Below are 144,179 nucleotides of genomic sequence, written 5' to 3'. Positions count from 1 at the left end.
GTTCTAGATCCTCTTTGTAAAAATGGATGTTACCAAATATTAATCAGATTTCACCCCTTATGTGGCTTATGAAAAATGATGAAAAATTGCTGGGCTTACTCTTTCCATCAAGTATATATATTTTCTTGAGGGAAAAATTAAAGAGCAAACATTCTTAAATAAATCCAGTCAATTACTGATAGATATCAGATATTACCTAATAATCAGACTTTATTTAATGGCAAAAAGAATTAAATATTTAGAGCAGAATTAAATTGCAATGGGATTTAATTTGTAGAGGTCATTTTCCTGTCTCCTTATGGCATCTGACAGAAGATCTAGTCTCTGTAGCATGTAGAACTATCTAAAAAGGGTTGCTCTTTGACATTTTTTGGGCAGAATTTTAAGCAAATTTGGTGATAAGTGAAATGCAGATGTTTCTTTTGATTTATTCTTGGGAAAAAACAGTAGTCTTTTTCATTTTTTCATTTTGAAATGTCCATTTCCACTTTAGAAGTCAACTTATGTAAAAACTAAAGGAAGAAAAGTGGAAATAAAGTAAATTAATCAAACCAAAAATTTCATTGAAATGTTACACCTTGAATGAAGCTAAATATTTTAGGTAGATTAAAATAAATTTCTCCTCCTGGTCCCCATTTAGACGTGTCCTTTTTGGAGCTGAAAGGTGTTTTTTCCTTACGTCAACCCCACCAACCAGAAACTGCTGTTATTGTGATTTTGACAGTTTTGGTGAAGAAAGAAAACTGTAATATAGTTGCATTCATTCTTTGAATTATGGTTTGTAGGCAGTTACTTTTCTCCTTCCAAAAGTTACAATCTCTGAAATATTCAGAACAGGCATAACTTGTTATTCGTTACCTTGGAGGGGTTTCATATTTTTATTTTTTGTTTCTTTTTTAAAAATATTTTCTTTTCAATTGCTACAACAGATCCGTGGGTGGATATGGGTTGTCATTACTGTGGGTTGTCATTAGTAAAGTTTGTTTTGTTTTATTTCTTCTGCTGGAACTGTTGCCTTCCTTCTCATTTGGCTGATTACAAGCCATGGACGAAGGCCATCTGGCTTAGTTGCAACCCAGTTAAGTTTGGCAAGGCAGAATCCTTTGAGCAAATGGCAAAATCTGTAGCTTCTTCCTCCATTGTGAGTCTGCCTGCAAGTTGGTCAAACTGTCTTACAGTAATTTAACCTTTTCAGTGTTATATTTTTTTCGTACTCAAGATACAGCTTTTCATTTTTTTAAGTCTTATGGTGTTTTTTGACTCTTGATTAATAAGTGGCTCACAGAGACATGCCTTTGGTTAGTTCTCTGACAGCTCTTTATAGGCAGTCAACCACTAGAAAAAGACAACTTATTTTATTTATATATTTATTCTAAAGAATAAATCATTTGGTAAATAGCACCCTTTAGGGAATTAACTTGAGGTCTTGGGAAGCAAGCTGTGCTCTTCATATTCATAAGGTTGGTGTTTCATAAGACTCAGCCCAGTTTTGATTCATGTTTGTATTGCTATTTTGTTCTTAATTTTTTTGCTGCTTCTTGATTGTTTTCAGTTTTAGTAAGTTTAAATGTTATTCTTGTAATACTTCATTGCAAGAGGACTTTTTAATTTTTTAATTTTCTTGTTTTCTATGAAACTCTTGTATGCCCTAGTGAAACTTCACAGAAACATTCACATGCCCAGAAGGTCAAATACACTTCCCACTGATATATTTTCAGTCTTTATTTCCAAATCAATACTTAGGTTCTTTTACACAATAACGATCACAATGTCAAGTAACAACATGTTTTACCAAGTACTTAGCAAGTCTTCACAGATGATCCATCTTTCAGCAATGCAGTCAAACAGTTTAAAAAAGAGGGCTTCAGGGAAAAAAATAGGTCATATAGTAAAGACAAAGAAACAATTACATCTTCAGTTGCCAGCATATGTTTATACTGGGTGGGCTGTTGGCACTGAACTCTTACTAAGTGCATTTTTCCTGTAAGTTCCCTGTAGCATGTTATATTTTAGTTGATACTATACTCAAGCTGTCTCTAAGGCAACTAGTCTTGATGCAACTTTCCTGCAGAAACAAGTGCCATCAGAGAAATGTGTTATTAAATTTCTCTATTAAACAACTCTAAGAACTGAATTTCCTATCAGAAGTGAGAAAGTCATGATAGTAATTATAGCAATTATTAGAAAAATCATTGAATAATGACTGGAAAAATAAAGCAGTTTTTTCATTGTTACAGTGAAAGGTGCCGCAATGTAGTAATTATATTTCAGTGCAGTGCAGTCTATCGTCTTTCTGTTTGAGAAGGTTACATTTCTGACTCATATCTGTGAGGAACTGAAGAAAAATTTAAGAGGAAAAGTTAATTTTTTAATTCAAATATTTTTAATAGCATACAAGGAGAGTTGGTCTCTCTTTAAACTTTAGTTGTTCTGCTTGAAAAGTTTAGTCGAGATTCAACGACTAGACACATCTACTAGAAAAAGGCTCACAGAGAGGATTTTTTAAATTACATTTCATGGTTAATTTATCTTTAATGAATACAATTGAAGAAAAATTGGGGCCTTAGCTGTTCTTAAAATATGCCACTGTAATACACTGCTGCTGAATATTGCCAAGTTTCTGAACTGTCAAGTGGTCTTTGTGCTCATGGCTCCATGGAAAAAAAAGTTGATTTCATGCCATATGATGACATATAAATAGGAAGATCTGTTTCCTTGGAGGATATAATTTGCTTTTAACTTGAGAGAATCTTTTATCATCACAGTATCACAAAGAATTCTAAATGTTATCTCACACTTTACGCCTGTTTCTTTGTTTTAGTCTTCTGTCTTTTTTGATGAATATGTTCTTCAGGGCTTATTGTCTGCTTGCATCTCATTTATGCATGATAAAAATTGTTGTTAGACTTAAGTTTGATTGTACAATTGCTTTCAGTCTTTACTTCAATTTCCTTTGAATGATTAATTGCTTTTCTTTATTTGGTGCCTTGCCACAAGCCAGATATTTCTGTAGCCCATATTAAAAAAAAGTGCTAGTATATGATTAGGATATGGTCTTGTTCCACCCTTTTATATCATCACATAGTGTACAGATATGTTACTTTAAATAAATATTTGCACGTGGGTATAACTGTATTTTTTTCCTATCTCCCCATTCTTCCTACATCTCAACTACTACTTCACGTATCCAGTGAAAGACATTTTCTTATTATTTATGAATTGTTGCCCATCAACTTCCGAACATCTGGCCTTCTTACCCTACTTAGTACTCAATTCAGGCAATTCCTTTCCTCTAAAACCTTAATTAAAATTTGGACAGCAATGTAGATGAAAGAAAAATTATATCTTAAAATATTTAATATAATTTCCATCTCCTAAGATATTTTTCCTAAACATCACTATATCTGAAATTATATTGCTGTTCAGAACTCTTGTGTTTGCCAGATTTAAAACTTAAGGATGATTTTCATCCCATTTCCTAAAATACATTGGCTTTCTCTTGTTGGAGTGTAGTTTTTTCTTGTTTCTCTCTTTTTTATTTTTTTCCCCCTTAGGAGAATATTCCTCCATGTTTGAACACATTAGTTTTAAAAATGTTTGGAGACTCAAAGATTGAGTACTGATGGACTGCTGAAGTCAATTAATGTCTTAACTTTTATACATGTATTTCTAAACAAACCTAGGTAATTTAGTTATCTTTTAATGAGAGCAAGATATTGCTATTTACTTGGTCCTATGATCCTTTAAATGAATCATGGTAGCACAAAAGTAACATATCAATAATATTGTCATCACGACATGGTGTATACAGTTTCCAGAGACCATAAGTAAAAAAACTTCTTAGAATCCTTTCTTAAAATTTGAATTACAAGTACTATTATAATTCTCATTCTGTGTTCCTGGTAAGTTATGAAGTTCAGGATTGTTTTAGCTTGCTAATATAAATTTTGGACATGTATAAAAAGTTTTGCAATAAAGCATGTAACAGCTTGGTGGAATACTGTTGTTCCACAAATTTATGATCAGTAATGAAAAATAAATAATGCAGGTAAAGCTGATTGCAATGAATGCAGTTACAGCTAGGTTTGCAATTTTCCCCTTATATATTTGAACTGCCATTGGTCTTTATTTATTTAAGATTTAAAAAATTACATACGTTTATTCTTGAGAAAGTTGCAGAACTTTAGCTTCGTAGCTTCCTAATGAAGTAAATTCCATTGGACAGAGGAGAGTGCATCTCTGATTCCTTCACAAGCCATTTCTGGGAGCAATTTACTTAGAGGCATTGAAAATAAATGCACAAGAGACACAGTGAACAAAAACAAGACCTCAGAGCTTCCCATGGGAAATGTCTTTCTTGTTAGGTCACACAATCAGGCTGTCTCTTGTGCATTAAATATTTGAATCTTTTCAGCACAGAGATGCATTTACCAAAGAGGGGAAGGAGACTCGTCCCATTATAGACCACTCATAGCTTATCAGTTAGGAGGATATGTTATTTCCTGGAAAGGTGCTCTAATCAGAAGGTGATTGCACAAAGATAGGTAGTTCCCACCATTTGCAACTGGTTTTGCCCCTCTTCGAGGCAAACCTCTAATCTAGAAACCTGACTACCTTTGTCTTCAGCTTTGGGTTTGAACAATTTACAGTAACAGCAAAGCTCTACATAATGACTGTTTCTCTTTACAATCTCTTTTTGAGCAGCAGTCAGTTATGTTCAGCAGTAAGCTCACTGTATGAGATAGGAGTACAATGTCTTATGCAGGCATATGCATACTTCCCTTTTGCAATGGCATAGCTTAGTCTAGGTGACTTCAAATTTGCATTTACATATTAGATTTTAATGGGTCTTTTCAATGCCTAAATTTTTAAATATATTTAATAGTACATAAATAAATACGCTGTAGAATGCTTGAATGGGCTGAGGTTTTCCTGTCCTTCTGATCATTCTCTCTTATGAAAAGCATACAAAAACCCCACACCAGTACATCCATTTCAAATTTGAAAGTAGTTGGGTGGTATAACTGAACTCTGACCTCACAAATATATGAAAATTCAGAGGCTTGCTCAATCATTGTATCCGTTCTTCCTTTTTATTTCCAGCACTGTTTTTCTTTCTTGATAAGTATGTAAACAAATAACCTACCTTCCCTATTCAGACCTTCCACTGTCCTCCCCTGTATATGCATAGCAATCAGAGAAAAAGATTATGAAAGGCAACTTATTATTATCAAGTATCATTATTAAATTGTGTCCAGGGTTATCCCCCTGTTCTTCAGGGGAAAAAAGGCCAATTCATTGCTCAGTATAGGGTTTACTCTGTAGTCTCTCATAATGGTCAGGATAAATAGAAATAAGAGGGTGTCCTTGCACTTCTTGAGAAGTCTGAAAACCTGGAGAGCCCAAGTTTGGGAGTTTGTGAGGTTAGTCAGTCCTTCTGCTGTGTAATCTTAGTTTCTGCAGACTGGCTTCTCCTTCCATGTCAGAAGAATTATGTTAATTTCCTTAAAAGAGGGTTAAAGGAGAAGAAGGTCTTGTAGATCCTTTCATTAGGAAATGAAATAAGTAGTTTCTCGGCATCTGGAGTGGGAATCTTTTGATGGAGTCAAAATCAATGAATTGAGTGAAACACAGACTGTGATTTTATAAAACAAATTGCAAGAATTATGAAAATCAAAATGATAGTGACTTGGTTTCAATTCCAAAGGCAAATATAAATAAAAAATAAAAAGGCATCCCTTAGGAGCATTTCCAGAGCACACTAGGTGGTGCTGTAATTCCAACAGCAATTGCTACTTGTGCTTTACTTGTGCTTTCCTGTCAAGGTATAACTTCTTGCAGTTAAGCTTTTCATAGATTTCCTAACAATTTTGAAATTTTAAATTTTTGAACTGTATTTTTAAGATGCCATAACTGATCTTTTTTTGGTAAGGACAACACAGAAAACTTTCATTATTTGTGTTTTGACTTTTCGTATGGTGAAATAAAGTCCAAAAGATTTTGATTCTTATAGTACTTAGGACCCAGCTTTTAGACATGGGTTTTCATTCTGTGGAATATTTTTGGGAAAATTACGGATGTCATGCTCAAAAACTTCTACCAAAGGATGTTATAATCTGTGCCTCCATCTGTACCACCACTTTACCAACATCAGTAACAGTGAAACACGCTCCATGTAGTCTGGAACAGGGAAATCAGAAATGCAGGAGAACATATTGGCTTTACATTCCCACTACCACCCATGTTACCGTTATGTACCCTTATAGACCCATATATAAGGTGTTGCCATTACTAGAAAAATGCCACTGGTCTTTAAGCTAGCAGCACGAACTTCAGGTTTATCAGGCTCTGCCTGGACCTTGTCTTAGTTTTCCCGGAAGTTTGTTTTAGCTTGTTTAGCTGTAACAGCAATTACCTAATGAGAAGATGACCATGAATGAATTGTTCTATCTTTTGCTTAGCTTAGTGCAATTTTTCTGCTATGATTCTTATTGTTACATAAATTTTTCAAAAATAGGCAATAATATAATGAAGTTATTCTATGTAGAATGAACTATGTGTGACCCAGGAATAAAATGTAGGGTAGAGGAAACAGGGAATGACAGTAAAGCCTTTCAAATTACACTAGAGGCTCTGGTGCTATAAACCACTCCATGTGGTCAGTCTCTGGTCACCACAGAAATGCAGCCTTCAGACTGGTCAAAACCAGTGGTAGGGATTGCAAGGAGAACAGAGGAGAAGTATTCAATATGATAAATATGCTATGTATAGCAAATTTGGTTGTATTATGGAATTGTAAACCAGTGACACGAGCAATGTGTACGGTATGCTGGAAAGCATATCAAAAAATGTTATTCAGACCTTAGAGGGGAGGAAGAAGACCAACATCATACACCTTCTTGAGAAGATAAGAAAGCAGTCATCAACTTATATTGTAAGCCTTTGTCTTCTCCCAAAGGAAGGGTGTGATAACACCAAAAATAAGGTGCAGATACTAGAGAATGTGTGTACTCAGTTTTAACTAGTACTTTGGAAGCTTTTTCTATAATAATATTTTTTTATTTGATTTTTCTCCTTTTTTTTTTTCTTTTCCCTGTAATAAGTAAACTTGGCCTATTCCTTGATTAGACTGTTATAATTTGAGATTTTAAAAAATGAGTTTTTAACCTGTAAGGTGTATTTTAGCCCATGGAAACTCTTGTAGCTCAACAAACTGATCGTCAGTCTAGATTCTGATCTGGAAGCAACATCTCCAGCATTTTGGCAGTACTGTGTTTTATTTCCCCCTCTTGGAGATCATTGCATGAGCCATGGAAAGAAGATAAAGAAAATATTGTAAGTGGCAGGATGAGAAAATGAGATTTCATACATGCTACATATGTTTACAGATGATGTAATGCTTCCATAGCACTTTCTCACTCTTCTGTAATCTAAGTGTGTGTATTTAGTAGGGTACCATTGGCACACCTAATGTGGCTAATTTCATTGTTAATAAGAATGAAAATTGAGTACAACTTTTTCAAAACAAAAAAAAGTCATTATAGGGCTGAATGAAGTTATCTTGGAAATATTGCCTGTACTTCTTTTTATATGTATGGCTTAAAAAAATAATATGCATTCATAGTGGTCTTATTAACATATCAGTAAGAGCTGATAATACTTTCCAGTCTTAATGTGAATTGGGAACAATGTGAGGAGATGTGGGAGGACTCCAGTTCAACATTTAGCTTAACATTTTTAGAGAGTTTGAACCTATACCCTAGGAACAAATCAAAATACATACATTTTTTAGTTCTATACAAATCATATATTACTTTACTGTATCAGAGTTCATTTAGACTATTTAAATAGACTCCTTCTCTTGTCAAGTGTCCTGTATTAAACTATAGTTGCATGTTGGCATCCACTGAAAACGAAAGATTTCATCAGATGTTTGCTATCATGTCAGAAGGACTTTGCTTTGGGTAGGCAAATATTGCATAAATTAACTCAGCTTAATTAAACCTAAAAACATTGATGATTTAAGAGTATACTTTCTAAGGTATTTTGCATGCTGTCGGCACTAATTATTTTTTAATTCTCTAAATTGATTTAAACACAAAACCCACTAATCTCTATATTAGAAAAATCTTTGCTCCTATTTTTGCTTTTCAGTTTTCTATCTGAAATCTTCTTTTATCAGTTTTATCTATTACCCTTATTTATTAAGTTACATTTCAATTCAGTTTTCTAATGATACTTTTACCTTGTAAATTCCGTAATTTCTGAAAAAAAAATAATTTTAAGTTTGAAGTGCAAAATTAAACACTGTTCACTCAAAATAGGTATGTACTTTCAAAATTGAACCAAAAATGGAGACAGGTATTCCATTTTATTCATTTTTTTTTTCATTCTAATCAGAAAGTAATTATGCATCATCATTTTTTCTGTTATTTCAAACTCCATATTAAAAAAAAGATAATAAAATTTCCAGTCAACCATTCTCTCTTTTTTCTGAAAATTTTGAATCAATTGGCCTACTTCAAATGATTTTGAAAGTGTAAGAGAATTCTCAAGGCTTTTAAGTTAATAAGGGTTCACGAAAATAACCTGAATCTTGTTTGTGGCTGATGCTTCCTGATCAAAATGCTTTGGTATGAGGTTAGCCAGAAAAGTCCTGTGAGACTTATGAATTGATTTATCTGCGGGAAAAGCCTCAACTCACTAGCTACCTGAACATTTAATCAGGAGACTTCTAGACATAAGAATCCAAGTGTCTGGAGTTCCACTATTTTTTTTTGAGTTTCAGCAGTATGTCAAGGCCTATTATTTTTTCCTTCTACAGTGAGGAGGGTGAGGAAGATATATAAAATTTAGTATTAATAAATCAATAGAAAGCAAACATTTTCCCAGCGTGCTCTCTCTTACCTGCAAAGCTGCTTCTGCTTGAAACTAAAATCTTTACATCAGCATCTCTGAAACAAAATGTTTACTTTTAATGTGCCACAAAAACCTAATGTCTTTCTTTTCGAATCAGTATAAAATCTGCTTCCTTAAGCTATTTTTTTGCTTCATGGAAGTTGAGATCATGTAGCTCACGCTTTTACTGTCTGTTTGCCAGGTTGCCCCTCTAGGCTTTGTACTCTGTGGCTCACCATGATCACGGTGAAGATGCTTCATTAAAGCAACTTCACCGTGACAATTGCAAAGGGACAATTGCAGTGGTACCAAGAGCTGTAGCCTGTTAGGTGAACTTCTTGAGCACTGTTAGTTACAAGACTGTATAAAATCCTTGTGCATGTTTTAAAATTTTATCTCTTTTTGTGAAGTAGAATATACAAAATATATATATATAAAGAATTTATATAAAATTCCATATTAAAAAAAAACAAAAACGAACCAAAACTCCAAAACCCCCCAAACACAAAACCAAAAAACCCCAAAATTTCAAATTTCCTCTTTTTCTACAGCAGGAAGAGAGACCTCTTGTCTTCTCGCTCTGTGGCTTATGAAAAGATTCCTTTACAGTTCTGAGTAGTATCCAGTTATATAAAAGTTTTTCTTTTTTCAAGCTAATTTCAGTATATGAAGAAAACTAGATAACTTGTAATAATTTGAATTAGATGGATTGTTACATCACATAATGTAGCAAGGCAGGGTAAGGAAATGCCATTTCCCCCATAGGAAATTAAAACAATGAATACCTATTTTGAGATGAGAAAGATGCTATCAGTTTATATAGACAAAAGATCACCATATCTCATAATTTCATGATTACACAATAAATACCATTGAAGATAAAACAGTATCTTGTAGATAATACTTTCTACTGGTACACTGCTAACAGATTAATGAAGCAATGTTCAGAAAAACTCTATAAGCATTTTGGAAAAGTTCATATTGCATCCTTCCTTGTTCCATAACTGTTTTCTGTAAAATGTGATTTTTGCCAAAAGCTTTTTAGGTTTAGTTTCAAATCCCCTATGTACTTTTCTCTCCGTTGATGCAAGGTGAAAGTTCTTTCTGTTTGCTTAAAAAGTAAAACACATCCATCTTATGTTCCTTTTGTATCCAAAGACAGGACAAGAGTTAGGCCACTATAGGGGTTTTCTCTTAGGTTTTGTCTTCAAAACAAAGGCTGAATACAGACTGTCATAAGTAGATATCACCTGAGTTTAAAGGCTAATTCCGTAGGGTCCTTCAGATTTCATTTCCTTCAGTGCATCTCCCTGAGCTCTCTCTCATGACACTAATATTCTGCTGGAAAAAAATTAGATGTTAGTTAATACGGTAAGGTTTGGGAAAACCTAAGTTTTATAGGAGTTTGACCAGATTTATGGAATTCTTTGTGCCAAAGATGATGATATTCAGTCATTGCCAACCTTCAGTAAATCTACCAAATGTGCTTTTGATTATTTTCTTAGCATACGTGAAGGAAAACCTACTAAGGGTGCAAGTAAGCAAACCCAGAGAAATTAGGTGCAGCCTGTTTTTCAACTCCTCTGCCTGCCTCTGCCTCTTTCCCCATGATTATAAAAGGCAAAACCAAAGATGACTCTTGTGATTCTGAGACAGAAAATGTTTTGCAAATGTTCATGTAAGTAGAAGTTTATATTAGTTATGTTCTTCTAACGCTGGCTTTAAAAGCAAATAAAAATATTAGGATGTTATTATTTATAACTCATAACATAAACTAAACAAAAACTTAACATAATCTAGATAAATTATGGGAGTTGGAAATTATGAACCGTATGAACTTTAACAAAGACAAGTGCTAGGTTCTGTACCTGGGATGGGACAACCCTGGATGTTCCAAAAGATTAGGGAATGAGATGCTGGAAAACAATGCCACAGAAAGGGACCTGGGGGTCCTGTTCAATGGCAAGTTGAATATGAGTCAGCAGTGCCCTGGCAGCCAGGAGGGCCAACTGTGTCCTGGGGAGCATCAGGCAAAGCATCGCCAGCTGGTCAAGGGAGGGGATTGTCCCACTCTGCTCTGACCTGGGGCAGCCTCAGCTTGAATATTGCATCCTGTTTTAGGCACCAAAATATAAGAAAGATATTGAACTCTTAGAGTGTCCAAAGGAAGGCAACGAAGATGGTGAAAGGCCTTGAGGGGAAGCTGTATGAGGAGCAGCTGAGGTCACTTAGTCTGTTCAGCCTGGAGAAGAGGAGAATGAGGGGAGACCTCATTGCAGTTACAAATTCCTCATGAGGGGAAGAGGAAGGGCAGGCACTGATCTCTTCTCTGGGGTCACTAGTCACATGATGTGAGGGAACAGCATAAGGCTGTGTCAGGTGAAGTTTAGCTTGGATATTACAAAAAGGTTCTTCATCCAGAGAGTGGCTGGGCACTGGAACTGGCTGCCCAGGGAAGTGGTCACAGCATGAAGCCTTCAACGCTTCAAGAAGCACTTGGACATGGGGCTGCCCTGTGAAGCATCAGGAGTTAGACTCCAATGATCTTTGTGGGTCCCTTCCAACTCAGGACGTTCTATGATTCTTTAACAAATCAGTTGTTAGCTTGACTAGTAACAATCCAGATATGCAAACAATATTATTTCTATCTTAGAATAATTTTTAATTACATAATCTGTTGGGTTTTTTTTGCCAAGGTGCCTAGTGGTATTACCTCTTTTCAATTTAGAATTATTATAAGCTAACGGTAAGATTAAAGAAAAAGCAGCAAATCTGAGAACAAATCTGTAGCTTTATACAAATCTGTCTAATTTAGGGTTGGGAATCTGTGTTCAGGAACCATGCCATAACAAAATTCCTAACATATTTTGCTTGCTAACCACAGATATCAAGGTGCCCTAAATACATTACCCAGCCTTATCCTGTACCTTACAGGTATCTGAAAGTTTAATTTCCTCCTTTTAGGTCCATACTTTAATGAAGTTACTGATAAACTTGCATTAATAATGAACTTTTATTTTTTTTATTTAAATATTTTCCAATTTCTTTAGCAGTTCTCAGGTTTTGGAAAACTAGAACCACCTTGAATTCTTTAAAAAAGAGAAGAATTTGGGTGATTATTTAAACTCAGTATTGGGCTAGGCTATGTACACTATAAAAAATAGTCATCATTACTGCAAAATAACACTAGATAGCCAGGCAATGTAATTGTTATTGCTCTTACATCTGTAAAACTAAAAATGAACACAGAAATGCCCTTAGTGTAAAAGTCCTAAATGTAACTTTTCATTTATATCAGTGAGACGGAGAACAGGCTCTAGACAATTTATTTCTACAGAAAACATACAATGTACAGAAAATATGCAAATATACTCATTCAGTTAACAATTTCATTTGTATATTGCCTTTCAACCTAAAAGAGTTGGGGAGTTTTAAAACTTTCCCAGAGCAATTTGTAAGAGCAGCTTAGATCTGAAATGAGGTCAATTTGCCAGATTTTATTGTTGTGACACTTTGAGAGTTTTACAGTAATTTAGTTTATTTTTAAGGTGCCATCAGAGAGACAGGATTAAAAGACTTAAGTTCTTAGACTGAATTTTATTTCTGTGGAAGTGATGGTTATGCATTCATTTTATAAAGAAAAATAAAAAGGTTCATGAAAACTAAGAGAATTTATTTGAATAAAATGTAATATTGCTTTGAATAAATACAAGTCTTAAGTCTTTCAAGTTATGAAGGTCAGGAAATAACTCACGTGATCAGTTTAATTTCTTCTCAAAATGTTTTAATGGAGTGTAAATGTAGAGTAGGAAGATGCAAACAAGGAAGGAATAGGTATTTGTATTTATGTCTGTGGCACTGAATTGAAATTTGTAAATGCAAGGTGAATTAAACTTTTCTACTTATTCATGAGGATTGAGGATGGACCTTGCATAAATTGGCCTGTCATATTTTAGGAGAAGATCTATTGTTTTGCTCTCTGATTTATTCTGTCCTGTTAAGTTCCCTAATAGCATCACCAAAGCAGAAGAGGCTATGGTTCATTTTCTGAAGAGTTTTCTAGTTTGTCCAGTTGAGCTGCAATGATAATAGCTGTGACTATTTGCTGATTTGAAAAGTAACCCTGTTAAATATCAACCAAAGGTTTCCACAGCAGACTGCTTTCTTCTGCTGGTGTGTGACTTAGCTGTTTACAGAAAACTCACTGGATGTTTCTGGCTGTTTACAAAGTGGCTTTGAAGGTTTACTTATCAGTGGTCTGCTTTTAACAAAGTTGTGTGCACTGTTTCTGACTGGGTTTTGACAGATTTTGGTTTTTGGTTTTATTTTTTTTTTGACTTCCATGAAAAGAGGGAACAATTTAAGTTTATTTAGGCCTGTGTTTCACTTGTGAGTTGGTTTTAGACCTTAGTTTGGAAGGAAGCATGTGCCCTTCTACAGGAATTCTCTTCTGGGCATTTAAAAAGGTTTTAACTTTGTTGTCACCTACCTCAATTTTGGATCCTAAAGAAGACTTGAATGGGGCTGTTCCAGTTTTATTTACTACATTTTACTGCTTGCTTTTAGTGAGATCTAGTATTGTCAGAAGGTACTCAGTAAATAGCAAGATGACAGCAGCACACACTTCTTGACCACTTTCACTCCATCATCCATAAGAATCATTCAATGTAGTTTATGTATTTTTCTTAAACTGTTCTGAAATATAATCATACATGTCTAATGATACATCTTGTTCCTTAAAAACAGTTCTTCACTTGACTAATTTTTTTTTCCTCTTGAATTTCTTTGTCAGTTCACAATGCTGTGGCTTGATACCAAACCCAAATTCTCCTGATACATTCCTGCAGGAAAATTGTCACGCACAGTGATAAACCTAGGATAGTGCAGTCCTCTTCATTCACAGATTTGACCATAAACAAAAGGTCTGTACTTTGTCCTGCTGGATCAAATAGAAGAGACCTGGATTGCGAGGAAAAGGACTCCTTTTGCCAAAACAAGTATGTCAAATGACTGTATTGCATAGTAGGAAATACATAAATCTTATGTACTATATAATATCATTTTTTATCGTCGTTTTCACTGAACTGAGAGTCTTTATATTAATTAAAATATTATAATAATTAAGATACACCTGCATTACTTGTATGCTATTCTGTCTCTTATTTGATTTTCTGCTGAGGAAACTATGCTCCTTGAGGTGGAGAAAACAGGCTGGAATACACAACAATTTTATTTAAAAAACCAAAACCCAAGCAGTCTTATTAGATTAGAACTGTGAAATAAAGGCATGTAAAATTTTTTATGATGTGAGAAAAATGGTTTAGATGATTCCAGTATGTTAATGTTCCTTTTTCTTGTTTGATATATATATATTATCTATTATCTTAGATAATAGATAATATTTTGTAAGTGCAGATTGATAGTTTAAATAGTGGGATAGAACTGGAGACATTTTGCTCCTATATGTAGAAAAAAGCCTCAAGATATTGAAAAAGGAAGATGATAATTTATCACAAGGAGACAAAGAAAAATATTGCTAGATATTCTTGGGTTCTGTGAATGTTATACTGTCAACAGTTCACTGAGTCTTTTACAAATATTGGATTGTAAAAATAAAATCAGAAATTAAAAACTTGTATTGAAGAGCAAAGGAGAGAATGATAGACTTCAAGTTAACCATAAAATCAGTGCTTGGCAGTAGCAACAAAATAGAAAGACATTTATAGATGCTTTGAAGGGCACCACTGGCATGATTATATTGCAGATAATAAAATATAACAGGTTCTAAGCATTGAGGTGATATTAGATGGCATGCAAATAAGAATGAGAAACCAATGAATTCTATGTTTTAAAAAAAAATCCCTTAGATGGCCAATGTACCACATAGGAGGAAAATACATAATCTGTTTTATAAAAATAAGGCAAATAGTTATAAAGCAAAGAGAGATATCCTTATATTGTGGATCAACCTTCAAGTCTAGAATGTGATGGTTTACACCACTTCAGAGGTACAGTTTCAGAGTGATGTTCTGGATGATGTAAGCAGAGCCGTTCTATAATTGGATATTAAACTAGTATTTTCTGGGACTAAACAAGTCGAAGAAGCAACATTCTTAAGTTTCCAGCTGAAAACAGCTAGATACAAGTCAATTCCCAGTGACAGAAAACAGTCAGTACAAACCAGCAGGTACATATTCCTATGAGCAGAAAGAGAGAGGAGAGGCAAAGATGAGAAAAACCCTGTAAGAACTCACAGATGAAATCATATAGGAGCTTTGGTTGACTTCAAATTCTCCTGACTGGTGTCCATTGTGTGTGTTTCATGCATTTCTTCATTTCATAACAATTATGATAGTTTCAGGGTGAGAGATTTTGTATGAATTTTTTTTACTTATATGAAGATTATATGTATGCGTATATATGTATATAGTTAATGGTGTATTTAATTCCTCACTAAATCTCACATACTGATCAAAGAGAAAGCATCTTTGATTCATTATCACCAATTTTGCAGTCCTCAGGAACCCAAACAATCTAAAAACAGTTAGTAATTTGTTTAAGTGACTGTTTCTTTTAAATAACTTGATGTCCTTCATAAAATTTGTCATGCAAATATGATCCTCCAATACATGCATTGCAACTGAAATATATTTACCTAATTAGAAACTATGGATAAATAATCCAATTTCCAAAGATGTAAGTCTAGCTCAATATAAATATTGAAGGAAGAGATAAAGTATTTGTTGTGAAAAATACATTTGCATGGAGTTGGGAAAAATTACCCGAACCCACTAAAATGCTGCAGTAGGTTGCTGAGCCTTGGAGAAGGGTGTTCTTTAGTGCTGGCCATGTAGCACTCCATAGAAACAAAGTTTCCAACTCATACAAGAGTTGAAATCCCTGTTTGGAAAGTTATGTATTTGATCAGTTTGGAACCTAAATGTCATTGAAAATGGAAAGTAACACTGAAATTTGTGCACAGTTAAAAATTATACTGTCAGCCTAGTCCCTGAAAAACAATGGACAGTTGACAAGCTTTCAAAAGACAATAGAAGGAAATGCCTTTGAGGGAACTGTTAAAGAAAAGCCTTTTAAAATAGCCATTAAGTCTTTTTTGACTCTGCCTTCAGTTCTGCCACATGATGACAGTATCTCAGGACGTGAGTGTTATGGTGTTGTTGAAGAGTATTGTGTGTGAATGTTGAGTAAGGCTATGGTGTAACTTTAGATTGCAAGGGAGCATGAAGAATTACTTCTTCATGAAGTCACAGAGGGGAAGAAGGCAATTCTAGTCCATTTTCCTATGGCTCCCATTAAGAGTGAAATAATATGAAATATTTGTCTTGAGACTTTGTTTCAAAGGAAGTCAGCTATGGGGTAAGAAATATGCCTAGACAGAGCAACCCATGTAGTAGGTATCCACTCCTGTTTACCTCATTGTGCTGTTGGCATGAGCCTATGTCATCTGCAGATAACTTCTTCACATTGTTGTTTAGTGACACTACCTTGAATTAACAGGTAACTGAAAACAGAATTTAGTTCATAGGCAAAATGACAATTCATGTAAGTTTTGAAAAGTATCTTCAACTAAATAAAAAAAAATAAATCAGCTTTTTTTCAGAACTGAACAGCATTTCTCATCAGTCTGTGTGTAATCAGTATTGCCACACATAACTTTTTGGCCATAATTTTTGTAACTCCTTCCTCCTCTCTACAGGGAAGCTTTAAATAATAATTGCACTTACTGTCTTTACTCAGTAGAATATGTACAAGCAAAGATTTGGGAGATTTATCGTGTTTAATTTCTCCCCTCCGACTAGCTTTTTGAGATTCTTTCTTTCTCAAAGAACATTTTGCTACAAACCAAAGAAGGGAACTTGATGTATTTCTTAGAGTTTAGGAAGCATATAAAGTTCACTTACTGCAAATAAATGTGTGTGCTTGGTTGACCCTGCCTGGACGCCAGGTGCCCACCAAAGCCGCTTTATTGCTCCCTTTCTGAGTTGGGCAGCGGAGAGAAAATATAACAGAAAGCTCATGGGTCGAGATAAGAGCAGGGAGAGATCACTTAGCAGTTACAGTCATGGAGAAAACAGACTTGGCTTGGGGAAATCAGTTTAATTTATTACCAATCAAATCAGTGTAGGATGAGAAATAAAACATGTACGACTAGTTATAAGTCGGATTACAATTTCTGTGAAATCAGCCTGATGGATGAATTCACATGTGAATATCAGTATTTTGAATATGTCCATGGGGTGAAAAGGAGAGGGGTAACTAATATTTCTGACAGCATATGCAATATCTTTAGATTCTGGCCTTTGAAAATCGCTTCTAGACTTGCTTTTAGATAATAATTCAAAAGAATCCTCTACCTGAAAGAAATGAATGTCAAGCAGTATATAACTTAGCTTATGATAGTAGCTCACATGCTTAATTTCATTAACCACATTTTAGACAATACTTAGACAAGCCCTTACTTGCTGCTTTATCTGAAAGGATGGTAGATCCTCTGGAAGGATGAACTTCTTCAGTTCCCCCTTTGAAATGTATATCACAAGTCTTCTTGGCTAAATGAACTGTTCCTTTTCTTGCAGTGACAGCATCCTTTGAGGTAATTCTTCCTGCTCTTCCCATTTTATTCACTTTCAAAACAAAAGGTCTACTGTTGGGATTTTTATATTCTTTTGGGGGCTTATCCAACATCTATCACGTAGTACGTATGAGGTATAAGGAAGAGCCAAGATGATGCGTACTTTGGAGAAGCAGCAGCATAAAACATTGCTCCTATATCCATTTAAAAAATACATTCATTTTCATATTCAATTTAATTATAAATTAAATGTTAAGGGTAAGAGATTGCCTCAGAAGAGATTTCTTTAAACACTTACATTAGTGATCTGATTCTGTAACTGGCTTCAGAAGCTGTTTAATTAAACAAATGCTTATTAGCTTATCCTTAGTTTAAAAAGTCAAAATATGTATTTTAAAGGTCAGCACTTAGGTAGTTTCCTTCTTAATGTTGAGGGGAGGGAAAAAGAGGAACAAAGATCATTGCTTGGGTACTTTGCCTTGCTTTGAATGGAAAGAAAAACCCAAACAAACCATAAAGTCTTAACAATCATTTTGCTTTCATCACATCTTAAAAGGCTTATGTAAAGCCTTCCTCCTTTGCAAAGACAAGCAGGATCTGTCCCTTTATGATGATTGTCTTAGAGCAATTAAAATGAGGGAAAATGAGTTTAGCAGCTGTCAAAATTAGTGCAACTCCAGGGACTAATAAAAAGAAAAACTGTAATGTTGACACATCAAATAACATCCTCGGGATGTGGGACAACACCTAATGTGCGTTTTGTCTGACCTACTATATCCGCGTGTGGCAGCCCTTGTGTACAGGCATTAACTTGAAGAGGGACGTTATGCTTAGGTTTCAAAATTGTATATATGACTTAAAGGACAATAAACATTATACTGTAAGTCTGGGGGATCAAAACAGATTTTGATCTGTCTGATTTGTCTGAATTTGTGGAGAGCTGCAATGCAGTACTTACGCATGCCTAAATTCCCCTTACAATATGTGTATGTATATGTTATTTCTTCAGTGTTTGGATGTGGATATGTCTAATAATGCTTATATTTATAAAATATGTATTTAGTTTATGATAAAATCCAATACATATATACATATATATTCAATATATAGCAAGAAATTATAAGAATTAAGTATGTGTTCTTCAAAAATATTTCCAGATGCTAAAACAGACAAAAATATCAGTAGAAAATGTAAGCATGAAAGCAAAATGATGTTTTAAGAGAATTTTGTTTCCAATATACAGTGATTTAATTACCTTGAACTAAATAGGTCAAGGACTTGGATGAAAAAAAGAATCGTAATTCTAAATGTAAAACACCCCAAAAACCTCATCCTTGAAAGAAAAGTCTCCAGCCTTACCTGGATGAATAGTGACCTGAGAAAGAACCGCTTTGCTCCTGCCCTAAACACAGCATGAAAGAGAGCTTTATCTTCTTGTAGGTCAAAGAAAGTAGGAAGAGGTTAGAATTGTCAGAAGTTAAGCTGAAGTGAAATTAAAACAAATAAACAAAAAGATCCTTTAGATATATAAATGAGAAAAAAATCTGTTTGCATTAGGTAACCTGTATTGGCCCCAAATAAGAGTAGTATTTTGATTCACTTTTAAACAGTGATACTAAAAAAATCTGCAAATGCCAGATGGCTAATGACTATGGACATGTGGCAAAGGAAAACACTTCCTTAACGATGGTAAAAAAGCTCAGTATGTAACATAATCAAAATGAATTATGAGTGGAAATTGGATAGGTGCTCTCAAGAGTTTTGACATTTCAATCTGGTAGCAACTACTGAGAAAATGAGATGAGAAGTAAAGGAAAATAAAGTAGAATAAAGTACAATTTGCATTTTTCAATTATATATTTCCTAAAGCAACGTAACCTTTGATAAGACACCTGATCACATTACCAGAATTAGAAGTTATTTTTTAATGTTCCTAACTCAGTTCAAGCATAAAGCACACACCTTCTGTGCCGGCTGCAGTCATTGTCATTTGCATTTTGCAATAAACACTGTAAACTTGCTGTGGAGTAGTGGAGTGTTTTACAGCCTGTTTTGTGCTTTTTTTTTTGTGTTTGCAGTTCTGGGTTAATGGTTGGACTTGATGATCTTAGAAGTCTTTTCCAGCCTAAGTAATTCTCTATACAGATATATAAACAGCTAGCTTTGCCTTTACTACCGTAACCTGATGTCTCCTAAATGTCATTTTTGGACTAATAATGGATGCAAAATAATAGTAAATGACTTCTTGCTTGCAGGAACTAATCAATGAGGCTTGGAGGGGGATTAAAGTCTGTGTTATGAATGCATTGTAAACACTCATTATTAATGGAAGCTATTGCACTGACTACATTGAGAAACTCTTGTTCTCCAGAGAGCTTGGAGAAAATCTGCTTTCCAAAGGCAGAATTTAACTTCTGTTTCAAGTAGCACTGTGGAAAAGAGCCAACAGCTCTGAACTACTACTGCTTTTTCACAAGCAACTGGAGACAAATTTTATTAGAGCATTTTTCCCCCAAGAGATATTAGCTACTCTTGACCAACTGTATTCAGAGAAAGGAGAGGCTAGAAGACTTGCCAACAAAAGCTTTTGTAACATTTTAACTAAGGGCTGCATTTTTTTTAAATTTTATTTTTGACAAGTAATATTTGCCTGTCAATGTGTAAGTACCACGAAAGGGAGAGAAAGAGATCACCTCCTGTATGTGATTAGCAGCTCATTTGTTCCCTTACATCACCCAAAATTATAATTTCTGCCATAGTGAAGAAATATACTTTGTCCTCTTAAAATAACTTTGATAGTTTGTATCTGTTTTGGTGAGATTGACCCTCCCACTTGGTGATGATTCATATATGTCCTAACCCTTAGAACTCCTGTGTGTCCTACTGTACACCCCACTGCAGCATTTTAGTACTAGGAAATTTAGCACTAGCCTAATTGAAATCTCTTTGTGCTCTTCTGCTTAAGCCATCTTTTTTCCAAATTCTGCAGAAGTCATTTCAGAAGGCTGCTTTGTGGGTGGCAGTGGATACAGGAGGAGTATGCCTGGTATGCCATTATAAGTGTGACCCTCCAAAGCTCTCTACCTTCAGTACAGAGCTAAACTGACTCTTGTAACTCATTTAGGGCTGCTTGTGGCATGCTCTTTTATAGAGGAAACTGAGCATAGATTAGAAGTAGTTCAGCACAGCTCTGGCTAGACAAATAATGAACACCGATGCATGGAGCAGGTGAAGCAGAAGAGCTTCAAGGTTGATCTGAAAAATTTTGAAAATCTGTAAAGCAGGTTTACAGTGTCCTGAATTCTATCTGTTTCTATCCGGTTTTTATACATACTCAGTAGTTGCATACTTAGTGAAAAGAATATTATCTTTTCTCTCCAAAGTGAAACACTCCAGAATTATCCCTAATTTATATAGCAACATATGCTATCTAATCTAAAGCTTGGTACACTCAGAGCCAATGCTAGTAGAGTGCTGCAGTTTGCCTGTTGAGGGATTTGTGCTGTAAGCATGATGAACCTCTTGAGAATATTTTACCATATTCTTTCTTTGTGGCATTTACTTGTCTACTGATCTATCTGGACAACACAATTTGCAGATTTTTAATGGTGTTTAATTATTGAGGTATCTTTATCTATATATTTTTCAACATCTGAGGACTTACATTCAAGGTTGTGCTCTATTTAGCAGAAGTTAGGGTTTAAATGTAACTTTGACTTGGAGGTAAAACCTGCTGGTTGGGTGGTTTTGGTCTCTATCATGCTCACACTTGGATTAGATTATTTTTGTACTCTTCTTGTAAATAAGAATTAGCTTTTTTTTTTTTCTGCTGAATATCTGCTTGCCACTGAAATAATTTCAAAAGGCAGTTACAGGTTATTTTTGCTCTATGAATGTTTTAGTTTGGGTTATATCTTCAGAAACAAGCAAACAAACAAAAATGAAAGAGAAAATTGTTTATATTAGGTATTTTCATTCCAAATGCAATTTTCAATTCAAAAGGGAAAATTGTGTGAAACTTTTGCAAAAGAAAATAATTAATGATATTTGAACATTTTCTGTGTAAATACACTCCTTACAGGTTTAAGGAAATGGATTTCATTAATGTTTGGTGTATCACATGCATAATCCCATAGAGTTCAAAGTCTTGTTTTACACTTCAGCACTGGGAATCAGGATCTCCCAACACAATGTGGTCAGAAAAAATGAATTAGCACTGACGCAGAGCTCATGACCTCTTTGGCGCCAAGGGGCTACATTTAGCCAATTTCCTGCAAGGATGTAGTTCAAGGAAAGTTTCTCACTGATGCCTAATGTAATTTATATGAACACATTTACCTTTTCCTTTTAACTTTTATGGGAGTGACTTTAAAAAAAAAATTAATTTTTAATAGTTACTTGAATACCATTCCCTTGTTGAAAATAAGATTTAATTCCATTGCCTTTGTATATGCCCTGTATGACTGCTAAGTCCAGTGTTTTGTTATTTCAATAGACTTCAAACATGTCATAAATAAATTTCCACTGGGTTGGCACTTCCTTTTTGCTTCCTGATGTAGGGATTGATTGTTCTTTGCAAGTCTCTCGGGATTTTATGAGCTTTCTTAGAATGACTGACTTGACCACAAATTCAACCATCATAATTTTCAGAAACCGTTCACACAGAAAAGCCAATAGAGGCAATTTTTAGAACAACAGCGAGTGCTACATACTGCAGGAGATCAAATGCCTCCTCAGGTGTAACAGGAGACACAGACAATGATAGAATTTATTCAAAATGTTTTCATTTGTGAGATTGGAGTCAGTTGCAGGGAAGGTTGTTAATATGAAAGTTTTATAACATAATAGTCTTAGAGTAAGTTTTTCTCACAAGAGGTGTCTTTGTATATGCATAAAAAGAAGAATGTGGTTACTTAGACTACTCAACTATTTGAAAACTTAGCAAGTACTATGGAGAAAAAACAATATTAAAACTATGCAGTGAACCCACTTAGGATAAGAACATAGTAAAATTTTAGTAATATCTAAATTCGCTAAATAATGTAATTCAAAAATTAAACATCTCAGACAGAAACAAGAAAAGAAATTCAAGTAATAAAAATGATTAACTGAGGAAGTAGAAGTTCAGTATTCAATCCAAGTGCTTAGAGAGAGAGAGAGAGAGATCCATTTGCATCTTAGATGTCCAAGTGAATACTGCTCTTCTGTAGACCTTGCATTTATACCTGACAGCCTGCAAGTGTCGAGGTATGCTTGGTGCCTGAAACAAGACAATAGCTATGTTTAGTCTCAGAAATCACCTTCTAATATTTTACTAACTATTCAGTACTACTAGTGTATTCTGGTCAGTAATAAAATATTGTCTCTTAGTTAATAAAATAGGATGAATAAAATCGGCTCTTCTGGATAGTTCGACAGAATTGCTAAACATCTGAGATTTAGTACAACCTTGTTTTCTTAAGCACTTTTGGCCACAGCTGGGTATAATTTCTTTTCTGTGCCAAACTGTTTGAAATGTTTGTGAAGGTGTCTGTGTTCAAGGAATCAAATAATCATATTTGTACAGACTGCCATTTACTTAAAAGAAATGAAATTACTTCTTGTCAATCTATCTATGACCTATATAATCATGCCTATATAATATAATTCAGCCACTTCGATGAGAATTTTATGCCCAGTGGCATAACTTTTAGTCTTCAGTTTTAACTAATGTGCATCTAGTATCTAAAATGAAATTGGAACGGTAAAAAACCACATTCAGCAGAGCATTTTATCTCATCCACCCGCATGAATTTAGAAAATTGCTATAGAGACCAGAACTAAGAGTTTGATCTCCACTGCTCAATAACTAATTCAAAGTGGGAGAAGTTGTATGTAGAACACTATCAAGATTGATATTTTCATTATCACAGCTTATGAAAGAGAAGGTGAGTAAAATTAGAGGAACTGCTAAATATCAGTTCCTGCAACATCTGCAATATCTGAAGTTCTGAATGACTGGGCTCAATTTTGAGTTTGAGCTGCTTTATTAGGAGAGAAATTATGTGATGCCATATTCAGGCCTTCATGACAGCTTACTACTATGGAAGGCAGAAGAAATAAACAAGAGGCTGTATGCCACGACACTGGCTGTGGAGCAAACAGCAGTCAGTCTCAGTTTTGGAAGTGGGTGATTATCTTATACAGGGAATCAACCAGTGACTACAGAGGCACTGGTGGGAGAGAAATCACTCTACAGCGATTGTGCAAGAAATTAAGTGGTGAAGCTAAAAGGTGAGAGAACTCGAGAGACTTGATGTACCATTTTACATAAAATTAACTTCAGGTAATATTACATAAAATATACTTTCTTACAAAAAGCTAAATGTATAGTTTTCTTAACTACTGTATAATTGTAGGTAAAACATACATTTTCTCTAAATCATTCCTAATATGTTCTGAGCAGATGGTGCATCATGGGTCACACTTGAAAGGGTTTGCAAATTTCTGCAGTATCAGAGCAAGACTGGTAATCTCAAAGAGCTAGCAGAGGGCTCATTTCTTTGCTCACAGTAAAATCTTGTCATCTTCATTGTAAGAAAATTATGATATTTGGAAATAGACACCTTCTATTCTCAGCAATCTTATTTTTGTTTCTACCTGTAATTGTATTTTATCTAGCAAAATAGAAAGGAGTTCAAAACAAGAGTTTTCCCCCAGATTTCACTTCAAATTCAAATATATGATTTATTTTTTACTCTAATTACCTCTCTCTCTATATATATATTTATATATTTATATATATGTATTTATACGTGTATTTATATCTGAAGAGACATATTACACAAGCTTTCTTGGTTATCTGTATATCTGTATTAAATATATCTGTAGGAATTTAGCAGCTGTTGTAAATATTTAGAAAAAACTGTTATATTCTACACTTTAAAGGGAAAATTAATTTTTTTTTAAAACAATAAATAAGAATATAAACTATAGCACACTTCTTGGTTACCTCTCACAATTATGTAATTTTTTAGTCACAGGTCAAGAGAGGAATTAAGCATCTTTTTGCTTGACTTGGATGCTAGTACCTAAATTCTGCCCATGAACCACTTCCCATTTAAAGCATGTTAGAATCTAAGACCTACTTCTCTGTACAAATGGACTGAAATAATTGATTTCAACAGAAAGCCATGGGAAGGAAAAAGAAATAGCCTTACCTAGCTACAGTTCCGGCACTCTTGGGGGAATGGGAACAGATGGTTCTACTACTGATCCAGGATTGTTATGCATTGTTTTTCTCACTGTCTCTTGTCTTTCAAAGACAACAATTCCTCCTTTCTGGACCATGATACAGATTTTGTTGGATGTGGGTACTGTCTTGTAGTCATTTGAGATTGTGTAGGAAACTACTCAGGCATTTGAGTTAGGCATTAAAGGTAAACTATCTGTAGAGCTTTGTAAAAATGGAAGAACTTTGCTTCTTAGCAGGATGTGTATAGATGTGGGGTTATGAGATTCCACGTAGAAGGATGCATGAACCTAATAGCCAGAAAGGACACCGTTCTTCTGCTCTTGTGAAGATACTGGCGTTCCTCCCAGAAACAGCAGCTGCTGGAAAAGGACAGAAATAGATCAAAAAGTTGGCCACATGCTGTATTGTTGATATTGTAGGGGATCAGACTACATATAAACTGTATATTATGTATGATACTGTAAGACTGCCTATCTCACTAGTGCTTGATACCAGACCTTAGTACCTGGTTGGGCAGAACTTCAAGCATTTTTAATTATCATCCAAGTTTGCAGTGCAGTGCAACAGAGACTGTGTCTTGTTTGCACCTTGTTGTGGGAATCAGTCTACTGTTTGTGAACTGTTTAGAAAACAGCCTAATGCTGGTCTGAAAAGACTTATGCAAGAGAAACCCATTTCTATTGTTTTTATTTTTCAATGCATCTGTCATTGAATATATTTTTTTGTCTGCTGAAAAAGTATGAAATATATAAATAGCACTGGAACAATGATTTTATGGAGTTATATGAAAACCTTGCAGTGTTCTCTGTTGAATTTGTAGTTGAGCATCTCTAGAGGATATGTTTAACATTGTTTTTTCTATATTTTGGGATGAGAGGGAAAATAGGTGTCTGTTAGAAATGCATTGGTGTAATCTGGAAGTAAAACAGAATGCATCAGAATTCTAACTAAAGAAAGAAATTAGCTAGTGTGGTACAATTTTTTAAGTGCAGTAAGGGTATTTTGCTTTTCTCATACACAGTCCATCTCAGTAGATGAAAGCATCCAGCTGAGCAACTTTCTCTGCTTATGAAGATGTTTTCTACTCAGTTGATGACAGTTCAGGTAAATGATTGTTTTCTTTGGTGTAAAGACAAAATATAATGTATGAAATCCAAGTAATAAGCACAAATTAGCATTCTCAAAATGGAAAGAACATACTTTCAAAGCTTTACAGATAGAATGGATCAGCTCTCATCAATTCCAGAACTCTTTTGTTTTTAAAAGGAAATTAAATTTAATTTTTTTTTGTTTCTGCTAAGATAAATTTTGATATGTGAGTTTTAAGTATCAGTGCACATTTGGGTCTTCAAGGTAGGCAAGCAGAACATTATCTGATTGCTGCAATCATGCCTTTTTATTGCAAGAAAATATGAAATTAAAAGTTTTCTCATTTAGCAGACAGCTTAATTAGAAACAATCCAAATAAGGCGTAAAATTGATTCATGGTCGATGTGTACATCTCTCATACCTTACATAAATTCAGGTTAAGTGTTTTCGAAGCCCACTAAGAGAATTACTAGCTTTAGTGACTCCAAACCTTTCCCCTTCCCTTAGAATCCTGTATTTTCTTTAGTATTCAAAATGTGTCATGAGAAGTGTGATAGATTTTTAACCTTTTTCTCACATTTGGAGAAACAAGTTAAACATTCATCACCTCAAAACATCCCACCAGAATGTAGGGTGTCAGTGACACGGTATTGCTGATAAGCACTATGAATATGAGTGTTTCATTCTTTCACACCAAGCTCTACAATAATATGTGCTCTTGGTTTGCATAAGCATGTATAAATCCTTATGAAAGTAATTTCAAGAAAGCATCTTTTGTAACATTAGTGATAGACAGATGTTCATCATGTAAATTGGCCAAAATGCCCATATAACGGCAGCTGTACCACTGAGTTCTGCAATGGCTTGTGGCAGTTTTACTGCCAGTGACCAGCAGGACTCAACAGGGAGGTGATCACAATCAGTCAAAGAAGAATATGTGTTATACTACTGATATTAAATTGGAACTTGCCCTGACTTTAGTCCAACAGTAAGACTTTCTTAGTCAAAGAGAGCAAAGCATGTCATATCCCACCTAAGAGAGGCACAACAGAAGTGAGAAATGGGAGACAGTCACATTAACTAGATGAAATGAATCTATTCTCATACTTGTCAAATCACCGGAACTACCAACTTAAAGCAGGTGATACCATCCAGGACAATTCAGTCCCTTCTCTAACATCTGCTGGCTTACTACAAGAACATGATAATCAAAAAAATAGTACCAGAATCTCGGTATTCCGTTTTAAAATCAACAACAACAGTTTAGCATATTAGGTTCTCAATTTCTGACCTGAAAGTATAATAATTTAAACAGAAGGGAGGGAACATTTTCCATGGCTTTTGGGCATAAAGCTGCCAGAACATTCTGAATACCTACTGAATTTTACTTCACAGGTAAAATAGAGAAGTCATCAGTTCACATATCTTGATGGAGTTGAGGCATATGCTGCTTTATAGGCATTTGCAGAAGTGCATCTTCAGATTAGGGAAAATTACTTTGGAAATTGTCTCCTATGAATTGGGAGCAAATGAATGAGGATTTTTATGGTCTAAGTCTAGGATTTAGGTACCCCTCACAATGACTATAAAGTCAATTGTGGATCTAATCCCTTGTATATTTTTCCTTTATATGTCCTTTCATTTTACTCTTTACAGATTCTTCAGTGATAAGGAAGTTTTAAGTAGTGAATGGTGAGTATGCTTAAGGCTTAATTACAGTTTGATATGGCATTTCACTGGGAAGGATCCTGTAACCCCATTTCATCTGTCTTCACAGTGCTGTAAAGCATGGAGGAGGGTATGTCTCTGCTAAGGAAGAGCACAAAACTCAAGGGTTTTGTGGTATGTTTGAAAAGTCTCCTTACTGGCCCTTGAGCCATGGATTTTTTTCTCTCATAGTATGAATGACATGTGAAAATAAACTCAATTGCAAGCCTGAATTTAGTTCCAAAATGCTGCGCTGGACATTGTTGTGAGTGCACTTTTAGACAGTAGGGATAGTATTCAGCTATATGTGAGAAAGGCTGACAGGGAAACACAGATAATCTTATGGGGAGACTGAGATATGGTCCAGAAATGTAAGAGAAGTGATTTAAGTTGAGAAAGGGGGCAAAGGGGAAGAGTTCAATGACCACATATGGCTGATTATAAATGTAGAAAAAGGATAAAAATTTGCTGAAACTCAGCTGAAAGGTCAGTGTCTGTCAGGAATGGATACAGTACCCTTACTCAGGAGAAATATCTGAATACAAAAAATGTAATTTTCATGACAGGGTCTTGCTCAGAAAAAGAGGGAATAAATGGTAATACACAATTAATAGAGATTTCTGTAGTTTTTCTCCAGAAGAAGAAATGCTTACACAAAAGAGTAAAGCATTGTGTTTTAAGATTTTTTTCTTCTAGAATGTGCTATGCTTCGTATTTCAATAATTCTCAAGATGAAGTAAGGTCCCTGATTCATAGCTTCAGACTACAGATAAAATAAAAATTTTTTAATGATAAATTAGTGACATTTTAGAAACTTTTATTGTAAAATTGGTGAATTCTTAATGCTTTCTACTGTTCATATTTCATTACAACATTTGCACATGAAAATATAGATGAGTCCAGATATGTATTTTATAAAAATGTTTTATCTATCCAGAGCTTTTAAGAACTCTAATGTAATCTAGAGTCTTAAAGATGTATTAAACTGGTCTAATTTTATTAGTTCTTATTAGCTAGTAATATTAATTAATTTTAAATAATTAAATACCTGGTCCACTTGTTCTTATTATCTTATCACTCAATCAGAAGGTTGTCCTGTGTTCTTTCTCAGAAGTTTTATCTGCAGTGCAAAATGAAAAGAGAAAAAGAACAAAAGGAAGCTAATTAATAAATTATCAACTATTACTTTCATTATTACTATATTGTATTTTCTAAATTGAAAATTTCTGAAAATTCTGCATTGACCACTTTTAAACTTTTCTACTTAACATCAACCTTTTGTACCTCCAAACAATGCAAAATTAAATATTTTATAAATTACATAATCTTTAAAGAATAAATTCTTAAATGAAATATAAAATAAATATATTTAAAAGAACATAGTCTACTCCTCAGGATAATCTCTTGATGAGCTTACATAAATGATTCCATTCCTGTCTTTTGGCATAGATGTGATATCTGGTTATACTTTAAAAAAAATCACACAGAGAGAGAGAGATGTTAAAATTCAAGGGCATCTGGAGTTGTCACTGAGATCTAAAGACTGAAAATGAGAATACTGAAAGCAACCCTAACACTAAGCCTTTCAAGTTGATACAGTACATATGCAAGATTTCAGGCTGGTCTTTCAAATAGAAGTAAGAGAACTGATTTACTATGAACTTGTTCAACATGAATTAAACAAACATGTCAGCAGACTAACAATACTCACACTGTAAATAGTATGTCCTTCTGGTAATACAGGTAGAGAGGGTTTACTCTGCATAATTTATGGTCTCCATACAGTACAATATTGAAAGAGTACAGAAACTGTTGCAAATTCCTGATGAAATGCAAGCATAAGTCTGTTTACCATTAAATGTGATTTACTGCAGTTACATGTGTTCTTCCTCTCCCACCCACCTTGTAAGTTTTGTACAAGGTACAGGGCTTTTAGATAAATAATAATAAAAGCTTTTTACTCAGAATTAGTGCAGAATAACTTGTATATAGAATTATCGACTATCTTGTTAGACCTTCTTTTAAGCTGTATAGCCTATTTTTAGATATTTTAAGAACAGTAAATTCAGATATAAAGTGAAGATGAAAATTTCAAGATCATAATCAAATAACACATCAAAACTGAAAATGGTGTAGACCTATCAGCTACTTTATATAATATATGCAAGGAAGACCTGTTATACAGATTATTTTGTGACACTATGGAGATAAACAGAATCACATTTTATCACGCAGAATGGGAGTCTGTATCCAATACTAATGTTAATAATCATGATGTATAAAAGACATTTTTAAAACATTATTATCACAGAAAGCAGAATTGGAAAGCCTGATAATTATAAAATGTTATCAACTGCTTCCATGTATTATTGGACGCTTCTGCATAACTTTAAGAATGGTTAACTAGTCGCTTTGCTCAGACATAAATTTGATTTGTGGTAACTTTTACAAGTCAGGAATTTACTTTTTCCAAATCTTAGTTTTATTTAGTGATTAGTATAACTTATGTCCAGAAGTTCTCAATGTTTCCTCATTCCAGATTTGGTTTGTTCTTCCCCCCACTGCCTCTCTTCTGTTTGAGCTGGGATAGAAATTTTAAAGCTTATTTTGGGAGCTTTACCTACTGTATTTCTTCTCGAGTCTTCATAGAAGTTTGCTCTTTAATTGATTTCTTAAGGTATTTTATGCTTCCTTCAAGCAGCTGACCTACAGACATGGATGCCTGGATTTTTACCAATACTGAATTGAAGTTTGATCGTTAGCCTCTTGCTATTATGTTGACATTGTTGATTTAGACACTGATGATTTGCATGACTACAAATCCAACCAATGGGAATTGTGGGTTGTTATATTAGCTTAAGTTGTATATCAGTGTTAATTGTCATCCAAAGTTCTACCTGAAGCAATATAGTAACAAGGACATTCCTCAGTATTTGCATGCCTAAACTTCACTCTGTTAGCTTATTTGGATAACAAATAGCCATCCTCTGAGGAAGAACAATGAGCATACTAGGCATACAGTGGAAAGTGCTGTTTCTCATCCTGTTAGACTACCTCAACCCATGATGAAAACTGAGTAATTCAAAGCAACTCTCACTCCTTTAAGGAACTATGATATCCAAATATCAAGAACCTAGAAAAACAACTTCTCCTAACCAACCTTCTAGGATATAATACTACTTCATTAATAACTCTTTTAAGAACAGCTGCTTAGAACCAACACTGATGTATACAATTATCTTTTCTGATCTGCCTACTCCTTTCACAAAAATCTTGCTTTGCAGCTTTGCTTGTTCCACTTCTGCACCCAACAAATTTTCCATATTTTAACAGTTTCTGATATATTTTAATTTTGAATAGATTGCTCTTCCCATGCAAGTTAAAAATCTTACTTCTTACTTCTTTTTAGAATTGCAGATATTCGATTTCACATTTTCTTAAAAAAAGGGAATTTTTTAATGTAGAGACTATGTCAATACACACCAGACTGGTATAAGTTCTTTTATCTCCCTATTGGAATATAAATTGCTTTTTTTTCCTTCAAAATATTTTTGCTTACACATACATTGATCAAGATATCTGACCAGCTATATGAGAGAGTAAAGCGCATCAAAGCATTTTGAATGATTTAGCTGTAAAATTTACACTATAGTTTGTTATAGTAAACAAAACGCAGTGTTGTTATTTCCGCTGTCATATAACAACCTTGAATAGACATTACTTTATCTTATTCCTTAGGAATATTAACAAGAGAAGGTGAATATATTGGAATGCAAGTAGTTGCTGCTGTGCTTTAAACACAGTCCTTATCCTTAAGCAATGTACAGGATCTCCAATGTTTTCATTAGTTATTAATTGTACTTGCTTTGCTAGTTTCATTCTAGAGGCAGAAATATCACTGGCTCATGAAAATTCCAGTATAACTGTTTGTATTTCAAATTACATACACAAAAGGTATGAGGCAACGTCTGTAGTCCTCCTTTCCTAAAAGTGCTTTCTCCTAATCACCTTTTCCTCTGTTAAAAACCCTGAAAATAAAGCCGAATCCGAGTTCCTTTTCAGCCAGATGATTAAACATTCTCACTATTATATAATACAATTTCCATTTTATTTTAAACATACTTTGCATGATATAAAAATATTGATCACAGTGAGCTTTAACAATTGTTACTGCTATAAACAGAAATGCTGCACGATGGTTTTAGTGGAAATAAATTATATAGTCATTATCTCTTAAAAAAATCACAAGAAGGAGAACCTAGGCTGTTTGGTCATTGGCAGAAAATAAGTTCTTATTGAGTTCTTTACAAAACATGAACCCCAGTTATCTTCTACATTTGCTTTCCACATCTTGAGAAAAGCATGAGTCTGTCTCTGAAAGCCCCACAGGGTCTCTGGTGAACATTTAATTCCAAATATTAGCAAAGTTTCTGTTCTTCTTTTGTTCTAATGGAAAAATGTACACCAACATAGCAAGTAGTGATCTCTTCACTAATTCATAAGTGGTCTTTTCCAATATGTGGGTACACAGCGGCACACTTCTTCACTAAAGTAAAATCCAGCATCACAGCGTTTCGTTCGGACTGTACACGGTGGTCTGTAACAGCTAAAGAAACGAAAAAAGTGGACATTAATATAATATGATCATTTATATTTGCCTGGAGTAGAAATCTGTGTGCCTTTACATTGCCATTTCTCAATGTGATATTTAATTCCTACAAATACATATAGTTTAACCTCTTTTTATGTTCTTGCCACTAATTTAGTTGGACTACTCTTCACAAAAGACACTGAAAGAATAATGAATGCTACTGAAGAGAAATTATTCTATTGTCACAGATACACATGAGTATTTTTTACCACACTGCCTGGTTGAAGTCACACTAATCTTGAGTACTGTTTCCTTAAATTTAATTTTCAAAATAGGATATTTTTCTGTGCTCAAATTGGCTTGTTATGACCTACTGCATGCTGCAAGTTCAAGGTGATGATCCAGAATCACGTCATAATCAAATCTATCATCTACTATCCCAGGACTGTTTCTCACCTTATTCATTATTGCAATAAGCCTGAGAGATTTGTCTACATATATTAAACTGTGACTCTGATCTTGAAAATGAGACCATACTTCCTTTCAAGCTGCAAATTCCCATAGCCAGTCTCTGAGTGGGAATGTATCTACACTTCATATTGTATCTGTGTGCATTCTGAAGAAAAATCAGAGCCTATTTATCATGTTTCTGATAAATATTACTGGAAATGAACAGAATTCATCCCTACTTGATTAAAATAAGTTTGACAGAAATAGAACATTGAACCACAAATAACATGTACCTAAGGAGTAGCAGAATTTTTCTTCCATCAATTCCTTGACTGAAAAATAGAACTTTATACAAAGATAGTATCTGTGGTTGTCCCTGAACCCTTCCTTTTCCTATTTTACTTTTCTATTAAAACAAGAACTTGACCTAAAATAACCCTACAATAACAATGCTGAATACTTTCTGGTGTATAATGGAGACAAAGTACAAGTCTGGGGGTTTTTTCCTACATTGGCAACGAGTCAAAAGACAAAAGTATATGTTTTGAATTTCATCACAGTTATACTTAAAACTTGTACTTAAATAAGTTGCTGATAAGTTAGAATTCTGGATGCTTGCTTTGGATACCAAGTTACTACTTCACAATAATTTGTTTATGATATAAGGTCTGCATTACAATTACATTAATTCACTCCAGCTAGTTCAACCAATGAAACTGGCTATGAGGAAAACAATAAGGAATGAGGAAGACTGTAAACATGACATTTATTAACTAGTCACATCTTGTTCAGTGTTTTCAATGTCATTTATCATAGATTAGTTCACCAGTGTGGTCTTTGTAATTAAGGGAGAAACATTATTTTGTGCCACTTAATATAGATACTTGAAATCAGTGTAGCAGCTCATGGGAATCTCTCGAAGCTCTATTCATCTTTTCCCCAAAAAGTCTGGAAATGGTGGTAAAAAGCAACAAAATGGTTTGCAAAAGGATCTAACTGTGAGCAAACAGGCAGCCAGCAGCAGGTTTGTTCTGGGAAAAAGGTATGCACAGATATGCAATGGATAAAACACTGAACTCACCTTTTTGCCTATCTCTGTCATGCAAGTTTAGACCATTTCACATACTGAATGACAGTAAAATGAAATAAGAAGAAAAAGAAGCAAAACCGAACTCTTCCACACACCTATGATTGTACACAATGTAAAGCAGTCACACAGTCATTAAGTATGAGGAGTTCAGTTTGTTTAGAATTCATGCTTCCTTGTGAACTTCAACTTACAGAGGAGAGTGCTATATAGCATCTCTCCCATGTGATTTTATGTCTAGCAGCAGTTAAGGTCGGGTTACTGCAGTCTTATCCTTATTTGGGACTTCTCAACTGAACAAGAAAGTCCCTATCCTCCTCTAAAATGCTTTGCAGCTGAAGTGCCTAATTATCTGGCCCTACCAAAACTGACCAAAAATAAATTTTTGAGGTGACAGCACAGGGTGAATAGTGGTAGAGTAATTGTAACTACATAAATGTGGTTTCCTTAGGAAACTGCTGAACAATAGATCTGGTCTTTCAAAAGATTTGGGCTGAATGCTGTTTACAGGGCGTTTTCATGTGACAGATGTCTGCTTTGATGAGGATAATCTGAGCATGCTGGAACTAAGACAGATGTTCAGTCACTATACACAGTTCTGGGCAAGTCAGCAGCAACTTTCTCTTTGTGGTCAGTAATTGCGATTTTTTGCTGCAGAATGCCCAAATTGTCATTGGGGCAGTCTTAACAACAACACAGATGAAACAAGTAGAAATGCTACTTCCAGAGCATCATCAGTATCATCAGCATTAAAGTCAGTATGCTTTTTTTCCCCCCCTTTTTATCTTTCATCCTGTTTTTTGTATTTGTAGATGACTTTTTATTCCTTTTCTCTGTAACAGGGCATAACCCTAGGCAGAGGGATTTTAGATACAGTGCATAAAAGTATTGGTGCTTCAAAACCAGAAGCTACAAGGATCACTTCTCTCCACAGGGAGCTGTCTAGGCCACAGCTACAGGATTCTGCTCATGTCTAGGGCTCAGGCATCTTGCACAAAGTTATAGAGTGGTACCTCTATTTATGTGGTCTCAGGACAGCAAGGGATCTTTCAAACAGGATGTTATAGAATTTTTATTCCTTTTTGATTTAGGTTGTGTTGGACAGAGCCAAAACGTGAGAAACCTATGCTAAGTCCTTTCTTAAGCAGGAGAGATTACATCTTCTATTTTCCTTGACAGTGCTAACCTCTACAGGACTATTGGTTGTAGACGTATAGAGTAATACCATATACAAATATTTCCTTCTGCACACAAACTGCTTAGAAAAGAGAAACAGCTAAAAGCATCCTATATCACACTGTCCTCAGAAGTGAGAAAGCGATTCAAACTGTATTATATTCAATCACAACATAACAGAGAAAAGTTGAACTCAATTTCCTCTTTCAAATACTAAGTCTTTAAAAGAAATACATATTTCTTATGGCATTTCTTAGCTTTTTAAGTGCCTGACTTCTCCAGTTATGAATGTTCTTTTAAAGTGCACGTGGTTTATATTTGTTGCTGGAAGTGCACACTAGAGTAGTGCCAAGGCTTTGCAATATGTAAAGCTTATGTAATCAGATTGGCTTCTTTTCCTCTGCAAACATAAAATTGAAATTATATGAGTTGAATGATAGAGAAGAAATAATTTCTGATGTTTAACAACTCTAATATTTCAGTCAAAAGGCCAAACGTAGAAAAACAGGTAATGCCCATTACTATTAATATTTTCCCCTATTTTAGTGACTTCAACACGTGTCATTCCTAATAATAGACATTTTTTTCATTAAGATGAACTAATGTATATGTGGCAATATATTTACTCCAACTAATTACATGTTATATTAAAAATTACAGATTTTTTGATAAGCAACATATTGCTATACATTTAAATGTCCCAATTTGCTATTTTCCATTTCCAGTGCCTTAAAAGTTATTTGTCATTGATATGATAGAAATAATTCACCCTTTTTAAAAAATAAGTGATCTTTCTGCTCCAAACTGCATTGTTTCTGCTTTAAGAAATTTACAAGAGAACTGACTTTACATGATAACTTTCGTCACGTAATATACAAAGAAGAAATAACACTTTTGTTTCTCAGAACCTAAAGTCATCCTCATTTTTATATAGACTGCTAATGTTATGGGTGTAACAGTCATGGAAGGAAAAAGTCCTATGATATATAAAGAAATTGCAGTTTTCTTCCTGACTAAATCTCATTTTAAATGATGGATGCAGGCAGTCTCTTTTATAGTTACATATGTCCACTTTTCACAGAAATCACCCAGAGCTGGGTGATTCCAAAATTTATGAAGCGAAAATGAATGATGGTATCTCCAGAACTAAGGCCTGAAATCTAACTAGGAATATTTGAGTTATATGAATATTTGAGTTACTTAAATTGCAATATTCGGTTCTTGGGAAAAATAGAGTGGGATTTAGAAGACAAGGAGCTTGAAAAATTAAGCTTAGACTTAATTTTTCTGAAAAGAAAAAAAAAAATCACATGCTGTAGTAGTAGCAAGAGTACAAGAAACTATGCTTTAGAATACTTATTATGCCTAATAGTTACCTATTAAGAGTTTATAAAAGTCACAGAAGATAAAACTGAACTGAAGACAGGCTTACTGTTTACTTAAGACTACAAAGCAATTCAACAGCCAGCTAATGTCACAACGCAGAATTTTATGCCTTAAACACAATGAAAGAACTAAAGACTGTTTTTACCTGCATGTCTGGTGGTGGAACCTTTTTCCTTTTAAGAAGCATTTATTGGGAGATTCTATACATTCACAGATGCATTTTGCAGGGTTTAGAGGTTGATGTTTAGGACAGGTCTTTTTACATAGACACTGGCACTTTTCTTCATCAAATTCCTTATTGGGCCCACAGGAAGCGGAGATAAGTTTGTTTTTGCACATACACTGACATGATGATCTGTCTAATTCTTTGTGAGGTCCACAGCTTGAGGGCCTCATGCCTCCTTTGCAGACACATTGACAGGTTTCTTCATCCAGCTCTTTGTTTGGTCCACAAATATGGAATCCTTCAGATGTATCTAGAAATATAGCAGAGAAGTTGCACTATTACCAGAATTTTGTGTCTACCCACTCCACCCAGTTTTATATGAAGAAATGACAGCAAATCCATACCTTTTAAGATGTTTCAAGAACAAGTACATGTCAAAAGACAGGCAATACAGAGTAATATTATCAATACAGAAAAAGACACAACTAATTACTTCTTGTTTTTAATTTCTCCTTTAGTTGAATCAAAATGTAGAGCTACATTCAGTCTTATAAGAAAAAGTGCTTACCAGAATCTCCAAGGTGAGAAGAGAAACCAAAATCATGCTGCGACAAACATCTGCAAATTTGATTATTCCAAATATGATTTTTTGGACAAGTTTTGTTTGCCACATGACACCTGTGAAATTAAATATGCTGTTCATTTACTACCGTAAGAATTCAAAAGGAAAAAGAATAGTTTCTAGGTGTTGACTGCCTTACTTCCTCTCCACTAAAAATATCTTTCTAAGAGTGTCACCTCATTAATAGTCTTATTTTTTACTCCTATCAAATCTGTTACTATTTAAGGTCCTCCCCAATACAGGGATCTCCAACCATTTGTTGAAGAAACCAGCTCACATTTCAAGTTTCAGCTATAACTTCTAGAAGCTGATATTTGTACTTTGCTAATGTAGTTTGGAAACAGATCTAATCCTGGAATATAAGCCTCATCTAGAAAATAAAAAAATATTAAAAATATGCCAAATACTGTATAGTGATCACAACATTTTTTTATGTTGCTTTTTGAGGTTCAAAAATGTTTTTACACATAAGATGTCAAAAGACAGTAGATAATAGTTTCTGAATGAATGCTGTAGACAAAGCTTTGATTTAAAAAATACAATCAGTTTATCAGATTCTTTTCCCCTTTATGTGAAAGTTATGTGTCATTAACTGACACTTTCTCATTAATCACTCAAATTCTGGACAGGTTTCTTGAACCTAAAGATATGGACGTCAGCGGTGATGGCTCTTCACTTTGGAAATAAAAGACAATACAGAAGTTAACTCTTTTTCTCTGCTCTTTATCTGCTACAGCCAAGGTAATTATACCCAAATTTGCAGCCAAGGTAATTATACCCAAAAAAAGCAAAAAATTCAAGCAGCAGCTCTTGCCTTTTTAAAGACTGAGTGAACTGAGCTAGTGGGTGAGCCACAGATAGAATGTTTATGTGTATTATCCCATCTTCCTTGCTTGCAATTTCTTTATCATCAGAGCTGACATTACAACTTTGATACACCTCATGTATCCAAGCTGTGTCATTTATTCATTGTTTCTGTAGTATTTCTAAAATCTTCCTAATCTGTTAAAGCAACACATATATTACACATTTGATGCACTTTTCTTTCCCCTGAGCACCATTACTCACACATTCAAAAATGCAGGTGCTGGGACATTCTGTGACCATCATTCAAGTACACCACTCCCCTCCAACACATTAAACCACTCTGATTGTAAAGGCTGCTGTAATTTAACATCACCCTGCATCGCCTCATGTTTTATGAAACTGGTGTTTTCTGATTTCATTCCACTAGTGTTCTCACTCTTGCTCCCTCACTTGGCACGTTTCCTTTAGCCTGCCTCCTGATTCTGCTCGAGAAATAGTAAAGATAATTTACAGACATATTACTCTATTCTGTTAAAAAAAATAAAATTAAAGAAAAAAAAAACCCACACTCACACCTGGAGCAGCCTGGCTCTAGCTGGGAGTGTTTAAAACTAATTAGAGAAGGAAACCAAGGTGACAGTATGAAGAAAACACCAAGTGCATGTAAATTCATGAGCAACGTTGATACAAAGCCCAAATTACCAGAACTTGAACAGAATTAAATGAATTTCAGTATCAGGGTTGGAGACACCCAGCAAAAGGAATGGAGCTGCTTGTTTACAAGTTCTACTCTGGTTTCTAGTACAGACAATTGGCTGAAAATTTAAAATGACATTTTAGAAAAGTTCAGGAAGGCTAGAAAAAAAAAATCAGATGCAAAACCACTTTGCAGAAAATGTCATCACCTCTTTTTGTATTGTTGTCCACTCAACTGAAAAAAAAAAAGTCTTGAGACAAAGAGGTAATTGTAGAGACTTGATCTGAATTATGTATCTTGAAGTCCTCTCTGTTCCGCTCTACCTCTAATCACTAAACTTCTAAAATAGGGTGACAATTTTGTAACTCAGGTACATGTCTTGATGACATTCCATATAAATGGAGTAGAGTACTACTTAAAATACCATTAATCCAGGATGTATTCTGAAACACTGACTAATACCAACTGACATGCCTCCATTCCACAAGTACATAGAAACAGCTATTAGTTTTTAGAAGGGGGGAAAGAAAGGAAAAAAGTGGGAGAACAGGCAAAGACCTAGACCTTAATTCTCAGGATAAAGTCATGCAGAAAACATATTTTATATAAAAAATATAAACTATTTGTATTATACTTTACATGTGGTCTCTCTCTTCTTTCTATGATATGCCTGTGCATCTTGGTATAATCCAGCCTTGAATTCTTATTAAATCCCAAGGGTTACTACCCTAAAACCAGAGACTTTACTCTTAGGCTTTTCTTTGCAGTAATACATAAGAAAGTAATTTATATTTTTCTGTTAAAATGAGCATGTACATAAATACATGCACACATGCAGATCTCCCACTGTGACAAGAGAGTAAATTTCCAAGTTTTGGCTTAATAATAGCTTCACTAGCATTCAAACCTATAAATCAAAATGTTAAGGAAAAAAATAATAAGTTGAAAAGAAATACTTCACTACAAATTAAAAAACACTAATGGGATTCTGAAACCCATCCAGGAACCCACCAGGAACATGCAAATGTCTTTCCTTTCTAGAATCTAGAAGCACTCAACTTAGTATTTTATGGTTTTTTTTCTGGTTTATTGTACAAAGCCATAGATTCTAAACATAGAGAGAGTACTGAACAGTAGAGAAAGCCTGTATATATTCTGACCTAGTATTAGTTTGTCTTGGATTGCACCTCTTTCCATCAAACAACTCCCACAAACAACATTATTACTGATTTTTAAATTATCTCACTCTAGTTTATCTCCTGGATAAAAAGGTAATGCTAATTTAGAAAGCTCCTCTTAATGTAAAATATGGTAGCTCCCTTGCACGATGCATTCTGCTACTACTACTGTGTAGTTCACTTATCATAACTATAAAAACTTCCAGCACTGTTTATAATCTAATTATATAGGCTTGCTCATAATGTGAAAGGGAAGACAAGTCTCATACTTACTGAGTTTGTGTTGCTGGCAAGGAACGTCTTATGATAGAATGAACTTGTCTGTAAACATCCAGCTTGGACATGCATCGGCAGGACGTGTGATTGGCAAAACTCACGGTTACGGGTTTGGGGCCGTGAGAAAGAGGTACTGTGATCTCAAACAACTGCAAAAGGGAGAGCAAAGCAAAAAACTTTTTATATAGATCTGTCCAACTAAAACTAATGTAAGCACATACCAAAAAACTTATACGGAAATTAAGTTCATTTTTCTGCTCTCTTCCACCATTCAGTGGCGCATTCAATTATACTGCTAAATAATTATTACGTGCAAAATTAATACAATAGTTATGGCATGACAATAAACATTTTTAGGATTAAACTCTCTTACGTGCCTGATTGTTTACTATAACATTTAACATAAAAGTGTAAAACGTAAAAAGAACTCATTTTTCTAGGAGATGATTTCAAAAATGGTAGTCTTTTAAAAAAAAATCCAAAGTGAAACATTTGGAAAGTGCTTCAAAAAGCTGAAAACCAAAAATAATATAAAAAAGTGGGTAAGTTACAACCTAATACATCAATTATACAATTATAAGAGCTTGTGTAAAAAAGGAATATATTGGACTTAGATAAAACCATTTTTGGTTCAATAACTATAGAACTGCAGCATACTGTATTTTTTTAATTTTTTAGTATTTATATCATTGCAAATTATATGCCTACCATAATGGAATATATCTTGAACTATTAATTTGTTTTCAAGGTATTAAGAAATAACCACTATTGATAAAATAATCATGTATGAGAATTCATAAAATCCTAATTTTAGTGGGAAATATATTTCAATTGGTAAAAAGACAACTTCAGTAACACCTTCTGGTAAACTGTACATATGATAACAGACGAAGACTGAGACTCATTACAGTTTTCAATTCAGGATATCTACTTTCTCAAATTGAGTAGGTTTCAGTGTAAGACTCAACTATCAATAGTCTCCTGAAAAGTATGAACTTGCTTTTCTTAAGCTGAAATAAAAACCCACTATAGGAAGAACTGATAAATCTTAGAATATAAAATAAGCATGAGTCTTTATATGGACCAAACTGCAGATAAAAAAAAAAAAAAAGAGGATGTTCTGTTCTTCCTCTGTTCTTGCAGTAGATCAGTTTGCCATGCTGCAAGGCACAGCAGACTTCAGACCACTGGAGATGGCAACATAGGACTATTGCTACACTTCCAACCTACCTAGAAGAGGTAGGTCCCTGTCCAGCTGTTCTGTTCAGCTTCAGTAATCACTGGGAGAAATTTCGGAAAAACGGCTGAAACCTATCAATTGTGAGTGGACATGATGGCGAACACGAATTGTCTTAATTTACATTTATCCTTCCATTTCACCTGTGAAAGGTATCAGTTTACAGACGAATATTGCTAACAACTATTCCCATCAACACCTCAGTGGTGCAATGAGAAAAAGGTCTAGTTAAACTACTAAAGGCAGACTAGCTTCCCTGACCTGATTGAACAAGCTTCAGTTTGTTCAACTAAATTCTCTTAATAGTTTTTTATATATACATTTATTTATATATACATTATATATACTATCCCATTTCTAGTCCTGACTTTCATAAAGTGCTTAAGACAATACATAAACTAGCATTTTGAAAAAGAATGGAAAACACATTTATTTTTATTAATGAAAAGGCTGGAAGTGAAATACTGGGGTTGGAATCATTGGTTTGTTCTTCTGACACTTTTGTCTGCACGTGCTATTGGGATACTGTAATCTGATGCATACTGGAGAAAAGAGATATTTTCCTCTTCTGATAATGAAAATCTATCAAGAAGATATTTCAAAAGAAATAAACTCTTGAAAAGTAGTCTATTACAGAAAATGTATTTAATACTAAAAATAATTCAGTTAAAATAATCTCTGGCATTTGAAAATAAGATGCTTTCTACAGAAAATCTATATTCTGCTTTCAGTTGAGATAGCAGCATCTCTAAATTCAATGAAGCTGTTTAAGTGTAAGTGAATAACTCTCAGTATGCATAAGCTGTGTTTGAATCTTCAATTTAGGTAAAACCTCACTATGTGCAATGCTTTCTGGTTTCGTTAACATCTAAATTATTTTTTGCTTATCTTCCTCATCCAATAGAATAATAAGCTCAAAATCTGCTGTCGCTATAGGGCATGTTGGCAACATGTAACAGCCAAATGTCAATACCTAGAAATGATATTTCTGTGAAAAATTCAGGATAACATCTATGCATGAGGCTGGTTCTCCACTCTTCTTTTCTGGTAACATTGTTGGCTAGGGCTACTATTGCTGGTGCTCACATTGCCCAAATGGGTAACTCTTCTTGGAGATCAAATGGCTTATATTTCTGGCTGATCCCTCATTCAAAACCATCTGGTTTTACTGCATTCTTAGGGGTCTAAATCTTCTCTTCCTTTTCAACTTCAAATCATAGTAAAAATCCAACTAATTCACACTACAGGCAAAAGGGAAAAGACATTTCTCGCAGATATCAATGCCTGAAGATAGACATTCAGGAAAGACTTACAAAGAATGAGTTTCAGTTTCCAGAAGAACATGACATCTGATAATATTAGGGATTAGGGCAGTTTTTCAAAGTGGAGAGGTTTTATTGCCTGCAGTCTTCAGAGAAATGTTAGTAATTATGGTACATTAAACAGCAAATTAAAGTACCTTAAATGAGTATTGCTTAAGACAAATACTCAGAAGAAAAAAAAATAGACTCAATTTGCCCATGCTGTTCTGTACCTTTTTGCTACCAACACTTCATTATCAGGAAACCAGGGGAAAGCAGAACAGAAGCAATATGTGATCACATAACTAAAGAGTATTATATCTAACAAAAAAAAAAAAGAAACCACACAAAATCACAAAGCTCTGTCCTAACTGCTCCACAGAAGCTAATAATCATAAATATGACTCAGTAACAGTTAATCTCAGTGTATAACACATACTATTGGAAGCTCTGCGTAACTGAAGAACAGGTAAAAACCATATATAGTTAGTGAATTTCATAAGAATTCAACTCCTGCCATTCAGCCATCTGACCACAGAAAGTCAGATGAAAGATCTTCCAGTCTTTCTCAATGTTTTTAATATTTCTCTTCAAAGTACTGTGTTCGGCCCTTGTCTCCTTAGGTCTTCATACAATTTGATAATTCTTCATGACAACCTTCCCTCATTTAAGCCTAAATGAAGCTTCCCTTTCAGCCAGCACACAAAGCTTGATTTCCCTTCTCTCTTCTTGGGATCCTTAGCATGACTTTTAGCATTCTGGCACCCATACATCTTGTCCCCACTAATTCTGGATCAAGAAGGTTCCCTCATTCCTTCCCAACAAGATATAGGTGGGTGTATCAATAACAGGCTCTCCCAGTAAGATGGCATTTCGGTGCCTAGATCTGACACTGCATGAGATTTTTGTTCAGCTTCAAGTTATCATGCATTTTACTTATCAAAAAAATACCACAAAAAATCACTTTCCCCCGGATTTTCATTTTTTTACCTGTCAGTTTTTTTAAATCCCTGAAGATCAGTGCACATGCTCTGTAATGTAGTTCTCAGGTGAGAAGTACAGTAAGAGGACACCAGGCAAAGGTATCTCTGAATTACTCCACCCAGCCAGACTTGGCCATTGACATTCTGCAACCAGCAATTACTGTGACGCCAAATCCATCAGTTCCCCTTCTTTCCCACCTTGTCATTTCTTCAGAGATCCTTGCAAGAGCTTCTAGGCCAGAGCTCTGTGGTCCCATGGACCACCCTGTAGTAGGCTCTTATCAGTTCCTACACTGGCAGTGCTCTTCTTTTAACCATTTATACAGATGGAGTGAAGAACAGACACAAGGGTAGGACAAGAGTCTGGTGCACAACCTAGAACTTAGTATGACTTTTAAGTTTAAAAAAAAAAAAAAAGAAAAAAAAAAGAAAAAATGTAACAGAAGACAGGAATCTCTGAGTGTGTGACCAAAAGCGCTATTAGAACTCCTGAAATAGGAATCTTCCACGTATTCCTCCTCAATGGAGGAGGAATCACAGACTAGTGAAAGGATCTTATAGACATGTTCCAACCACCCAGCCATGGGCAGGGATACTTTCCACTAGACCAGGTTACTAAAGGCCCAAAAGGTGTGTAGTTTTGATTCACTGCATTGATAGCTTCTTCTTTAGACTAGAAGGACTTTGTGCTACACTTTCCAGAAGAACCGTTTATTGTTATAAAAAGTATTTCTTTGCTTCAGTGGTTAAATTAATTTATTCAGCACCATCATCATATGTGCCAATATCCATTGTATCAGCACACTTAAAATTATTATTATGCTCACTGACTTATAAAATATAAATTATACAAAACTGTTATTTTATTACCAGGATAAGGGAAGGTTATCATTCTAGATACTTTTCAAATATAGAATATTCTTTTTTTCTTTTTCCCAAGACTTACATTAACTACACTATGTTCTGATGGATGTTAGTTTATTTTGGCAAGTTTCCCTTAAATTGATTGAGTTTAAGTTTCCATCACTTGTGATCTTTGCACTTCCTTAAGTGTCAGTAAGGCCAGCCAAATGTAACCAGTGTAATAGAGTACAATGTATCTGGAGAGATTTTTAAGGTAAGGATATAAGACTGATTTCAAAACTAAACATCTCTATACTGAAAAGAATGAAAATGAACTATTTGAGAGATGGTACATCATCTTTATTTTACTGTCTAACTTTCTTGAAAGACAGTACTTCAAGGCTTATGTATGATACAACAACAGGTAACTTCTCTAATGAAATAAATTTAATACTTATTTAATATGCTTGTTTGGGTTTTTTTAATCCTTTTTTTTTTCTTCCAGAAATTTCTACAAAAAACACCATTTGGAACTTACATATCTCCCACTATTAATAGTACCTACTATATAATTTAAATAATCAGTCTTACACAGAAAAATGCATGGGAAAAGGTATAAATAGTAATGCTCAAAACAACTGAAAAGTCTTGTGACATAGGCATATCTAAATTTTGAAAAGGAACACCATGTAGATCTCAAACATGGCCAACAATTTCAAGGTGTTAACTTGTTTCCTGTGAGAAAAGCTCCACTAAATCTAATTTCGAACTGCTTGGATAGATGTTTTCCTTTGAGGGATTATTACTGTAATCATGAAACAAGAAGATTTAGGACCTTGACAACAAATGATCTGAAAGAAGTCAAAAAACTGTCACCCTGCCAGCCAAGAGGGAGAATGGAGCGAGACAGCTCTTTGACATCTGCTCCCTGCTTCCCTTCAACCTATAAACAAGTGGCTATAGGTGGGGCATAAAAAAAGTGCAGCTGAGGGACAGGCTGTTGCTGCACCAGGTAGTTCCAATTTTTTAATTATTCTTGTCGTGGAAACAGAGAACAGCTGCTTGACTGATAACAAATTAGAGAAAAAAACCAACACAACTACACCACAAACCAAAAGAAAAACATTCCCCATAGACCTCTACTAGACAAGCCACCACTTACAAACTGGAGTTTTGCAGTGTCGCAGATAGAGAAGGTCTACTGGATTTTATGAATTAGCCTAGGGGGTCCTCAAAAGTTTTTGTAGACTTTATACTATATCTTAATTAAGAAACTATCTCATATCTCAATCATGGTTGTATAAACATCCCTTAGCAACTACAGAAACAGTTTTTGTGGGAAAAAAGATGGTATTAAAAGCAAAGCAGAATACTTTTCTATTTTTTTCTCAATAAAATTAAGTAGCTAGAAAGGAGGAACACAGCCTGAACTAAACTATCGACCTCTCTCTGGACCACCAGAGTGTTCCACAAGGCAATCTGGGAACATCTGACCTGGTCCATCCTCCTAGCAATCAATGATTTGCCCCCTATAAAAATAATTTCTATGCTTAGTTCTTTTATTTTTAATTAATTTTGATGAAAGCTGATATCAGCCTTCTTTATACTTTAATGTCTGGAACTAATGCTAGAGCTTGCCCTCACAGTAAGACCTCCAGCTGAAAAATTAATTTCCCATTAAGCACTTTTTCTGCAGGGTGAACATTATGAAGTTATCTTATGAAGTTTATGCACCAAAAATAAAGCTAAAAAATAGTGAATTATGAAAAAAAGATTCCTGGTTAGTAATCATTTGTTCCCATTTCATTCAGGAAATAATAGAGAAACAGTAGTGAAAATAGACGTGAAGGGTACCTGAATTCCACAGAAGGTCTTGAATCCAATAGTTTTTTTCTTCCTAATTCTCATCTAATATAGGGTAAGCTGTGGTCACATAATTTTAAAACTATTTGAGATGGTGACAGATGAAGAGATATAGCTATAGGTCTCTTCCTTTATTAAGAGTTTTTCTAAACTGCATTCTGTCAAGGACAAGACAAAACTGGAAAGCAGAAGCAAGATAGAAAACTCAGAGATTAAATCCCCTGTTTTTTCAGGATAGGTAAGAAAATAAAACAATGTTATTTCCTCTTTCTTCTTTGTGATAAAACCTTTAAGATTTTCCTTTTCAGAGTCTCTCAAATCTTTAACTAGAACTACATCGTATCATAACCAACAACATCAAGAACTTCAAAAGGAAACTCACTACTAAACATTTTCTACTGGGTAGAAACCTACTTTATTCAATAGACATGAACAGAAAGATGAAGAGAAAGATATTATTTACCCCAAACTGACATGGTGCTCAAAGACTAGGAAATCTGTGTTGCATGGAACAACTCTCTCTGTGACTAGATCATCCTTTGTTTCAGTAGGCTAAACTTCATCAATACATGTAAAAAAAAAAAGATCATATTTCTTGGGTTTTAACATGAGAATTATATTTGTATCTCAAAGTAACTTAGGAATTAATTGCATCTTAAAGTAATAAACAAATTAAGACAACAGTTTCTCCTATTAATGGGAAAAACAACAGGGCTTGAGAAAAGTCAGTGTTGTAGTTTTCCTTCTCTAAGCTATTTGAGTTACGTTATTCCTGTGCTGTACAGTTGTCTACCACTAGCTTAAATTTGGGACTGAAAATTCATGGTAAAATATACCATTTCAGACAAACAGATTGATAAGAAATGAAGGCAGAAAATGCATTTAAAAAAATGAGTAGTTTTTTCTGTTTTCTTTATGTCCCTTTTTCCTAATTCCCTCTCAAGAAGCCTCAGAGCACTAAAAAGTTTCATGATAAAGGAGTGACATTTCAAGGGCTATGATATTATAGCTGGCTATGCAGTTCTGGATCTTCATTTTAAATATGTACTGCATCTTCAGCCAGATGAATCTAGTTGAAAGAGGAAACAAGATTTACACTAAAAAGTGAAAAACCCACAAACAACAAACCCCCTACCAAATACCGTAACAACAGCAAAATAACCTAGCAAACACTTTTAAGTGTGATTATTTTTACACGTTTTTTGAGGAAAATGTTGTTGTAAGATAACTGTGATAATTCCTATAGCTACTTAAAATAATGTAATATATGCTTCTTCTTTAAAGGCAGCTCACAAGCTTAGTGCATGATCTCTACACCTGATCACTAGCCCTGAAATGGAAGAATAAAACCCAGCACATACACCTGGAGGAAGATGCATTACAACAAAACAAATATGCTAATATCTCTTAATACAGTAAAACTGAGTTCCTAACAGGCTTTATTTGTAACGTATCCTGTCTGCATATGTCCTGCAACAGTCCACACTAACAAAATTATAGGCTAGTTTTCCATAGAGTGCTTGCCTCGTACAGGTAAGTGGTAGATGCAAAAAAAAGAAAGGGATAGAATTAAGTTTTATGGGTAATCTCAAAACTGAGAATTCGACATCACAATTTATTTTTTCCCTAAAAAAAATAATAATATATTTTGGGGAAAAGAGCATTAAACATTTTTTTCCAGGCAGTAGTCTTCAGCTGTTTTTCCTGTTTAGTCTGGAAAATACATACAAGAAACAGCTGATATATTTTCCTTTGTCATAGTAGCAATAAGAAGGTTTAAAATAAGCATGATCATATATGGATTTGCAAGTAGCACTTGGACTATAATAAAAGAGTGAGAACTTACTGTCTTGCTGATGTAATTTGTGCTGATGTTCATACACTGGAGTCCTTCACTATTGCAGCAACCTCCACATCTGTAGATGGATACACATGGGGGTTTAAAGAAGGTGTTTGTAGTTGCTCCAAACTCTTTTCCCACATCCACACACACTTCACGTGGCATGCACTGAGTTTTTCTCCATTCAGTATCAATACCTGCCAAGTTATAGGGAATGTCATGTGTTATAAAGTAACTGTTTAAAAACAATACTCTCCTGAAGTAAATTAGGATTCTTTTTAAACTTTGGAACCATAATATCCATTGCTAGAGTCACACCCCATAGTCAGTGAAATACACATCTCTCTGTGTTAACTTCTACCTGATTTTTCTTCTTCGTAGGAACATGACATATTGACATGCAGCAGAAGAAAAGTCACAGCAGAGCTAAGAGGGACCCTAACAGGGAGACCTTAAAACACAGAATCATGGAATGGCTTTTGTTGGAAAACACCTTTAAAGGTCACCTAGTAAAGCCCCCTTGTAACGAGCAGGAACATCTTCAACCAGATCAGGTTGCTCGGAGCCCTGTTCATACTTGAATGACCTTGAATATTTCCAGGGATAGAGCATCTACCAACTCTCCAGACAACCTGTTCCAACGTTTCACTACCCTCATTGTAAAAAAAAAAGTCTTCCTTATATCTAGTCTGAATTCTTTTAGTTTAAAATTATTACCATTGCTCTATCACAAGAGGCTCTGCTACCTCTCCCCATCTTTCTCATAGACCTCCTTTAGGTACTGGAAGGCTGCTATAAGGCTGCTTCTCTCAGCCTATCACCATAGGAGAGCTGCTCCAGCCCTCCAAGCATCTTCACAGCCCTCCTCTGGACCTACTACAACAGGTGCACATCCTTCTTATGTTGGAGGCCCCCAAGCTGGACACAGTACTCCAGATGGGGTCTCACCAGAACAGAGTAGAGGGGCAGAATCACCTCCCTCGACCTGTTGGCCAGCAGCTCAAGCTGTACATGTCCTTTCTCGTTTGCCTGGGGTAAGTCTTATCTTGTGTAAAGTCTAAAGAAGTATTGCACATCTCTTCAAAGTAATTTTAAACAGTCCCACACAGTACTTCACTTAAAAACTCTACAATAGAAATGTTAAATTTTACACACTTAATGTGAAATTAATTTAAATACATGTTTAGTTTGTTAACTACAAGGGTGATATTTAAAGCAAAAGGTTATTATTTAGCAATTATATACAACATGTGATTTAATCTGAAGCATGATACTTGTGCCCGGATTATCCATATAAATTTAGGCAAAGATTTTACATCATGTTATACAGCCTTTTACCAAATACAGTCTTATACTGAACAGTCCTGAGACTTGCAGCTGTGAAGGACCCTTTCTTCTCTTTTGGCACTAGATTGTGGTAGGCTGTTCACCAGAAATGGAAAATTTCCTGATGTGTACTTTAAAGTCTCCATTAAGATATATGATATCCAATATCACGTAAAAAAATACACCTTCTGCTGTAAGTCCTACATTTCACTGCCTACAAGTACTTGTTTAAACTGTTAAGCTAATATATTTTTATCCAAGCAATCTGAAACACTAAAGGATATTGACATATTAGGTTGAAAGGCCTTTTTTTCTCATTTTAGCATAACATCATGACAGCTGCCCTCTTGTAACAGCGAAAAATTACAAGTGGATTACTTGGCATCCTAAAGCCATAATGCATAAGAGAAGAAAGCATTACTAAGCCATGATGTAATTGCAAAAAATGCGCAGAAACGGTTCAATGACTCCAACTATTAGCATCCCCTTTGCTTTCTCCAAAATTTTTACAGCCTCCACAAAGTAGGATTTCTTATGCTTGAAGGCACTTTCTCTATCTACTGAGCTGAGAAAGCAACTTTCTCACAATGGATGTACCTAAAATATGTCTAGAGAGCGATTTGTTTCATTATGGAATGTGAACTATCAAAGATTTTATATTATAGACATCACATCAAATCAGGCTGCTGAGGCTGGTTTACTGACAATGGTTACCTTTTAAAATGTTTTTGACGCAACTGAAAAGCCTTCAGAATTTAATTTATTGTGTGTTGGAACATGGTTTGTGTCCTGTACTTACTTTTCAGGATCTCTGCATTATAGTGTGCTGCGGCAAATTTCAGGGAATCATCTGATCTTGTGTCAAAGCTGGAGTGTTCCCTGTTGTGTTGCCAACCTCCTTTCCTCAACTGACATTTGAACATTTTCCAGTATTCTGGGTAAAGTACTGTCATGAGTTCATCCACACTGGACACAGACCGCAACTGCTCTTCCAGGTCTTTGCTTGCATGAGCCTGTCAAAGTAACATGCAAGATTAATTACTTTCTCTATTACACAGGGTTTGCTGGAAACTAGCCTGAAAAGCAATTCATACATTGTAAAATAAAGTCATGCTCAAAGGGGTCCTCATTATAGAAACTGCTTCTGTTAGTCAATGCCAATAGTATGATATTGACAAATACTGAAATGTTTCACTTCTGCCACTAATTCTTTATTGCACTTTGTATTTGAAAACATCTTATGGGAAAGGAGCTATAGAATTAAGCCCACACAAATACAGTTTGTAGATTAAAAAAATAAAAATGCATTTTTATCCTGGAAAGATAAGTTTTCATGATAAAACTTTGAATGGTTAAACTCCAAAATATTTAAATTGTGTTAACGCTATTTAATATTACATACTCTTAAAGTAACACCAAATTTTTGCCCATTTTCCCTTAGTCCAGGAAAATCAAAACACGCAGAAATGCAAAACCAGTTATTAGGAAAAAAGAAAATAATTCATGTTATTTTGTACCTTTTTAGGGAAAATCTTAGTAAGAAAATTGTATTACAAAGCACTAGTCCTTAAATCAGTAGGAGTTAAAGACTTTGGTACCTTTAAGAATCTAAACTGCACACTCCCTCAATGCTGAGTTTCAACTGAAACTCATCAGGCCTCTAAGCACTACATTCCTCAACTTGCTGTTTCAGGGGTAGCCTCAAATCCTGTAATCTTACTTTCTTATTCATGGGCCTTTACATAAGCTCATTGCAATTGCAGTTTTCTAGATGACTGAGATTTACATTCCAATTTATCACTTATCTGGGAGATTCCTCTGTCCTTTTAGATGAAATAATATATTGCATCAAAGGACTGCTGTTATTCCCTGCCCACCTTTCTTATCCATGAATTTCTGACTTCCCAAATGGCAGGGTAGTAAGGAGAAAGTATTGAAGAATGTTTAGCCACCTTCTCAATCTACATGGCCCTTAGATGGCAGTATGAGACACAAAATATAGAGGTACACTTCGTACAAAGCGTATCAACTGGCTGCAGACGCTGTACAGTTTACTACAAAACTGTTCTAATCAAAGAAACACTGGGTTGTAACAGTGTAAGACATGTCTAAGTGCAGGAACATAAAACTGTAGAAACTGAAATTTAAGATTCCTTATCCAACTTCACTATTAACAAAAAAGAAATTCTTTCCATTCAATGATTTTGAACATTATGTGAGTAAAATCACTAATTCTGAACTAGTTCACCTGAATCAAAACTGCTCCTTGTCTCACAAACAACTACAAGTGTACAAAACGGCACGTGTGCTTGCATCCACTCCCTTTTCTGGTGTCAAATACAGTAGAAACACCTCAGGTAAGGCAAATTTACAGAACTCATTTCTGTACAGTTATACACAGAACTGTGAAGGTTGTGAGGCACCAGAACAGGTGGGCCAGAGAAGTTGTGGATGCCCCACCCCTGCGTGTTCAAGGCCAGGCTGGATGGAGCTCTGAGCAATCTGGTCTAGCGCAAAGATGTACCTGCCCATGGCAGGGGGGCTGGAACCAGATGATCTTTAAGGTCCCTTCCAACCCAGGCCATTCTATGATTCTAATTCCTATTTCAAAGTAATTTTATATGACCAAGTGTTACGAAGTTAGAAAAAATGTTTTCACTAAAGCCTCACTAACCACAGTGTCATTGCAGACTATGTCCTGGGAGGTTTCAACAACCAATTTGTCATCTCAGGAAAGTGATCATGCAGGTCTTGCCTCCACTGGGTCATCCCTGACCCAAGCCATGCATCAAGCAGTATCTGGGGTCTTTGTCTTCAAATTTTGATGGCAACATAGAGCATCTCACTCCCCAACACCCCTTCACTCCTTGTAGGATGTCATGCAGGGTCTCAATTAGTGGGTCACAGACAAAAATCAAAGCTTAACAAATAACTAATTTGGCTACTGTCTGCTTGTTCTGAGAGGTGAAAATTGCAGGACTTGAGTAGCCTCACTCCTGCCTGAGGGTGCTGCAGCACATGTCCCTTGATGGAAGCAGGTACCTGCACCAGCACAGTAAATGCCAGTGTGGCAAATGCATGCCTGCCATGTGATGGGAATATGCATGGCACAGGAGGTCACAGTATGTATATCCTGTCACAAGGTTGGATGCCAGTCTATTTTGTAAAAGGCACAGGAATAAAACCTGTGTTTAGACATCTAGTAGGCGATCCTAGGAAGCCCCAGCAGATCATGGGGGTAACATGGAAGGAGAATGCAAACGAAGGTTCACCACCTCTGATGAATCCTTTAAAAGCCTGTGTAGCCCACTGTAGACAAAATGTTGGCTATTGCTGTTTCAGATATTCAAGGTACAGGCCTAGAACATCAGGAAAATAAGTACTGAAACTCAATATTACTTAGCTGATAGGAAGCCAGGGCATAGAGCAGGAAAGACAGAGAATTTGTTAGAAATAATGCGTGCTGATGAATTCCTCTTGGGTCAAGAAATCAAGTCATGTCTTTTCAGCTGGACACAAAATTTGTTATACTTGTATAAAATATGTATGAATAAAAGTCAAAACATGAAGAAACTAGTTGCTTTAACTAAACATTGCATTGAATTTAATAAAGTATTGTTTTATTCTGGATATTCCACAGGTTATAGTGCCATGTGCCTACAACCTGAGATGGGGCAACCCTGGTTGTGTATATAGACTGGGGAACAAGAGGCTGGAAAGCAGTGCTACAGGAAGGGACCTGGAGGTCCTGGTCGATGGCAAGTTGAATATGACTCAGCAGTGCCCTGGCAGCCAGGAGGGCCAACTGTGTCCTGGAGGGCATCAGGCAAAGCATCACCAGCTGGTTGAAGGAGGGGATTTTCCTGCTCTGCTCTGCACTGGTGCGGCCTCACCTTGAATATTGTGTGCAGTTTTGGGCACTGCAATATAAGTAAGATATTAAGCCATTAGAGAGTGTCCAAAGGAGGGCAATGAAGACGGTGAAGGGCCTTGAGGGGAAGTCGTATGAGGAGGGGTTGAGGTCACTTGGTCTGTTTGGCCTGGAGAAGAGGAGACTGAGGGGAGACCTCATTATGGTCTTCAACATCCTCATGACGGGAAGCAGAGGGGCAGGCACTGATCTATTCATTCTCGTGACCAGTGACAGGACTCGAGGCAATGGCCTGAAGCTGAGTCAGGGAAAGTTTAGGATAGATATCAGGAAAAGGTTCTTCACCCAGAGGGTGGTTGGGCACTGGAACCAGTTCCCCAGGGAATTTAGGCACCAAGTCTAACACAGTTCAAGAAGCATTCGGACAATGCTCTCATGGTGTGACTCTTCGGGTTGTCAGGAGTTGAACTCAATGATCCTGATGGTTCCCTTCCAACTCAGTGTATTCTATGATTCTATGAAGTACTCACTTAATATGAAGGAAAACAATTTTTGAAGCAGATATAAAATTAATTTTAAAAAAATCATCATTATTGCATCTGAATTATTTTGTTCTTAGTTTAAAAAAGCTATTTGCTTTTAAAGATGGCTTCAATTCCAATTTACACTGTGGAAAACCAACTTAATCACTAATGGACTTTTGTTATGTCCCCACTTCCAATTCAGAAAGAAAGGGAAAAGGAAATCCATATATCTATACTTAATACAATACAGCCAGTGCTTAGAATTAGGGAAAGAAAAAAATAGAAAAATATGTTGATTTTTCAATATGCTTACAGTGTTATCTTGACACACAAATCACAGATCTCTTCCTATATGTATATGTATTTTTTAATTCCAGTAAATTACTCTCATCTGTGACAAACTGTTTAAAGGAACAGTTTTTTAAGAAGCTTGTGGACTGATTTAATTTTAAAACAGCCAAACTTTTGTGTTGACATAAACATCAAACGAAATCTTAAGTTCTGGATGATTAGAAGAGTGTGTCCTGCATATAGTATAAGCACTAGATCATTAAGGATTGTTAGAAACAGTTTCTAAATTTCTAAGAGAGGAATGAATCTGCTTCTGTAAATGTAGTAGATGTTTGACAAAATTTTTGATTTTGTGCAAATTTTGGTTAACTTTATAAAGACATACTGTCTTGTTCCATATCTTTTATTCTTTGCTCTTTCTTAATTATGCATTGCCTTGTAGTGTAGGACAGTGGATTTCCATTGCAAAACAATTTTGAGACTTCAACACCTATTGGAATATATGACAAGACACAAAGAAAGTAACATCCACAAAAATGTACTACAGATCAGAGGAGCTCCAATTTTGCATTCATTTTATGCAAGCCCAGATTAGTTAAGTTTAGAAAGAAATATAGTTTGTAGCTGCAATTACTGTCACCAAGGTACTTATTCCCAAATGTTAACTTCAAAGGGAAAAATAAAAGGTAATATAAAATTAATGAAAGTTGTGATAAGAGAAATTATACAACTTCTAGGACAAAAGAAAGCTTTTTGATAAATGTAAACAGTCTGTTGATTTTTATATAACCAGTTACAGTGCACTCCTGATGAAATCCTGAACCAACTGCCTAACATTTTACTGGGATCTATGTTTGACATCGAGCAGGAAGCAGGAAACAGTACCAACAGTGACTGCACAAGAAGTTTTTCTCTATCCTATGTTTTCTATTTTCTTTGCTCTTTCAAGTCAGTTAAGGGACTGGGCTTTGGGACCTTTTATTTTTTTTTTCTTTTAACCACTAACCCTCCCTTCATAAGTGTTTATCTCAGTCCTTTGGTTGGCCATTTTACTGTTTTTGTCACTTTTAGCTGTTATCAACATTGTCCTATATGATCACCTAAAAATGTTAGAAGGTAAATTCTAAAGAAAGACACTGACTAAACCTTTAACTAGCCAAACTCTACAAGATGATAGATGATAATAATAGCTTAAAGAATAAATGGAAAATACAATAAAGACGTGTTTACTTCATTTCACTTATTTCACAATATTTCTCAAGGAACAGTGGAAATGACAAATACACCTATATATAAAGCAGTAAAGCCTGATGAAAAGCACTCTCTTGCTACTATTTATTTAATTTCAGAGCATTTTGTTCTATCAAAGTATGTTTTTCACAATGTGGCTTTCCATTACATGGTATGTCCAGTTTTTCACAAAATTATAGCTTGTGAGGGAAGGGGCAGGATACCAAACAGGCCCTATATCCATTAACAAAGTCAAAACTATAATAGATTTTCCACGCATTACATTATTTATGTTACACATGTCCCCAGTGTCTGCCTCTATTATTAATAACAAAGGTCAGAACACTTAATATTTGGCAGCATGCTTGACACATAATTGATGGTGCAATGTGCTATAGCATTACTTTATGTATCTGCTCTGACTACAGTTGTCAGCTCATTTCATTTTCAAGGATTTTGTTGACAATTCTTAATAGGAAAATGCTGTCTATAAACCCCTCCACTTTAATATGCTTATATTCTGTATTTATTGATTGACTAAAATGCATTACAATCAAGTAGTTAAATCTGAATGTTGAAATGGTGTTTAACCAAATGGAAATATTGCAAGAGAAAAGCATGGATAAACATTTCACTTGCATAATAATTTATTGCAATTTTCATGTATTTCAGTGCTATTTTTTTTGGAAGTTGATACCAGTAAAAAACAAACAAACAAACAAAAAACCCCTAATTAAATATCATAGCCATAGTTAAAAATTACGTTCCACTTTTATGTCTACCTCTCTAATCATGCTAGAAAAGCCCTGATTTTGATCTCCCATGCACCCATTTGTCACCTGTAAAACTGGATGACTGTCTGTAGTTGCAACATTCAAGTTACCATTCATTACAGAAACAAAACAGTGCCTTACAGAAGCGAAAGAGTAACAGTGAGCATAATTTTTTTTCGCATCACTTCAAGTAAGAAGACCACTGCAGTTAATATGAACCAAATCAAAATATCATAAGAACACCAGAGAGATTAGAAAAAGTCTCTGCTTCAAAGAGCTTACTTTGTAAGGCTTTGCCTATCAGAAAAACATAAAAAGTAAAAATGAAAGTATAAAATAAATAAACCAGTCTGAACTATATTATACTTTAAGTGACTTCTATTCACTCTGGCATTTTAAATACTAAGAATAACATCAGTCAAAGAAAACAAATAAATGTGGGGGTGAGAGAGAGAATGTACAAAGTAGACAGGCAAGGAAAAATAAATGAGTTTGAGGAGAAATCTGAAAGAGAATTTGTTAAAAAGGAAGAAAAATACACTGGCTATAAGGATAAGCTTAATACTGCAAAAGTTTCACTTCTTGATTATATATCACACTTTTTTTCACTTGTCTGGACTATTTTTTGAGAGAAAGATGCACAAACTCCTACAAAATCATCCTAAGCTTAAACTGTTTAATATTGCTCCTCCTGTTTATAAGTACAAGTATTTAAGCTAAGGTAGGCAGTGTAAAATTTCCATGTTAAGGAAAATCCAAATTTATGCAAGTTAGCATTTACTGGATACTTTATTTAGATATGCTTAGAAAATGCTGGAAAACATATCTAAGTTTATAGATTTGCACAAAGGTACTTATGTTAAGTCCTTTAGTCAAACATTTAGCTGCTGCTGAGGTTCCGAAACATGCTGATACTTATTCCTCAAGTACCTGCATTCCTCAATGGTTCTCAACCTTCCCTAAAAAAATGCCAGTACTTTCATACTTTCAATGGCAATTACTTATGAAAATACCCTTTTCTATTTGAATTTGAATTCTCTGGGAAGCAGACAGAGATTAAAAAACCCCAAATTAATTCTAGTTCCTATCTAGAGCAACTGTGTGCTCTGCTGCCTAATTCTTTAGAAACTCATTTTAGTCGGTCAGTTCTCACAAGTTTTTACAAACTTGGCCAATTAATACTATTCTTGACTACGACTGAAAGCAGTTTTGAGAAAGTAGGTTCATGGTGCCTTAGTTAGATCCTTTTTTGAAGCAATTTCACAACTAGATTATTGTAACAGGAAAGATTCTGTTCTCATGCACTTCAACCTGGTCTTTGAAATGTACTTTGTTCCAGAGCAGTAGTCTTCAGCTTATGTTCCTAAATCCCTACAGACTATTTCTAAGAGCATAGCAAGTTGTAAATGCAAAATAAAATACAGACCATAAACCCCATTATCAATAGACTTGTTTCACTATTCAGAAGCTTTCATTACATAAGTCCACAAATTAAAGGTCAAAGGCTGCACAGCAGTCATGGAAATTTGTGGGATAACCATTTGTTGTCTAAGTGCAGATGCATCTAGATTGTTCAATTGATTCAAGGGCTCATACTGAAGCTTCCAGTTAGCATTACAGATAGATTTTGAATCAATAAGGATTTGGATTATTGCTGCTGAAAGGCTTACATCTGATTAAATCTTGGAGACATTAGGCAGTGCAATCTGTACCAGATGAGATTTGTGTATTATTTTCTCAGTCACCAGCAACTCCAGCAATCATTGTTGACAAATATGTGGATCACCATGCATGACCAGAAAAAAAGGGGAAACCATTTGTAAGTAAAAACCATTTGTAAACTGAAAATAAAGAACAACACTGTGATGATTTCTGGGTTATCAAGGTGACTAACAGACACAGCACTCTATGTGTGTTAGTCAGAGAGACTAACTCTCAGAGACTAACTCAGAAAGAGAACAGCATGAAAATGTCAGTGCCCTCTACAATGCAACCACTGCAACCAGCAAGGTTCTGGTGCTGATTGCGTGCACTCTGATTATGAGACAACTGGGTTTATGCCACATGGCAGTTCTGTAGAATCTGACACTTTATAAGAACAATATGTTCATTTTGAATACCTTTGAGCAACTTTTACCTAACACTGAGGAAAGTGAACCACACCATTCTAAAAAGAAAAACTTGCACTCCTACTAAAAATCCTTGTTATAAAATCTTATGCTCTCAGAAGAAGATAGAATGCCAATTAAGCAATTTTTAATGGTCTGACTACTGTTTTTTTTTTTCAAAATACCCTGCAATCTTTTGGGGTTTTTTGTTTTCTTTTTAACAGTCAGATGTATCCCATCAAAATCAGTAAACAAGAATAAAACTACCAGGCCTCTATAAAAAGGTTGCTTATTCTCAGTTCTCAGTGTTTGCTGAACTTTCACTGGCTTTACCATTACTTTTATTTACAACTGCCATTAACTTTGTAAAAAAAAACCAAAACAAACAAATATAGAGACATCTTGGAAGAAAGCTATTAACATGATAGCACTGCAATGACCTGTCATCACTTCAGCAAAGTGTAACACAGGCAGGGAGAATTAGAAAACTTCTCAGTATCACGTAGAGACTTACTAAGTGGAGAGGAAAGGGGTAACCTCTTCATGTTAATTTATATGCCAGCCCATTCTGAGATACTGCTTGAGCACAGTACCTGTGCTACATGAATACATCCTAGACCCTAATTAGGCAGTGAGAAGTAGGACTTAGGGCCACGTATCAAGTGAGTGCTTCAAAAAGGCAGTAGGTAGAGTTTTTATGTCATGTTTTCTATTCTATGGGTCACTTGTACATACAAAAAGGTTCCACTAAGAGCAAGAATAATAAATTGCGCATTCTTCACAACATTTTTGAGTTATGCTGAACACACAGACTACAGCATATGCTGTGTTCTCACTGTGATGAGAGTATTTAGTTTTCAATTCAATGCTCATTTATTCATGTTTTTTTTTATGTGGCTATTTATAGGACAGCAAGATTACATGAACACATCATAGCTTACCACTGTTGTATAATTTCTCTTGTTACTAAGTAACTTGTCTTTTCACCAAGTTTTTAAAACCATTTTTTGAAGCCCTGAGCAAATATAATTAATCTATAGTCTAAATATTTAGCAACAGGTCACAGAAATTTCTTGAATTAATTATACTTTTAAAATGGTTCTTAAAACAAATAATTTCAGAGGCCATGAAACTAGATCAATTGAATTTCAAAGAAAAAGTTGAACTTTATTCCAAAACAAATGTTTTAATCTAAAAGGACATATTTCCGTTTTGTTAAACAAGTCTTGCACAGTTTACAGATCTGTACAGAAATATTAATTACAAGACCACCTACCTTGTCACATTGACTATTTCAACAAATATTCCAGCCATAAACATAACACAGTACTTAAAAAAACCTAAAGACTAAAGAACAAGTTATAACACAGCAATTCCAGTTGCAAAATCTTAGTTTTAAATTATTACAATCAAGTTTTGCATATACAAAAGAGGAAAACATAAAGGTTCTTAGAAACCTGTGCATTTTATTAAATTTTAGGGGTTCTAAGTGCATGCCATTAAAATTATAGTATTATCTGATTATGTTATTTAGCATCATGTTTTTTCAGTTCATTTTACACAAGTCTATTTGATAACTCAAAGGAACACAGCAGACTAACATATCACACAGCTTTTCGTAACCAAGGTATTAAAGAGTGACATTTCATTACTAAACAAAATACCAGCTTTTATTTTTGTTGTCAAAGTATTAGTCAAATATTTTATGTAAAGGTTCTTTGCTAATCTAGGCAAAAGAAAGAGATCATCTGAATTTCATTATCCTGAGGCAGGTATACCATGCAGAGGACCTGCTACCCACAACCCACTTGTGCCTACCCTGATAATCTGCATTTGAAATGTGCTCCATTCTAAATTCTATGTGGAAGACCCTTTGGATCACAATTTGACACCTGTTACGGAGAAGTTACACTGAGACAAAACTATTTGTTTAAATACTGAGCCTGTAATACTTTTTTTTTCTTTTTGCTTTCCCTGATTGGCTAACTTCATTGCAAACCGCAGTATAAAAGATCGGTAGTTCTGCGGAGCTGTCACATCCCTTCTGAACTATGCGGAGGGAAAAATAAAAAACAATAAGGGTCTTTGATCACAAAAAGAGAAGTAATGCTTGTGTATCACTGAAGGAGAAAGCTTATTGTACCATGTAAAAACTGACAGGTATTAAGAGATTTGCCAGCAAGGCATGAGAGATAGGGAAAGGCAAATGAATCCTTGAGAATGGCAAATCCAAGAACTAAATTGAGACTTGGTGACAATTCCCTTTCATGCAACCAAATCAGGAGAAATATATGCTCCCCATTATTTTTGGCTTAAATTATTCTGAATAGCATATTGTACAGCAATGTTACTTAAAAGGGATCAGGGGACATCAGCAGTATTAAACTAGATCCTAATTTACACTGACAGGACATGGAGTAATCCAGTGCTGAACAGAGTACACTATCAGAAGACTTTTTAAATGAGGTTTGACCGCAGAATTAAGTTTTTTCAAGAAATACGCCCTGAGGTATCAACTTCTATTGGATGGCAAGAATACATATAACCTCTGACTGAAGATAAAATATTGCATTTTGAATCCATGACAGTTGCCATTAGCTGAAACTTTTCCTACACCCTCTTGCTGAGCTGCCTGCATTCTTATCCAGGCCAAGAAACTAATGAAAAATAAAACGGATTTATAGGGATTACATATATTAAAAGGAGGCATACAGAGAGCAGAAAAAGGGGGAAAGAGGCTCTAGTTATTCAAAGTCTGTAGAAAGATGTAACAAAGATGTTTAAAATTAAGCTAAGTATGGGCATAAAGCTGTATTTACTCATATTAAGCTTCTTTTCTGTTCTTAGAAGTAAACAATTTTTTAAAGAAGTAAATGGTTTTGTATCACTACATTTTGTATTCACTTTTGTATTGAAAGTCTTGAACAGAAGAACTTTAAAATAACAAACCCAGGTATCGGGTTTGTGACATATAGGAATGAGAGAAGAAAGAGATAAGGGAGTAAAAGTGAGTTAGTATCATGACAATGCAACCTAACACCCAGTCTCCAGCTCAGAGTGGCCTGAGATTTTATTCTTCAGAAGTAAAGGTACACATCTTGATATTACATATTCTAACATAAAAAGTAGAAAAAAATAAATCAAAAAGCTCTAGACTTTTTGAATAAAATAGACCCTCTCATATCCATCAGTTTCTTCAAAAACAAAGGTTCTAGAGATTTTTTGAGATTTTAAAAGAAGAAAGTGTCAAAGCAGGAGAACTTGATGCAGAAAGAAATTTCAAATTCTCCAGCATTACCAGTGACTCTTCAGGAAGTGCTTTTTCAAGCATATGAAACCACTTCCCAAAGTCGATCTGGAGAGATTATTTATAATGGTTTTCATATAAAACCATGATGGAGTTATGTGCACACACAATTAATGCAGTGGAAGGATTCCTTTGACTTTTGTTCCCAGTAGCTTATTGTAAGTACCACAAAGCACACACATGTCTTTAGAGGACTGCAGTCCTGAACATTGGAATTTTGGACACACACTTATTAGCACCAAGAGACCATTGTAGTCACTGAGGTCACCATTTACAGGACCAGACCATGAAACAGCTTCTGTTTGTTCTTGTATATTTCTAACATTTCTTTTACTGAGAAATGCAATTTCCTCAATGCTTTAACAGCAGCTCTTTTCAAACAAAGTAGATTCAGACACAAGAAACACATGTCCCATTAGAGTAACTGGCAGTGAGAATGACATTTCTGGTATGCTGAACTAAATTTTGTTCCAAAGGAAAGTGTTTTGTTTATTTTCAATTTTATTTGAACTAGGATTGCAAAAGGAGGAAAAAAGTAAATGGATGAATTTAAAGAACATTTTGTTTCATATTGAAATAGTTTTAAAACAATTTGGAGAGCAATTATTAATGTAGCTTTATAAACATGTGTGGCAGATGATGCTATATATTTTGATTAATTTAGCTGAGGTTATTTCTGACACCCTACAAAATGATCTCCCATACTCTCATATATTTCTGAAAAGTCAAATAGCTGCCACCCACAATTACTAGGGACAAAACTTAATTACTAGGGACAAAAATCAATTAAATTCCTGTTTTCACTGAGAGAGAAAGAAAGGAACAAAGTATGCAGAATTTTGTTGTTCCAAAAGATTCAGATTACAGAAGTGTTGCTTTAATACGTCTCTCTGCAATTATTCACATTTGTTATTTGGATCCATTAGAACTTCAACAATGGTATAAGTGTATTTCTTTTTTGAGATGTCATTAAAATTAACTGTGCCTTTAAACAAATGTGCCCAGATGCTATGGGTACAGCTAATCACAGGCACAAAGGCCCAGTCAAGGTCAGGCTGCGAGTTTGTCTCTAATTGCCCAGTTATACATTCCTTTTTCACCCAAATCTTCTACCGACTTCAATGGGATTTTTGTTTAGTGAGGATTACAAGATTTCACCTCCTAGTTTAAGTACTGCATCTATACCTTACTATGTGTAGTAATGTTTTAGTCCCTGCAGTCACAGTATCTGTAGTTTTACTGGCCCCAAATATCATGTTGAGCTTTTTAAGACTTTCACTGTCCCAAAGCCTTAAAACTCAGTTTCCTTTTGCTCTACTTTATTTTCTTTTGTTCTTCTATAGTCAACGCTATTGGACTTTGAAAAACAGTTACCTGGCAGCCCATGTTTGTCTCACTGCTGCTACATTTTTCATTTTAAATGTGTTAATTTGCTTTCAAAACCTATACCGAACTACTGTATTAGCCATTCTGCTAAAAAACAAAGACAGTATTTTTTCTACCCCAAAGTCTTTCTCTTAAATTCTTGGTTACATTTCAGGTTCTTATTAAAACAATCTGGTGATTTTTACATGATCTTACCGATGCCCATAATAGCTTTTGTTGACTTCTCTAAATATTTTTGCCTGCCACAGCATGTTTGTACGATTAATTCTCTATTCCATTTTTTTTACATGTTTACATCAGGTTGCCTGCAGTCTTCCTTAGTTTACCACACGACATATGTTCATGAAACATTTTTTTAATCATTATGCAAACACTACAATCTAGACAAAGTGCATGCCATCATTTTTTATCAGACAAGCTGTACAAAGACAAGGGTGTTGCTAAGTTGTCAGTTCAGGCCTGTTGGTCTCTTCCTCATCCAAACTGAACTCAAGAGGAAACCCAGACACAGCTGACAAGACAGTTCACTCAGAGGCCTGTTTCTAACAGCACAAACACAAAATACCATGAGTTTGAGTTTGTCTCCAGCATATCCCAGCTGCTCTAGCACCGACAAAGTCCTTTGTCACCTCCCAGAGCATGCAACTGGCACCTGCAGCACTACATTCTACAAACACCTTTCCAGGTAGCTGAAACACACTCTGACAACTTAAAAACCAAAATATACTCAAAAACTAACAAAAACAAATCCCTCTGAACTGATGGACTCTCCAAAATGACAAAACCAGTAATTATGCCTCAGAGACCCAGGCCAGTGGTCTTTAGCTTATGCTGGTCTTTGGGCAACGTCAAATGTTTCCATTGGCCTCAGTTCTAAATATTCATTTCCAACTTGTGAGCAACACATTAACTGTCAGACATAGACTGAGACGCTGTGAGTTCACTATCTGATTTTTGTCTTAAGAGAGGCCAATACTCTACTGTGGTTTTATTAGCAAAGCCTCTTTCCTGTATAAGTATGAATTACAGCATTTTAAAAGAGTAGGAAAATATACCATATTTCCTTATCTATGTTTTTGTGGTGAAACATATAACTATAGTTGTTTTCTATTCTCTGCAGTACAGGCATTTCAGTATAATTTTCTTGTTCTTTGAACAAAATTTCTTGAGCAGAATTGCTTACATGAGGAACACAAGCATTAGCTAAAGAGACACACTGGGTAAACTGTATTCATTTAGTCAAAAAGTCTCTAGCGAGTTGCAAGCAGCAGCAAACATATAATCATTGCTCAAGTTTTGCAGTTTCTCTGATATCATTATGTGAGTGATCAGAATACTATTTAATGGGGTCCACTTTCAAGGTTACATTATGTTCTAATGGCAAACAGTCACTGCCAAAAGACATACACTCTGGTATTTTTCACGCTTGAAAAGCACATACTAGTCAGGAGATTTTATCAGCTATTTACTTAAAATGCAAAAAAGCTCTTAACTCCTACTGATTAAAAAGGGATGCAAACTTGGTGTTGAGTTTAGGACACTGTTACAAGGCTACACTCAACAGGCACTGGACCATATGCAGAAACGGTAGTTAACTTTTGTGGCTCGAGCACCAGCCTGACCATAGTACTCTTTTAACCCTTGGCATATACAGAAGTAGTAGAGAGCACAGCTAATTGCTAGATGATGTATAGATCAGTACATGCTTGTGGGCTTTGCATGAGAACATCTTAGTCTCCCTTGGTATCATGGTATTCAGTCCCATCAAATAAGGTTGGATAACAAGAACTGGCAGTTTGATGCAGTTGAAAGGCTAGACTGCTGTAATTTAAAGGAAAGACATGTTATCTCAGTATTCTCTCTGTAAGCAACATGAAGCACACATATGGAGGGTATGAACTAGAACTGGACAATCCAATTTTTAGAAGGTAACTAGTCCTGCTAAGTAAGTGCACATTTTCAAATGGAATTTAAAACCACGTCTTTTCTGTGAACTGAAATTCTTGTGTGCCTTATTTTGACCTTCTTTCAGTACGGCCTGCACTAAACCATAATAGTTTGTAGCCTGCAGACAGAACAGAAAATACTTTCCCTTTAAAGCGTCCAGATATATGTCCTGGGTTACACAAAAATTCTAGTATCCACTTTCTTTTCTCTTTTCTCCAAATTCAGCTTTTTTGTGTTTTGCCTTCTTCAAAGAGACTGAACTGCTTGTGATTAATGACTCAAACACTCAACCACCTTGGGCTTCCACCACCACTGTGACATATCCAGACTGTGACCACCACTTTGACCAACAAACATCAAAATTGCAACAACCAAGTCTCGACGCTGGATCCAATGGGTGTCCTGCGGGTCCTTCCACTCGCCTGGAGGGTCTGCAGCCCTGCTCCGACTGCCTGTACCAGCACCGCCACCTCACTACAGCGGGGTAGGAGAGCCACAGGGAAGGGCAGCCGTCTTGTCTCTGTCCTGTGGCCACATGTGGTTTTTTCTGGGTGGGGGAAACAGGCCATCATCTCTATTTGGTCTGGTGGGCAAGGAAGTTTCTCTTCATCAGTTGGTTTAACCCAGTTTTATCAGTATTGTTTTTAGCACTGTTCTTGGTAAAGAGTTTTTTCACTTAAATCCAGGAGTATTTGGTCTCTCTGTATTGGAGAAAGCAGGGTTATTGAATCTGAGGGAGTAGACTTCTGTCTGAGGTCTCCGCCTCTCCAAACTGTCTCAAACTGAGACAATATATCCTTTTCATTCTCAACCTTTTTCAAATTTTTAACAAATACTTGTCATTTAAGGATGGATCCCCGCTCTCTGTAACCATATGTGTTGGCTTCCTAAGCTCGATTTGAACATTCCCTCAGAGCATTCCCTACATGAGTTGCCTAAAACTCTTCACCACCGTCTTCAAGACCAAATGACATGTGCATTAAAGTCTCTCAGCTCTGACTGTCTATACAACAATGCTATTTACGCCTACCAATTGTACCCACAGACAGACTCCAGTGCTGCCAAACTCAGCATCCTTCTTAGGGCTAAACACACTTGCAGATAGTTTTGGAGAGCACATGGACATTCCCTACATGAAGATTTCATAGTACTTTCCATCTACAAAATTAGTATTCACATAGCCTTTAGTTTCTATAGCTTTGGCCAGCATCAATACAGAAGCCCATACATACCCTAAAGTCCCATCTCAACTCTTTGAGATGGTCATGTAAGTCAAATATCAGTAGCAGGCAGAATTATACCTATTTAGTAATAGCTGCAAACTTAAAGTAAAAGAATTTCTGGGAAAAACAAAGTGTATTGTAACTGACTATACCAATATTCCTGACACAGGGTTTTACATCTCCTAATAAAAGGTAGATGTTACACTTGTTATCATATCCTGAATCAGAAGGCAGAGTATATCAGAGATCTTGATTTGCCATAATATTTCAAATGATGGTCTCAGGATTTATAGTTAATCTGGTTTTCAGAAAGCATGAGCTATTTGAGGTAGAAACACGTCAGAAAAAATATACCCAGACAGAAAATATGGCACATTATTCTAAATAATGGTTTTTTTTCAAAGAAATGTTAAATAGACAATGCAGTATAGTCAAATCCAGCAATGGTATAAATGGTAAAAATTAATATGTAGTTATGTATGTGCTCTTTCATGGTTTCAGATTTATCACAGATATATTAGTGAGTCTCATTTTCGTGATTTCAGATATATTTGTGGACCACATGGAAACATTTTTTATAAGTAAAGGACAGACAATATATGGGAAGAGCTAAAGAACTTGGAAATATAATTTTCATTAAATAATCTCCCAAATGTAACTAAAATAGGTAAATGCGACTTAAAACATAAAATTTGAGTGGCTATTGCTTTTTTTATTCACATACTTGACTGTCTGACAGAAGGATGTATTTTGCAAATACAATGAAGTATTTAGCTGCTCTGAAAAAACACACAATGGCACAAAGACATAGATGTAGAAGCCAAATATTTAAAACACTGCTAATGTTTGTATCTTATGCTGAAAGTCCAGATTATGGGACTCATGCAGTTACAAAAAATCATGTCTTCCAAAAAGACTTAACATTTTCTGATAGTGGGCAATTTGAAAAAGCAAACCTTAAAGGAACAGAATAAAACAGAAAAATAGAAAATTAATCAAATTTTTGCATCTTCTATTTTTAATCCAACTCCCAATTTCTAATTATTTCAATACCACAGTAATTCTCTAAGCATCCAGAATGCAATATTCCAAATGAAAGTCTAGATAACAGATGTCCCTTAACACATGAATAGCTGAACTGTATATTGAAAACTACAATCTCTATAAAGAGAAATATTTTTTATTATCATTTATTCATTTAAAGAACAAGAGTTAGTGACTTTTGTTACAGGAATACATTCTTTCTTCTGATATGCATATGTTCATAAAGAATAAACATATAGAATATACCACAAGTTACTAATTACATTGTTGTCTACATTGGAAGGACAGGTGTAAAGAACACATTGAGAAAGCTAATATCTAGAAAATATTATCCCACGAAGGATATCCCACCTTGAAAGACAGATGAACTTTATCACTGAAACATTTTAAACAGAAAAAATATAATTTCTCAAAAAATGAAAAAATAACGCTGATTTACATTTCATTTCTAAAGAAATGACAAAATCTGGAGAAGAATCCCATTCTTTCTCTTGTATTGTTTTTGAGCGTGTGTGACATAACTCCTTCCAAGAAATCTCCCCTCCTACTCTCCCTATCCTTCCCCTGGATCCTCAATTTTAACACCTATTGCTTTGGAGTTTCCTCTTATTTCCTTCAATATTCGACGTATGGCAAATCCATTGCCACAAATATTGACTCAAGAGTAGGGGTGCACCTTCTGATCTCATCCCCTTGGATATCATCACAGAAACCAGAACTCCTATACAAAAAGGACTAATGGCAGTACAATAGCAGTCTCCTTATCAAGCCTAAACACAAAAAATGGAAACAGATGAACAATAACGCAATTTTACAGCACCATTTAAGATGTGACATTTTTGACATCTGCACATTTCCTACTGGAATGCAGGGAATTAACTTGATGGTTTCTAAAAACGGGAATGCATGTGTTTCTCTCTATGTGCCTTCCCACTCCATTACTAAATAATAGTTTGCATAAACCACTAACTTTAACAAAACATTTAAATTGCAAAAGCATAGTGTATTTGTATGCTATAAACATACACCTTATTCCACTGCACTATTATTTGAGTTTGGCAAAAAGGTCTGAATGGAAGCAGATTTGGAGTTGCTTTTTTCCTTATTTTTCTTGTCTGGTTTGCTTGCTTAATGCTGACTGGTACTGGTTACTTTCTATTCCTCCTAGAGTGACAGAATTATTCAGATTGGAAAGGTCCCCCTATGGCCATACAGTCCAACACCCCAATCAAACTTCCAAAGACAAAAAAAATCCACCACCTCTTGGGGAAACGTGTTCTGATGCTTAACTGTCCACATATTTTTTTCCCTTTATATCCTTTGGAAGCCTCTTCTGTTTGAACATATGATCCTGGTCTCTTGTTCTAAGCCTGTGCATCTCAGTGAAAAGCCTGGTTCCATATTCTTAGTAACCTCTAAATGAAAGACCACAGTTTGGTCCAGTCCTCTCAGGTTCTTTTCATAGGACATATGTTTCAATCTATCTTGGTGGCCTGTTGCTAGATTGAACCAAGTTTATTAAGGTCTTGTATTTTTTTCTTTTTTTTTTCCCCTGAAAACCAAACACAGTATGCCACATGTGGTTTAGCAGTCATCAAGTAGAGGAGAATAAGCACTTTGCTCAGTTTACTGGCTATGCTCCTCTTGATAGAGCCCAGGATCCTGGCAGCCTGCATTGCTGCTAGGGCACAATACCGGCTCATGTTCATCTTAACTGTTCACCAGAATCCCCAAGTCCTTTTCTGCAGAACTGCTCCCCAACCAGTGAGCCTCAGCCTCTACCACTGCAAGGAGCTCTTCCATGCCAGGTTAAAGTCTTTGTATTTGTCTTTATTAAATTGCATCAGATTCCTATTAGTCCATTTTTCCTGTGCATCTAAGTCCCTCTGAATGGCAACCCTGCGTGGAAGTCTATCAGCTTCACTGCCTCCACACCTCCAGTTTGCTGCTATCCAAAAACAACATGAAGGTGCACTCTGTCTCACCACTATGTATCCTCTTCTCCTTCTGTTACTCACGAAGATATAAAAAAAGTTGGTTAGACCACAGTTCTAATAACACCAAGGCTGTGGGTTTGATCCCTGTCCAGGCCATTCACTTAAGAGTTGAACTCAATGATCCTGGTGGTTCCCTTCCAACTCAGAATAGTCTGTGATCTGTGACTGTAGTAAAATAGGTTGGGGTTCTCATCCACAGACCTAGCAATTTCATCAGAGACAGCAATCAGATTAGTCAAGCATGATTTACCCTTGGCATAAAAAGGCTGACTCCAAAAGGATCCCATTTACCAGTTCATTGAATAAACTCAAGTTGGCTCCATCAAAGGCCAGGACAATCCTCTGCTATTAAGACTTCCACAAGCTTCAGTAATTCATGGTTGTTACAAGTTAGGTCTGTCACTGATTATTGCCTCCTTGTCCAGCTCTTTACTTGTGAGGATTCTCTCACCCAGATAAATTGCACCCTCATTAGAGTCCATTGACAGCCTCCAGAAACATTCTGGGTTGCTTTTATGGGTTGCCCTTCCAGCAGGTGTCAGGGAGGCTGAAGTCTATCACAAGAACAAGGGTCTCAGAGTTGCTTAATTATGACTTTTTCCTCTTCCTCATACTAACCAAATGATCTGTAATATAGGCTCAGCATTATGTCACCAGCTCCTCCTCTGGTCCTAATCCGCAAGAAACCCACCCACTCAAAGTGCTTCTTCACATAAAGGGAAAGTCCATCCCTTTTTCCCCTACCTGTCTTCCCATACCCATCCATCATAGTTGTTCCAACAATACCTTAGTGATGTGTCTGCATGCAGAGCTCTGTCTCCTACTGATTGATTCCTAGGTTGTGTGCATCTCTCTGCAAGTAATTCTTCCCTGACAGTCTATAAACCAGAAGATTTATGTTTTGCTTTGGAGTTGTTGTTCATCAGATTTGACCATCTGCTGATAGTACTTTTCTGCCTGTCACACAAATTTTTATTCTTTTATTCCAACAATTTTTTTTTCCTTCTCTCTAAAATCTGTTTCTATCCCTTTCAACTCCAGTAAAAATCATTAATTAAGAACTGCCTACAGACAATCTCACAAAGTAGCAGTCTGCTTATCAGCTATCACACTTTCAAATTAGCATTGCTACTTTTGGAAAAGCTGTATTGTGGTAAATTGAAATGATGAAAAATCCGTAGAAGTCTGTGCAATAGCATGTTCAACCAGTATTAACTATGTAGGCAATGGAAGAAAGGGGCTATTAGCCAAACAAGGATAAAATTTCACACAGAGATTTGAAAGACCAGAACTGAATACTGAAAATAGTATCTTGGATTGACTGAACAGCCACATAGCTACAACTATCCTGCACTGATACTCCAACTAAGTCATTTATAAGTTACCCTCGGAACATCTACAGATTGCAGCACTGAAACTGTCTAACTTGATTTCATTTTGCATAGGATACATTCCGGAGCAGGACACAGGCTCCCTAGCTGGGAGGTGCTGTTAACTCTCCTGACAGACAAGAGGCCTTGACAGAAAACATTCCCTAAGCCAGAAAAATCAGCAGGGCCTTGGTTCTGCTGAGGATATTGCCCAGCAAGACAACGAAACACTAAGCAACAGTGAGGATCACCAGCTCTGCATCTTGAACTACAAATCCACCTCCTTGGTCAAGATTGCAGAAGAGTTTTAGAGAAAGTTGAGAAGAGAGCCTCATTACAGGCTACCACTTACAAGAAGTGTAAGTGCTGTTTGTCTTCCAGCAGGTCAACTGACTGATGGTAACTTAATACTTGTTTAGTGAGTGGAGGTCACTTAAAAAACCAAGATGTTATTGACCCCTATAGTTAGTTCAGAGAATCTGTGAGAGGAGGAATAGACACACAATTCAAATGTGCTGAAAAAAAAAAGTGTTAATACTGACTACTGAATTGAAAACTACATCAAACAACTCTCACTGATGGGTTATTGCTATAATATTGTAAAAATTGCATATCACCCATGGCTCCTCCTAAACAAAATACTCTCAATGCAAATTTCCAACTGAGAAGCTTTTTTCATTCAGACTCAGTGCTGAGCACATTTTTTTCCAGTTAAACCAAGGACATAATTCCCAAGGTGAAGATAAAGTGATATACACATCAGGAGGCCTGAAGTACAGATTTACCTTTATTTTAAATTTCTTTTTGAAAAAAGCTGTTATGAAACACAAACAAACATTGTCTATTCCTAGGTGACTATTCCTATATTTACACAGAGACTTAAGCAAGACTACGTAACTGTTAAGTATAAATTCCTATATATTGCTCAGTTAGAGAAACGTTTTTTAGAAGTTAGATCACAGCACAGAAAGAGGCATAGAAAAACCAAAGATACAGGGCCAAAAGATGCTATATTCCTTACCTCTCCATTAAGCCTTTTTTCAAAATTCAGATGAAAGAAGGTTGTGTAACATTATAAAAGCTCCTGACTAAAATCAGAATTATTTCTATAGATAAATTCTGTAGAGTTTTAAACTCTGGAAAGAAAAGGCAGCCCAAACCCTTTGCACACAAATCAAAAAATATACTTGAAGGAGCAATTCTATCTTTCCAGCTATGACCAGAACCATGCTGATTTTAGTGGAGTTCAGGCTATTTACGGCAGTGGAAGATCTGGTCTTCCAATTAAATTCTGTCTTGACTTTGAGTAATTCTGTTAAGGTCACTAGAACAGGGTTACTCAGGACATAAATTTGCCCCAAGGGCTTTTGTTACCTAAGCTATATTTATATTACATTAATGTATAAACACAAAATGCCTAACAAGTTTCCATAAAGCAATTTATGTAATTAGTTTGTAACTTGTACTTAGGTCTCTCAAGGGTTACTGAGGGTCAAATTAGGGAAACATATTTCTGAAAAGCACAGGTCCTAAAATAATAAAGCTTCAGCTTACATTTCTAAGTGGTAGCACGTCAGTATTTTGACTTCTAATAACCTTTTTAAAAAGTAAATGGATTAAAAGGTTAAAAAAAAATATATCTGAAATGACAGAATACCATATTTAAAACCAAATGGTAGTTTTGTGTGCTTCCACAGATGAAAATGCTTTAGTTAATTTCTGTTTAAACTTCAGAACATCATAAAGACACAAATAACACCACAAAAGTAAGATTCTTTTTCATATAATCTAAAATCAAAAAACAATTCAGGTGCAAACAAAAAGTAAGTATTGCCTACTTTGTACTGTCTGTAACCTATCTTCTTTTGGAGTTTAAAATTCACCAAAAATTCCACCATATAAAGCAATACAAGTTAGCAGGATTGGGGCCTAGACATTAAACATCAGTGGAACAGAGTAAGCTTTTAAGGAAACTGATGCCACTTGTCATACATGAACAGAGTACTGTGCTTCTTTTACAAGCAGCAGCATGATTTCCCTTTAAAAAGGCAAAAATTATGTAACCTGGAGGTTGAGAAACACTGTAAGACACACATTATCTATGAGAATGCTAGCAAGAGGAATTTTTCCTTATTAACTAAACCTGTCTGAGAACCCTAAGGAGTCACTAAAATATAATTAAAATAAATGATCAAAGGTCACCATGCGCCAGTTGTTTACCTGGATAAAAACCACTGCTGATAACTCTCATTTACTGAATTTATTAACAAGCTGCAGGAATGTGCTTGTTGCATTACATGACTATGCATATTGAACAATTGTTTTATTTCAACTTTACTGTCTTCCATTTTACATAGTTCACAACCATTTACACTATGCAAACACATAACATTTTATTTTTAGATCCTGTTACATCGTACATGAAATTTATCAACATTTATCAATTAATTACAGAAAACTGAGAAGAAATAGTAAGGAAATGCAATCTCCTTAAGGGCTAAAGAGACCAGATAAATCAGGAGTTTGAGACAACTACTTGTTGTATGCAGTTCACTAGATTTATCTGACAGTACAACAAACCTCTGGGTTTTTTCATACTAAATATGTACATCAGTTATTTAACAGTTGCTAACAAAGAGGGAACTTTCAAAGTGGAGATCAAAAGGAATAAAATAGTTAAATCTGCTTGATTCCAGTCAGCAAAACAAAAACATGATCCTTCCATATACAGCTAGAGTACCAAGTGATGTGGACAGCCACAAACACATCAGCTTTAATGGAGAAAGAAAGAAATACATATTTCTGAAACATGGGCAGAAATGGAAAAATGCTTTTGATCTAGCTCATGAAGGACAACAAACCTGGATAATACACAGATATTTGGGATGCTGCTTTCAGGTTGCGTTACAGTATAATAACACATTTCTAATTTTTTTGTGTAGATATAATTCTAATTTGTAACTGCAAATAAAAAGTCCTTTGAATTAAAAAGGAGTTCAAGCAAATCAGATAGTTCACACTGAAATAAAAGGAAATATTATTGTTTCAGATTTATGGGGGAGGAACAGCTGGCACTTATTATGTCTATGTACTACATCAATCACCAGCAACACAAACTCCGATAAATCTACCTTATGTCCCTGTGAATATAAAACTATTTTTCCTTTCCTAGAACAGATTGCTAGCTTATGTAAAGTGGTGCAGCTCTAAATCCAATCCTCTATCTTCCAATTAGTTAAACGATGTACTAGCCAAAAATTTATCTAGTTTAGCTTTTACTGATGGGGGTAAGTTTCAGTCTTTTTGCTGTTGTTGTTTTGTAAGGGTTTTCTTTGGTTTTGTTTTTGCTTTGTTTGGTTGTGGTGTTTGGGTTTGGTTGGTTGGGTTTTTCTGGGGGTTTTTGTTTGGTTTTTTGTTTTGTTTGGGGAGGTGTTTTTGGGTTTTGTTTGTTTGTTTAAAAACAAATGATTGACTTTCGCACAGAGTGCTCGTGCAGGATAAACAGCACCAGTAAAACAGAGTATCAGCAAGTATTGTTGGTTTTGGTCAAAGCTGTAGCTGCAATAGATGCCAATTTATACATCATTATCTCTACTACAGCATGAGCTGTTTTTAAACAATCTACTGCAACTGGATAGTGACAAGGATAAAAAGAATAAAGGCAGTGGAAAGAACATTAACCACAGAAAGATGAGTAGGATGTGGCCTCTTGCGATCTGACCACCCAATGTACAGGACCTTAGTACTGAGAAACAAATGTGCTTTAACTTTCCTGTCTGCCGAAGAAAGAATGAAGCAGAACAGATTGTCCAGCAAGCTTCTGTTAAGTGCTTATCACAATTTTTGGTACAGAGGATAGAGCCAACTACTAGAGAGCAAACATTTCTAAATTCAACTCAAAACTATATGGGAGGACTTAATCCAGAATGTGAAGGAGGAAATAATTTTCCTTTGAATATAGCATTAACTTTCAAAGGAAAGTTGATCTTCAACCTAGTGGAGAGGAGCAATCTACTGACAGATTGAGATGAGAAGACAGATTTATGTCTTTCAGTCTTTCCATTCATTTTTAAAAAAAGGTCAGTTGCAACCAGGCAGCTGACATGGCTAACACAGTGACAGAGGGCTTCAACTAAAACGGGGAAAGCATTCTCCTGTGTGTTAATTTGGACACTTTAAAAATCAACTACTTCATCTGGTTTTCCATAAGATATTCTCGATTTTGACAGAAGAAACAACAGAGCTATTACTTGCTATCTTTGAGAACAACCAGCCTGGAGGATTGGTGGTTTTAGGAGGCTGGAAAAAAAAACCAGAGTTCCCATTCCAGGCTCGACTCCAATTGCACATACACTAGAACAAACGATAAACAAGCTATTTGCAAGTCTTTAGGAAGTGGAAAACAAAGAAGAATCTTTTATTCTCTACCCCCAAGTGATTGCAAACATCTGATACAGCCACGTGTACACAAAAATCATGTCAAATTAATATAATTATCTTTTCCTGTTATGACAGGGAAATGGTCTTCTGATAAGGAAGCAGCAATAGGGATCAGATAGGGTTAGGATAAACCTTCTGCATGGTAAAAAGCAGCATTGTAGCCTTTTCACATGGGGAAGAGCCATACTTTCTCTCTGCACGCCTGCAACCCCTCACTGCACCCCTCCCAAACGTGCACCATCCCTGCATGCACATGCAGCCACAAGTCAGATCCAGATAGCCGCTGCTGCTAGACAGATCATACATACTTTTAAACTCACTATTTCTGCAACATATATAAAGTTTGAAGCCAAAACCTACTACAGCTGCACATAGAATATTTATATAAAAGCTTCCCCTCCCCCTGTCCCATAACTGATTTTGTGAGGTCCTGTAGCCAAAGGGACACTCAAAGATACTAATCAGCAAACTCAGCCCTTTCTCCAATATGTTGCACTGGTTAAAGACTACAAGAAATACAAACAGTTGTCATGGAGCTGCACTTCCTCTTAAAATTATTCTTGAGAAAAATCGGTAATTTTTTCTGCCAGCTCAGATGCCTGACCCTTGATTTCTTGGAAAGCTTGTGACCCCAGTGTGAATTACAAGCCTCATCTTGTCCACTCTGTAATTTATTTTGACTTTAGTAAGGCTTTTTCCTTGACATTCTAAGATGCAGGAAATACACTCCAGAGGAAGTTACTACAAAGAGGGAAGCAAAACTGCTGGAAAACTGCACCCTACATTGTTTATCAATGTTTCACTGTCAAAATGAACATACTTGTTGCTGTGCAGTTTAACATACTGGGGATTTGGTTGGCTGAAGAGGGAGATTCTTAACAAGCATGCTTCTGACTGCTTCATGATGCAGTTTGTGAGGCTGTAAAAACTTTGGATGACAGGATCAGAATTCAAAAGAAACATGGTTGATCTGAGATATACTCACAGGAAAAAAAAGATTATGAGATTTTGTTAGAACACTTCTACTCTTTGGGATCTTTTAAGTTCTGTCCTTCAAGCGGAAATACTCAACTGGACAAACACAATTGAAGAAGTTTCAACTTTGTAGCAGCTCTCCAGAAAAGCCATCTGTGAGTCACAAGCTGAACATGAGTTAAAAACTAAAAGGAACACTTGAAGGGACCAGTGTTTAGTCTAAAAAAGAGGAGCTTGAGGAGAGTAAAGGGCTAAGTACAAGGGAGGAGGAAATAAGTCATCTTCCATTATCCACATTATCTTGGACAAACAGTAATGGACTTATATTTACAACACACACTATTTACATTGGATATTAGGGAAAAGAGTTCTGTTGAATAATCTTTTTTTCTAGAGATCTATAGAAGAAACTATATAAGCCAAGTCCCCTTTTTGTGTCTTAATAATATCCCTTTGCTGTGGCTCACAAAGGCTTAGATTTTAATCTAGCCAGTGTCTTGTTTTTCTGCCAGTCTTGTCACAAAACAGTATCACTACAGATGAAGTCATAGAAAGCAATCAAGACAAATTTTTCTAATAGCTGAGCATATCTTATTAGAAATTTTTAGACATACTTGAAAGTATATGCAACAAAATAAGGACATGTTGATTCAAAATTTCCTTTATTGTGAAGTTTCAGCTAGGTACAGTGACCAAATAACTGTTTCAAAATTCATGTAGTCAGCTCTACATGTGAATCTGATTCCAAGAAAAAGTATCCTTGTGCATAATTTTATATATCAGAAGGAAAGCACAGTTGCTTAAAAAATGCACAAGAAATAATCCAACAGACTGATTATTCATTAAATGTGTTGGACATAACCAGCCAATAAAATCTCCTTCTGAAAATATATGAAGTACTTCAAAACTATTATTTTGTGTTGCAGTTACAAAATGGTCTAACAGATGTTGTTTGGACACTACTTCCAAAATCAGGACTCTCTCTACCATATTGCCACCCAGTACTTTAAGAGGACAAGGGAGAGGAAAGGAAATAAAAGGGAAACAGATCTTTTTGTGACTAATAAATCAATTCAAAATGCTCTGAAATGTACGAGCTCTTTATTTTATTTTTTTTTTTAGTAGTTGTGCAAAATTTATGATGACCTTCAGATTACAAAATACTTCAACCATGTAAGGCCACATATATAAATGTATATAAAAGTGAACATGAAAACAGGCAGAAATCTAATTAGGCTTTAAGAAGATAATACACAAGGGGAGCCACAGCAGTAAAACATCATCTTTCAGTGAGCAGAATACACTTACATTACTGTCTGGCTGCTTTTCCCATTCATGAATTCAGATATAAGCCACCAAACCCTGCACTCAGTCTACATAAAAAAGAATCTATGGTTTAGCTACAAAATGACCCCCCGTTCTAGCTTGCATCATGCATACATTCACAAGAATGTGTAAGAAACAGCCCTTTGTGTAAGAAATACTTATATAGTTGATTTATTGACCCAGTACAAAAAAGTCTTAAGGTCTTCAGAAGGAGAAGAAAATGTAATCCTGAAACAATACATTCACACAATATATGCACCCCAAAAAACAACTTTTCTAAGTCTCATACACATAACACTGGGGATCATTCTGAAGTTGAAGCCTTTTAGTGGACAATCAACCAAACATATCCAAGGGGTGCCTGAATCTACAGAACTAGATTTGAGATATGGTAAGCACGAGTACTGCCTTCATGAGTTACAATCCTCCAAAAATCTTCAGTCTGTTGATTATACAGAAAGAGATCTGAAGTGGAAGATACAAGAAGAGGAAATAACATGAGGGGTATTAATTAACCAAAATCCTTCAGCCTTGCTGCCGTCTGCAATAGTTCATACAGCCAAATCCAGAGTTAGTCGTCTCCTCGAGGGGGTTTACAGGAATACTTGAAGGAGCCTTTGCTATAGACCTTCATTGTTTAAATAAGCATATATTGTAGTGACAATTAGTATTGACATTTAGCATGTGTTCATGGCTACAATTTTTCTTTCCTACCTATAATCGCAGTAAGCAAAAACTGTAAGCAAAACCAAGTTAACCATCGTAAGATCAATCATAAGATCAATAAGAATTCTTAAAAATTAATTATTTTAGTAATTCGAAAACAGTCAGAGTGCTGATTTTAGATTGCTAATTATCAAAAAGACATCAGTGAGAACTCTAAAGTTTCAAAATAATGCTTTAAAGCATTTTAAGATATAACTATGTTAGTGGTTTAAATCATAATATCAGAAATGGTCTGGTTGTATCTCAAGAGTTGAAAAGTAAATCAGACAAAAAACTAAACACTGCATTTAAACAAGATGCTTTTTATAAACTATAATTTTCTAATCAGCAAAACTGTTCTTAAATTCTAAAAATGATATGAGTTAATCTCAACAAAACATACTCAGTACCATATTATGGCTTTAATCTAAAGGAGAATTCACAGAATATGTTGAGTTGGAAGGGACCCCCAAGGACCATCGAGTCCAACTCCTGACCCTGCACAGGACCATGCCCAAGAGTCACACCATGTGCCCAAGAGTATCATCATCTGTCAGGCTTGGTGCTGTGATGGCTTCCCTGGGGAGCCTGTTCCAGTGCCCCTCCTCTTCCCCTCACGAGGAAGATGAAATCAAATCATCAGTCTATTTGAGTTGTACAACAATTTACACTAAGCATCTTTCATAATAATAAAGTCATAAAAAATGCAATATTTGGCTTTTCAGAAAGAATTTTCCCCTGTAATAAAGAAACTAGCACTGCAGCTCTGCTTGAAGTTACATTTATATAAATAAGATCAAATATTTTTCTGTTTTAAACTACTTAGGTTTAGGGAAAATAAAAAAGAAAATTACTGTTGGTCCCACTTTTAATAAAATTCAAATTTAATTTAAAGCATTTGCTAAAAATTCTTGAAAAATAAAACTCATAGAGTGATAATTTAAAATTATCTCTGAAACAGCTCCATATTGAATCTTAACTCTAACTAAGCATTTTTAAATAAGTTAAAAGATAAAGTTCCAAAGAGTAATCTCATTTTCTATATGTGAAACCTTCACTGCAAAAAGTATCAAATTGTTATCCTTTCAAGGTGCACACTTCAGTAGCTGAGCAACAATTATTTTGCTTTCTATTAATTGCACTCATAAAAATCTGAGTGTTGACTAAGCAGAAAAGAAAGCTTTTCCAATAAGAAAACAAATTGGAGTCAATTAAAATGTGATCTGTATCACTTGCAGTTGGATCAGTCAGCTATCTAAAAAAAAATTATACAAAAAATAGTGATCAAAATCACAAAAACAAATATATAGACAAAAATCTGATTGAATACATTAACTAAAACCGGCTTTGTGAAACACTAAGGCTAAATGAATGGTTGCATTAGATATAGTTTGCTAAGTCCATACTGCAACCTGGTGTACCCAGTTCTCAGGATGTCATCTAGATTTTTCTGTTTGGACTACCATTTGAAGATGCAATAGAACAATAGATCTCAAAGTAAAATCACTAAATTTCAGTGAGAGCTTGACTCCTTGCATTCATAAAGTAGTGTGGAAAACAAAGGCACATGAAAACGGGTTTCAGGAGGGAATTAAATCTGGAACAACAGAGAAGAGCGAAGGGACATAATTTCATAATAGAATGGTATTTTAGACTACTAAAACTCCACCTGAGGAAGAAGGAACTTCCATTTCAGCAGCCATCTGGAAGCAGACAAATCTTGGTTGTCCTCCAAAGCTCATGTAATGGGAAAGAACTGAAGCATACAAGAATATGAAAAGGCTCCCTAATAGTGTCTCAACTTCTTTTTTGGAAGCCAAAGGTCTTAGGAACCTTTGTAAAACCCCAAGCTCTTCACTGACTCATCTATCTCAGTTGAAGTGAAAAAACCATACAGCTGGACTCTGTGAAAACAGACGTTCAAGGCACTGGATGCCAGGGTGTCTGAAAGTTGAGCTCTAAGAGATGAAAGGTATACCAAGATACAGTGTTCCAGACTATCATGATTAAGAGAAGCCTTAATCAAGATAAGGCTTCTTATCTTGAAGCCTTATTCAACATAATGAGATCCAAGTACAGCAAACGCATGAGTAGTGGATTCTTAAACAAAAAACCTCCAAACCTCTGCAAACCCAAACAAACAAAAAACGGATCCAGGTCATGAACCAAAAAGGCCGATATTTTTAAATCTGCCTTCAATAGAAACAATGTAGGACACAAACTTGACCTTTATTAATACCAAAGAGAATCAGTTTCAAAAAAATTCCAAAATATATACGCATTCCACTTGAGGCACTAAGTAATCTCAGGTTTCCCAATTCCTTAGTCCGTGCAAAGAGAACTTCCAGAGGCTAATTTAGAATTTGCATGGGTTTATCCTTTGAAACTGTTCCCTCTCCCTGATCTCTAACAACAGCTTTGGGTGACCAAGTTTCTAATACAGCACTCGGCTAAATGCCCATACACGCTGGACTGTGATCAAAATGCAATTCAGTTAACAAGCACACTGAAGTCCTCAAATGGTAATAACCATTCCTTTGCTCACAATCTTGCGAATCACTGACCTTCCAAAAGATTACTGTATTTCTTTAGACTGTGAAAAAAAGTAAAAATCACTCACTCAAAATTATTCTATACTGCCTTTTAAAATTAACAGATGCAATATAGAAAACAAGTAGTTTATTATATTTTTACATATCCTTTTTTACATTTATCCCTATATAGTTGTCTAATAATATTAATGTACTTCAATCTTTAATTGGCTCTTATAAGTAATGGCAAAAGAATTTCTTGGCAGTAATTTTTATTTTTTATATGATCTTGAAGTACACACTTTAGTACCATTAAAATAACTATTTATGCACACTAGGACTAACAGTCCACTAAATCCATTGTTAGGTCTTTTGCTAACTTCAGAAACTCTGAGTCAGATCTGGAACCTCATAACTATCAACAGAGAGCTCACAATCTTCATGTACAGGCACATCAGCTCAAGAATATTCAACTACAGAAATGTAGCTGGTAAACTCAAAGTGGGGATACATATCTCAAAATTACAATTGCTTGCAGGAAAAGGTCGAAATTACCAGTTTGCAGTTTCTGTAGCCAACACTACATATACAAAGATCAGAAGTATACTTCCACATGCTGTATATTTATGCTTCTTTTTTTTTTGGAACTGGAATTCTAAGCATATACCACAGCTGTTATTCAACATCTGCATATCCTAAGCAGGTCTTCAAATCAGTAGTGAGACGCCTGAATTAAGAAAGCCTGGCATTGTCTTCACTGTACCTACATTGCATTGTACATTCAATCACAGCATTTATTTCCAGTTCAAACACAAAATGTGAGAGTGGTTTGTGACAATGCATGACTTAATAGCAAATTAGCTACCTAATGAAGATACTAACAGGTGAAGCACTGATAGTGAAGTGGCTGTTGCAACACAGAACTAAGCATGGATAAAATCCTACCAAAAAACTTCATGCAGGCTTTCCCAGAGATCCATCCTACCACAGCTACATGCCTAGAAATACCTCATCAGTTATCTTAAACAGGGGTTCAAGCACAGGTGTCTTCTGATAAATTCAAAATACTGCTTTCTAACCTTCTCTTCCCACTGTGATCCTTAACCAAACAGTGGGTTGTTGGAAATTACAGAAGCAAAACAAAAAGAGTTTCTTTGGTCTTCACTTTCTGTAGCAATTATTACGTCTTTACATACACATTGAGCAATACAGCAGTTTTGGGTTTTGTGGGTTTTTTGTTTGGTTTTATTTTCCCTAAACAAGAAGAAAATTACAGCAACTCTCACTACCATGACCTGTCCTCCAAATTTAGCTTCTTGCACTTCAAATCTCTGGCTGGTGCTCACTGCTTCCCAAACAGAATTAGTCTGACCTGGTCTGCCCTCTGCACATGGCACTTCAGCTGCATTCACAGGCTGGGAAGGGGACTCAATGGCTCAAAGGAGCACTTCTTGAGCAAAAGTGTTTTATATGAAGTGCTACAGGTTTTCTAAGTAGAGCCTCTAAGTAAGAGAATGAAAGAAGGACAAATGACCACAGAAGAACTTCCATGACACAGCTACTGTGGCCTGAAATTTCAAAGCAGCTCTAATTTACTTGGCAGGCTGTTTCACAGCACTCACCTTACAGAGGCTTAAGGCTGATCATAACCCTGCACCCACCTACGCTATCTTTGCTATTATCAGAAGATGAAATTAAAAATCCATTCTAATAGTTTTCTTCTGACCTGTAATAGAAAACATCCAATGTACACCAAAGATGTATCTAACACATCTTTATTACATGCCATGCAAAACAGCACTCCATCTGGGTACATTTACAGGGACAGCAAAATAAGTTGGAGTTGCATGTTCTGTCTAACCATGCTCAGTACCCTAAGACATTTCACCATACTTAAATGTGTTGCTTATCAGTTTGAAAAAATAGTGTGTCCTAGCACCCTTTGCACACATGCAGTTATTTGGGGTTCACAAAAGGGGGCCACCAAATAGAATCTCCCCAGCAAGCTGCTCACTATGGCACACTCTAAAAGCATTTCACAGAGGCTGAGTGTGATAGCATTTCACAAGCTTGGTGTTGTGCAAGGTGCAACAGGTGCTTCTATCTAAAAACCACACTTAGCAGAGGGGCGTCAGTGACCACTCTTGATCTATGGTCTGGTATCCTGAAAGATCCCCTAGGAAAAGGGGATCTATTATCCCAGCACAGTTTCTATCAGAAGTTCAAAACCACCCAACGAGTCTTACTAGGTACTCCATTGTTAGGCTGTCTCACTTCACACCGGGCTGCTACCCAGCATCTCAGTGCTGAGAGGTCTGAGGACATGGATGTCCCTAGTGGTGTTGTGCTGGCTCACAGGCCCTTAGCAGCTTGACACACTTTTCCCCCCCTTTGCTGCCATTGAAAGATCAGACCCTTGATCTTTTACCTAAAAATATAAGTAAGAGTAAAGACTTTAGATTTGTACTGAGGATGTTGGCTACATAGTCTATTTCTATGTGTGGATCTGCTTAAGCCTGCAGACTTGGACAAAAACATGGATTGCGTTCTGTTTTCACATAAGTGCAAGCCCAGAGTAACTACTGACTTAATAATTTATTTGGGATATAAAACTGAGCAAATAAGAGAACATAAGCCAAAATAACTCTTAAGTTTATAGACTTCTTTCATTTATGATTTTTAAACTTCTTAATAAATCAGAACAGCCACATATTTTGATATACAAAGGGTATTCCAGGTTGTTTAGCATGTTCAGTCCAGGAAAAGTGGTGTATTTATATTTAATTATGGAATAAATTATCTTTGTTCCCTAAATATACTGCTTGAAAGCTTATTTTTTTTTCCTGTTAGCAATACTGCCAAATCTTATTTTCATCTTCAAATAGAATTTTTACTGTTTTACTTAAAACTCCTGGAGGCAATCACAATTCAGACTCTCACATATGCTTCTATACAAAACACAGCAATAACAAAAAACTAAAAAATTTGGTATTTCTTCCAGAGCCAGAAAAGTAATTTGGACTGAGATGCCCACAATTACTGACTGGATTTGGCTCACTAAAATAATTCCTTCTGCACGTAGCCACAGCTTCCTCCATCCAGTGCTCTTTTTCAGATACTTCTAGATGTAAATAAGGGCAAGCTGGGGCTGCATAAATTACTCACACATCTTGCTCCCTGTCATAACATTTATGGAAAGATCACAGCTTTTCTCTTTTCACTTAACTAGAAACAGGCATGTCATGATGATACTGGTTTACTGATATATGATAGATGAATGTCTGCTCACATAAAAGCAGCATGAATGCTTGTAAGAGGACAATTTAGGACATGAAGGATGTGTAAGAGGCAGCACACAATTTCCAACCATGTGATGAGATATATAACCATTACAATGAAGAAAGACACCCATATGTTACTTCCCACTGATTAGCATGATAGGGATGAAATCACGTTTGGATACATCACTTGACTAAAGTAGAATGCTGTTATCAGCTGTTTTGACAAAAAAACCCCTACATTTTGGTCTTGTATGATCATACCTCATTAATTGCCCATTTTCTCTCACAACACACACTAATTAGATCACCCCACCTCAAAATGCAAAGAGGATCTGACAGACAGACAGTAAAAGACAAGAACAAACCACAATGCCAAACTGTTTCTGTATGAGAGCTGTAAAATAAAAGTAATATCATGAATGGCAATACACAAGTAATTATGCACTATTTATTACAAAACCAGAACTGTTTGAAATCTAAGGAAGCAATCAAATTATAGAGAAAGGAGATTGGAGAGTTTCATCTCCCTATCAAGAGTCAATTACGTGATGCAACTCAAACTCATTGCCATGGCAGACTGTGGATGTAACAGCTATAAACAGCCATAACAAAGGAATTCAGCAAACATGGATGGGTGAGTATATAACTGGATAATAAACCTGGTGGGCTAGTTATCCTGGCTCAGTCCTGATCTGCTACCTGATGGAAGCTAAAGGATATTCAGACACAATCCTTCAGTATTCACAACACAATCAGATGAAATACTAACCCACATGGACTTTCCAATGGTATTTCCAATGCTTTTTGGTACTTGTCAGCATACCAAAGAGGATTTTGGCATGCCATACTATATGTGCTGGTACAAAGGTATGCTGCTTGGAGAGCCAGGTGCACCAAAGGAAGTCTACTTCAATCTTCTGTACGTAATGGCCATTTTCATTTATGCATCTCAACACTGAATTGAATGTCTTGGAAACAAAGGCTCCTGAGAGCAGCTGGATGGACTTGAGGATGAGAATATATGTTAAAGTCACCATTTCCCTTGACAGTTTTTTTGAAAGATTAGTCACTCTCACAGTTCCAAAGGGAAAAAACACACCAATGTCTTCTACTTCAGCTTTATGCCTTCTGCCGTGTTACATTTTCTCTTTTCCAAAGATTTCTACTTGGTTTTCCCAGTCATCTTTTGATCTACAACTCCTTAAGCTCTTACTAGAAGTTATTTCCATCTCTCTATTATTATGGATGTCTTTCCCCCAGCCCAGTTTTTCAGTTACAGATTCATCTGTAGACACTGGAGGCAGTAGTTCAGTAGCTGTCTTACTAATGCCACACACAGAAGAGGGAAGGAGGGTATGTCTCTGCTACAAGTCACTGTTCTCACCTTCTACATGCGTGAGGTTCTTATGATCCTGTCTCAGTGACAACACTCTAATGAAGGAGGACATAGAAATGTATTTAGAAATGTATTTTAACTCTTTTTTCTAGTACTATTTCACATTATTTAGGCTTCTATGTAACAAGTATATTCAATCTTAAATACTAAAACACAAATAACAGTTTTATTTTAAGTACCATGAGTTTAAAGTTATTTTGCTATGCTGGAGATTTTGAACATTTGGGAGTGCTGGCATTTTACTACAGCAGGTAGAAAAAGCTTTTGTATGTGATGTAGCAAATAAAAATGACATAGGAAGCACTTTTGCAGCAGTAATGTATGTTTGTTTATTACTCTCTGTATCTTTATAGGTTGTTTTTTTACAGACCAAATAAAACTCTTGCAATTTATTAGCGAGGCCATTCCCTTTTTTTCAAATTACCATGGTAGGACAGTTGAAACATTCTTCAAATTATAGCTTCCAGGCATTCAAGAAGACATTTTCTCTAATACTTTGTTTCTGCCAATGCACATTAGCAATCATAAATATGAGGCCTGACGGGATCACGACTAGCAAGCTGAAAAATCAAGGTACTCCCCTGGATTTGAAGTAAGGGTTTTAACTGATTCATTTTTGCTTTCTTTTCTAATGAAGTTAATCATCCTTTTGCCATAAAAACATGAATGGAAAATATAGGGAACTGCATTCAGCGTTTCTCATTTGTCATATTTTCTATTAAACTATCACTTGCAGTGCTGAGGCAAACAACTGTACTACAACTACAAATCACTTGGGTTTTATTGTAATCATGGCCTACTAAAAGCAACTTTTTTCCTACTTAAAGCAGAGAGATACATTACACTTCACAATTTGGGGCAAATACAAGATAAAAATAAGGTAACTATGAAACACTTCAGACTCAGATGAAATGAGTAAGTGTAAGAGAGGTGACTAGGGTCTCACTTCCACACTCAGAATAAAACTATTAAAGAAGGATAAAGATGAAGGGAGTAAGCAGAAGCAGGAGTGAAAGAGACCCCAGATTTGGCATCTGAGCTAGCAGAGCACAGACAGTTGTTTCATTGGCACTGCTACAAAGGCCTCTCAGTATATCTAAAGGTATATTTGTGGACAGTCACATCTAGTTATGAAACAAGCTACAGTCATGCATGTACTTCAATTCATGCAGATCAGGGAATAAAAAACCTCAAAACTACTTAAAGGTATCTTATTAATACAATAAAGGTTATTAAGTCCATTGCTTCTGTCTCATGCATATCTTTATCACCCTTTACACTATGAAATGATATAGAACTCAATATGATATTTTAAATGAAAGCAGGGAAAGTTAGTTCAAGTCAGCCTTCTACTCATCTACATCAGATAGAGTGCACACCATGATCCGTCTGTATGGTGAGTCAGGCAGCGAACAATTACAAAACCTTCTCTAAACAAAGACACGATTTTGGCTTGAAAATATATTTAATTCTAAATAAAAACAGTTCTCCTGATAATGCACATTTGCTGCATTCTACTACACTGAGATTTCAATCGTATACTTACATATGTGTATACAGACTTAAAATCTTATGTTAACGAAGTATTAATGAGCATAAGAAGCTAATATCCTGGAGTCTTAATGTCCTTAATGTCCTACCTAGGTAGGACATTCTCACCAAGACTGTAACAAGTATAACCACTAGCTCCTGGAAAAATGGCTTAAGCTGCAATGAGTCTCTCATCACCATTTATTAGAATCAGTGTCCTACTTTCAGTTGGGATAGAGTTTATTTCTTCTGAGTAGCAGGTACAGGGCTGTGTTTTGAATTTAGTATGAGAATGAAGTTGAAAACACACTGATGTTTTAGTTGCTGTTGGGCAGTACTTACCCTAAGTCTAGGACTTTCTGATTTCCCATGGTCTGCCGGTGAGCAAGTGTACAAGAAGCTGGGAGGGAGCACAGCCAGGACAGCTGACCTGAACTGGCCAAAGGGATATTCTGTACAAGAAAACATTAAAATCAGCATACAAACTGGGAGGAGTTGGCTGGGAAGGGCCAATTGCTGTTCAAGGATGGGTTGGTTAACACGCAGCGGGTGGTGAGCAATTGTAGATCTCTCTCCCTCTCTCTGCCCACCCCCTCTCTTTCTCTTTCCCTCTCCCCTTTTCATTACAATAATTGTTGTTATTATAATTATTATATTTTATTTTAGTTCAATTATTAAACTGTTCTTATCAAAACCCTTATCTTATCAGTATTAAGTGAGTGGTTGCGTGGTACTTAGTTGGCAGCTGGCGTTAAACCACGACAGTTGGTAGGAAAGTTTTAGGCATTGTGTAAAAATAGGCAGTTTTCAGACTATTTTAATTTTAAAATTGTTTTCCCTTAGATTCTGTATTTTCTATATTGCAACTGATCTACTGGAAACCAAACCATAAAATTAGAAGTGATTATTTATTGGCAAAAATGTGAGTAATTTTACTCCAGCTGTAGAATAATTATTAGTTGATGGTTTTAAGTACACATTTAAACATGTATTAATTTTTTCAAGTTATTTACAGTATCTAAGTGTACATATAAATACAGACACATTTTGTAAATGTGCATGTGTATGTCTGTGTGTCTATACATATGAGAGTGGAAACAGCGTAATTATATTCTACAGTTATATCTAAATTAAGCAACAGCATCTGGATACAGAACAATACCTTAAAGCAAAACTCTAGGACGTCAGGAAATTCCATACTAAAATTATCTCTCCTTTAATTCCACTGTATTAGCACTGAATGGGAATCAAGACAACAGCTGCTGCTGGGTATCAGATGCATTGATCTATAGATCAACAGTTTATTTTTTAAAAAATTAGAATATACTTTAGACTTTCTCAGCATAGAGTATGCTATATAGTGTTCCTACTAACCTTCGTTTCTGGATACATGTTGTTGGAGCTGTAGCAATAATGGGACAGCAGTTCCCACCTCTTCACTGCTGCTTTTCTTTATCCCTTCCGCCTTGTCCTTCAGCTACTTGCTATATATAACTCAGCACCAACCAATGGGATTTAACCACTAAGCAAAGCTTCAGTACTGCAGCGACCTTTCAAGCTTGATCTGAGGACAAAAACTTCACTTACTTTAGAAAAATCCCTCAACAATTTCAACAAAGAGGCTGTGGAAAACACCAAATGCAAATAAAAAGAGTTGCTGTAGTTACACAGGATAAATGCACAAGTGCACACTTATTTCATTTAATGTCTCCTAAATCAGCATGGCCACTTAAACATCATAACTTTTGAAAACTGAAATTTCTGAATAAACCTTGAAACTGTGCTTGATGAGGCCATGCCACGTATTCCTCATAGTTGGCGGTTTCTGTCTTTTAGCTACAACAGGAGTCCAGACAGCATGAGTCAGTTTCTTAAACTTTGAGTCAGTTAAGGTGAGATAAAGCCAAGTAATAATCACAAATGTTTTCCAAAGAATTACTGCCTCCTCAAGGCATTTTCTGCTCCAAGGCTATTTTTCCATAGGACATTGCAAAAAGAAAAGAAAACAGGTTCTCACAGCTAACAGTACCACCATGTTCTAAGTTATTGATCAACAAATGTCCTAGACTATCACTAAAAAAACAAACAAACAAACAAACAAACAAAAAACCAAAAAAACCCCAAACCACTCACATTCACTCTTTCTATTCCCAATTGCTTATTCCTGCCCTCACGCAAGTCCCTGTCTCCCACGTAGACACAAGCACACATGAAGCCAAGAAGTAAACCAGACTAAAAATAATCAGTTCAACTGCGTACTCCTTAGTCCTGACACCTTCCCCCCAAGCAAGCTGTCATTCAGATCATGTTCCTCACTCAGTTCCCCAAAAACTCCTACTGGCACTAAGAAGGGACAGTGCAGGTGACAAATAAGAAAGTGGGCAATGGGAATACCATTTGAGCAACTGGTACCAAACTATGCAGGTTCAAACAATTAACTTCAGCTGGAACTGCTCCAGTTTTTCCACTTGTAAGACCTTGTTTCTAGCTGTTTATTCAAAGGTTTTGACAGACTTGAACCTGAAGCTTGATTTTCCACTGAGGAACTGTCCTAATGCCTGTTTCTTGTCCACATTAAAATAGTGCAGCCTCCTCACTGAAGATTTAAATTGACAGGGAAGTATATGGAGTCATGAGAAAAGAAAAAATGGAGGGTGCCTCAGGAGCATATTTTTAACATCTTCAGCAAAATTTACCCTACAAATAAGCATGACAGCTTATGAAGTTCCAGCAGACTTTGGTAGATTGCTCTGCTAAAACACAAAATGGTTTAAGGAACAATCAGTACATGTTCCCTGCAGCTGCTGAACAAGACTTGCTGTGCAGGTATAGCTCTGGTCTGCAGCAGGTTATGAAGTGACAGAAGTGAGGGGTTTTTTTGTGTGCTCTCAGTGATTCCACAGCAGACAGCTAAAAAGAAGAAACTTGAGCATAAAGGAACAGAAAGTAGAAAAAGCCTCAGTCTGCCCTAAGAATAAAATGGGAAAAAGAAAAGACACAGAGACGGAACAGAGCTGAAACCCAAATCCGAGAGAAGAGCGTGGGAGAAGCAGGAAAAGAAAGCTGTGTTCTGAAGCTAGTGAAGGAGATGGGGGACAGAGAGACACACTGAAGAGGGACCTGGGTTGGCACTGAATTGGCTATGTGGAAGCAAAAAGCAAAAGGAATCAAAGAGCAGCGATAGCCTGGTGCAGCTTCACTGCCATTTATTCACACGAGAAAGGGCAATTAAAATTAGGATAATGGGTACAAAGAGGGAAAGGGAGATATCAGATGATTTCACAGTTTGAGAAAAGGAGAAGCAAAGTGTAGAGAAAGCAGCAAGAAACTGGAGATAGATTTAAAACAAAGGAACTGCTCAAGAACACGGGTGAAAAGCAGTAGGCTAAAGGTACAGCCTGCTGTCCCACTTGGCTATTTTAGTATTTACACAAAGCAGTCTTGAATGGGCAAAAAAACACCCAAAGGTCTTAAGACATGGGCTTCTGTCTCTTCAGTTGGATCAGTTTCCATATGAATTCACAATCCTCAAATAAGGTTCAGCATGGCTAACACGTGCTGCAGTAAGGGAGGTAGCTGGAGGCTTCCCACCTCCCTGTATGCAGCCCCATTAAGACAGAGGTTAAAGAGGATGGAGCTGACTGGGATGTGGGATGACAGCGAGGAGTCAATAAAGAAAAAGGTAGCAGTCCCAATACTTTGGGAAAATGGTCACTCAGGCTCATGCCTGTTGAAAGCTGTCCTCTAGACTCACACAATAAAGTTGCAGGCATTTTTGTTTATCTTTTCAAAGGCTCTAAATATCAAGCAACTCCAGAGACTATCAGAAGAACAAAAAAAAAATATAAGTTTTTAACAGTAGCATTGTGTAATTTCTGAATGCCTGATTTTTACTGAAGTAGCAAGCTGTAATGTATATATTCATATACTACATACATTTATGTTTGCATATTATTTATGCTGAACAACAGCAAGACATTGATTATACATCTTCGTATCGTAGGAAGAGAAAGACTTCCAGACACCAAACTTGTGTCACTGAAAGTCCAAGTACAAAGCAGAAGATAAACAATATTTGTTTATATGTCCTAGTAGTTTAATAAGGATCACAACCACTTTAATTACAGTACTTCTACAGAAAAAAATTTGGACAACTACCTTCACTCAACATAAACACAAATAACCCACCAATGGACACTCTCACAAATTGTCAGTGCAAGTTTAGCTGCTCATGAACTACATGGATTTTGTTGCAAAAATTAACCTGTTTACAAATACATCGTTAACCAGATCACCCTCTCTCTACACAGAACACACCCACAGTACTATCTAATCACAAAGAAAGTTGAGTTGGAGCTTAATGGTTGACCCTGAGGCATATTCTGCAGGAAGCGTAGTTGACTACTAAAGTCAGCAATGTGGTCCAGTATTACCAGCCCTTCACTTCAATATTGCTGAATCTTATATGCATGTAAGAAGAGAAAAGAAAAATAAAAAACCAAAACTAGTTTGGTTAATAAGATCCTCATTACTTACAAAGAGTAAAAGAAAAAGATAATTTTATTTTTATCTGTTCACCTTGGTAGTCACAGTCTATGAGGATATGCTTGTGAACCACTGCAACCAGGTACGTGACTACTCTTACCTAATTTTGCTATACAAGATCAGCCACTAGAAGTTATTTACCTGGAGGATCATAAGTAAACTGTTGCACACTCCCTATAAATTCAGCATAAATCCATGCTGCTACCAAAACTAGTACCCTTATCTTACCTACCCTTATCAGCTTTTCCAACACATATAGAAGGAGGAGTAAGAACCAGGGGAATAGGGACAGGCTCCTGGCTGGAGCACCCTTTCTGTCAAATTAAGTACAATATTATTTACCATAACCCAGATGCAATGCACTAACTATATATATTATATATATATATAGTATATACATAACTGTATATACTATATATGCTACCTTCTTCAACTACTAGGGCTGGATCCAGAGAGGTATGACCAATTATATCTTTCTATCAGTGCTGCTTACAGCAGCATAATTATACTGGAAAATTAATGTATTTCAGACAACTCAAGTAAAAACACTGTAATTTCAGTAAGAAGAAAAATAATAATAATTAAAAAAATTGTCCTTCCCAGGTACAGCTCTGACAGAGTGCCCTTGAAGAGCATTGCAGAAATTTCTCACACTGTTGTAAACTTTACTGAATACAATCAGAGAGGTTGTGGGGTTTTCTTCTTCATTTGTTTTCTTTCAGTGTCCCAGAAGACTTTGAAGCCAATACTGCCATCCAGCTAAAGCATTAACATATCAGAGTATCAGGATGCTGGTTGCAAAATAATTCTGATTTTATGAAAGGACATGGGAAAATTGGTAAGCAGTGGATTAGAACAGTTCTGTATGAAATTCAGCCACTTTAATGATTACCGAATGTTTATTGATTCCATTTTTCTTTCAAGATTGCTACTCAGGTATCAGTGCAAGTTTTATAAGATAGACAATTAATTCACATCACACTGCACAACTAAGACTTTGCATTTATTTTAGACTCTTCAATACTGCACTAAGTCAAAATGAAAGGGAAATTCTCTTTCTAATTAAACCAATTAGCTAATGAACACAGCCTGCTCTGCTCAGAATAAGCTTTCTTTTTAATAATTTCCTCATTAGGCAGTTTGCAGGTTAAAAAATATATATACAGTCATTATAAAAATGTAAGTCTTTACAAGAGCATGTGTTAAATAGTCTAAGGAGCCTTATGACAATGCATGTAACAGTGATTTTGAGGAATTCATAGTGCATATTATTTACTGGAGGAAGAATAAAATCAAAGCTAACTACAGTTTTCACAATTGTAATAAAGAATATGCAGAACAATAGCAGAAATCAATAGGTTGGCACAAATATGAAACAAATATTTAGAATTAAAAAATGTTATGATTACCCAGAATTCAATTTTATTCAATATATCATTTGTTAGATAATATCTCTAGGATAACAATAAGGATTTAAACAAATATGCCTCAATGGGACCCTTTGTAAGATGCACAGATTCCTCTAATAGAGCAGCCCATGGTACTTCTCTAGTGAGGCAGGGGAAATATGTCCCAATAACACAAAGAAGAAAGAATAACCAATGCAAGGAAAAAAAAAAATCCAAACCCTAGATGACTTAATCTTCTTCAGAAGACTACAGATATTTCTAAGGGGGTGACATTTGATGTCTGCTAAAGCTCACATTATATAGCACTTATCTGAAGTGTTTTCGTTAATTGCTTTATCTTCTCCCTCCTCCTGGAAGTGGAGAAAAGGGAATTAAGGGAGATTTGTGACCCAACTGTTTAGGACCCAACTCCACCACCTTTCTCCAGCTGTTTCTGTACTTTTCTATTGAGTAGACCTCAAGAGCAAGAGAGGATCTCCTGGTTTGCCCCTTTACTCAGCACTGCACTACTGTTCATCAAGTGGCATTTGGAAGATGGAATTTCCTACAAACAAATCCATAATAGGGGTTCCAGCCACCATAAACAGCTCAAAGAGCTACAGATTCTCATTCTGACCTACAGGGAAAATATCACCCCAAGCTGGCAAAACCTTAGGCAGACAGCAACTGAAGAGATCCCACGCATGTAATAAAGGTCTAAAGATGAAAATAAAATCAGTCTCTTGACCAAAGGGGTGGGGAAAATCTGACATTGGACGCAGTCACTCTGACTGGCCAAAATATAAAAACAATCAGATTTGTATTTGATTGAAATATAGTATGAATAATATTGAAATAAATAAATGACACCTCCATGCTGCTTCTTTAGTTTGGTCCTCAAAAATTTCAGGATGTATACCTCAGATCTCCAAATAAACTGCATATTTTTTCCCAAGTGCTGAAAATAATTTTTGTGCCTGTATAACACATAAGATTCAAAGAAGAGACAAGTAGAGAATATTAACTGTAGAATGAGTCTTTACAGATATTGCAGGTCAACAAAACCAAAGAAGCACCACTGCACCCAAACCAGCGCTATCCTGGTACGAAGTAGCTCAGAATCTAACTGCTCACGGCACCTTCAGTATGAAAATAGACAAATAAATGGACAAGATGTCCATAAACAGATACTGAAGAGAAGAGACAGTGGCATGCCTTCTTATATCCTCAGTCCATCAACTGGGGATGTTAGGAGGGTATGAATGGAGCAAACAGCAGAAACTGATTAAGCCCAAATATTCTCCTTACTCAGAACAGCACATGCTGCTGACACTGACACAGGCCAAACACTTGTCTAGGCAGACCACTAGTTTGCCCCAGTGGGGTTTTTTTTATATTCTTATGCTTTAGGCTAGGATTGATGTGTATCTAAAAATTTGCAAGCATGGGTAGGTTTCTGATAAATTTGCTTCGTCATATGCACCTATTTCGTGCACAAAACTAAGTCCTCAGAAATCTTGCCTGACAGTAGCATCATATTGTTAACATATATAAACAGCCTCTGAAAGATTGCTGGCATAGTTCACAGATCACTTTGAGACCACATCTCATTTTTAAAGAAAAATCATTATGGACATTAAATATAGAGCTCATAGTTTTTAACTCAGAAGAGGGCTAGTCCCATTAAATCTCTCACTGTGCACATGTGGTAGGCAGAAAAACACATTAAAAGCATAATGAACACATAGGTTTAAATCACAGATGTTTAAATAATCATCATCTTGAAATAGGCCCCTAAGAACAGCTTTTATGTGCATTTTGAGGAAGTGGCAATAACTATGAAATGCCTTCCCTCATCCTGTTCTTCAGTATAAATACAGGTAGTTCTTTAAAGGAGGCGTTTGAATCAGACTCATGTCTGACATGTTACAAAATACTCTCAAATCAAGACACACTTTAAAAACAGATATACAAGCGGAATTGCTAGGAAAGAGAACAAAACATCATTGTGTCCCTACACACATCTGTGGTGTCCCACATCTGGAATCCTGTTTGCACTCCTGGCTTTCCCCCTCTCCTTGTTCTGCAGTCTTAAAAGAGAATTAAGAAAGGTATGAATTCAGGTGATCAAAGGTAAGGAACAGTTTCATTTCAAAGAGCAGGTTACATAAGTGAAAGATTTTTAGCCTGAAAAAGAACAATGGAGAGGGGAACTCAATAAAACCGCAAGTGGCATGGACAGCATTGCTCCCTGCCTTGTCCAGAAGGACTGGGGAAGTTTCATACTTAATTAGCAGGTGTCAGGCTCAAGACAAGTAAGAGGAATGTTTTTTTATTGTTTTGAGACTTGTTTGGTTATTTTAAAGTTTACTATTATGTATAGTAAACAGAACATCCACTTGTTCATACAGAAAGGTGTTGATGTCAAAAACTTCTGGGGGTTCCATGAGCACCTAGATCAAAAGTAAGAGAAAAGTCAATTGAAAGCTATTACAAAAAGCAAAATAACATGCACACACACCATCCAACATTTAAGGCAAGTAAGTTCACAAAGCTGCTGCCAACAGTCTGACAGCATGTAGTGACACTTTCAATTTCTTTGCTCAGAAGGAGGTTGTCAAGTAGATCCTGTAATTTGGCAGGACCTTGCATGGTAAGGGCATAAATAAAAAGAGAAGAAGGCCAGCCAAAAAAAAATAACTAAGAGGTACTGGAAGAGCCAGAAGAGTGGTTGTAGCCAGGTGCATGTTGCCATGGTTGCCCTTTCACTAGGACAGACATGAGTCTGGGGATCCTGTAAATGCCTGCTGTTGGGTTCTCTAACTGAAGTCCCCGACTGGCCCAAGAGCAAGCAGCAGGTACATGTTGACACACCAGGGTTTCAGGATTTTTTCTGAAAGTGGTCTGTGAGATGCAAAGATGAAGAAACAAAGCAAGCAGAGTAGAAATCTCCCAAGACATTCCATGGGCTGAGGACAAATCAGCAGGATGTTGCACAACAAGCCCCCTACAGGTGATCAAGCAGGGCAGCTCATATGACAGAAGATAAAAAGAAACTTTGGGGGAACAGGATTCAGTGGGTATTCTGTCTTCTTGCAAGAACAGACATGCCCATGGCCAAAGGGCAGCCTTCACCTGAAGGGGCTTTCAGGGGGAAGGTGTTACAGATTACTTCTCATCATGAGGTTTCCAACATCACTCTCCAAGTCATCCTCTGCCACACTAGTAGAGCACAGGGTGCACATTTAGTGGCTGTGCAGCATGGGCTCTCCAACAAGACTGCCCATGTTGGGTACTGCTGAAAATGGCATATAGGGCTAATCAGGCATTTTGCCTGACCAGGCATAGACATTCTTCCACTCTTAAGTGACTTCAATAATCACTATATATAGCATAACCCAACTAATCATGGAGTAAAGCAGAAACTCAAGGGAGTTGCTCAGAGGCTCGAGGGAACAACAGAGATCATCCACCTGTCATATGAGATGAGGATTTGAAAATTTCATTAATTTTCTGAAACTGCTAGCTAAGATATTCAAAGATTCATTACTACAAAGAGCCTTTTTATGATGTTAATCCAGATTAGTAGTGACTGTTCAATTTAGAGTTTGCCTAATTCTTTAGTTCTAGCTGATACAACAAAACAACCTAATTCTTCCTTCCTTTGAAGCGTGGCCTTACCCTCTGAAAATTCTTCATTGCTCCTTCCCCTACTTCCTATTCCAAAATCACAGTTCAATGTGCTTTTAGTGCCTTACTAAAAATAATATCCACAGATATTTCAAAAAGGAAAGTACTTCAGAGCTCATCTACAGATCTTTACTGCTTTATTTGTTTTTAGTGATTTGATCAACTGCTGGCCTAAACACCTGGAGAAACAAACAAACAAACAAACAAACAAACAAACAAACAAACATAAAAAAAATACTAAAAAACTCAGGGTTCTCATTAATCTTAGAGATCTTCATCATTTTCACAGCTGATAATCAGAAGGAAACAGGTAGCTCTTCTTTGGTAAGAAAAATAAAAGCGTTTTATCACACAATACTTCACAACTTTCAGTTGTACAGGCTCCATTACTCCTGAGTACCATGCTCTTGGAGGGAACCATAACTGTAGAGAGCCCTTTATCAACCAGTTTGCACTCTAAGGTGGTCTGATCTCAGAGTCCAGTTGTTAATCAAACTCACCTCCCTCAGCGTACACACACATTGAATCCCCTCCTAAAAGGGGACAATCTCATTTGTCCAGTACTATTAACATGGCATTCCTGCCAGCTGAAACAAATTTCACTGAGGTAGCCAGGAGCTGCCCACCTGCTAGGCTCTGCTGACCCACAAGAGGAGCCAAGATCTTTCCAAACTATATGTTCAAAAAAGTACATTTTTATATCTCAGGGTGTACCTGGGAACACAAGGCAGAAGGCACAAACTCAGCATCACTAACACTCCAGCAACCAAGGAGACTCTCGGAGAATTTGATTTTGAGCCTAGCCTCTTGGCTCCTGTTGCCTGGCAGTTTAGATGAAACCACCATGAAACTGTACAAAGGAGAGAGGTCAATACCCGCTGCATTCAGTCTCATGTCAGTGGGACTTCTAGCAGCTGTTAAAGTTCTTTTGAGAGCTGTGCCCTGGGGCCTGCACAACAGGGTTCTTGATATTTTTAAATGAACCAACATTTTGCCCTTCTCTATCCAGCCAGAAGTACACCCAACTGTAAAGACAAAGTAATTGTCCATATTATCTTCCTTCCTGGAAAAAAACCAGTTCTCCATATTTACTGAATCTACTATGCTAACAAGACTGTCCATTTTCTCCAAATCACAGAATACTTCAATATTAACATATAAAGGAGATAAAATTAAAAATATCCTTGCGTCAAAGAAATATTGAAATCTTAACATGAATACTTTGACATTCATAAATCAAATGAAACAAAGTAAATGGTCAAATCTGTACTGCAGCAGCACTCTGCCCATTACGCAAGACAGGCTGGAAAGTGGGTGAAGAGGAAGTCCGAGGCTCTGTTTTCATTTGGAAACATCTGTCCCTAGGCAAGGGACAAACATCAGTAAGGCACCACCTCCCAAGTTTATCTCTCATTTTCCTTTCACAATTAAAAATTATACATACAGTCTTCATCAAGACTCTTGGTACTATTAATTTCAAAGGCAAATTATGTTTCTGTCAATTATATCTGTGGCCAGTTACAAGCAGTTATCATTGTAATTATTGCAGTTACGTTATTTCTAAGAAGAAATGAGTTGTATATTCTAAGTAATACACAGTGTGCAAATAAGCAGAGATTTTCGCTGCAGCAGCACGCCAAATAATGAATGATCCTTTTAGGGGTACAAAATACAAACAATCTTTGACATCCAGTGAAACCTACATTCACAGTATTCCCCTAGTCTCCAACTCATGGCAGCCACAAAGTTGTCTCCTAGTCTGCAACACCTAGGAGTTGTTAGTCAATCAGAATGACAGGTCAAGACTGTGGTAAATTCTTAGAGCTCCAAAGGCAACATTTTCAAAGAAAAGAAAATATTAAAAAATTAAAAAAAACCCTAAACCCACCCTCTCAGAATTACTTCCAACACTTGTGGTAAGAAATGCTCTCCCTTTTTTTTTTTGGTTGTTGTTGTATTTTGTTTTTTGTTTTTTTTTTCTTAAGAAAAAAACAAAACGAAAGTTGTTCAAGTCAGTTTTTCTTTACAGTTTTCATCACTTCTCAGGTTTTCCTTATGTTTTAAATTCTTCAGTATTTTTCTCTTTTTCCATGTTAAGTTCCTTTAATACGTATATAGCACAGAGCAAGACCACCTACATGGACAGTTCCCAGAGCTCAACTCGGTATGAGTACTTTCAAGTACGGTTACTATGAATTCAAGTCCACAGATTCTAGCCTTGGTTCATGGCAGCGTCCACTTGGGCTCGCTCTGGGTCACAGGCGGCCCAGAGAAAGGAACTCCTGCACACCTCCCTCCCACTGCTTCCTCAGCAAGAACCCCTTCAGATCGGGAGTCAGTTGGCAGAGCAGGAACACGGATTCCACCATCTGCAGGCAACACACCTCAAACAACACCTACCAGCTTTTCCTCACGTGACTGTGTACATGGATCCCATACTTGCAGGGTAAGGAGCATTAGCTGCCTGTTCCAAAAAGGATGAACACCTCTTAAACTCAATAATTACAATCCAGGCCTTCTAAAATTAATGTTTGACCTGAAAGTAATAAATACCTTAACCTCTAAAATTGGTGCTCTTTTTCTCTCTAATGAGACTGTTCCTTGAGCAGACTGTAGAGGTTACCAGCTGTAACAGTCTCTCTCAATTTGAAACAAAAACACAAATGAAACAAACTAATCAACCTCCAAACATTTCATTGTCTACATAAACATAACTAAGTTGACAGCAGATAAAGTGTAAAGCTTCACTTGCCTAGTTTTTCTTTTGGCTCTAAGTATTGATGCAGCAAGTACATTCTGGCCAGCTGGAGCAGTCCACCACAAATGCGTCTGTCCTGCTAAATTCATCAGTTGAAGAAAGTTGAAGGACAACAACAGTAGTTTTGCTTTTTCTGAATGATCTCAAATAGAATATAGTATTTCAGTTGAAAGAGACCTACAGCAATCATTTAGTCCAACTGCCTGACCAGTTCAGGGCTGACCAAAAGCTAAAGCACGTTATTAAGGGCATTGTCTGAATGTCTCCAAAACACTGACAGGCTCAGGCTTGACCACCTTTCTAGAAAGTCTGTTCTAGTGTTTGACTACCCTCTTGGAAAAGAAATGCTTCCTAACATCCAACCTGAACTTCCCCTGGTGCGGTTTTAACCATTCCCATGCATCCAACCACTGGACCACAGGGAGAAGAGATCATCACCTCCTTCTCCACTTCCCCCTCTCAGAAAGCTGTAAAGAGCAATGAGGTCACCCTTCAGACTCCTTCTCTCCAAGACACAGACAGAGTCCTCAGCTACTCTTCATAGGACACTCCTTCCAGCTCTGTCACCAGCTTTGTTACGCTCCTCTGGATGCATGCAAGGATATTCACATCCTTCTTGAATTGTGGGGCCCAGAACCACGCACAGTGCTCAAGGTGAGGCTGCACCAATGCAGCAGGAGAGCAGGATAAATACTGTTTCTGAAAATCTTTAGAAATACCAGAAAATTTCACACATGCTTGTGGGGTGTTTGGAAGATGCTACAGGTCTCCTTTGGAGAAAAAAATTAGGAAATAGCTAAATGTTGTGTCTATTCTCAGAAGCTATCCCTTCCACAAATTCCTCTCTTCTCCCTTTCTCAACAGAGCACAATTATTGAGTAAGGAAAGTCAGAGAATTAAACCATTTAACAGTGTAAAGGATTTTGTTACAGATGATATCGGATTCCTGAAATTACTTATTTCTCAATGGTGCCACAAACAGGTAGGAGTAACACAGGGGATGCCACACCTGTGACACCAGAGAGAAATATGTGTGTCATCTGCTCCCCAGCAGCCTCCTGGTGTCTTCCCAGAATTGTCCAATTCTTTGCCATTACATTCCCTTGTCCAGTATAAAAGGTCCTGCCTGATTCAATAAGGAACAAGTTGTAAAACACCTTCAACAGTTTTTAAGCTGCATCCTTGAGGTCAGGCTACTGGAAAACTGTCAGTGAGTAGGCAAAGCCATTATGTGAACAGTATGGAGTACTACAGAATTCAGGGTGATGGCAGTATTGGGTAATTAATGTCATTAACTTTCCCAAGCAATCATTTTTCATTGAAGTTAACCATAATTGGAATACCAAAAGTTTTCTGCAGAAGATGTATAGCCTTAGTAACTACATGTAGGATGGCTACATACTCGTCTATACTCAGTGAAGAGTACAATATAACCAAAATACACCAAGTATTACTATTTTTTTTCTTTAGTTATGAGAAGTTTTTTCCTGTGTTTTCTCCTCCTCTCCCTAAGAACACCATTCCTCTTGGTTACTTTGCTAAAAAGAAGCTTCTCACCATAACATTCACTCCCTCCACTGATAACTGCAGTCTCTAAATACTTGTAAGGACTTATAGCTATCTTATAGCTGACTTGTCTAAAGTCAGGAAATGTCAAAAGAGAAAACAAACTACTACAGAGCTAGAGGGATTGATTTATGATGATTACAATGGAAGAACAGAAGAATAAATGTCTTATAGTTTTGCTATTTCCTAACTAACATCTGAAATGCAACAAAGAGGGGAAAAGAGTAACACAAATACTGTCAGCAGAAGAACTTCTGTAGACAGATAAACACAAAAGAAGATAAACAAGTTGACAAACTGATATATAACAGGAATTCAAAGAATCTCCCACACTCCCCTAAACTATCAATGTTTTAAATTAAAATTCTGGTGCAATTTATGCAGCCATTAGTGTCTTTGAAGCAGATACACATTTACATGGAAGGGAACTTGGTATTCCATATCACTCAGAATAGAAGGTGAAATTAGAAAAAAAAAAAAGTAATGAATATTTATAATAGGTAAGAAAAAAAATCATATCTATCCTACTTACTATGTAAAATTCAATACCTTCCCAAAAAAACTCTTAAGAAACAACTTAAACTTTGAAAGAGCTTATGAATTTCAAGTAACAACCTTGCCTGGAATTTCTTAAAAATCATTCTACAAACAGCTGTAGCACATTTTTTTTACATTAAACAGGATATTAAACTTGATAGGAAACTAGTGTGACTTCAGTTGGATTCCCTTTGTTCCAAGGATTTTGTTTTAATAAATCACTAACCACATTCAAAAAAGCAGCAGCTGAACACAAGGTTCTAGACAGACTTTCTATCCTGGATGCAGGGTATAAGTGGAAGAGGATTATTACCATCACCCTCAGCTACAACAGCCCAATGAATACGTCCTGGTTTATTTTTACTAAAATAAGTGGACACCCATCCTTGAAAAAACAGGCAAGAGTTTAAACACACACTGAACCTAAGTGAGCATAAAAATAATTTTTTGATGGGATGCTTCTGTATGCCCCTAAACACTGCAGTTCAAGTGATCTCTAAAGCCTTTTTAGAATCTTTATAAGAGCATGGGACTGCTGCTGACAAATAACTGAAGTCCCAAACAGGCACACAAGCATGCTTACACAAGATACCCAGGAATGCACATACTTACACTGAGAACTAAAAAGTGCCCTGAGCTCTTAGAGCTTAGTACTGTACTTTACTCACTTAAAAGGCTAGACCAAGGTTTACTATTCATGTTTGCAGAAGCATTGCTTAGTTTTTATAATAGGTCCTATTACCAATGTTCATCCTGTTGAATCTGATACACATCATGCTTCTAAAAAAAAAATCTTTCTATGCGCACATGTCTGAAAAGAGAGTGGCTACACACACATAAAAAGAAAATTTGCAGCAGACTAAACAGCAGCAGCAGAAAAAAAACATTCTCCCTACACGCTCAATTTAGTACTTAAGAAACAACCTAAGCACTGGGAGTGAGGTTTATGCTTGTTTTCAGAGCAGAAAATCTAGCTTCATCTCTCACCAGTGCATGTAACATCACAACACAGAGTAAGGCACACTTCATAAACTTAGAGGTGGCCATAAATCTGATGGGTCTGAGATTATACCCTGGAGATACACTGACAGGAGGAAACCCTGGAAACTGACACTGCTTTTCCTCACACTCCCATTAACTAACAATATTTAAACTCTGTTAGCCATCAACAAACAGCATTGTATGATTAGGTCAGATTTTAAATAATTTTAAAACAATAATAATAACAAGGTGTATCTCTGGTGAGGTAGGATCCAAGACAAATGCAGCTCACATAAGCACATATATTTTCATTGCAAAAAAAGCAAATCATAGAATCACAGCACAGAGTGTTCTGTACTTAATGCTGTCTGTGTAAAGAGGCCCCAATGAAATTTTCAGGAGTGTACTTTAGAACAGGTAAATATATTTTCATTTGCTAGTCCCATTCTAATACAAAACAAAGCATCCTTGCATAAACATAGTTTTAAACCTCTTAAAACTAAATGGGAAAATTGACCAGTATTGCTTTTGTATAGTCACATAATCCTAAAGGTTAGACTATGTAACAAAATGATGATGAAGCTATGACAAATTCTTGCAACTGTGTGGCTTCATTTCAGTTATTCTTACTATAATAACCTAGTTCTGCTATTGTTATCTTATTGCCATTAATGAATTCTAGGTACATGCTACTGTTACACCTTCATTTCAATAACCTAAGAAGTTTATTTTATTTATTTTTAAATAAATCTCTCACAGGTAGACAATATAGATTCACCCATCGTGGCCCATTCAAAATTACCTAAAGAACAACAGCCAGAGACAAAACACAGTGTGAAAGTTACTAAAACATTAATAGACAGTACAGGGAAATTAAGTTTCAAGTCACCAGTATGGCACCACAGCTCACCCTCTCCTTGCTGCAGCTGCTGCGAGCATCTCTGCGGCGGGTCCCTGCCAAACTGCGTGAAATCTGGGGGCAGGAGAGCTGATTCCCCGGGACCCACCTTAAGCAGAGAGACAACTGAAGTACCAGGTTACGTTCCACAGCAAGCCACGCAGGCGGAGAGAAGGGGCCAGGGCCGCCCCTGTCTGTCCCGCCGGGGAGAGGCGGGGTGTGACTGTGAGGGGGTCGCCTCGTCGGGGCAACCCCTTATGCTGCAGGAAATCCGAAAAAGGTGATTTACGGCCAAGGTTCATTCCCATCCCACTGAGCTGACAGTTCAGATGAAAAGTATTAAGCTGGGCCCTGAAAGCTTGTTAAATAACGAACTTTACCCTTAGGCTGAAAAAAAAACCGGGGTGGGCGGGGTTGGGGGGGAAAGCAATGTTGCACAAGCTTATCGGTGCCCACTTGCTGCAGAACATGCCCTTACAAGAGCTGTGTATGAAGAACTACTACTATTTATATCTGTAACGCTTTCAAGTTGCTGCAAATCTCTAGACAAGATTAATACATGAAAACTACCTGCTTAAAACCACGATATCTTTATTTTCTGCCCAGCTTTTTCTGTGTTGGAGGACCCTCAACTTCATCCACACTTTTTAAAGTGTTTTTTAAAGCTAAAGTTCCTAATGTAGGAGTAGAGAGAAATAAAGATAATGTGTAAAAAGCTGACTCAAAGGACTGCATAACCTGCACTTAGGCATCGGCTTAACATGGAGTAACATGGCATATGGATGGGAAGTCAAAACAGAAGAAGCATAGCACCTATAAATTTCATTGAAGTTAACAAAGTTCAAGCAGATACTTTATACTGACAATACAATCATATTTTCCTTGAAACAATTATTTGCAGTTTACTTATTTAATCCTTTCATAATTACTTCAGATATTCATCTCAATATTCACTCATCACTGTAACAACCCATGCAGTACTCACTCAAACCGTTCCAGCAAAAGCAACAAAATCACAATTAAAGACTTCCAACATGACCAAATCTCTTTGGAACCAGAGTCTTTCTCTCTCTCTTCTTACTACTCACCAGTAGTCAGGCACAAAAACGTTTTTCTATTAACGTAATCACTTAACACATGCTATCCCACTCACTTCCCAGTCTCTTGACCTTTCCTTCCTTTGGTTTGCTGACAGTTCCTCTTTTTCCAGAGAGTACTTGCACTTCCACACAATGCAGGACAGTGGCAGCTCCCAAAGACTTCGAGGTTTCTTCCAGAAACAGACTGACTGTCCACACCATGTGCATGGGATCTGAGGTGAATACCTTCACTATCAGCTGTTCTACCTCAGCAGTTTAAGTGTACAAAATATTCACTGTGCTCCAGTTTCGATTCTTTCTATCTTTTGAGCATAAACTATTCTGAGGCTTTACAACTCAAATGCTAGTTCCATCCAGTAAATATCTGACTTACAGTCATGGGTTGTAAAGCATTGAGATATCTTTACTTTCCACTAAGTTTTGCGGGTTTGTTGGTTTGGTTTTTTTTTTAAAACTTGTATAAATAGTCTAAGTGATGAGTGGCCAGCTGAATTGATTTTGTGTTTTCCTACTTTTGAATAACTGAAGTTTGAAAAACACTTGCTAAACATTTAAGTAATATGATCACTGATAGTGTATTAGCACTCAGAATGTTGCAATGTAAGCATTTGTCTATAATTAAAATACTTATTAATTATAGACTACAGTATATAGACTGTATTAATTATAGACTACAGTATTAATTATACTACAGTATATAGACTGTATTAATTATAGACTACTGTATTAATTATAGACTACAGTATAATCAGTAACCTTTTCCATGCAGAATATTATCTGAAAAGTATGACTTCTGTGCACAACATATAGTCTACAACAGTTTGAATACCTGAAGTAAGTACAGCTAATGCACACCATCGAAACTTGACTTCCCATGTAGTGACAGTAAAATCTCCCAAATTTTTAATCAGTAAAACAAACAGCATGGGGAGGGGGGAGGGAGGAGGGAAATCAGAATATTAGTTTAGCTTTTAATCCACACGCTTCCCTCCCTGCCCCATGCTGAAATGAATAATGAATGAACTGGGTCATGATTGCTTTCAAGAAGTATGTCAGAAACAATAAGACAAGGCTAAGAGTTGTAATATGCTCAGACCTCAGTGGTCTTCCTAACAATGCCACATGCTTATACAGCCACATACTATGCACCTTTTTTATGCATCAGCATACCGGGAACTGCAAACCCACAAGCACCAAAGTACCCAAGGTATTTGAATTTTGTTACGAAACTTACTATGCAAACAAAAATTAACAGAGAATTTGTGTCTGGAATCCGAGAATTTAAGGGCAACTTTCATTGTGCGTCTGGGCAGAACTGAGATTTTCGAGTGTCACCTTACATCTCCCGTCAACTCTGTCACGCAGCAGCAGCTCACCCAAAGCGTCAGTAACTCCAGCAGCCCAGCTGCTCCCCTGAGTGTTTCTCAGCCTTCCCTCCCGCGTTCCCCAGCCCAGGACCTCGCACCGAGACGCCCGCGGGGCGCGCCCCCGCTGCCAGGGCCGGCAGCAGCCGTAGCCCGCGGGCCGCTGTCCCGTCCCAGCTCTGCTACCAAAGGCGGGGCCGGGATCGCTCCCACCGGGCAGCCCCTGTACCGCGGCAGCAGCGCAGCCCGTGGGCTGCCTCTGCCCATCAGGTGTTTCGCATCTCTTTGTAAATGCAGCTGTTCCCCACGCAGCCTTGGACTCCAGCAACCCTGAAAATCCAGACACTTTAAAAAAAATTCTTCCCTCACTTTTAAGGAACCCCGCCACTTCAAAAGGCTTCTCCCAGATCTTTTCCTTGGAGCGATTTCCAAGCCGTTCCTTCAAGGGGACTCGCAGCCACATGCCTAGAGGAGCGACCTGGCATCTAGAGCGGAGGCACGGTCTTACCTTTGGCTCCCCCGCGTCGGGCTCCTCCTCATAGTACCCCTGGCCGGATTCGTAGGCGGCAGCGGCGGCCGGCTGCCGGGGTCCCAGGAGCACGGCGCCGGCAGCGAGGCAGCAGCCCAGGGAGAGCACCTCCAGCAAGTGCATGGTGCAAGGCGGAGTGGGGCCGTGGGGCAGCCGGAGGAATGCAGGCGAAATTATGAGGCTCCTTCTCTTCCTCTTCCCCCCTTCTCTCGCTGTCCTTCTCCCCCCTCCCTCCCCTCGCAATATCCAAGGCAGTAAAATCCGTGGGATGGAGAAGATGCGGTAGCAGAAGCTCGTAGACGACTGCAGGGGAGTTCCCAACTTTCCCAGCCGCTTCGCAAATTCTCACCAAAGTTATCCAGAGTTTGCCAGGTGAAAAACCCACCAGGAAACCGGACATCCGAGGCTGCGCTCACTCAGGAGTAGGGGAGGTGGAAAGCGCAGAGAGGAGGAGGAGGAGGGAGGGGAAGGAGGGCGATAGCCAGCGAGCAGCAGAGCGAGACCGGTGGCACCGGGGGAGTTCCCTTGTCTGGGGCCGGGGGCTCCGGGCCGAGGGGCTCTGCCGCTCCCGCCGCTGTGCCGGACGCCCTGTCAGCGGCGGCCGCGCCCGGGGGGTGCGCGGCGCCTGGGGCTGCGCGGCGGCGGCGGGGGCTGCGCATGGCGAAAGCGCCCCTCTGCTGCGCCTCTGCCGTGCTGAGAGGGGCCGGCCGCCTCCTCTCCTCCTCCTCCACTTCTTCCTCCTCCTGCTGCTGCTGCCGCGGCGGCGCCGCCTGCGCTGGCGCCCTGTGGAGCGGAGCGGAGCGTACCGCTGGGCAAGGGGCCGCCCGGCGGCTGCGGCGCTGCCGCGGAAAGGGGAGGGGAGGAGAGCAGAGCCGGCCCGGCCCCGACGAGATGAAGCCCCTTGCAGGTCCAAGCCCAGAGGGGAGAGCAACGTGCCCAGCTCATTTCATTTGGCTCCGAAACCAAGAGCTGAAATTGGGCACAACGTGCACAGAGGAATCATGCAAGGCAATTTCTGTGAATCCTAATCAGTTACTTGCTGAGCAGTGTTGGCAGCTTCACTAAAGAGAGTATGCGGCTATTTTTGGCCAGAGAAAAAAAAGATTTTTTTCATGTTAGAAAGAGTACTATAATTATTTGTAGCCTTCCTATCAATGATATCTTGGAGCCGTCTTCGAAGAGAAGTAACACCCCATTCAGAGTCCTAAATAAAACTGAGTACAGATGCTGTGTTCCAGTTACACTGTGATTAAAAGCTGTTTTTTTAAAATGAACATTGCAATCAAAGAAACACAGTACAGCCTGCTCAGATCTCAGCTATGCAAAAGGAAAAAGTTATTCTCTATACTATTATTTTTTGCTTGATGTGATCAGCATTATTGAACTTTGTGTAAATATTTAGAAAGCTTTTCAATTGTTTTCTGCATCACTTGAGTACATCTTTTGGTAACAAGACTGTATGGGAACCAACTGTGGGGGCAGATCCCTGACTGCCTTGATTGGATGCTGGCAGTCTCCTCATGTTACACTGCTCTTATTCTTCGGGAATCCCATTATGTAACTATTCTGGGAGCAACATTCTGAGTGTTATACATAAAGGTGTCTCTAGTAAGCCTTTAGGTACCTCCTGTTCTTTTTGATTTATTTCTTATAATTTCCAAGACAGTATTTCAGCTTGCAGCTACACAGATAAATTATTTTGGTGCTAGAAAGTAGTCACTTCATTTGCAATCAGAATGAAATCTGAAGTTTAAATAGATCTGCATTTTGGGAGTTTGTATAGTTATTAGAAAATTATTGAAGCACTAACATTTTTAAAACACATTACAACAGAGTAAAGCAATGAAATAAAGACACAGTAGAAGTTAAGCAGAACAGTTATGAAGATAGAAAATAGTGTACATAAATTAAAAGGCCCATTGTTCTTCATGGGACCCTTACAGCACTTCAGATCAAAGGAGAGGATTAAAGCCTAGAGAGACCATAGTCCAGGATGCAAACCCCATCTAAATAGAACTACAGCATTACTGATTTGAGTTTAAACATGTTAAAATCTCTCAAAAGCATCACAGGCTGATGTAGAAGGGAAGTTCTCTCGCAGCATGTAAATAAAACCTGCCTGAAAAATCATGCACAGATAATATTATTTCAGTAACTGAGTGCCATGCAAGGAGCCTTCCCGAGACTAAATCACAAAACAGGATGGAACATACCACTCCTGCTGTGCCATCATAATATCAGCTGTCTTCATTATGTACTTCCCCCGTTCCCCAGCACTTTCATTCTCCCCTCCCCATTCATAGAACATCCATCATGGGATCAAATGTTTTTATGTAATAGAGCATTTCTACCAACTGGCCCGTATAGCAAGTTTAACATGTATAATTGAAAGCCAGTAATCATAGTAATAGTGGCTCAAGTCACAGTCTAATCAAAAGATTTAAAAAAATAAAGTGGTTGAAATCTCTAATACTTTATAGATTCAGTGTACAAACAAATAAATATGCCATTGGTTCTGGGCCACTAAGGTTTTACTCAATCTAGACTGTATTTCTCTCCATTCCATAAAAGATGCCTAATTTAAAGGTTTACCCATTGAAATATATTTTCTCCTTCCACCATCTAATGATTAACATTCCTCTCGTGTCTTCAACTTAAACAGAAATCGGCCTACGGGACAATTAATTTACAATTCTAAGTGACACTGTACACTGAGAGTGAACTGACCTTATAAACACAAATGACTCAAGAGATACCCCTAACAGTGTAGAGACACAGGTCTGGGTCTTACCCTATTGTGTTTTAATGGCAGCAATTGAAAAAGAAAGGATTTTTTTATGTCAGAAGTAAGATTCCTTCAAAATATTTTTGTATTGTTTTAAGGATCCATTAAAAAAATCCAAGCCCCAATCTCTTGTTCAAGTTGGTGTAACATATATCTGACAAACACATTCCTCCCCTTTATCTAGACATACCTGGTATGTTCCTTTCAGATACATTCTGCTTCTAAAACACAGATGTGTTTCAATACCTGTTTCCTATTTCCAGTTATTAGCAAAATGAAAAGTCAGAGAGGAACCACTACAAGAAATGTGAGCTGAGACTGGGAAACAGAAGAGAGTCAACAGCAGCAAGAAAAATCAGTAGCATACTTTCATAGTGTGGTCTATTTGCTTATTGTAGAGTTAAATACTAACAAATGTTTTCTTTTCACAGAATGTCATTTCTATTATCTTTATTTTTTCTGTTTGATTCAAAGCAATTTCCATTGCATTCTCCTATTAACTAGACATGTAGAGGCACCCAAGAGTTAAAACCACAAGTAGTATGGTTTGCTTTTTTTCAACACATATAGTCTTGTGTGTTGAAACTCACACTGGTGAGTTTCAGTAGAATTTTTGTTTACTGTAAATCTCAAAGTTAGAAAACATTGTTCTCTGAGTGCAGCAACTCAAAAGACTGTGGAAGTGCCATTCTGGAGTCATTCCAAAAGATGAAGGCACTGTAGTAAGCTTCCTCAGTTCCTCTACAGATAGGACTCCCCTATATTTCCTCTCATGCTTAAAAGCATAGAAAAAAAATGGATATTGATCAGTGTCTTAAATATCAATGTTTTATGTAGATACTGTAAATTAGCTGTAAATGTATAGCGGAAAAAGAAAGAAAAAGAAAAGTCAATTCAGATTCAGTGCCAAAGTGAGCAGAACAGCTGCTCATTGATGCATTTTCTGACCTTGCATTATTCAATCCAAAGTTTTATTACATGTTTTTATCATATTACTTATCTACTCAGAGTAACCAGCTTTACAGAAGACTTAGCTACTGAAAAATGTTGGTACAGTGGATTTAGGCTGTAGTCCACTTCTCAAAATCTCTTATTTGTATAAAACATGATTTAGTGGAAATATTTGGGAGCACTGCCAGTTTTACTGATTAGGTGTGTAATGGACTTCCTCGCTCATCACAAGCACATTCAAAAATGTATCTTTTTTTGGTACATGCCCTCATTTAGGAAAGGGTCTAAACATGGTAGCTTGAAGATCATCAATAGCAATTGAAATATTTTCCTTAACTTTGATCAGGCATCCTCACTGTAAAACTTAACCCGTGGGAACCTGTTGTACACCAAACCTCCAGCTAGGAATACTAAAATGTAATTTTCTCCAAAATTATTGCCAGGAAAAATAACTTCAGTTCAATGAGAAAGACATCATTGGTGCAAAATCATTTGCTGCAATGCTTGACCTAGCAACCTGCACTTTATTATCTAGAAATGTCTCTTTTGTTCAGTATAAAAATTGGTGCCTTTTGAAAATTAACTAACAAGACAAGAATCCTTAGTCCTCAGCCCTTTGACTCTGGTTGATATGCAAGGATTACAGGATTATTGGGATTTCTTTGTCCTCAATGATTCCCTTTTAAACTGTTAAATTCAAAACTATTGGCATCCAGCATTAGAATTTCTCTATGCTACAGACGAAATGACTGCAATAGTGTAAAACCCTTGCAACCTTGGCTATAATAAGGGGTTAATATAATGCAAAAATGGACAGCACAAGGCTGCATCTCAAGAAAAGAGTTTGAGTTACTCAAAGTAAATTACATGTCTCTAAAGCTACCCTAAATTTAGAATGGAGAAAGCCCTAGCATACATTTTATTCAGATGACTTATATTAGGATTTTTCTCTTTACCATGGTTTTTCTTCCCTCTTGTGGTGTAAGGTCTCACAGAAGAACAGGTATGCATAGAATATTGATTTACATCCTGTAAACTGATTATTATTTTTATAACCTCTGACTATAAACAATAAAATGACTGATTGCAAATTTATGCTGGTTCTTAACTGAAAGTGGTGCACAATCTAAACTGTATAGCTGAAGTCATGTCACTAAATAAACAAAATTAGATTCAACAAAACATATTAGGATCTAACAGCACACAACCACTAAACATAAAAACACTTAGCATGATATATACCTTCCTGCAGTAGTCTTCCAAGTGACAGTCTATGAGATAGCATATAAAATTCGGGAATATAACAGGACAGAACAGTCCTAAACCAATTCAAGAGACATTTCTATATAGTTGCTAAAACAATGGCAGAAATAATTATTTCTATAAAGAGATGCAGTTTCCAATAACTTTGTTCTTGCATACCTCTTCTCCACTCATATGTATTCTGCTGCATTCCCTGCATTTTTCTTCAGTGCTTCAAATTTTCTGTTCGATATTTTGCCTATTGTGGAAATTAAGATTATGTTAAACCCTTCAAATGTAAAATGCTGAAGCATCAAAACCTATAAAAATTGTCAAAAAGTATTGACATAAATTTGCCTCCAAACACAGAATAGTGTAATGAGTTATTGTAATGATCCTTATTTTTCCTAAATAGGTTTTCTTTACCAAAGTAAATTCTTTTCTTCTATTTAAAATAGCCTTTTACATATTTGAACACATACCCTTCCTTACTTAATCTTCTTATTTTAAGCTAAATAAGATCAGTTTTTCCGACATGGCTTTATAGATTTTTGTTTTCTAAAGTTACACTTATCCTTATAACTGTCATTTGAATAACCATTAGTTTATCCAGGAGTTTATTGAAAGATGGTGCCCAACACTGAAAAGGATACTTTAAAACTGACCTGTGTTGTGCAGAACAAAACACCCCAACCCGTTTTTCTGCATGTACCTTCTCCTACGGTATTTGATAATTAGGCAGCTTCATCTTCAGCTTGCAATAAGCTGTAACTCTTGAATATCTTTTGAGGATTTTCTGTCAAGCCAGGTGTTCCCTTTCCTGCAGTTGTAGATTTGACTCTTCCAACATAAGTGGAGCACTCACATTTCCCAACAGAAATCCACTATTTTCTTCTAGTGATTTTTCCACTTCATGCAAATTATTTCCAACTTTAAGCCTATCTGTCTTTGCTGTCCTTGCTCCCTAGATCTCATCTGTAAATTTAACAAAGTAAAGGTGTATTCCACCTGTGCTGCCCTTGATTCCTTGTGGTCAGAAAAAACGTTGTTAGCTATTACAAGGTTTAGTTAAGGGTTGAAACTTCCCTCTTGACTTGCTGATCCACACTGTAGGGTTGGCTTCAGCCCATCATACTGATTCAGACACCAAAAATGCTGAAATGTGGGGGTATTGAGGTCTGAAATTCTTGCTTATATCCATCTTCATTTTTCACGTGGTTGAAAATAGTTGGAAATTAGTTTAAAAATGCTGAAAGAGAGGTTTGTGGTTTGGGTTGGGCTCTGGTTTTGTGTTGTTGGGGTTTTTTTTGTTTTGAAACAGCAGGTAGTGAACTTCAGGAATTTGTTGTTATGAGAGGTTTAAACTGTGAGGTCTAAAAATGGATCAGACATAGTAATGGAGATTAGAACCATAAACTGGTTTAAAAAAAGAGGGAAAAAAAAGGTCAGAGTAGTACTATGTTGCATACCTAATTCAATGAATGCAGATGATGGAAAAGCATGAAGGAAATGGACTACAGACAGTGTGGTCTCCTTAAAAAGATAGACAATCTAGACAGAGGGTTTGTCTAAGCCAATAGGACATATCTTATATTTTGAGAGAAAATTAATCAATTCCTCATTTATTCAGGTCCAAACCACAAAGTAAATTTGTTCTTGTCTTTTAGTCTCATGTTCAGACCACATATACTTAGTCATAACAAAAATACTTATTTTCACACATCATTATTGCACTAAAAGTCAGTCCAACAGATAAGGTTGGAAGGAATTACACAGGAAATCCAATTTGTAAACTATTAATGAAATTATTAAAGAGTGCTATTGCCATCATCCTTAAACTAGATTTAAACATTCCATTGTAAAAAAGGAAAAACCTGAACCAAACCCCATGTATCAGCTTTTTGGATACATATCACAGAAAAACAGTAAAGCAGAAGTTTTGGATTTTTTATTTCCTTTTTTTTTTTTTTTTAACAAATAAGGCACAGCAAAACAGGAAAGCTCCATACAAATGTTCAATCCAGAAGTTACCATTACTAACAGTTTGCATTTGTAGCATGCTTAACTTGGTTACTAAGAAGGTTTTATCCTCTGCTAAACAATTGCTTAATAAAAACCATAACATGTTCCCTTAAAAGAAAAGTATGTTTTGTTCTGAATCAAGAGTGTCATTGTTGCTATCAGACCTAGGGATGAATCCTGGGCACAAACCCAGATGGATGAGGAACCACAATCTGTGAGAATTCAAAATTCAATCCCTAACCTTTTCATTTTTCAAAAACTGCTAAGGGGAAAAAAAAAAAAGACAACAAATTAAAGAACAAAGGTACATTGATATGCAGATTGCATCATAGGCCACAAACAATTCCTTCCTTCCCAATCTGGCCAGGAAATTTCATATTCCTAAGCACTCAGCACAGGGTGTTGGAGATCCTAATTCCTTGTGATATAGTGAAAGCTGCCCTAATTTTCCCCATTATCATTAATGAATATATGTAATGAGGCATTCTTAGACCTACTCTTGACTGCTTCTTTATTTCAGCACAACCTGTTTATCTCTCCTTTGACCAGTTTCTTGATGTTCAACGCTTCAGGCTAAACTGGACTAATGCTGACTAACTAGACTAACCACCAAACTGATGCAGGCAACATGGAATGAGATCATCTCTGGGCAAAGCAGCTTCAGTACAGTACATCCATCATCCTTCTGGTTGCTTATCTCTTTCTAACTTGAATTTAAGCAGCTACTACCGATCTAAAAAGTGGGTAGCATGCTGGGCGCAATCTATTTTTTAAATTCCTATCCCATCACAAACCTACAGCTACACTCCACAGGGACACTTCAGCTAATCTGTCCCAGCATAAAATTCTTAAGTGCAAAGGGTAGATCAACAGACCATTTTCAGTAGCAGGTTCCAGCTGTGGAACTCAACCTAATCTTCTCTATTGATAATGAATATAAGCCTGAGTGTATTCAAAACTAAAACCAACTCCAGCTTCTTAGTAAGACTCCCTGCAGTGATGGCATCTTCCCAGGGTAACCAGCTGATCTGGGTAGAGAAGGAGGAGGCAGAGAGACAAGCATGTAAATTAAAAAGTTAAAAATTTCAGATATTGTATTAAAAAAAATGTTCCCAACTGTGCATTATTACATTAAAATAATTTTCAGAGATGCACAGAAGTCACTTTTGCTTATCTTTTCAACCTTATAATTTTGAGTGGTCAAAAATCACCATTTTTTTCAGGAGTCAGATCTCTTTTTTTCCCCTAGTAATGGCATGGGGTTAGTCATAATTGTATTCTAATCACTTTATGTAACTGTAAGGCCACTCAAAGCTATCTCACTTAAACAGGATAGAGAAAAGTCATACTTCCATCTTATTTTTCTGTTCTCTTGAGATGGGACCAGCCAGGAGCAGCCCCTCAACCATGGAAGAACTATGGGATGAGGGAACATGCTGGTGCTGGGCTCTGAGTTGCCCCAGCTGAGGAAACACAGAGGAGATCAGACTGTCAGAGAACCTCATGTTATCTTATTTAATTTGTTTTACAGACTGGTATATGATCAAAGGCAACATCTCAAAACCCATGAGCTCAGCTACATGGAAAGAGAAGAAAGAGAAGAAACAAGAGACAGTATTTTTTTTCCGGGATCTGGCCATATTAGGTAAGTAACCTGGTGAAGCTTAATGAACCCAAACTATATGGTGTTGCTGCTGAGACTACAATGACAGCACAAGAAAGATGAGACAACTTACACAATAGTTTCAAATGCATTTTTTTGCTTTTTAAGCAGATAGCAGACAGCTGCACCACATGCTTTTTGCTCTTGGATTACTTCGAGTAAGTCTCTAATCTCTTATAATGAAAATAGATGGGTTTTGGTGGATCCATGGATTTCTAGTATTCTAGTTGGTAAAACTACATAAAAATCAAAATAGTCCAAAGGAATATTTGTTTCCACACAAATCTGAAACTATTCACCTTATAGACTAATGTTTCTAGTCCACAGTTTTGCACTGAAATCTTTAAAGCAACCAGAGGGAATTAGGAACAATAATTAGTTGTAATTATATCTTTTTACATTGTAATAGGCTTATTTCAAATCACATCTGATTTTTGTAAGTCCATATTCCTTTTCTTGCTCTTATCCAAGTATGTCAATAATCTAGCCAAAAGGGATAAGACTCAAATGAGAAAGGGATTTACTCATGTAGTGATATTCATAGCAAGGCTGTTAATATTCATAGGAGGTCTTAAATCATTTGATTTTTAAAATTATGGAGGAAAAGTGTATTCCCTTTTTTTTTTAAACAGAACTTCAAACTCTAGATATATAGTAGTTTCAAGGGATTTTCTGCATATCGTGTGACCTATTGTTTAGTTAGACTGTGTAACAGGTGCCTTGTTAAATAATAATAATGCTGAGTACCAGTAGGAATAAAACAACTTGTTGAGTTCAATATACTCTCAGTCAAGATCAAAAAGAGCTGGGCTCAAACTCAGTGAGTTTTCAAAATTTACCCTAAATATACAATATCAGAGTTCATAATTAAGCAGACTCATTTCATCAGTCAGCTTCAAGTTTGCACTGCAGTGGGAGCAATTATAACACTACTCATTTTTTCAGGTTGGCTTGAACACTTGACCTCATAAGCAAACTCCTTTTTTCCCCCCTCTTAAGATGCAAAGCCAAACCATTTGGTTTTAACAAACCAGAGCTGTCCGTTTGACATTACAAAGTATGTTTAACTGCTTTCTTTCATTAAAAAGATGGTTTATCTTAAAAATAGACATTTACAGGCTCTTTATACTAATTTTTCCACACAAAGGTTAAAAAAGAAGAAAAAGGTGTTTCTGCTTGCTTGACATTTTCTTCACATTATCAGTTGAACTGTATTTGTTCCAGCCTCTGGAATACATAGAAATCTTCAAATTCATGCAAAGGCCAGGATGCCTCGAGGGCACCATTGCCTTGATATTCCTCTTGCATGGTGCCAACATTCACTGCCTCACATGGGGCCAAAGAATGTGAAATACAAAGGGAGAATTACAATTTTTTTCAACAGTAGTCATATGTGGGCAGATATTAATCAAAACTAACTGCACTCAGAAAGAGTAAAACAAATAGAGGATCTCACCTCCCTTTTGTCATCCCAGAATTAAGGTTCTAGTCTAAAGCCAAATGTCTGATTGCCCATTAAAGTCCATGAAAAGCAACAAGCCCTTCCAAAGTGGAAGTCATTTTCCATTCTTTAGCACTAATTTTAGGACATGCTCAGTTAGTAACAGGGCGACACTATATACTAACTTTGAGATCCCTAAAGTTACAGAAGAAAAGTCTCATGTTGAGAATCTACATTGGAAAATCTGTCCCTGGGGAGCCCCAATGCCATAATGAGGTGTCCAAGAAATACAGGGAGAAAGTGGAACAGGAAATTAGTCTCCGGCTTGACCATTTGATTATCAAAATGGAGCAAAGGCAATAGTGGCATACTTCATAAAATAAGAGAAGTATTTGATTGTTGACTGGCAATGTTTTCATTTTAAGATTTGTGTCTTGCTCATTTTTTTAGGTCTTTATTGAACAAAAAATTGAAAGGTATGATATATCTCAGCAATTAGGCATTTCAGTAGGTTTTACTGGAGAATTATCAAATTAGTGAATGAAAAAAATCACACTACAATAGACTGAAATCAGTCTAAAAGTTGTTAGATCTTTAACGTTCTCATCTTGCTCATGGAGTGATTTCTATTAAAGTACTTTGATTTCTGAGACATTTGGACTGTCAAAATCAAGCCACATAGAAACAGGATATTGCTAGATGATCTGAAATTCTGACTGAATTCTGGGATACAGTCACCAGTTGTGAAATATACCATAAAAAACACCAGGTGCTCTATAAAGTGTGAAAGTAGACTACAGATTAAACGAAGGAAAATGCATTTGAGACACTGCAGGGTTGGAAAAAGATTAAAAAGTTAAGGTGAAACAAGAATCGGATAAAGAATAGATTCCAGGTCAAAAAATAAAAAAATCCTCACAATGGAGCCTCATGGTTTGTGGGGGGGTTGTTTGTTTGTTTGTGGTTTCGTTGTTGTGCTTGTTTGTTTATATGTTCTTTTTAGGGGAGAGGGTGAGGGTGTTTTTGGCAGTGGTTGAAGTTTTTCCCCCCCTCTCCAAAGACTCCATATCAAAAGGTTCTAATTTTATGCCTCTAGACCCAGAAAACCCAGACAACACCTCCCCCACTTTATTTTCCTGCCAATCTTGTAAACTCTGAAAACTAAAAAGCAATGTCTCTTTCTAGTTAAAGTCTCTCTCTTATAAAAGACTATGTTGTGAGGTAAACTTATGAACAATTTTAGTGATCTGTTTAATCTGTTATACATAGGTTAAACTAACTCTCTCATGGCTCCTTTGGTATTTCAGAAATAATGCATTCAAAATGTTCTGGTTAGCAAAGTGAACAGATACTGCTCAATAAGTAAAGGTTACAGTTTTATCAAGGAAGAAGAAACAATATTTATAGGTTCATTTTTTTGCCATTAGAGAGACCATGTTATTTTTCCTCTCTTTTTTCCTTGCACTGCAACTACAAGCCTTTACAACATGTATTATTGATAATCATAACTTTATGAGAATTTTAATTTAACATGGTAAACTGCCTTGCTGGACTCTTTATGGTCTTTATAAAAGTAAGGATGGTTTGGGGTCTTTTGGGGGTTTTTTTGGTTGTTGTTGTTTTGCTTTGTTTTTTTAGTGAATTGGAAGAGATTTCTACAGAACTGTTATAGAGTATGGAAAGAGTGGGGAAGCATGCAGAGTTTCCTTACTCACTTAGCACTGTGACAGTCCTTACACTTAAATGTATTATGAGATTTTTTTTTTTAGCAAGCCAGATGTGAAAACTCCCCACAAGTTGATCCATTCCTTCTGTTGGAACTACATTTATGGTTATAATTTAATCAGCACTGCTTTCCCTTTTTGCATGTCACAAGATTTAAATAAATGGAAACAAGACAACTGTGTTCCAGGTATTCTTTAATTTATATCTAAATCTCAATTATTCTCTTTAAGTGTTCTGATTTTCAGAAGTATCATGCTTTATGAGCTACTAACTTTAGTTTATCTGAAAGCAACACTTGATTTCTCTAATACTGGAGACTCAGCTTAGAACATTCTGCTCAATACCTCTATAGGCATTTTCATTGCAAACAGTAAATGCCTGCCTGGAAATGAGGAAATTCCATACTTATTTATTCACCCTAAGTTTCTTGTGCGGTAAATGCAAATTGCTCAACTGAATTAATAGCAGAGTAGAAAGAGAGCACCAACCGAGACAGGATTTCCACATGAGAGATCTATTTAGAGCACTGATTTTCTTTTACAAAATTATGAACTGCAATTTTTTTTCTCCTGAATCTAGTTGGTCTGCCACATGGTATTTTTTTTAAATGATACCATGTATGTGGCCTTCAGCATTACATTAAGAAAAAGTAGCACGTAACCTTCTTTTTGTATTAACTACAGAGATTTATGCTTGACTTTTATTAAAACAGGAAAGAGGTAGTTGTCATTTACCTTTTTGCCTCCTTTCTGAGGTAATAATTCTAGGAAGTTGTAAAAACTATAACTACATTATTACATTCATTATGTATTTTTACTTCAAAGAAGAAAAAATTGCGTGAAGTAACATATCCTATTAATCACAGAGATTTGAATCCATCTAATCTTTCTCTATAATTTCAACTAGACATCTATTATAATGTCAAATACTATTAGTGAAGCTCTAGCTACTCAATATACACAAAACAAGTTCTTGCATGAGAATTGACTCAACAGAGCTATAAGACAATAAAAGGGCATCAGGGCCTGTGGCCTCTGCTCTCCAATTCCATAAGGTGAAGAAAAAGTGAGTTCACAAGGAGCTGTCAACTCTGAAACATCTCAGTTCAACATGGTTTCATCAAAGATCAAATGGAAAAGGCTAATCTTGTTTTCTAGACACTTAAATCTCATTTTCCCAGGCAGATTTACCCCAGGTTCATCCAAATGTATCCTAAACAGAATATCTTATTCTGAAGTGTCTTTTTTTTTTTTCCTAATACAACAGGCACAATGACACTGAATACATCAGTGTCACACTTATTGTTTCCAAAGATTAGGCAGAGGGCCACAAGACATCTATGGAAAGTAGAAAGCAAGTTGCTAACACTCTTACAGTACGTTTATACTTTATGAAAATATTTATTTATACATGCATATCAGAAATCATCAGCTTGTTATCCTCCCATACATGTAATCATCCTGTTTTGGCAGAAAGCAACATTAAGCTTTAGTAGTTCTACTGGGGCCTCTTTTTTCTTTTGTTTAAATAAAAGATTGACAGGACTGCAGTTTTACTAATACTAGGTGTTTTGTACATGAAAGATATCCTGCTGCTCATGCATGCTACTAGAATAGTTAAAATAAAATTAATAAAACATATAACCAAAATGTTGCTTAAGATTGTTTACCTACAGAAAAACTGTAAAGATCCTACAAATATGGAATTTAAATAAGTATTTTCCCCTTTTGGGTTCTGATGTTCAACCCCTGAAAGCATTGCTTTGTTCTACCCTAAAGATTTGCTTTCTCCATTTCCATGATTTTTCCTATTTCCCTTCAGCAAGGTTTTATTTTCAATTCAAAGACCAAAGTGTTAAAATGAAGTAAGAATTTATGTTGTTCTTAATTAGCAGAAAAGTTATTTATGCATTATGTGAATCTGACTCAAGTCACAATGTTATAAGTTACACTTCAGATGTAATTTAGATTATAAATTACACTTTGGATATAATTTAGTGCCTTGTCTTCATTATTTGCTTGGGGGATGGTGATGAGGGGAAAAGTGATATTCCAATACAAATAAAATCCAAAGTTTACTAAAAATCAATAACAAAATTTTCCATTATCCTTAGTGAGAAAGTTTTGTCGCTAGTGTTTTACTTTTTAAGCAGAACAGTATATGATGAAGAAATCTATAGACATTTTGGATTTCAAATGCATTGGTCTTGGCAAAATTGATAGGAACATAACACCAGTGTTTTTTGTTGCAAAACCAATTTCTGATTCTTCATCAAGTTCAATCCTGTCTTGAAAGCAAGAGAAGTGTTCTTTTTCAAACTTGGTATACTCAGCAACATATCTTTCTATTTCTTCATTCTATAGCAATGAAAATGTAATTTAAGGACAAGATGAGGCTTACAGTAAGTTGATTCTGTCATTACAAAAATGCCTCTTCCATTTAAAAATTAGTATTTATTTTGAATAGAAGAAAACAAGCCAAGAATCCTTTACTATAAGGATTATCAAACTGCCATTTGTGGCTTTCTGTACTTCCACTTCCCTGCTTCTCTTTTTTAGTTGCCCAGCATGGAGCATACGTGAAAATACAGTTCAAATGACATAAATGGATCCATATGCGCTGTTGAACTCGCAAGCTAATTTGTCCAAGTGAGTAGAAATCAACAAGCAGGTAAAAGGTCTCATTTTGCAATTCCTTACTTCTTGATTAGTATTTGAAGTGCCTCTCAGACCCTACCTAACAAAAAGAGTTCTGAAGTAAGAATCATGTAGACATGATTCCTGGTGCAGCCTGGTGCTCAAAGGGAGACTAGGGGGCAGGGTGCAAAGAAAAAGGAGATATTCACTCCTGTTAAAAATAAGGAAACATCCCAAAATTATATTATATTCAGGATATCATCTGCCTAGAGATTTATCTCTGCTAAAGCAGGGTAGGAAATTATGACACTGTTTTGTAATGGATGAAGCAGAGGTCTAATACAAAAGACAGTTAAGGAATCCTAAAAGAGGAAAGCAACTATCATGGTTGGTTCTGTAGTGAAAAGAATGTTTTTGTTTGATAACCACCATAACAGTGGGATATGTATGGTCTGTAGTAAATAAAATAGAAGACTGCAAGAGTTGACAAGACTGAGATTCTGAGGTTGCCTGCTACTACTCTGCAGGCAGCAATACGTACTGAAACACATCTAGAGGGACTTTACAGATGAAGACAGCTTGAGAACTTAGTGTAAGAGGGAAGTTCTAAAACTCACCTTGAAAATTCCCTTTCTGGAAATGCAAAAAAACCCCAAAACAAAACCAAACAAATGAATAAAAAAACCCCAACCAGATATGAATTAGTTTCTCCTGGTGTCTGACCACATTTTCCAAATGGAAAAGAAAGTGTAAGGTGAAGGTTCCATTGTACTAAGAAGAGAGAAAGCAGATACAAAGCAGAACATCTAGAAAAAAAAATCACAACCTCAGTGCAAGAGATGGTGAATGCAATACAAATAAGAGCATAATAAGATAGTTACAGTTGGTGAAGCACAGACTTTCCTGCAGTGAAGTACAGACTTTCTTGCATCCCCTTCTCATTTTCTCTCTTCTAATTCTAAGAGTCTGAGATAAGAGAGAACTGAAAATTGGAAGAAACATATTTCAAATCATTAGAGTGAGATTATTTATTGTATATGAATCATTCGTAAATATTTTAAAAAGTGAGGGTAACAGCATTAAGGAGTTAATGAACTTCAGTTTGCTGGATATAACCTCTAAAAGACAAAGAAAAGATGTTGTAGGGGTCAAATCCAATGACTAGAATGATTTACTGCTTAAGCATCTATGATATATAGGGTAAAGGAGTTATCATAGCATTCAGTTTAAGTTATATATGCTAGAATCCTGCGCAGTAAATCATTAGAATTTCTACAAACTCTAGATAATTTTCTAATACAAACAGAATCTGGTCCAACACACAATCTTTCCAGGAGACTGCAGATTAAACACTGAGCCAAAAACTGGTTACCTAGGGGCCAGTAAGTATGGCCTGTTTATGTTATAGATGAACAGAGGACATTTGCAAGCAACAGTCACTCACTCATTCTCATATATCACATACACAGTATGTTAAAAAGACTAAATGTTCAGTGATCTCAGCATAATGAGCCAAAGTTAGTAGTAGGATAGTAGTACTACTCCCATGAGACATGAGTGTTTATTTGCTATGTGGGCCTGGCAACTCAGGTCATACTCCTAGTCTTAAAATGACAAATAGCATTACAATTAGGGGTATTTTCTGAAGTGAAAACCAGCCCATGTGGTCTACTGACTACTTGAGTTTCTTTAAAAACAAATGGTAATTTAAAGTGTGCACTAGCCTGTAAGTCCCCACCCTTCAAGGAAAATTAATAGTTGGATCTAATCTATGAGAGACTAAAATCCATGTATAAAAGAGATAAAACATTGTCAGCTATAACAATTAAACTGTGACAATCAATAAAGGCAGGCATGCCATGTCTGTTTCAGAATTACAACTAACCTGCTTATCTTAAATAACTTACATTTTCCATGTAAGACTACACTAGTATCTACTACTTTTAGCCAGCTTGAATACAACAAAAGCTTCAAGGGGACAGAGACCTTTTAAATAGTGATGCTTTTTCTCTCTACCCCTGAGCCAGGCCTTGAGAAAAAAAATTAAAAACTTAAATAGTCAGAAAATGCTTTTCTTTAGTCCCTCTTTCTATAAGAAAAGGTTGCAAAAAAAAGGGAAGCGTGTGAAAAGGTTGAGAAGGTGGTAGCTCAGAGATTGAGCCTACATGAAAACTGAAGTCAGAATAAATAACTTAATTTGCTCATGCCTTAATTCAGTTAAATAAGCATGTAACTGGAGCTATATGGACATCGTGTCTCTGCAAAATATCCATTAAACACCAAGTCTGGGTGACTTAATCTAGAATTGGTTTAAGGTCCCAAGTGTAAACTCTTACCTTAATTGCACTCCACCATGACTTGCCTACTGCATGTCCTGATGTTTCACCTGTACACAGCAAGAGAGACCAGCATAGTTGCATAACAGAAACTCTTTGCTGGAGTAATATCAGGGAGAACTTTTCCACTCAGAATTGAAAGTAAATATGTATCCTGTTTTTTTATCTTAAAACCCTATTTTGCCACCAGCCTACATTTATTAGTAGTGAAAAGAAAAAGATCTGCAAACTGGAAACCTATGAATTGATCATCTTCAGAACAATCGCACCCAAAATAGATTTAGGCTATTTTTAACAGGACTCTTGTTAGCAAAGCAGTACTCTATCAAAAAAAAAAAAAAAAGGAACATTATGAGAATTATGAACTTAGCCTAAGGCAGGGGAGAGATTCAACTCACCGTAAAAAATCTCATTGCCAAGGACCTTGAGAGACCATCACACAGTGGTTAGCATGCTTTAAATAAAAGAAGTTAAAATACTGCTGAGATCACACTCAAGAGTGGGAAAGAGATTGCACTAAAATCCCTGTGTTCAAATTTTTAGCATATTTTTTGGATTAATTTCCCTTGCTGCCTGATCCAGCAGCTGCAGTGATAAATTCCAGATCATTTGACAAAATCCTTTCTTCATCTGAGAGATACCTGAAGTTAACCAAACTAAGTTATTTTCTTAGGTAGCATGTACTATTTATATTTACTGCATTATTGTAAGCTGAGATTTTATGGAACATGGAAAAAAACCAGCAAGGCTAATTACCATACCCAAAGTTGCACAGGTAATTAAAACCATAGAGATAAATGTTGTCTTTGAAATCACAGTTTAAGATACTGTTTTCATAGTAACCCAAGGCAACAAACTTTGAGGCAAGTATATTATTCACTTCCAAGAGCTCCATTGTGACAGCAAATGTATTTTTTATTCATAGTCTGGGAGGCCAAGGAGTCCCTGAAAAGTATTATTTTTAAAGGAATTTTTGAAACAATTACTGTAGAGAGAAGAGTCACATAAAGCTGCAGGGGCACAGCACAGGCACATTCAAAAGGTTTTGAAGTGGCCAAACTTTATGTACATAGAAAGCCTAAACATTTCTTGTTTCTGGGTCACAGGCGACCAAGACCTTTGACCTTCAAGCTATAGATCTCTTACGCAGGCAAATTACTTACACTGCAATACTTCATAAACAACAGAAGCCCTATGTGTCCCACCAGGCATTACAAATAGGGTGGGGTTACACTTGTGATGGATTTGATTTGGATGGAAATGAGCCTCCCTGGGAAGTCTGCTTAAGCCTTTTATATAATGCCTGATCAATGGCATGGCAATTTGGTTTTAGAATTGTAGATAATGATGCTGCTTTGCTATTTTAGGAACTTGGCTGGTATGAGTCAGCATAAATATTCAATTCAGGGTGGGTTTTTTTTAATTAGAAATATTACACAGTGGATGAAAAGGAAAATACATCCATTATCAATCTCTAATTTGTTTGAGTGTTTTTTGCTTTAGATGAATTTAGTATTTCACTGCTTTCTTTTATATGGTCAAAAATCAATACGTAAAATATGATGTGGAAACAGAATAAAAATGAAAATTAGAGTATCAGCTTGTGTAGACTATCAGCCTGTGTAGAAGCCCACACTTCCACCAGAAGAAAGGAACAGAAGCTCTAATTATTTCAATTTTCTCCAGTTAATAAAATGCATAAATAACCTTGTCATGTTTCAATAAGAGTTAAAATGAGAAATAGGATAGTTCCTCATGGAACTATTGCCTTTCACCCTTTAAATTCCATAATCTCTTATTTATTTCTCCTTCAATTCAATGTCTTTGGGAAACACCTTAAAGCACTAAGAATTAAGAGATGTGTCAATATCCAGTACTGTATATTCAGAGGGATACACAGAAAGAAGTCACAGGACAAGTGCCCTTAACAAAGTAGCTTGTAACAATGCTACAAAAGGTAAATTCAATTATTCCTCAATTAGTTTAATCCACACATAAATCCAAACATTTTAAGCAATTCCAAGCTCCTTTAAGAGATGACAGAATATAGTCCAGTTGTCTATATACTAGTAGCATATTTTACATTTGTTATCCAAGTTGTCTGAATTTTTCTTTCTGCATTTTGCCTCTTTATTAAATACTGAAGGCAGCAGATGTGTGCTTATCTAAGAGACTTAAGTCTTATGTCTCTCTCCCCTTTTCCTCCCTGACTGCCTCACAATCACAGACCACATGGAAACTGGAAGGAGAACTTAAACAAAATGAATGATTCTTGCACATGGATGTCCTGCTGCAAAGATCATAAACATTTAGAATGGTGACAGTCTCTCTGTCCATTTGGATCTGCTAAAGGCTTATGGCACACATGATGCTTTTGTATGGGAGCAGGATAGCCATCATGGCCTTTTGAGCATTACATAATTTATTTTTAGATGGTAAAAAAGTATTATGTTTCAATCACTTATTATTATAGTGCTGAAGACGAAACAGAAAACGCTACAGACTGGTGAATCTTACACTTTTCTTGTAAGTAGGAATTTTGATAGACCTAAATTCCATACAATTTCATAGTGTCTATTACCTTGTTGGCTAAAAATTTAACAGAATTTCATATGCTAATAAGTGGCAACCAGGTATGCTTTACGGATGGCAGACATGAATACCAACATAGTATCAGATAAATGGAATCTGAATCTTAGATTTTTTGCTTCTAGACTGATAGCCTCTGAAGTATTTTAAAATAAGTAAAATGAGCATCTGCAAGAACAACACACAAGGAAACGGTAAAAGAGGCAAGAATATTATCTTCAGAGGCATTAATTTATCTGATTTAGGAATAGTGTATTCCAAAATGAACTGAATATATCTTTTACGAAAAAGTACTTAGATGATCAAGGATTACTCATTTCCCTTTGTAGCTCTCGTTTCCCCACACATTCTCCTAACTGTATTACTCTATGTATAACATTTGCAGAAGCTTTAGTACAGGTATTACTACTAAGTCTTACAAAAAAACCCACTTGGCTTTTTTTTTAGAATATCAGAGTTCTTTAATGATATAATAACATTTTAAGATTCAGAAACAAGATTCTTCTTTATTGTATTTAACAAAAAGTCCCTCTCTTTTTACTGCAAATGCAAATACACTTGGACCAATTGTTTTGATATCTTTTTTCTGGTTAATGTTCTTGAACGAAATTTTGCCTTCACATAAACATCCCAGGCTGATAGGCTGTACAGAATATAATTATAACAGTACAAAGCCTGACAAAGTAAAATATTACATTCTGCTTTTTTATGATCTCTTCCATTTAACTTGTCCAGGAATCAAGAATAGTTAGTTTTCATAAATCTGGTTGCACAGAAGAAAATTCAATATAAAAGCACACAGCAAAGTAGGAAAAAAAAAAGACCTGTTTTACAACTCCAGCAGTGCTTGTTAATGCTAACTACCCAGATGTGTGGATGGGGGCGGGCAGGGAAGTCAAAGTGTCAAAGTGCTACTATCTGTGTATTCTTTCCCTATGTCTAAAATTTAATCTCACTTGCCATAAAGGAGAAACAAGTCACATTACAGATTACAAAGTAGTACATTTTACACATTTAAAGTTATCTCTTTGCAGTGTGCTTTGTATTAATTGTCCAAATCCACTGAGTAGGGAACAATACAGTAGTTACTTAGACACTTAGGTCCCCCATGTTTAATAAGAGTAAAAAACACGATAATGACCTAAAAGTTATTACCAACACTACAATCTCAAAGAAAAACACCTTTATAATGACCATATTTCCACTCTGAGAAGAAAAGAAGAACATTTTTCACAGGAAGATCTCATTTCATTTAATTTTTTCTCTTCACTTACTCCATTAGTTTTCCTTCAGTTACTGATTGTCAGCTGAGGTATAGTTTCTTTCATTTCCCTATCCAACTGCTGTCATTAAAAAAAGAAAACCCAAACCACTAACTAAAACTAATTAATTTGGACACTCAAATTGCATTAGAAAATATCTGCTACACCTATTCAAAATTCTTTTTAAAAAAAGTGTATCAAAGTACTATGATTGCCTGCATTTTAACCCAATCACTAAATCCCAAAGGATTAACATGAGTTTTCACAGTTCCAGAAATTATCCCAGATCCAGCTGTATGTTCACCAACTAAAAGTCCATGAAAAGGCAGAAAAAAATTGCTTTCAAAGTCTCTGGATGTCACTCACTTAAAACTGGTTTCTACTTGTAAAATCATATTTCTGTAAAAACAATTCCCATTAGTAAATTATGTAGTGTTAGACACAAGAAAATAGGAAGACTCATTCACTGAGGTGAAGTGGTTTCAGTAACAGCTTTCTAGCTAAAACATTATTATACAGAGCAAGGTAATAAGCTTGAGTGATTTCAGTGATTAGGAAGAGAAAATGTAGGCAAAACTGTAAAACAGTGCACTTGTAACATCAACAAAGCTATAAAGATTTTGGTTGCAATTTGTCAGTATAAAATTAATTATATTCACTCCTGTTGGTCTATTTTAATATTACTGAAACATTATTCCTTCAGAAATGCTGAATTAGATTTTTTTTAACATAAACATATTTCTTGTTTGTGGTCTTAACATTACTTTTTCCTTGATTTTTCTATTTCCTGCTGTTCCCCTACTTCTACATCTAAAGGTTCTATGAAGTAAACAAAGCACTTAGATGAGAAAACAAATATTCATTGAAGTATTATACAACAGAAGACTTACTCTTAGTCAAATAAGAACTTTATCAATGAATATAAGAAAAATCAGGTGCTAAATGAACATGCATGTATGGTGAAGTACTTTCTTAACAACCTATGGACTAATTCCTTTTAATCTTTTCTAAACTCCTTTCCCACTCCTTACAGCAGAAATTTTGTCATGGAAAGAAATGTCAACATCAGTTTATAACATTAAGTAATATTACATTTATGATTAAAACTCATCTGGTTTAGACCTTCTGTTCATGTTACCTCTAATCTCACCCTTTTGGTAGAGTACTGAAATATTAAACCATTAAAATAAAAGAGATTCTGTAAGCCCAGTTAATCCACTATAAAGAAATGAGAGTACTGATACTGAAGCACATTTAAAGTGAAACAGCTATTAAAATTGTTTACTTTTTTACCTCACTCCTACCTACTCCCTACAGCTCCTATGCTATGATCCATAACTTTCCTGTAATGTAAAAGGGAAGTGAATTTTAGCTAAACACACTGACAGAAGGCTTGGCTAAATTAGGTTTTTTTTTCAGGAAATATAAATCCACCCATTTAATTACTATGCTTGAGGTCAAACAACAACAGCTTTTATAGAATGAAGTGATCCTTTAATCTAGCCCTAGGTGGATATTTATAAATCCTTACATAGATATAGATCGTCAGAAACAAAAAAAGTCCACAACATACCTATCCAAGCTTCTGGAGAAGAGATTGTTGTATTAGTCAAGCAACTAACCAGTAGATATGATGCCCAACTGGAAAACTCAAGCTTGGAGAAGCTTGCTACCTGCACCTCATCTGGTCATCTGTGCTTCATTGGCACAGGAATCAGGAGCAAATGTCAATACCTGAATCTTCCCCTCCCTGCTGCTCAGGAAAACCCATGATTGACTAGAACAAGAGAGCAGATTAAAGTCAGCTGGTTCTTAAACTCCTTCCTCTCCTAGTGGAATAAAGGTAATAACTCTGCACTGAAACAAGGCTGAAGAATACAGATCATCAAAGCCACTATTTTCTTTTCATTAACCTAGAGAAATTTAAGGAATTTTTGTGTTGTTTGACGATGCTGGGGAATTTCCTAAGGGAAATACCTGTTCAAAAATAATGAGGGAAAAACAATTGCTTTGATTTGTTTTATACTTTTTTTACTAATTTTATCATGATAGCAATGCTGACTAGTTTATTTTGTTTATTTCAATATATGAAGGATGTTATACTCTCATATGGACTCACTAGACAACTGTGAAAAAAAGCATTATGTAGAATATTTACATATGTATGAGGGTAGCCATTTTTACTAGAGTTGCCTCACAAACTGCTATGGTACTTGAAGGGACAAGCCCTCTTGTTTACTGAGGCCATATAGACTCCAGACTCCACTGATATTAAATACTACATATGGATGTTTATGTGGTTTCCCTGGGTCCTTTATTTCTCAAATTATAGAAATGGCTTTGCAAGGCAGACCACTAATACTTATAATGTTCTTCACAACCTCCATCTCCGCTGAAACTGGGGAAAGTATGTTCTTCTCTTTGCTGAGCTGAGCTATTTCTTAATTGCCAATTTCATTTTCAATAGCAGCTTCAAAGAATTGCACCTAAATATTGTGAGATATCTTTCTTGGGGTAGTGACCTTGTACTATTATATGTCTGTTAGTAATTAATATAGCACGTTGGTATTTTTCTCTTAACCTTTTATATACTCAAGATATAAAGATTGATACTTTTCTTTATCTGTTTCCTTATCTGAGCAGAGTAATTGCAGATTAGTTTCTGATGAGGAACATTTGTTTGCCTTTATCTGCTGGAGAGTCAGGAGGTGATAAAGAAGACATATGTAATCATATTTCTGTGGTCATAGGTCCAAATTTCATTTAAGTAAAAAGCACCCAAAATGGCTCTTGCCATTAAAAATACCATTCCCTCTCTTTTGTTTTTATTACTTCTAGTAAAGTCATACTGAGGAATTCAGACCAGTCTACAAAAAGAATATATTCATATTTATGTAGGTATAAATTAAAAACATCTATCATCCCTTTTGAATTAATTGGACTCTTTTGCTTGATTGGACTTCAATCTTTAGCATGAATGGCAAGAACCAGGGGTCTCTTCAGTGTCACTCCTTACTTAAGATCGCTAAGGGTGTACTTTTTTAGTCCCTGAATAATCTTCTTGTATACATTTAAACATATATTTCAACTGTTCCTGAGATCTTTTGATAAATCATATAATACAAATTGTCCCTCTTTCATTTGATAAAGGACCTCAGTGGTACTTCTTTTTTTTTTTTTTTGTGGGTTTTTCTTGAGTTAATGACTTGGTATTACTATATGCTTGATAGCACTATAGAAATAATTTTAGGCTCCAAAAGAGAGTGTATACTGACAGTCACTTGTACCAATAACCTTCCTTAATTTCTCTGTGGTTTCAGTTTTCACAATGGAGCTGAATATCACTTTTGATTTGGAAAAGGTTGTTATAAGTAAATTAGTATGTGCCTAGCTTTGGATATCACTGCATTTTCCTTAATTGAATGAGAGTGAGTATAAAATCACCAGCTACTTCTTTCAGTTTGAAATGATCCTCTTGCAGATTTAAAAAAACCCCACCATCACCACCAACAGCAACCAAAAAGAACCCCACCCAAAACCAAAATCCAACCAAATAAACAAAAGAAGAATCCTAATCTCACATAAATATTTGCCAATTACTTTTGGGAAACACGAGTTTTACCTAAATTTCAGTTAGAGTGAATTTTCCCTTAGATCTGTACGGAAAATCTCAAATATCTTGTTATAAAATCTCAGAACTGCTGCTTTGAGCACCTAGAAATCGATTTCTCTATGGGTATTTGATGTTCAAATATTTTTTCAAATCTTTTTATTGTTCATTGAAACAGATATACTAGGAATAGCATAGGCCCTACAGTAACTTACCTTCTGTACTGGCACACCTAGGAAAAGAACTATCTCAGCTGTAGAGGATTGATATTAATCTTCTCCCCACTTTTCTCAGCATTAGCCCAGGTATCGTAGCTCTTTCCAAAACTATTCAGTTTTCCTTGTTAAACATTACTGTCTTCTGCAAAATCATATATCTATGCTTTTTTTATCCCTGCAAAGCACATCATGTGCTGAAAGCAACCTAGTGTGACAGCGTGAAGAAAAAGTGCCTCCAGAGGGGTGTTGAATGTGCAGAAACACATACTCTTTTTTCTCATAGCACCTGCCCAAATCCTGTTGCTGACACATCAAGTGATGAAAAACATTTGATAACATAACTTTCCAGTAAGTCTTTCTTCTGAAATTAGTGTGGTTCCAATATGCCAACCACGATAAATTGCTTTCAGTATTAGCAACATGTTACAGAATATATATAATTTTCTATGTGGAATAAGGGTGCAAAACAAGACATGACTGATCTGCTGCTTAGCTGAGATAAAGTAAGTCTCTCACATTCAAATTAAAAGGAATAAAATCAAGCAGCATATAGTCAGTCATAACCCAGGAGAATGACTAGGAGCGTGAAGAAATCTTTGTGTTGGAAGTTACCAACATAGAACATGATTGTCTACCAGAGAGACAATAGGAGTGGGTATGGTATTTGTAATTACAACACGTTTTTTCTTTCCCATTCTCCATCTGAAATACAATTTTCTCAGGCTATGAAGATATAAAATATTTAAATATTCAAGTTAATAGCAAAGGCTAGAAGTCCTTATTTCTCAGTCATGTCATAGGGAAATAATAAATACAAATGTAATGTAAAATGGTGTGCCAAGATGTGAATTTAATTGCACTAAAAGAATTAACTTATAACTGTAGCTTTGATCAATTAAAAATACATTTGATAATGCTGATGAGAAAGAGGTTTTCATTATTTATTAATTAAGAGCACTTCTTGTTAAAATAAGAGTGAAAAATCACCCCCAAATCTCCAGTGTTCAGTGTGCTTTTGTTAGTTTTTGAACTTTCATAACACATGCAAAAATTTTATAATGCTATGGATACCATTAATAAAGCACATTTATTATAATATTATTTAGAACTGTGAACTCAATTGCTAAATATATGTTACAATTCTGCCAAGAATGCCAGCAACATTAATCATCATTCCTTATTCTACTTTCCCTATGGAAGGAGACAAAAAAGCATGCTGAGGACTCACAAGAACCATTTGGGCAAGTTCCCATGTTTTTCAGAAGAAAATTTCCTCTTATTGTGAAGATGGATGTTGCCTAAAAGCTTTGTAGAGCTGTAAGTATAAAATTAATTTCAACGTTGAGTCTATATTTGCAAAGAATACAATTTTTTTATTTTAATGAGTCAATCTTTGCCTAGAAAATTTGATTCAGATGTTAAGATGGATATTTTTCTTTCCTCTGTTGTGAATAATAATTTCATTAATCTCAAATATTTTTTTTAATTTTTTATTAGAATAGCTGAATACCATACACCTGAAATAAATATTTTTGGCATGGTGTGGTATTCCTTGGGATGTCTGATGTCTGAGGGAGAAGATAATTGATTAATAATTAATTAATAATTTATCAGGGATCTAGGAGCCTGTAGAAATGCTCTCTTCCTAGACAGTCTTTTCCCTGTCAAAAGTAAATGACCAAAATCTGCTTTGGGAGTTTTTGTCAATTTCTTCTGTTGGCATCTTTCCAATCTGAGAACGTAACTAAGCAACTTGTAATAAAATGTCCTGCAATAATATGTTTAGAGTAGGTTTTAGAACTGTAAATTAGTGAATTAACTTCAAAAATTCCCACATCCATTTCTTTCTCCAGCACCTCATTCTCTCCCTTGCTCTGTTCACTTCCTCCCTCAAATAATATTGATGCTCCTGTTTGGAGAGTTATGCTGTAAATTGGACAACTGAAAAAGTTCTGACTAATAACAACAAAGATGACTACTAAAAAGGAGGTTTAATTGAGTAGTAAAAAGAATGTCCTATATGTGTATTTTGAGTTATTCTGCACTAACTTTGAAAAAAAAGAGAAATAATGCTTTAAGCAGGTAAATACATTTTTCTATCATGAAGACACATTTTTTTAAAAATGAGCAGCTTAGAGAGCTGGAATGGCAATGGCACTACTTCTTCAAGCTTCTAATCGGTCATATGAGAGGAACTATTCGGTATTTACATCATGAAGTATTCAGAGTCATATAGTACAGAGATTTCTCTGTAAATCACGGATTATTTTTTTCAGGCAGAAATCAGGTAGAAGCATTATTCAGCATTTGTTTTTGAATGACTTTTAAAGCTGGAAAAATCGATGTCAGGGAAAACAACAGAAACCAAACATACTGAGTTACAGTCTTCTTCAGTCTTGTTCTTTAGCTAGCTTTACAGGGATAAAGATCCTGAGACTCTCAGAGTATTGCAACATATGAGAGAAAACATAGATTTATGACTTTTCTTTTTTGACTGTCTCAGTTATCAATACTGTTGCAGATTTATTTTAAGTCTTCTGTGGTACAGTGATGTTTCTTCATGATGGCTTGCCTAACTTTGGAGCTTGACTGTGTTTTTTTGGGACTGCATGGCTCAGAAGGTCATGGGTGTTTTGTGCTTGGCTAAATCTTAAATTGCTAATGTCAGTGAGGATGAAGGGAATAACTGCAGCTGGTATGCCTTCCTTGTATATGTTTTCAGACAGGATCACTCTATACATTCCATAAATACTTTCAAAATCGGTTCCCATTAAACAAACCAGCATGTGCTTAGGGATTTCAGTAGCTGGCTAAAAGTAATTTTTTTCCAATCAAGTCAGTTTTTAAAGGGTATGTGTTTCCTCTGTTATAAACGTGCTGTTATGCTTTGGAAGATAAAGCCCTAGTCTCCCTCTCGCCACTGCTCCCCCCCTTCTCGAGTACACCCCCTTGCTCTGGAATGCAAGACTTTTTATTCATGTCTTCTTTCATCCCCAAGTTTTCAGAATCATGCCATATTGGTGGGAACAGAAAAATCAGGCAGTGTATTATAACTTTAATCAAAGAGGATCAAAGGAGGCAGAGATACAGCATGCAGGACCATGTTTCTTGGAACCAGGGATTGTTCAAAAATAAAGCCTTACTCCCCACTTGTTACTTGAAGTTCATATTGTAAAATTTAAAAAAAAAATAGATAATGAGCAGAATGATTAGTATCATAATGAATATGATAAAAGTATTTAATACTTTATGCTAAGTAAACAGTTATATTTTATTTTTGTGCTAATAAAATTATTGTAATTTTTTAAATTAAAATTATCTTCAACACAAAATTACAACACTGTAGAATGAATTGCTATTTGTAAAAGTACCCAAGGAAAAAAAAAAGAAAAGAGAATTTAGGAACTGGGAGGCCTATGAGTTATTCCAGCCAGAGCAATGGAAAACCCAAGAAGATTGAATTTTATTTTTTTTGTCATGACCTGATTTTTATTCTTCACGGGCTTCTGATTTGGATGAGAACCATGACACTCCCTGAACATGTGTTTAGGGAGTGAACACATGTGTCTAATGTGTCTAATGTGTCTAATTCAGACTGTATTGCATGCCATAATATGTCCCAACAGGAAGATGTAAGCACTGCCATAAAGAGTAGTTGAATAGAGGATATGAAGTAACAGTTTATTTATGTTCCAGATCATGGTAACTTAAATACTCTTCACATTAAGTAGCACTAATGATACCTCTTACTAATATTAGTGTGGTCCACTGCCAACAGCTGGAGGCCAATACATTACTTTAGAGTTCAAGGACAAACCACACAGTACAGTTTAGGGACCAAGCTTTATTGTCCATTAAATGGCTGTTAAGCAGCATCAGAAAAGTGAAGACTTTTCATCTATTTATGCACTGCTTGAGGTTAAATCTGTTTTAAAAGGAAATCCTTTTTATTTATGTCTTTGAGGCTGATGATTTTGAATTTAACAGATTGATTTATTTTTGTTTAGAAGAAAAGGTCACCTAAGCATGAACCAGTGACAAAACCTCAGTAACAAAACATGTATTGACAACTACAACTAAAATTCGTACTTCTACAGGCATATTTTAGGGAAAAAAAAAAATCTCTTTTTCTGTTCCATGTAATTCCTACAGACTGCCTCCCTGAATTGTTGAAATCAGAGTAGTTGTGAAATAATAACACTTAACTGCTCTTTCAGTTTCAGTCATTGAAGGATTCTTTACATCCTGCTCTAGAGTACTTTGCTGCTATTAAGCTTAAGAACTCTAGAACACTCTGGGGATAAAAGGAGCTATTCAAGTGCAAGGTCATTAGGAAAAACTGGAATTTCCAAGTTAGTTGTTATAGTTATAATATAGTTACCTCCTCCTATTAGGAAAGGTATCTTAAAAAATATATTTCAAGAGCCATGATGCCTTACAGGCAGCAGCTCAAAACCAAAAATAGCTGTGTTACTATCTATTTAGTGGTACAGTGGAATCTCAATTCCAGACATAAAAGCAATATGATAAAAGTACAAGGAACATGATTTTTTTTAATTTGCATTCATAAATTACAGGTTCATCAGTTCCTCTGAGAACTCTGTAACAGTTCATGGATTCCCTTCTTACCAAATTTGTTTTGGTGCACAAGTGGCAATTGCCTCCATTCTTAATGACAGGTGCAGAAAATGTCTGATTTCATTGAGCAGTTGCTAGCATACGGTAACATCTCATCTAGCTCTCAAAAAGCACTGAGACTAGAAGAAATATTCATAAACACTCCTTAGTAATCAGGCTGTCTTAATCCTCACCCAGGCAGTTACTAATTCAAGGGTTACCCTCATCTTCCTCTTAGGAACCATCTTGCTCTTCCCAAACCCTATGAGTGAAGGCTCAAGGAACTGTTGTAATTTTTTTTCTTTCTTCAGACTAAAGGTCTTTACCTAACTCTACTCTAAAGAATACGTCAATACAAGTGGCTAACATAAACATTCTCCTTGCTAGTAGATACAAAATGGTAAGAGAAAATAATTACTTTAAAAAAATCATTCCAAAGTACTAGTAGCTTTTCTTTTAGCTCTTATGAATAGCTGTAGCTATTCGCTTTGAATAAACTGAATATTCTTTGACTTTCGAAATCCAGTATCAGATCTTACTTTAACATATTCTTGATTTTTTTCTTAATCAACAAGCTGTCAGAATACAATAAACAGGTATATACAAACAGGTTTATAGAAAACAAAAAGGTTCTACAAAAGGTTTATAAAACTAAGTAATCTAGCAGTTGAGTGAAAATAGAGACTCCAACACAGACTAACCTTGACTTACTGTATATAAAGATCTGAACTGTGTACAAAGTGCCTAATTTTATTACTAACTTTTGCCAGTAAATAGCACATTATTAGCAGTTACATAAGCATCTCGCTGCTGGTCAACTGAAAGCTGTTTTATACTGTTAACATAAGAAGCCTAGAAATAGCAACAAAATCTGTTACATTTTATAATATGATAATAAGATATGAGTGTATTATTAGGAATAAATAAACACATAAAAGAACCTATTGCTTAAACTTAGTGATTCTCTTTTGCAACATGTCCCTTAGATCTTCAGTACTGATTTAAACTGAACTGACTCCTTTGGTTATATCATTCAGATGTGTTTGATCTAACCATCCTTCACTCATAGGGAATGAGAGGAATCATGATGAACAGGGAACATTTGGTTTGATTTTAGTTCTGATAACCAAAATTGGATCTAACTAGCAAAATATTGACCCATAAAGCAGTTCTCCTCTTCCAAAGAAACTTTTTATTGAAAGTGACCACCTACAAAACCCTCAAGAGAAAGCAATGAAATAATAATAAACCTATATGAAGGGTAATCCTGTTAATATTCATCAGGGTTAAACCTATATGAAGGATAACTCTATTACTTTTAATTGTTTGTATTTATAGGACTCAGAGAAGAAAACAAAAACAAAAATTTGAGAATTCATATGGAACACTAAGGATGAAGAAACTATTCTAGTTATAGGAACAGCCTTCAGTAGGGCCCTAAGTGAAAAGTGAAGTGTGGGAAAAAGGAATGGAAGAGGGAAAATTGGTTGATGACACGAGATGTATCAAGGAAACACTCTTGTGAACAGGAATAGAGTTACATATGGTTGAAACTTGAACAGGCCCTTAGCAATAAGGACTAAGTGTTCAAAGAAGAAAACAAGACAATGCTGCAAATTAATCAAGATAAGAGTGCTAAATGTGAATATAACTCAAGCTGTAGGTGCCTCAGTGAAGTGGAGAGGTAGAATGTAGAAATGGGATAGGCTAGGTGACTAGTGACTAACAGTCACTATCTATAATATACAGCATGGTTTTAACACCTATTCCTACTTTGTTATTTTAGGATGCTCCTGAAGAGCTGTCCCCATTAAAGAATCTACAGCAAGCTTGTTCTTCGAAAGTCCATGCTGCAACCCTGTTTACCACTGTTTACATCTGTGGTATGCCCATGTGAAACTCTGGCTGAACTGACCTCAAGAATGGTACTGACAGTCACACTATCAATTGTTAGCTCCACGTTGGTATTTGACTCCTGTTTCAGAGGACTTGTCTGTCTTGACTTGTCAGTATTTACACAGACATTGTGCCTAGAGATGTATTAATGAGCTATTACTCTCACCCTAAATTAGACATTGATGAAGAACACATGCTGAGATTGCCTAAAATTTATCTTTTTTGATGCTCTTGAAAGACACAATCAGTTTTTCTCTGTAAAACTACCAGTCTTATGAATTGTATGAAGTAACACTCATTTGCTTCCTTCACTAGGGTGTTTTGATATCATAATGGCATGATGGGCAGTACATGTTCAGAATTTAAATATTCCACACATCTAATAGAAGAAAATGGAACAAATGCAATTAGGACAAAGTTAACTTTCCTCTGACTTCCTCATGGTTATCATGAATATAATTGTGTCTTTAAGAGTCCAGTCAGCTGTCTCCAGCTGTTTTTTCAGGACACATCATGAGCAAATTCATTACATCAAGGAAAAAATGTATCTCTTTTCTTCCATTTTTTAAAGAGTTTTGTATACAAAAATAGGTTAAAAAAATCAATAAGTGTTTAAGAACTTTTTTTCATGTGTTATGAAACATAAACATAAAAGAGTGCCATGTTACTTAAAGTAAATATAAAATTATAAAATAATTACTGTGTTCTTAGATTCCTGCAGGAAAGCTTCCTTTTTCTGTTTTCTCCTCTGCATTCACACAGACTTAACCGGCATCTGCCTGAAAGTATTTTTGGCTAGATAAAAGAGTTTTACAGCTCTGGAGAAAATAACCTCACTATTGCTCTTAACTATCCCCTTGATACTTTCATAAAAATGTTAGACCAAACAGAATCTCTCCAGGAAATTCCTAAACTCTAACCTTTCAGGGTCAGAGAATGCAGCAGACAGTTTGTTGTCTTGAACAGTGACCTCAGTGCAGTTCTACTCCAAACAAACTTTTAGATGCTATCTATGTATTATCTCAGGGGAATTCAGTGCTAGCCCTTAGAGATCAACAGTAGCACTTTTCGTAGCACTTTCTTCACTTTCTACAAAGAATGAGGAAATGACTCTTGAATCCATTAAATTCCAAATATCTTGTAATTATTGATTGTCTTAGAATAGTCCCAGTTTGGCAAAAATTCTATATTGGGAATTATTTTTGAGAAGCTAAAATGTGCAATATTACAGTCATTATGATATGAATAATTCTGAAGCCAGAGCCAGTTTTGTTCATGTTTAGGACATTATAGGACTGAAATAGATTTTCTGGGTCATGAAGAACCTTTCTGTTATAATACAGCTCATGTTGTATAATTTCTTCTACAAATGTAGGAAATTACTTCTTCAAAGTAATTGATAATTGATAAGCCATTATCAAATAGAACTCACCTCAAGATTCTTAGATGAAACTCAAATTAGAAAACCTTGCAGCAATCACTGACTTTGTTCATTTGTAGAAATAATCTTCGACAGAAAAATGCCTGTTTTGAGATTTTTTGAGACTTCAAATTCTGCCCACCAAAACTTATATATAACTTATTCTTTCATTAAAATACAAGTTTTGTAAAAGAAAGTTTTGCTCATATATTTAATCATTCTAGATTAAAAAAGAAAAATTTGAAAAAGTTTATATAGGGAGGAAATTATGCGGTGGGTTTGTTAAATACACTAAAACCATCAAGCTAATAAATGTTGTTTGGATGAATTCACATACTACAGTGATCATAAGGTTCCACTACTGCTTTTGGTATAATCGAGTTTTCAGTCAATAAAAAAAAAAATTGTTTTAGAGAGACTCCTGTAAATTCTTGGGGCTTCTCAGGACAGGACACATTCCAAACTGTGATCAATCTCTTCTAGAAAAATTACTCAGTGGCATATCTTGCTAATTTACCCACTACTTTCTCCCAGAAGGCCAAAACTTAAAGATCTCTGTACTGCTCCAGCTGTAAAAGCACATCTGTCAGTTTAAATTAGATAGACAGCTTCCTATAGTCAAGGGGCAGACTAATGCCATTAACCTTCAAGCTTTACAAGAACGTTTTGGTGTTCAGTTTTCAAATGCAATACATAGCAACTGCATGTGAAGATGATAAATGCCATGGAGAGTCAACCAAGTACATATTATTTGTTTTATGTTATTTGGGGTTTAGATTTTCAAAATACTTTAAGTGCTGATATAAAATTGTAGAAGTACTCATTTACCAAGTAGTAGATTTTTAAGGAGAAATATGTTCTTTGTGGTTTTCTGTAATCTTATAAACCATAGACTAGATGGGAACAGCATTCAGCTGGACAAGAGAGATCTGTCTGTAGTGTTTGTTTGTAGTAGTAGAAAACATACTTGTGTCTTTGTGGCATTCTTACCTTGTTAGAGAAATAGAAGGAAGTAGGAATCAAAGTGCTCTTTTTCCCCCTCCACATTATATATGAGCTCTGTGCCTGAAACATCCCAAATGAGATAGGAACAGCTTAAATGATCTAGGTAGCAAGGAAACTTTCAATACAGTAACTGCTGCACAGTACTAGGTAAAATTATTATGCTTTCCCATGTCTTCAATAGTTAAATAAAGTTGCAGATCCTTTCTATCTGTCATTTATAGACCTGTATATCCTCATTAACAGATCATGTGTTAAACAACAAGAAGCTTATCACTGTCATATATAACATAGCTCTCACGACAAAGGTGGTTTGTTTTTTAAAAAAACATACATGTGTGTTTGATAATGCTGAGTGGAGAGAGAAATCTGCAAATTTCCTGCTTGGAAAAAAACCCCCTTGGTTTTCAGCAAAGAAGGAAACATATAATCATAAGTATAGATAAGTTTAGTAAAGTTGGAATTTATATAGGATGTTGTCCTGTAAAAAATATAGAAAGGTAAAATGCAGATGTTCAATAAATCTAGTGTTGCAGCCACCACTTTAAAACAGTAAGAATATTTGGAAGTTTCAAAAAAGATAGATTTGTTATATACTTTTAATAAATTGATTCTCTTTTTTTTTTTGCATTTCACTTTGCACTTAAGTTGGATGTAATAAACAATGAAAACAATTATCTCGGTTTTAAAAGAATCTGATGCAATTCTGTGAAGTTCAAAGAACACAATCCTCATTCCCACTGACTCCTGTGGTGTTTAAGGATATTCGATTATTTGACTGAGACATAAATGAAAAAAGTGTGGCAGACAGCTTAATGCAGAATGTCAGAAAATTTTCCTCAGGAAAAAATGCCCAGATGTGTCAATGAATATAATACATTTTCAGTTTTATGAACCAGACATAGTTCAGTTCTGAGGAGTGTCCTTCGTTACTCAAACCTACCTTTTCAAATTTGATCTCTGATGAAAAAATTCAGATAAACGGTTGTCAATTTTTTTTTTAGTACATACATTTAAGACTATTCCCATGCTGCTAATGAAATATTACTGATAGTATTGTTTATCTCTCAGATTAATCCACTGTTGCCAACAGAAAAGCTGTGCTCGACTGGAGATTATTAGTGCAAGGTAAGTGAACATGTATTGAACAATATTAATAGAAAAAGGAGAGGAAAAAACACAGCAACATAAATACTTCATGCTAAAGACACCATGAATCAAAATACTGTGATTAAAAAAAAATCTTTTGCAAACCTTTAAGAAACATATAATAAAAATACCAAATGTTTCTCGTTAGAAAGATTTTAAGAGTAAACAGCTGATAAAGCTCTTATCTTTTTATCTTAAGGCTATTGTCTGCACAGTTTTCTATCTCTCCATCCTTAAGCTTCTCATTGATGAGCACACTGTATGCTTTGTAGAATGAACTTAAGAGATTCATAACAATTTGATAAAGCATTGTCACTAGAGCGAGACAGTTTGAATCTATCAAGAACCATGAGTTCTCACTTATTTTCAAGTTGCAATATAAATACAGTTTCTATCTGTGGTTTCTACCCATATTCTGTATGGGCACATGTGACTGCAAAACTTCAGTCTGTGATAAATCCATTAGCTTGTACTGTGTACTGCTGTAGCCTCTACACTCCCATTAGAGACAGTAGCCTTTCTTGTCAAAAGTGGACGGTTTAATGGAAATTGGGAAAAAAAACCTCTTCCACAAACAGCAGAACTAGGGATCAAGTTTTAGTAGAAAAGCTTTTATTATCTTGCTGCCTTTAGCTGAAGACCTTTACCACTAGACATTCTCTCTGATCTAGTTAACAACTTCCCCCCTGCCCTCCCCCCATTACAGATTAATTAAAATATGTGGGATGGAAACTGTACTTATCTTTTCATGAGCTATATGTTGGTCATTAGAAGAGAGATTGAAAGGCTGAAGGAACTTAGTTTCAGTTTTCTCAGTCAAAATAGTGTACTGAACCTGGGTCTTTGTTATCTTAGGAGAGTGCTTTAACCAGTAAGATACTGTATAAGAGCAAAAGTGAGAGGGCATCACTATCACGACTTCAAGACAGGTTTTGAAAGAAAGAATATAGGCAGCTCTCTGAAAGATAGAATTTGGACTGTGAACTTTGAATGGGAGGAGGCACCTCTATGCAACACCGAGAAAAACATCTAAATATAGGATAAGGGTTTAAATTAAGTCACATTCCTATTTTCAGGGTTATGTTGGGCCAGCAGGAAGAGGCCCTGCTTCAAGTGTGGCTGAACATTTCCTATGCACTGTGTAGAAACTGGTGAGAAATGAAGTGAATTCGGCACAGAGCTGCTCAGCACTGTAGCATCAAGCTTGTTTGTGTTTGCTTGCTTTTGTTTGTTTGTTTTTTAATCTAGCCTTAAATTCCATTCTAGATACTACACAGGAAAAGTAGTAGACCAGAGACTGAATGTGTATCTGCTAGTCACAGTTCCCAGCCATAACCACAAGATCAACGTTCCTAATGAGGAGCTACAACAGATGTGAGTCACTGCAGTTGTGGTTCTGCAAAGTAGCACTGTACTTTCCAATTTAATAATGGTCACATTGTACGTATGCTAATTTTTACTTTTGAATAATGTTTTATATTTGGCTTATATCGTTATACACTTATCCTTTATATCGTTAGTTTCAGAGAGACTGCTAGAAAAGTTCTATTTCAAGAGAAAAATATTTCTTACAAATTGTGTACAGTACATCCAGAAATAAACAAAGCAATTTCTTACACTTCTTACATTAACATTTAAACTTCATTATTACGATATTCCAAAAATATTACCAATATTACATAAAGCACATACATGAGAGTAGCCTCTCACAAGAACGCTATTTTTAAAATGCTTATAAAAGGAACATTGAATAATCCCATCCCGCATAAAGTTTGGCTAGATGAAATGACTTCTAAAGGCTGCATCTCACAAGTTAGAGAAGGAATTATCAGTGACCCAACATTAAAACATGTTTTGTGGTTCATTTATTGATGCTAAAAACTCTATAGTTTTTAATTTTTCTTCCCATTTTAAAGATGGCAGGTTTTTTAAAAAAAAACAAACAAACAACTCTTGAAGAAAATTCCTAGGTGCTCATCTATTAGTACCACATAAATACCACAAAGATTCCCCACTAAAATAAAAGAGCAGAGATGATTTTTTGATCAATTAAATATTTGGACAGCTCAGCTGAACACTAAAAGTCTGCGTTTACCAAGTCAGTACAGAGTGGTATCTGAAATAATGGAAGGGTAAAAGGCATTATCTTACACCCGGCAGTGTGGTGACTGTTGGGAAATGAGTGTCTTTTTAAGTAAAGACAGTTGACCACTAGGCACTTTTAGCACTATAAAAACACAGCTGGGTTTGGTCCATACTGAAAATATATTCTGAGTTAATTGTGTTCACTTGTAAGCAAACATCTTTAATTCTTTTGCTAACCAAAGCAGGAATTTTTATATGTCTCTTACATATTATCAGTAATCTTTAGTGGAATGTCTTTACAGCTATGTAATCTACAAGAAGTGCCAAAGAAGCCTGTCCTTTTGCCCTTTTATTTATACCTCATTGCTTTAGAATCATTGCCAACTAATGGTACTAGAAACTGTGATAGGTCAAACTGATACAAAGGTATACTGGTACCTTTTTCAAAACACTTTAGAGATTACCCTCAAATCCCTCATTATTTCTTCTAGTAAAGACCACACTGAATCTCAGGAGAAATGAAACATGGAAAACGTGTTTAGTAAAATTTAAAAATCTACCCAAGCACTTGCTACTCAAATGATGTTTCAGGCTACAAATAAATGTCTTTTTTTCAAGAAAGAAATCCAAAAGATTTCTTACAGATAATTAGTCTCTATATAGTAAGAATCCATCTCCAGTAAAAAATCTATTAGTTTTGTTTCAGAAATATTTTGCAGTCCCAATCTAAACAAGGCTCTGATGACAATGCATCTATAGAAATATATTTTCTGTATTTTCTGTACATCAAATAACTTTACTATTTTGAGGAAAAGAACAGACATTGCAGTAGTGACCTCATACACACAATAGAAAGAAAAATACTGCCATGCTATACAAATGAGTTTCATGAAGTTGTCTGCTATATATCTTTTCCTTATGTTTACTCTTCTCTAATGTTCATAACATTTGACTATGAAAGAGGTTATTTTTATACTACAGTTTTATTTAGATAGTGTTATGCTTCTACATTATACTAAAAATGAAAACAAATCCTAAAATGTCCCAGAATACCACAAAGTCCAGCACTGCATGAAAATTACTAAGAAGTTTAAACATCACACATTCCGAGTACTCTCAGATGCTTTTTTTCTCTAGCAGGGGTACAAGGAAGCAATACAGTTTACAGTTCATTATGTTATCTATTATATTCAGTACATGCAGTAGTTATGTGAACTGTGGTAAGAGAAAAGTAAGCAACCAGTAGCATGCTCCAAGTTGAATTCAAGCTTTGCCAAAAATAATGTACATATTTCAGCATGTTTTGGCTGTACACCAAATATGAAACAATTTGTACTGGACTAGTATTTGTTGAGTTGATTGCGTTATCCAGTTATAGATATATTTTCTTTAAATGTAAGTTTGTGTATTTTCATGTAATAAGATGATATGTCATATAGTATAAAAATACTAGAATATAAAATATCATGCTTTGATGTTATGCTCTAAACTTAACAGTTTCTTACAGAAAGAATTCTACATTGTAGAAAATTATTTATTTGCTGTAGGAGCCTAACTCTATAAAGCTAG

General features: G+C 35.9%; 1 protein-coding gene across 2 annotated transcripts; it reads right to left on the bottom strand.

The window, feature by feature from the left end:
* Positions 1 to 31,284: 31,284 nt before the first annotated feature.
* On the bottom strand, positions 31,285 to 106,406 carry VEGFC (vascular endothelial growth factor C). Of its 2 annotated transcripts, none has more exons than XM_018080041.3 (7): positions 105,941 to 106,406; positions 50,150 to 50,363; positions 48,031 to 48,221; positions 39,955 to 40,106; positions 36,946 to 37,055; positions 36,357 to 36,687; positions 31,285 to 32,127 (listed from the first exon to the last, which is right to left on the bottom strand). In XM_018080041.3, the coding sequence occupies exons 1-7, from the start codon at positions 106,082 to 106,084 to the stop codon at positions 32,013 to 32,015; spliced, it is 1,257 nt and encodes a 418-aa protein (XP_017935530.3). In that variant the 5' UTR covers positions 106,085 to 106,406; the 3' UTR covers positions 31,285 to 32,012. The 2 variants fall into 2 exon arrangements, with proteins under 2 accessions (XP_017935530.3, XP_029817429.1); XM_029961569.1 differs by lacking the exon at positions 105,941 to 106,406 and adding an exon at positions 103,078 to 103,121.
* Between the last annotated feature and the right edge of the window lie 37,773 nt (positions 106,407 to 144,179).

The sequence above is a fragment of the Manacus vitellinus genome, unplaced genomic scaffold, assembly GCF_001715985.3.
Source record: "Manacus vitellinus isolate BGI_N305 unplaced genomic scaffold, ASM171598v3 scaffold_0_pilon, whole genome shotgun sequence".
Lineage (NCBI taxonomy): Eukaryota > Metazoa > Chordata > Aves > Passeriformes > Pipridae > Manacus > Manacus vitellinus.
The sequence above is the reverse complement of the archived record's forward strand: the minus strand, read 5'-3'. Positions and strand labels throughout refer to the sequence as shown.

Bases quoted from the DNA above. Each gene is read 5' to 3' on its own strand.
- VEGFC (XM_018080041.3), bottom strand. From the start codon at position 106,084: ATGCACTTGCTGGAGGTGCTCTCCCTGGGCTGCTGCCTCGCTGCCGGC. The intron at 50,364-105,940 runs GTAAGACCGTGC...TTACTTTGACAG, and splicing joins CCGACGCGGGGGAGCCAAAG to GCTCATGCAAGCAAAGACCT. The intron at 32,128-36,356 runs GTAAAAACAGTC...TCGTTTCTTTAG, and splicing joins TTCCACCACCAGACATGCAG to CTGTTACAGACCACCGTGTA.